General features: G+C 39.5%; 2 protein-coding genes and 1 long non-coding RNA gene across 3 annotated transcripts in view; 1 reads left to right on the forward strand and 2 right to left on the reverse strand.

The window, feature by feature from the left end:
- Nucleotides 1-17,649, reverse strand: part of ARFGEF1 (ADP ribosylation factor guanine nucleotide exchange factor 1) — an 84,169-nt gene extending 66,520 nt beyond the window's left edge. The window contains exon 1 of the mRNA XM_059469540.1: nt 17,299-17,649. Within this exon, the coding sequence (XP_059325523.1) occupies nt 17,299-17,422 (124 nt within the window). The 5' untranslated portion in view covers nt 17,423-17,649. The remainder of the gene's footprint in view (nt 1-17,298) is intronic.
- A 7,851-nt stretch (nt 17,650-25,500) lies between these two features.
- On the forward strand, nt 25,501-28,563 carry LOC132085379 (uncharacterized). The gene is made up of 3 exons (XR_009420204.1): nt 25,501-25,658; nt 25,817-25,882; nt 28,496-28,563. It is a non-coding gene; the product is annotated as an uncharacterized LOC132085379 (long non-coding RNA).
- A 7,374-nt stretch (nt 28,564-35,937) lies between these two features.
- Nucleotides 35,938-117,386, reverse strand: CPA6 (carboxypeptidase A6). Its single transcript, XM_059478102.1, has 11 exons — nt 117,159-117,386; nt 81,139-81,214; nt 68,315-68,439; nt 64,827-64,941; nt 63,785-63,886; nt 62,860-62,964; nt 49,112-49,222; nt 48,781-48,871; nt 44,097-44,299; nt 38,894-38,978; nt 35,938-37,552 (listed from the first exon to the last, which is right to left on the reverse strand). Exons 1-11 carry the CDS (start codon nt 117,263-117,265, stop codon nt 37,365-37,367), a joined length of 1,308 nt encoding a protein of 435 aa, XP_059334085.1. The 5' UTR covers nt 117,266-117,386; the 3' UTR covers nt 35,938-37,364.
- Between the last annotated feature and the right edge of the window lie 26,793 nt (nt 117,387-144,179).

Here is a 144,179-nt window from a genome sequence, read left to right on the forward strand (position 1 = left end):
TACAACTCAGAACAAAAAAAGACTATTCAGCAAGAAAAATTTACAATAATGTTCAATGTTCTGAACAGCAAAAATAAGTTACTACTTAACATCTCTTTCCTCCTGCCTGCATCATCTATCTATATTAAATCAGTACAACCGTCTTGCACACCTGCAATAGAACTGCAGATGGATTTTACTAGTTAAAATGTAACAAAGCAAAACAGATTAAGAACATAAATATTGATTTTTTAAACTTACATTTTAAAGACTTTTTAAAAAAAATCCCACAATATAAATGAGTTCCTACACCTGGTTTTACCATGTGGTGAAGGGTAGGATGGGGAAAAAACAAATGCTTTACTCAGTATTACTGCTACTGCTGGGGAAGTACAGGTTTGTAAGTTACAACCGATTGGAATAACAGAACAGAAAATGAAATTCAACATGGAAATATGAAAATGTGCATTGAGGAAGGTCATTTATTTCTTTAGTAAAGTATACGAGGGGAAAAAATTTTGCAGAGAAACACCAAAATAAGACAGATCTCCTACAAGAGTTTGACCAAAGGGCACACTACAACTGTTTAGGTCCAATTTGCTACAACTTAAAGAAAAAGCCATTTCACTAAGTGCAACAGTATACAAAAAGATTCTTACCAGTATCTCTCATAAAAATAGCACATGCTGGACTAAGAAAAGCGAGAATTGCAAGTCTTTGGAGACAAACAGACAAAACAAAACCTAAACAAACCATAAAAAGCAGCTTCTCTGCCTCAGGAATTGATTTTTCAAATTTTCTTGCAAAGAACCATAACTGATATTTAAGCAGCGCATAACAAGGTAAATGAATCTGACTACCAATGATAAATTCTGTAACACAATGATTATAATCAGCATAATTCTAGTCAGAAGTGAGACTTTATTTACATCACCTCTGTCAATGCAACCCAACATTACAAAGCACCCTGTGTGAATTCCTGCAAACACTTCTAACCCCCCTAAAGAGTTGGGAATCTACTAATTGAATTAGGTTTCAAATTTAAGGGAGAGGGCAAGGTTAAGCTGCAAAGGATGACAGAATTTAATAGTCTGAAGTAATGTATAACTCCAGCAGTCTCTATAGAATAGTTCATGCAAGATAAGGGGACTCAACCCAACGCTTGTTTACCTGAATCAACTGATGGCACACATTATTTTGTCAGCATATTCATCAAAGAGAAAACAGAGTAAAAAATCAGGACAGACAGAAATTCTCAACAGTGTATCCTGCAGAGAGACTCAGTACATCCAGTCCTCCTATCAATTTTCTCAAGCATTCATTACTTCACTTGATTGAGTATTTGCTCCAGTCAGAAGAGCTGTAGCTTGTGCTGCATGCCAGAGCAGGGCTGCAGACACTCTCTGGGCATGGTGGGTTTATGCTTCCTCCAAACCACAAGGAAACCAGTAGCTCTGTTGTTTGAAATTGTGAAGCATGTTTGCCTATTTCTTGAGAACATGAGTCATCAATAACTTGATTTGCCACAGCAGACTGATATGTTGCCCTGTGAAATTTTGAAAAGTCAAAAGCAGTTCTTTTGCAAAATTATAATAAAACTGACTACGTATGACATTTCTGGTGAAAGCTATCAGACAGGAAATGTAGTATCATGTCCTACAGAGAAAACAAACTTGTGATAATGCAGGCTTGTGACTTTTCTATATCAAGTTTGGCTTCCCCTCTTTCCATTCCTTTAACTGAACAGCTTGGTTTCCCTCACTATTAGAATCAGAAACACAAGCACATTGCTTTGCTTGGAAAAGTGTGGGTTTCTGTCAATAATAATAATAATAATAATTTTAAAAAATAAAATAAATATATGTATATGTATGTCAGAGGTGGAAACAAACTTTGCAGACAGAAGATTGCATTCCAAGAAGGGGCAGCATTTTTAATCAATTCATTTTCACGTGCCTGATAAAGCTTATCTGAAATGAAATACATCTAGAACAAAATCCCGTGATTTGTATCTCATCTGAAGGGACACAATGAGCTTCTCTCTCATTTTGAAGTTTGACCTTTAACATGAGCAAACATGAGCAGTCTAACTAAAAAAAAAAAAAAAAATCAATCAAAGATCTGATAGTGTGAAATAGTCTCACCCCTCTGCAATGTAATTGCTGGATTCTTCCACCATATCCATCCCTGTAAGAGAGAAATTTCTGCACACTCACTTGAAGTCAAGCAATGCAATAAATGGAAGGCTTAATAGAAACATGCCTCTTAAGTATCTGACTAACTCTTAAAGTGTAATTAGCATTTTAATTGTTTGCATTTACAACTGGCAAAGTATCCCAAACATTCATCAGAACCTACATTTACAAACACAAACTGCTGCATTCCAGCTAGGATTCAGTTTGCTAAATACGATGTTTCTCCCTGCATGTTTGCATGCATGCTGTCTGCCCGACCTCTAGTACATGCCAAGTTGTCACTGCAATGGGGAGCTGAGGTGCAAATGGACCAGAATGACGGCTTCAGAATTTGCCCAAGCATTATCCACAGCCAGAGAGCTGAACAATAATCATGGAATACAGGAGATCAGATACACATAAAGGCCTCTAATCTTAAGCATCTTACTCTTTAACTGTCCCCGGCTTCAAGAGGTTACGCTCTCATGACAGCATGAAAAACATTGTAACAGAAGTAGTAAAAACCACGAATTCAAGTCACAAAGTCAGTTTCTCAATTTCTCCTCAGCACAAATACCCTCATATTTTAATGACAGTATTACAGTTACACACATAAAGTGATGCAGTTACATAAACTCACAGAAACTAAAAGAAACAAAAACCATTTTCACTTATGTACTTGGGTTCTTAGTGAATCAACATTTTAAGGCCTAACCAAACCTAACTTGGAAAGAATCGAGCTACAGTATATTCTGCAACAGTCGAGCTCTCCTTGTGTTATACAAGCATTCTGTTCTTCCTGCTTCAGATGTAACACAGCTTTTTACACCTACATGCAAAGTTTAATTCTAGAATGAGTGTATCTTCAGTTTATAATGCCATTCCCAGAACATCAGTATTTTCAATCATCGTTTCATGTCACAAGTCAAGGATTTGTATGCAGTAACTCCAGTCCATTTAATTAAGAAGAAATTTTTTTCTTTGTAGCTAACCATGCATTTTCATACATAAATTTAAAAAAATAATATGGTTTTGAACTTTTGTACTACCCAGATCAAAAGCTATTTCACCATAGAGTACAGACATAGTAGAAAAATAAACTTCAAACAAGAGGAATGAAGGTACCTAATTCAGTTTGATGGACAATGAATGTTTCATGAAATACATAAGCAAATCAGTGTCCAAAGATGCAAATAAAAACAGATCAACCCTATACCAGATTTTTCAAATAAAGTTAATGAGAGCTTTTAGAACTGGGGAACAAACCCAGAAATTAAATCTAAACATATCTGACTGTATCGGACAGAAAGATACAAGAACAGCAAGTTTTTCTTAAACCCTTGATATCCAGCCTTCATTTTGCTTCCAGGAATGGCCAACAGCATATGCTCAAGTAAATGCAGATTACAAAAGCAGGGCAGGAATGCTGCAATAGTTCCCTCCTACCAGTATTTAGCCATCTGTGGCTTACGCTCTTCCTGTGCAGAGACTGTTCCTGCAGGTTTGACAACCCTTGTTAAATCGCCACTTAATCACTTTTCAAATAATTTTAACTTTTGGGAATGAATGCAATTACAAGCTGCAGGAAAGAATTTTTTTTGCTTTACTTAAATAAACTGGGTTCTTTACAAGCCCTCTGTATCTGCATTATGAGAAATTACAATGAATTACTCTCTCTTCATGTCTATGCCACTTACAATTTTACAAACTTTACAAATTTTTTTCCCTTCAGGGAACAAGAAGCACAGTCTGCTTGATCACCTCTGCAAGACATTCCACACTTTCAATCATCTTTGCTGACTTCTGCATCAAGAAGGCAGCAGAGAGCAAAACTGCACATGGAACATGTGGTATCTTTATAAAGCAGCCTAAGAGCTTCATTTTTTCTCTCTATTGTTTTCATATTTGTCTTTTTGACAAAGGAATCAATATTTTCATTGAATCAGTCACAACAATTTAATGCCATGCACCCTCTTGACAGATGTAAGTCCTATTTAGAGGCCATATTTGTACACCCACAGTTCTGACCAGTTTCCTCCTCCATACAGGTCAGTTTGCATTTAGCAGCACCCAAACAGTGCCCTTTGATCAAGGAGTGGGTCAGCACAGCACAAGCGCTGCATTTGGCAGGTTGTTTTCACTCTGTTGAGTATTTTCCTTAACTAACCTTTGTAACCTCACCACTCACCCCCAAACACCACAAACCTCTCCAGAACTGAAATACCTCTTTGGAGGGAAAACAGGCTATGTCATCCTTGAGAGCTCAGAACCTTCAGGAGCCGTGGATGAGCAAGGTGGTTGAGGCTCACTGTTAAACTGTACTACCTTACACATATCTATACACTCAGTGATTCTGAAGATCTGGGATGGCAGGTGTCCCCTCAGCAGAGTACACACTGATTCCTCCTCACCACAGCACACACATCCATTCTGTTCTCCACAAGTTTTATTCTTTGCCACAGGTCAGACTTGCCAGGCTGAAGCTCTCAAGATTTCTTCATCCTTTATATCCTTGGCACATTTTTAAAGAAAAACAAAACCAACCACTGGCTCTAGTCACATTTAGTACCTCCCATTCCTTTGTTAGCAACTAATGAAGTTTAAATCTTACATGTTCTATTACACAATCCAACAATTTCAGATTTGAGGCCCTTTAAAAACTCCTAATCCTAGCAAGTTAATAGGAGCTTTAGTTTAGACTTCAAATTGAGATTTTTTCTCCCCAAGTCATTAATTATAATTCCTGTATAGGAAACTTCCTCAGCTTCCACAAACAGCAAAAAGCTAAGTTTTCATCTTCCTCAGTACCTTTGTAATCCCCAAATAATTCTGTGATACTGTTATCGCTTACAAGCAATATGGATATGGGTGTGTTTTCCCTGCTATTAGCTCGTACTGGCTTTATCACAAAGCTTGGAGGAGCTTTTATCAATAGCTGATATGCACTAACTGTTAACAAAATACGTGACAAACAATCAGCTCTAAGATTCTGCTCCCCTTTCTGATCCCTCCATCTTGTGTTAGTCTTTCTGACATAAAAAAACCCATGGTCGTTAATACTGCTATAAAGCTGATTTTGAGACTGTGTTTGACCATACAGTAATGGGATTGCTCACAGTTACAGGTGAGCTCTTCAACTGCTACATCTTAAACCAATTCCTGGGTACTTCTCAAGAAGGACACAAGAGCTTCTCAGTACATCTTAACTCAGCGTTACCTGTAAATGCAGCTGAATTTATTTACTTACCATGACTAAGTTTTCTGTCAATTACACATTCCTACCTTCATAATTAATGCTATGGAATTAAGAACTTTCCACAAATTATCCCTTCCTGGGATTCCTTAGGCATTCCTGGCCTAAGACAGCAGCCTCATTTTAAAACCACTGATACCTTCTCAGCTGACTATTTTTAAAAACTTCTGGCATTCATATATAAGCAAGCATACATTCCTTTTTGACAGAGCTACCTATTGATGAAACTATTTCTTGAGATTTCTGTTATTTTCTACTGTGCTCTATTTGACTTTTGCTTGGTTGGTGACAAATGAAGACTGAAATAAATGTTTTATTAATGCTTTGTATTTATTCTGGCAAAGACAGGCTGCTGCAGAACAAGGCTGTCATTATGTTTCTCAGTCTTGTTTCTGGATCATTTGGCAGTATGAACAAAAGCTACATGTCCCCTCTTCACTCAGCCCACCTCTTCAGCAGACTTTGTCATGTAACATGATGCTTTGAACATTCCTTATTCTTTTCATTTTTTTCAGCAGTAAGCACACACACAAAGCAGTGATAATGCGTCCTTATTCCATACTTTTTTAGAGTATAGCCAGCTACCACAAACTGCTATCATATACAATTTTCACAGATCACCCAAGGCAATAAAAGTAATTACACCTCTGCTGTGCCCTCCATAAACACAAGTATACAACATATTAAATAGTTGTAATATACATACAGAACAGACTCATGGAATAAAAGAAATCCTGGAATAAATGATTATTCTATGCCAGTAACCTGAGCATCTTCATCTCAAAACAGGCAATTATTTTGACTGCTAGAATATTTTTAAAATAAAACCCAGATTTAAAGCTGATCAAACTATGGATAGTAACCCTTCCTACATGCTGCAAAAAGGGAAGGCTTTTTAATTATCTTCCTGACAACATGGACAATCATTTGCTGTAACATTTTCAATATGGGTAAGCTCTGTTTCTCTTCTGTGAAATGACCAGAACCATGATTTGTCAAAAACAAGATACAACCAAGTACAGTAAGGTCTTGTGTGGTGTCAAGGCTTATGAATCAAATTAAAAGATCCCTTCATAATATGGGGGAAATCTACATTTTATTTTTAACCTTGCTGTAGATATTTGAGTGCAATTATTTTTCTCTCTTTTGGAAATGTGTAGTTTAAATGGTAATTTAAAAGTTGAAGATTACTAACCTTTATTTCAGACTTTAATAGAAGGTAATTTTAAGCCCATGATACCAAGAGAAATTGCAACAAAACCCCCAAACAAACCCCCAACATATTCCCATTAAGTAGCCTGCTCACTACAATAACTTCAAAAGCAACAAAACACATGACACTGCAAGACTCTAATTCATTTCAGATACTAAAACTTTAAAAGGTCACATGTAAGTCTATACATGAATTATACTACTGGTAACCTTCTAATTAAAAGAGCACTAAACCATTTCCCTCCTACTGCAGCTCTAAATTATAAGAAAATAATTATCTTTTCCAGCTACAAGATGATGGCCAGAAGACTACAATTTAATGATTGTTTACAAAATTCACAACTCACAGTTATATTTGATAGAGGAAACAAAAAAGGATGACAATTAAGTATGGACTTAAGTTTATTTTTTTGTCTGTGGTATGCCCCCCAAAAAGGTTACAACCATATCAAGACGGTAATTTACTCCCAAACAAAAATTTGAACTTGTATTAGAAAGCTCCAACTTTAAATCAGAACTCCTGTCATGAGCTCTTTTAAACAAAGCATTCAAGGTGACCATACTGTTACTGAAGTCCTGATTTCTTCATTAAGTGCTGATATAGGAAGCAGGTCAGACAAAGATATTTAAGTAACATAAGAAATAAAAATATGAGCATTATTGAAAGCTCCAGTGTGGCTGCCTTTGGTACAATATATATACATTCATTATTAATACAATTAAATCTCAATTTTCCACGTTCTTTACATTTATTTACAATTTATTTTTCATCCAGTAATGTTTTTAGAAGTTCAGACCTCATAAATTAAGACAATTACTCATATGACAAGTATTCCTCCTTTTCTCAGATGCCCATAAGGCAGCAAGTGGAAGGCTACTTAAAAGGCCATCACTACACACTATTATTAACTCTACTCAAGTATTATTAACCCTAACTCACGTTGCCAACCACGCTACAAGAAAGTGCTTCTTTTACCACTGCTTACCAAACTGTGAAAAATTTCAGGCATTCAGTTCCATATTTACTGGATCCACTGCATCCATAGTTCTAAATACAGTATTATGGAAAAATGTACTTGCATTGACTATGCAAATTCTTTTTATTTAACAATACAGCTAAATTTACAGTTCTTTAACGACATGTCCTAAAGTGCTCCTAAAGAACAAGTGGGAAAGGCACAAGATCAGTGAAGGAGAAAGAAAAAGTAATTACTGTTAAATAAAAACTGTTACAAACTACAGCAGTCAGTCAAAGAAATTGCCACCTGCCTCAAGCTCATCGCTGAAAGGCCTAGAGAGCAATCAAGCAGACAGCAGCTCCAGCTTTCATGTGATAAGAAGATGGACAAGGGAAGAATGGTGCAAGTGCTGCCTTCCCTTTATATAAAAGGATGTTAATAATTTGAACATTTGGATTTTGTTCTCAGCAAGACTCTGGGGTGGAGGTCAAACTTAGGTGCAGAGAGGAAGAGAAAAGGAGCTAAGATACAAACCTGAGACTTCTCCAAACATCACTAACTACCACAGACTGTATATCCCACAGTGTTAGGTACCATTTTAAAGAAGCAAACTATTTCTCTTTACAGCAAAATTTCTAAGCTTTTAACATCTATTTATATGCAAAATCACAAAAAATCAGGTTTCATGTCTTAAATCACAAGTGGAGAACAGCAAAGTGTCTCATTTTGATACAGGTGAAGAAAATTTGAATCACACTTCTCAGACACTTAGTTTTTATCCAGCTTTCAAACTTTCATGCAAATACAGCTGCTCTATTCCAGCAATTTTACTTAAGGTCATAAAGCCCAGTCTCCATTTCAGAATAATGGAAACAAAGGTTAATTTATTCCTATCCACTTTCCTACACTCCACACAAGACCCCTGCCAATATTCTTGCACGCATCCCAGTCCATCAGCCAAATTAAGCAAGCCAAGTGAGGACTCTGCCTTTTCCAGCTTTCCTGAGCTGCAGAAAGAACTCTGTGACTTTCTGTTGGCTGCTGCACTCTCAGTCCAGGTCACAGTACCACCCAGATCTTTATACACACCATTAACATCTGCAAGGTCACTTCCCAGGCATGCAGCAGTGTGTCAGTTTTACACACAACAGAATCACACCTTTCCAAAAAATACCTTCACTTGGAAAGGCATTCCCCTTATTCTTACAACCTGCATTAAAATGTACAATGCTCTGTGCAAGTACATCTGCATCAATTCATAGAACAGTTTGAAAACTAAAATAGGATGGGAAGCTACAAAGAAATCATACCAGTGGCACACTTATTTTTAATTTACAGATTTGAAACTCTGAAAGTCTACCTCATACTATTCTCAACTGGACAGCTTAGACTATAGTGCAAAATGCTGTCTAACATCTTCAGCAAACCTCAACAGTTTTATCACAATTTCAAAGCCTAAAAATATCTCCTCCCTCATTTCTCTCAAACTGCAAAGCTGCACATTTCAATGTGAAGGATATTGGTCATTCAAACCGACTGCAATGCAAACTGACACCTGGGGGTAACTTCAAGTGAAATAAAAAAAAGGAGTAAATCACTCCTGGATCCAGCACTGGCTAAAATATCTTCATGTAAAATATTTACCAACCTAATTACACTTTTATTTTTAACTGAAAAGTAGGAATAACATAACAAACCCTGTTGAGATTATTAGAACAGCAAGTGCTAAAGGCAGTATGTGCAGAACTGCTGTTATTAATGGATCATTTTCTTGAAATTTATCTCCCTCCGTGTTTGAGTAGACAAAAAAAGAGAGCTTGAATAAACCCATTTATCTCAAGCGCAAGTAACTTCAATTTTGTTTAAAATATGATTTTTGTCACGTAAGAAATACATGAAATGAAAAAAAACCTGAAGAGCACTGAACAGCAGACATAAACCATTTCAACAAAAACAAATAATAAACAGCATAACATCAATAACTACACCATCTTATACCAAGTGAGTATATATGATACAGTATCAGAAACAGCGGGACAGTGGGAAAAAAAATAATCAAAGCTTCTGAAAGTCATTAAAAAAAAAATCCACAGCAATCATGCCCTAAATGTCCTATTAAAAGATACCTTTGGTTTTGGTTTTGGAAAAATGTAGCTATGCTATTAAACTGGTTATACAATTCTAAAATAAAAAGCGTGGACTTAAAAAAAACCCATCCATGTATGACAAAAGAGCTCTAAGTTGTGTAAGGTACAGAGTTAGTACAACATCCACATTCCCTATCCCAGCTTTTAAGCTGTTCTTGACCACAGCACCATAAAAGAGCTCAGCCTCCCTCAGGACTTCAAATTCTTTTAAAAGTTCATGCCTCCCAACTAAAATCTCATAATCTACTAATACACTTAAAACTTCAAATTAAAGAAAACCAGAAAACACCACCAAATCCAGAAACCCCTGAAGAAACCCAAGCAAAATCTCCAACACCTAGAAGAATACCTAAAAGCTAAGACCAAGGGTAGACTAGAAAGAAGCAACATGAAAAACAGGGTGGAGAAAAATGCCAAACCAAATAAACAACCAAAAATCACAAAATACCCCTTCACACCAAAATTCCTTAGTATTTATCAATGCAAATGAAATGTTATCAATAATTTTTCTACCAGTTTGGTAATTTCTATTTCTAGTCATTTGAAGTTAAGAACTGAAGAACATAAGAGTTACAGAAGAATAACAAGTGGTGAAAATGCCTTATAATCTACGCCCAAACTTTAAAACTGGTAATGATCTGCCTTTTCTGAAAACTATTTTTTAAATCTTTCTCAAATCCTTACTGATTGCCAATTTTGTTTTCACTGACATATGTATCAATCAGTCCAGTACTTTGCCTGGGATCAATATTAAGCCAGTACACCAGTAATTACCTAGGTCATCCTTGTAACCATGCTGGCACAGTAGCAGATGTCTTCCAGTCCTTTGGAATTTTCTGAGCATCCCAAGATTGATTAGAAATCAATAAGGGAATTGTGCCAGGTATTTCAAACTCTTGGGGCTTGACAGACCTATTTTTAGTGTCTCTCTACATTTATACTGAAAATGGAAATCATCAAATAACAAGTATCATGTACCTAATCTCTCAAAAGGGATTTTTTTTAACACTCCCCTGCATTCCATTACAGATTCTATAAATTATGAGCTGGGTGGTAGTGTTTGGTAGCTTTGGGGTTTTGTGTTTTTTTCTTCATTTTTGGTTACCATATTAAGTGCTTTTCATAGAAACACTAGCTACTATTTGCCCAATTATCCTTGTACAATATTCTCTTTCTATAAAATCCCACAGATGCATTTTAAGCTCTCTCTGGTTGTTTGGAGACCTCTTGTACGTGATTTTTCTTAAAGGTCTGTTTTGCCTAGGTATAACTTACAGTTTCTTCTACTAGGTGCTTACAGGAAAGAAGTACAGGCTAATTGGACTATGTCTGTATGCATCTGACTAGCACAGCTACTACACACTATTTCTGTCTTTTAAACACACACAGTAAAGATCTGCCTCCTTTACAGATAAAAATTATCAAACTTCTTACTCAGCTGTACTTCCATGATATCTCCTTCCTTCCTTGAAATCTGCAGAGCTGTTTCCCAAGTCCCTTCAGCCTATAAAGCTCAACTGGCAGTAGCTGTCATTCACAGACCAGAATATTTTCTCCCTGCAAATCATCAATTTACACATCATACAGGAAAGTTTTCCAACTGGATATAGAAAACCCAAAACTCTTTTCCCCTGCCTCTTCAAGTCACTGATCACTAGCTGTTGCAGAATAGAATAAGTAATGAACAAGTTTGCAGGTCTTGCTTCCCAAGCTCCTGGCAGCATTCATTTAAAGTACAAATTAATCAGCAACCTGATAAAAGTATCAACACCAATAAAACCCCCAAACTGAAAGCTGGGTGCCCCCACAAAAAGACAAGCCTTACTTTGTAAGTCCATGATTTCACCTAGGATGTTTGCTAAGAACAGGAGAGACTGACTAGAACACCAACGGTTGATGCCTCCCTCTTTATAAACACCCATAAACACCAAAATCTTTCCTGACAACTGCACAAGTTTACAGATTTAGAAAATCTTATCAAAATGTTATCTCCATACTGACTGCTTTCTGAAGGATTCTAGAAGAATTCTGCAATGTACAACTGATGTTAACAGGTTTTTTTTCATTTGTATATGAAGAAGACACATAAGAACAGACACAGTTGTCATCCTGAATGAATGACACAGTGGTTGGCTGGAAACAAGAACCAAGAGAAAAAGGAAAATATTACAGTCACAACAGTTATACACTAGAAAATAGTATAGGAAGAAAAATCAACTAGACCAAAGTCCCACAAGACAGTAAAGGTAGTTCTTATGAGAAACAGATGCATTCTGGTCACAAGGTAACAACTTCCCACTTTAAGCTTCAAAATTCTAATTAGGGCTCTAAAATATGCAGCAGAATACAGGTATTTAAAAGCTGTGTCACAAAGATATGTTGAAGTCTTTCAAGATCAAATTTTAAAAGATAGTGAAAATCAATGTTCAAAGTTTCAAAATATGAAAGGCTTTAACTGAACACATATTTCTGGATAAAGTCAAAGTTACCTAAAAGAAATACCATTTTTAGCTTCCAAGACAAAACTCAAGTATTTGAAATTCCATTAACACTTTTCTGACCTAGATAAAATCCACCATGTTTTCTAGAGAAGTGTTTTTACATATATCCTGCCAAGCACCCCTTTCTCAAAAGAGATTAAATCTCATCAGCACTGTCATTCTGCACAGCCAACATCTGATAACGTCTGAAACAACGCAATAGCTAAACACACACAACTTTCCTTAAATTAGCTCTACATAAACAGCACTTTACATATCAAATGCTGAAGGCAACCTGCAAAACAGTTTATAGGGCCAACTAATCCTTATTGTTACCAAGCCAAGTTTTAAATCTTTGCAAAAGTAGAGGAGATTGTAACCACACTGGAAGTCTGCTAGTTAAAGTCCAATCTCAGTAAAGCAAGCAAAAGGAGGGAAGGGCAGCTGCAATTTTCAGGGCTTTTGGTTTTTAAAAAAACCCACATACATCTTAGTTTTTACTAGCATGAAATTTCAATTTATCCTTCTTGCTTACAAACAAGTGTTTCAGAAGGACAGTTACAACCAGAAAAAAAAAATTTTATGGACAATAGTGACTTGTAAATTCTGAAATAAATGCCTATAGCACACGAAGACAGGCACAGAATATTGCAACACTAATCTCTTTGCATCCAGCAAAGAAAAGACTCAAAAAATTCTGACCTTCAGTTTCTACAAAAGGACAACTAGTTTTCATGAAAAAAAGAAGGCAGCCTACCAAGAACAGCACTATCCAAAATACAGACAGGAATGAATTTTTAACTGTTTATTATAGTGTAGGAAGGTATTTTCCAATGCACCCAGAGTTCCCTACACATACACAGTATCTACTAACCACACTCATTCTTATGTATCAGGATTGCTGGTATATGCAAAGGACACAAGATGAAACTGGGCAAGGTAAAAAGGGAGACAGAAAAACTTAAGTAGATGAGATGTCATTTGCAGACCTGCACAGATAAGGACAGATGAACCTTCAAACCTTCACACCTCTAGGTTATTCCGCTCCAAGCATTATCTGTTTCCAGAGAAACTGTTTATCTATAGCCCACTGCTCCATCACCCTACACACACACACAGAGGCAGCACAAACTGAACAGAGATGCCACTTTCATATTGCACGAGACCACTACATCATTCAGCAGGATCCCTGCATGACAGACTGAAATAAACAATACAAGGAGCACTAAAGAACCTTCTGGAACTAAGTTTTGGCCCTCTTCAGTTGGTAGCTCCAGAACTCCAGGCAGCATATGCATAATTTTCTTTAAAGTAATAGTAGGGATATATCTGCATCATTTTATATCACTTGTGGCTTGAAGTTTTATGGAAGAGTTGCTTGACTCCTGATCTGCAGTTGAACTAGCAGAATTTGTACCAGCAGGGCATTCTGGTGTGCCCAGCTTAGTGCTCTGAAACCACCTTTTCAGGCAGACAAATCCACGCTCCAGATTTTGACAAGAAGCACTGATAATTTTTTTTCAGTCTATGAAAAATTTTATGTTCAGATGAGGATTTTTCCCCCCAAGACCTTTCACTGTTTATGCAAACACAGTATTTTTACAGTAAGGTTTCCTAGACTGTAGCATAGCTGAAAAGCAATACACAAACAGCAGTGGAGGTAACTCAGTGGAAAAGGAGCTTCTAAATCCAATAATCCTTCTGACAGCTTGCTGGCTCATTGGCTCATGCCTTCTGCAAGTGGACAATTTCAAGGATAAACTCATTCCTTACACAGATAAGAGTTGTTGCTATGAAAGTGAACAACACAAAGCTCTAAATTAGCTCTACTTCATTAGGTGACTAAAGAAATCTTGTGTTTTCCACATAGAGAGAAAACATCTCAGAAAGGACAAAGTTAAATTAAACTCAACTGTTCTGTATAAACCCAGACATAACCTTCATCAAATACAGGATGCTACAAGTATCAGGCTTAATTTCATCTCTGTTAAAAAGGTAAAGGACATATATAATTCAGGTTGTTACTTAATTAATATTTTGTTTTCTTATCTTCAAATCACTGGAAAAATGGTCATACTAGAAGGAGCTCATCTTAACACCTGTTCAGAGGTCAAACTACCACAGTCTGGAATGTTGCAAGGTTTGTCTCCCAAAGACTCACAAATTAAAAATAGATTATGTACAATCTTAATGGAATGCAACAGATTTATAAGAAAATATATGGGGATTAAAAATTACAAAGGGAGGGCATTAAAGATTCTTAAAACACTGCTTTTTAAATTCAATCCAAAAAGCAGAGCTACTATTAGTTTGTCTGTTGTACAGGGATACTGTATTTCTGATAATTTTTTTATCAAATACTTCAATAGCAAATAATTTTATACAAATACTATAAAACAATATAAATAGTAGCTTTAGAGAATGGAATAAAAAGCCTGAATTAGTAACAACTACTAGTTAGAATATCTGACCTATTATTATTACTACCTAGGAGTAAATAAAAAGCAACATTTTACTACAGTCAGGCAGCTGGGAAAAAAAGGTCTTAATGGAGCACACAGATAACTTCAGTGACAACTAATCAAATATTCACACTGGAAAAAAAAGATGTTGATTTGGAAGATATGGAGTTACTGCCATGATTTTTAAAAGCTACTTTTTATTTAACTACCATTTTAAAAAGTCCAATAAAACCTAAAGCCTGGCTTTGCCAGACTTGGCACCAAATTAAATTCAACTCTAAATTAGAATTTTACTGATGTTTTATCATTAATGTTTCTGCTCTTCAAAATAAAGCAGTAAGAAGTCCGTACTCCTTGCTTAAGGTAGCAAAGAAGCATCCAGCTGTAGTCTCAACAGATGAAGGGCTAAAGGAACAGAGCACAACACATGCATCCTATTTCAAACACTGCTACAAAAATCATAGCTCAGCTTTAATAGCTAACTGTACTCTGGGTGAAACATGGATGATATGTACTTTTGTCCAAAAATTTTCTTATAGATAGACATGAGCACTACTCAGGACAGAGTAATCAAGAGTAACCAGACAATGGACCATGCTAAATTTACAATCACCAACTATATTTTGTTGTGCTGCAACTAAAAAATAAAAAAAAATCAATAAGCCTCTGCAGTAGTTAGAGGCTTTTCTACCAAAAAATACCATGCCTGACATTTTTCAAGCTCATGAAGCCCCTGTCTATACGTAAGGCAGTACACACAACCTTCCATTTCTTCTTTCCCGCCTTAATGATTTTTATACCCACATCACATTGTTTTCCTGTTTAAGCCCCAACCAGATCCACAGGAGAAGGATTCAGTGAAGCTGTAGGATGGAAACTGGGATGTGTGCTTGAGGGTCTCCTCCAACAAATCAATTTCCATGACACAAGAGGCAGACTGTACAGTCTAGAGGGCTTGCTTTGTAATCTGTGGAACACAATGGAGCCATGCTTGGAGGGATCTGGATGATACTTAAGATAAATCAAGCTACTGAAATAAAGTATGGCAGAAACACAAGATTAATACCAGTGTCTAATTCTACGGATGACATACAGACTGGACAGAAATTCAGTTTAACAATAAAAAACCATTTCTCTGGTTTATTTCCAACTTGAATGCACAGTCTAAAGTCAACAGAAGGGCCAAAGGGCTATCAATTTAATTTCATCTGTATAAATCATAAGATTATTGTTATCCACTCTAGTGATATATGAAAAATGTAATAAAAAACTTGTTTCCCATTGATTTTAATTAAGAAGAAATAAATAGCTGAAGTATGGTTATTTTATATATATTTCTGCCCCTCCCTTTGTCAGGATCTTTCATAGACAAAGAAATCAAGAAAAGGAAGGGGTCTTTTTATAGAAAAAAAAGTAAGCACTAACATACAAATTAATAGAATGACAAGGGAACAACTTCAAATTACTTATACTCATTTTTAAAACAAACAAGTTTCAATTTAACATTATCTCGTCAAACAAATCCATTTAATCGGACATTACTGTACAAAATCAAGATAATTATCTCCAAAACAGAAACAATTACACTACAAAGGGAGGGACATAATCCATTTAACGTATTACTTAAATGAAACAGGCTTTTCTCTAGAAGTCTGTCAGTAAGTATGTCAGTATTTTGCCACATAGGGTCAAGGCCCGCCTGTGCTCATCATGTCAGAATCGTGAAGCCCAAGTTGTCCTTTTAAGCTGCCTGTAACTGGATGCCTGCATGTGCTTTGTGCTATCCAGCCCCGGTACTTCCCTCACGCTTCCAGCCGAGGCGGCGCTGACACAGCTGCACCACAAACCCAACACCCTTCCTTCGGCCCGAAGTAAACGTTCCCACATATCGGGAATCCAACGACATGGGGGCTGGACTAGGTGATCTCCAGAGGTGCCTTCCAACCCTAACAACTCTGTGGTTCTGTTATCATCCTGGCCGCTCCAGCTCTGCCATGCATGAAGGAAGCTCTCTTCCCCATCAGCTGTCTCCACCAGGAACGACTCGCCTAAGGCTCTCCCTCACACATCTCCTGGACCATCCTCTCCCTCTGCAGCCCTCCTCCCGGCTCCGAGGAGCCACCAGCTCCAGACATGGCCCGCTGTCATTGTCTCTCGCTCTCCGCCACCCCCTCTTCCTCACCCGTCCCTCCGCCCTCACCGCTGCCTGTCACCTGCTCCCTCCCCGCCGGCCGTCTGCTTCCAGGTCAGCTCAGCTCAGCTCCGTGTCTGCCTATTCATCCTGCGAGCAGGGAGGAGGAGGAGGAGGGAAGGAGGAGGAGAACAGCCCGGCGGGCGCCGCAGCGCCCTCGCCGCTGCTGTCAGCACGGGGCCGCTCCCGGCGAGGGGCGATGCTCGCCCGCAGCCAGGGCGCCCACATCTCCGGGGGGCTGTGCTGCACGACCCGAACCTGTGCCACGGCTCAGCCCGCAACCGCACTGCCCCCGGCCCTTCCCTGCCAGGCTGCCCCTCTGCCTCGTTCCCTCAGAGACCGCACAGCCCCCCCGCAGCACAAACACACACAGGCGAAGCGCACCCCGACCTCTGGCCGCTCCTTCCCTTCCCTTCCCTGCCCGCCCGGGCTGCGCCTCACCTAGTGCCACCTCGCAGGCTTTGCGCAGCTGGGAGTGATGCGCCTTCTTCACCTCCTTGTCGGCCAGGATCTTCTCCAGGGCCCGGGTCAGAAACATGTTTTTCGTCTTCTTCCCTTCATACATGGGCGCGATCGAGCCGTGAGAGGAGGAGGAGGGTGGAGCGGGGAAGTGAGAGCGGGGCACCGGCCTTTCCCACCGGGAGCGCTGCCAGGGGCCCCGGCGGCCGCGGGGGAAGGGCTCCCTTGCAGGGCGTCCCGCCACCCGCTCGGCGGCTCCCCCGGGGGAGGCTGGGGTGGGCCCGGGCGGCGCCGACAGCCAACCCCCGCGGCTGAGGGAAGACGAAGCCTTCTCCTCCCTTCTCCTCCCGCCCCCGATGCGTGTGTGCGCGGACGGCGCCCGTCAGTCCCCGAGCCGCCCCCGGCCCGCGCCCGCCTCCATCAGCACCGGCGGCGGCGGCCGCAGCAACAACCTGCCCTCGCCATGTTGGAAGGAAGCGACGTCAGGGCCGCAGCCGGAGCGGGAGGAAGCGGCGGCCGTGTCCCGGGAGGCAGGGCGGGCGGAGGGAAGCGGGAGGGCGGGGGGCAGTCGCCTTCTGCCCGCCCCGCGGCCGCGCTACAGGTGGAGCGGAGCCGCGGGAGGCACCGAGCAGGGACGCACGGAGATGGCCGCTGCCACCTGGGAGCTGGACGAGGAGGAGGGGCAGGGCTTCCCTTCCGGGCCACCAGCGCTAGGAGGTGGAGGAGGAGACGGAGGCGGAGGAAGGCTCTCCCGGGATGCGCCACCTGCTCCTAAAGGGCGGGCTTCGCCGGGGCTGGGGCAAGGGATCTCCCTGGGAGAGGAGCTGCCCTGCTTCCACGATCGCCCTCCCTCATGAGAAACGCCCGAGGCTCCGGCTCACGGGGAGCGAGCGGAGAGCAGCCCCCGGCACCCAGGAGAAAGGACGGGAGAAGCGCACTGGGGTGTGGGAGGTGTCCGGGCTCCCCGGGGCAGTTCCTCAGTCCCTCCCCGCCTGGTCCTGTAGCACCTGCAGGTTCGCGTGGTGCCCTTCCTTTATCTCCTGCATCCTCTAACTGAAGCGCTGCCGTCCCGCGTTTCTTCCCACTGCACGTGCTCTAGGAGTATAGAGCACTGAAAAAAGTAATAAAAAGCTCAGGTCGACCGTGCCTAGCTGATAAGCGGCGAAAACATAACAGGACCACCTTTTGCACTCAGAAGTACTAGTGCACTAATATTTAAAAGTCGAATTTGGCGCTAACTGAAAGCAGGTCTGGTTTAGAAAATTTTTACCTGGTTAAAAAAATATCTTAGACATTAATCTGGAAATGAAAGAGGCGAAGTTCTAGATGTACCTTTGAAGCAGAGTGGGACAAGGCTATAGATAGCATCGGTGTGCGGAAAGGAGGGATGGTTGTGGAAACCAGGGGGCACCTCTGACCTCTGAGGACAGAGCCAGCACACCGCAAAGAAGTTATCCCCAGCAAGCCTTTTCAGTCTGTTCTCCGTTCCTGTGGTTCTTATGGATCAGTCAGGAACACAACCTTCGGAAGTTAATCCTGACACCTTCCTCAGGGAGCATTCAGCAAACCTTCCCAGTCTTTTCTTTACTCCTGTGGTCGTGCTGTATCAGGCAGGAATATGACCTTCGGAAGTTAATCCCAACTCTTTCCTCATGGAGCATTTAAGAGAGTTTGCCCAGGCTGCCATGCCGGTGCTAAGGCCTTATAAGGAATTTATTTGAGCACCTGTTTCCTTATGTACAACAGAGTCACTGTAGCTGCATTAGTAAAGGTACAGTGCTGTCAGCTCCCCAGTGCAGAGGCAGCTAATGCTGCCCAGGGTTGCTTAACCCAGTTTCCCAAATGAGAAATTATGTGTGCCAAAGTGACTTGATGCCTTTCAGGTACCTCTGTTTGACTTTTTAAGGAACACCCTGGACCAGGAATCCTGCTAAAGCTAGAGGTGAATGCAAGACTTATCTGTTTGAGCAAAACACTTGTTCTGCTGAAGTTACTGTATTTATTCCAGTGGCTTTTTCTGGTTCCTGGCTATTTTGCCACCCAACTGATAAACCATAAGAAAGTAGTAAGAGGGTGTATCTGATTTTAGCATTATGACAGCTTTATGAGAGAGTTAGCAGTCAGATCACCAAGCACATTGATTCCTGAAAAAAGACCATATTAAGATTGTGTTGATTTATTCAAAAGACCATGTCTTCAGCAGCAAAATTGCTAAGCATACTTGAATTATTTCTAGTAATTTATTTAGGGAAAACCATTTGCCTATCGACTAAATCTTTTTTTTAAAATTATATTTATGCATAGGTGCAAGTTCAAAAATGCAGATGTCAAAATTACTTTGGTCTTTCAAAGCTGCCTGCCAGTGACCACATGGCAGAAGTTAAGAAATTCCATGGAGTTCTTGCTGGTAGGTTTGCACAAATCATTTGAGTCCAGATTCCCTTAGCCAAGTCAGGGCTTACAAGTTATTTAGCAAATGGAGTTTACAATTGATTTTCACAGTCCATTTAGCAGAAATAGACTTGCAATATGAAGGAAAAGAGTATCTGCATGTAAAGAGCACTGAGCACTGCAGTTATCTGTTTTGTTCATATTAATGTCTATTTCATATTCTACACACAAGATAATTTTACATGTGAAATGTGCTTTAGCTGAGCATATAGAATTACTGCTGAAGCATCTGGAGAAAAAGACCTGTCAAAAAGAGACTCAGCTCCATGTCTTTCATTCCTGCTCTAATATGAATACTTGTTTTGGTTTGGGTGTTTTTCAATGCCGTTTGAATCTTCAAATTCTGTTCTCAGTTTCAAACAACTGCTCTTTTGACTCAATTTGTAACTTGGCACAGCTGGTAATCTACTACATTTACATTCCAGTCACAAGAAAACACTACCTAAACTCTGCCACAGTGTAGAGCCTGCTTCTGAAGTTGCACAGGGAGATCTTATTGTAAATCCCCTGTCCTGTGGGTTAACATTCAGTTTCCTTCCCAAAGATGAGTCAATAAGGATGGAAATCCTAGGGGGAATATTACATATGTAAAGGAGAATGAGAAAACTCATGAGAACGAAAAGGTGAAGATTTAGAATATTTGTCTTACATGGATCCCTAACTAGAATCATTTAAGTTGGGAAAGACCTTTAAGATCATTGAACCTAACTGTAAAGCCAGCACTGCCAAGTCCACCCCTGAACTGTCCTTAAGTGCCACGTCTACATGCCTTTTAAATGCCTTCAGGAATGGTGCCTTAACGACTTCCCTGGGAGGGCTCTTCCAAAGCTTGACAACCTTTTTGGTGAAGAAATTTCTATTACTATCCAATCTAAACCACCCTTGGTGCAACCTGGGGTCGTTTCCTCTTGTCCTATCACTTGTTACTTGGGGAAAAGGCTGACACCTACCTGGCTACAGTTTCCTTTCAGATATTTGTAGTGAGTGATAAGGGCCTTGCTGAGCCTCCTTTTCTCCAGGCTGAACAATCCCAGCTCTCAGCTGTTCCTCACAAGACCTGTGCTCCAGACCCTTCACAGGCTCTCTTGCCCTTCTCTGGACATGCTCCAGCAGGGACCCCCCGGCCTTTCTCTCTAGTGAGGGGCTCACAACTGAGCACAGGGTTCAAGGTGTGCCTCACCACTGCCAAGTACAAGGGGACAATCACTGCCTGGTCCTGTTGGCCACACTATGGCAGTGACCTTCTTGGCCACCCAGGCAGATGCTGTCTCGAGTTCAGCTGCTGTCAACCAGCTCCCCCAGGGTCCTTTTCCAGTGGGCATCTTTCTAGCCATGCTTCCCCACCCCTGTAGCACTGCATGGCATTGTTGTGGCCTAAGGGCAGGACCTGGCAATTGACCTTTTTGGCTTGTTAAACCTCATAAAGTTCACTTTGGCCCATCAATTCAGCCTGTCCAGAGCTGCAGAGCCTTCCTGCCCTGCAGGTGATCAACACTCCCACCCAGCTCAGTGTCTTCTGCAAAGTGACTGAGGGTACACTCAATCTCCATGTCCAGATTGTTGATAAAGTTATTAAACAAGACTGGGCCCACTACAGAGCCCTGAGGAGCAGATTATGCTGTAGGACAGCAGTGCCTTGCAAAGAAATCCAAAATGCTTGTTGTGTACAGATTCTAATGCCTGAATTGTTTTGGTTTCAGCATGCAGATCTTTGCTTTACTAGTAAATGTCTGACTGAAGAACTGTAATCCTCATAGTTGTGGAGATTCCTATTTCGTTGCTGAAGTCCTGAAGATATGGAAAAGGACTGTTTATTGCTTTTTCTGCTCAAACTGCTAAGCCTGCTGGCAACATGATGTATGAAATGTTATAGTTGTCCAGTCAAACCTGAGAAATGTTTTCTGTCCAACCTAAAAGAAGCATGCAGTATGTATGCCCTAAAGCACAAAACCATCACTGTTTTTGTGGAGCCTTAACATTTAAAGATAGAGCAACACAAGAGAAAAATGTGTATTTGTGAAACACTGCAAAAATTGCTATCTAGTACATTTTTATTTGCCAGTTAATTGGAATATTCTAGAAGCTATTTATATTGTTTCACATATTTAAACTGTTTTGAGTGAGCGTTAGATACTTGTTTAGTAAAAAACTGTAGAGAACTTTCCATGTGAGAGGGAACAATTGGCACCTGCTTCTGCTGGCTTTATGTACCACAATTGTATGTAGTGCTTGTTTAAAAATGCTGATAAGTAGGTCTAGAAGCCTTTGCTTAAAAGTCAGATGAGCAGTAAAAGGGAATAGTAAAAGTGCAATTTCATGCTTAGAAAAATCTAATGATTTTCAGCTGTTCTGCCTCCCAGAGGGAACTCTCAGCTCCCATCCACTTTCTTGTGTTGGTCCAGCTATGTAACTGTGCCATCAGTTATTTCACCTGTGGTTCAGCCAAAAATCAATTTTACAAGAAAGTTAGTTTTCAGTGGGATCAGTGAATTGATCAGACTTCCCTGCATGTTCAGTAAATCTTACACAAGAAAGGAAGTGGGGACGGTGGGTGATGAGGAGGACTGCTGCTTGTGGTGGCACTGTCTTCTTAAATCATCTTGATGAGCTTTGAAACAGCACAGTGATAATTAGTCTGATCACTTTGAGCTTGAATAAAACAGAACTGCTACTAGAAGATGCAATCCTTCCTGCTTCTACCTAAATGTTTCTTACTTTCTTTGTCAGTGTAAGCATTTGCATTGCTGTGTGGTGAATTATGTGCTGAATTATAGTCAGAATTTAATTAGATTGAAATTAACTTGACGAGGAATAGACTATTTTGAATCCACATATATTTCATATCCCAATTTAACAGGCAACCTCACAGATGTTTGTGTTAGCTCAGGGGCATGGATAACACAAGAACAGGAACACAAAAATAGGTAAGAAGAGGTCAGGCTTGGGGTTTTTTTGCAGGGTTTTTTTTGTTTGTTTGGGGTTTCTTTTTGTATGGTCTTTTTGTTGGTTTTTTTGGGGGTTATTTTGTTTGTGGTTTTTGCTTTTTAATTGCAACAGTATCGGTGTATGCCAGCTTAAAATATGGTTTAAACTACTACTTTTAATATAAGTTTTCTTGATTGTTTCCATAGTGCAAGAGAGCACTCACTCTGTATGTAACCCCATATATAGGATGTTACTCTCTGTGTGTAACCCCATATATAGGATAGGTAGGTCCATAGATAAGACTAGTGCATTCCTGCCACTGCAATTGAACCTTTAATTGTGGTGGCTCACTTGTCACCTTCTTTAGCTCCTCTATAGGACTTTGCATCTGTTCCCATCCTGTTTTCATGTACCAGATGCAGATAATCAGTGTGTAGTGGATCAGAGTCCAGATGGATCTGACAGATGGGAACCTGGAACAGGAGAGAAGCTGTGATTATGTTCTCAACTGCAGGGACCTTGGTGGAGAAGTGTCCAAGATTCTTACTGAATGCATAAGATTTAACAGGTCTGCTGGTGGTGCTTGATTGTGTAATACTGAGGTACAAACCAAGCATTCCTTTCAGTCCCTTTATGCACTCATAGGGCTGCCATCCTTTTAAAGTTAGGTGAAGCATAACCCGGAATGTTCAGTGTATCTGTTATGCAAAGGATCACAGTCTGTCAACCAAACTGCAAGAGGTACACTCACCATAAATGTACTTCAATGTTTTAAGAGTTTTTATGCTGTTTTGGGCTTTCTTTGCATAAATTCTGGAACTGAAGAGATCAGTTTGCTCACAGAGTGAGTATTCTAACAGGTTGCAGTATATCCACTGTTGCACTGAATGAGAAAAAAAGCAAGTATTTGTTAGCAGAGAGAATATGCACCAGTATGTGTTTTTTTCCAAATATTTGTACAAAAGCATATAACACCCTAGAGTGACCAGTAAGGAAATAAACATCCATCACTGTGAGGAGGCTCTTTCAAAGTGACAAATCCATACCTTAAAGCTAAAAAGTACAGACTCTTGCTGTATTGAAATACATTCCTGATACTACAGTTCAGTGAGGAAACATACTCCTAGCAAAACATGCCATTTGTCAGTTTGTGACATGTAGGAAAAATGTTGGAGATCAATGAAAAAAAAATCTCACCACTTGTGGTTGATGGAATAAAGTTTTGAATTGTGGCTGAAAACTGAGAAGATATCAAAGGCCCCTGGCTGTAGCTTGAATTTATGTACTGGAAGTTATACCAGTGTGTTTGATGGAATATTATTCCTTTTTCTAATTCTTTTTCTGCAGGAATACCTTTTCTTCTAGCCTACCTATAGGAGTTTTCAACCTGTTGTTCTGCATGTTGCTCCTTTTCTTCTAGCCTACCTATAGGAGTTTCAACTTGTTGTTCTGCATGTTGCTCCTGCTAACAGATGAATAGTTCAGTTCCCAGCTTCCATGGCACCTCAGCACTGTTCCCTAATACTGTGAATGAAGGAGTGTAAGTATCCATCTTACAGACAGAAGGAAATGCTTTTTTAAAAACAAAGTCATACAGGGTTTTAAAAAAGTTTCTTCAGTAGTTATTCTAACTTACGGGCCTGATTATGTTTGTACCAGCCCTAACTGGCTTGAAAAGGTGATTTTCTGGGACACTGTTTAAGAGGGTGCTTTTTGGGGAACATAGTCATGAACAGCACAGATTTACCCTGAACTATGAAGATACTATACAGTTATTGTTGTATGTGAGACTATGCAAAGGTAAATTCAAGCCAGTGTAGTGACTCCTTCATGATTGCCAATATTTCTGTCTCTAAATGGCAAGAATATAAACCTCTGGCAATTTCCTGAGAACTTTTTGCACTGCAGAAGAAGACATTTGGAGAATGTATGGAAAATCTAGCAATAAGATCCCCTGATTTATTGCTTCTCCCAGCCAACTTCAGAGGATAAAATTGCTAAGGAACTATTATTGGATTCTAAGGAGAAACTATTGAAGAGGAGGAAGCCACAACATGATTGCCCTTTTTCCCAGAGATGCTGTCACTACCATTATGGATTTCCTGGATTACTCTGTGGGTGAGCCTGGTTAATTAGTTACCACCTCAAACACCTGTAATAGGAAGAACTACTATAGTATATAGCTTGTCCCACATTCCTAATCTTCAGTGTCTGTTGAAGAATCGGGAATAATCTGACAAATGAGAAAATTGACAAATTTACTGAAAATTATAACTGTTCCACCTTTACATCCTAGCTTCAGTCTCCTGAAGGTCTTTGTGACTATTGTGACATGATCAGTGTAAAGCATGCTGAGTTTTCCTACCAATTAGTAATTAAATAGCCTAGATAGAGAGTGCATGAAGTATTAGTCTGAATCTAATTTTTGTATGCTGTATGCCTCTTTTGCCCTTGATCTGACGTGAATTTTCACTGTAGTACTTTAAAACTTGAGTGTTTTCAAAGGTTTATGCAGATGTCTTTCAATGAGCTGTTAGTAAAGAAAAGTTGGAAATGGAAGTTGAAAAGAACAGTTGAAAATGAAAATCAGCTGAGAAAAGTTGAATGGAATTCAGCTGGAGAAAAATATCCCTTAAATCTTTGGGCAGGGTAAGTCAAATGAATAACAAGGGTGGTTTCCAAGTATTTTAATATCTGTGTTGAAACACTTAGATAAAGAGGTCATAAAAGTTATGTGAATTAAGGTGCAAAACAATGAGACTGAAGCAGGAGCCACTTTTAAATGCCACGAAATGAGTTTTGAATCTGCCTGATTGTTTCCTCCAGCAGCTGCAGCGGGTCATTTCCTGTCAAAAATGCAGTAACTGATGTTTGAGCATATACTATATAAATTGTGGTCTTCATGACATGAATGAAAGATTTTTAATATGAATAGCTTGAAAGATAAAATGGAATGGAAGTTATAGGTACTTTTGCCTAAAAGAAAGATATTAAAGAAGCACTGCAGTGATTCATTCTAATATGTCAGTTAGTGAACTGTTTGCTAGGCGTGTACTCAAATATTTTTACAAGACATTTTGAAACACCTGCAGCAATTTTGATTAGACTCCCATTATGTTTCTAGCTTCAAGTCAAATGTCACAGCCGATGTGCAATCTGGATCAGGAAAAACTGAAGTGGCTGCTTCACAGTATGTACAATGGGTGGTTTTTCATGACATTGAAAGCTGCTGCTGTCTGGATTTTGATCCAGGTAGACCTGGAGTGTTAAATTTTGATATTTGAAGATTTATATTCTGTGCTGTTTCTTTGTTTTATAATTCTAGGTCTTTCCATACAGAAGTATGGACAGTGGCTATCAGAGAATTTTGTTGAGCCAGTGGTACTGTTGAAATTCAGTTTATAATTTTTGTAGCTAAGAAAGTCAAACAAACATTGTTAGGCTGGTGCAAATCTCATTTATTGTAGTTTGTGAGACATGCAGCAGATAGTTTTACAGGGCCTTTGTAATAGATCCATAACAGTACAAATCAATGCTAATGATAGTCCTTATGGTGTTTTATACATACCTGGACCAAACTTACTTCCTTGGCTAGCTTTGGGATTAGATACATTTAGCAATAAAAGCTGCTTTATTTAATAGCAGGTTATAGCATGGAGCTTGAATCGGTGTGCATGGGATGAGGGTCATGCCTTCTGAATTACTGCAGGTGTCATCCTTAAAATCCTCCCTTGACAAGCCCCTTCTATTCATTAGTTTCTCCTTCCTGAAATTTTCCTGGTTTAAACTCTTGTCAGCACATTGCTTCTCTTTTGCTCACCATTCTAGAAGAGAAATAATGTATTATGGTGCAGAAGGATGTAATAACAAGGATATTAATGTGCACAAATGGCATGAAAACATATATAAGAAGGATGCAATATGGTGCAGTTTTTCAAAATGAGGCATGCTGTCAGGGAGCTCTCTCACATTCATGAAGTCAGTCCTGGTGTGGACACTTAGAAACCAGAAGATTCAGCATGGGCACCTGGAATTTCTGGGTTTTTTGGTGCAGCAGTATGTATGGTACCTTCAAGATAGCTGCCTTAATCCTAAGGCATAATAGTTAATGGAGAAATATTTAAAGGAGGGTACACAATCATGCATTACTTTATAATAGCAAATTGAGGCATTCATGTCACATAAATGAGACCCCATCAGAATTTTCCCTGAGTTTGTGGAGGCTTAAGTTCCCGTTTTCACTTTTTACTGTGGTGCTGTATCAAAGGTAGATTAAAATGCAAATTTGCTTTAAATTCACGGTGTACTGTATAAGAATGAGGTTGTGTCCTTTGAAATAGTTGTGAGCCCTCTATGGAAGCTGACTGTGCTCTGGTTTAAAAATCCAAGAGATAACAGCAATGTTTTATAGGCAAGCTTTGCGAATTTGAGTATATTTGATAAATGTGGTCACTCTGTGAAATATAGTGTTAAACCAGTCTGGTGCATATGCAAACATAAATTTTATTGCAAAACATTAATTTTAAAAAGTCACAAGACAAAAATCTGTAGTCACTAGTTCTGTGCATAAATTCTGAGGTTGCTTTTGCTACACCTTTTACTACAAAGTATTTATTTCACACATGCAATTCTGTTTTACCATCAACCTGTGACTGCATTTTATTTTACTTGCTCAGGAAAAATATCAGAATCAGTTTTCTTTCTAATGAAGGTATCGAATTTTACAAGAAAAAGATTGGTTTTGCAGTGGGAAGCTTAAGAGGTTATAGCTTACTTTGAATATTTGTTCACTAGTCTCCATTACTAATAATTTGCATCAAACGTGGAGTTCTTATACATTCTTACAAAATTAAAATAACATTTTCACTTTAAACTCAGTATCCTTTAAATATCATAAACAAGGAAAAGAGAGAATTAGCAGAGGAGACTGACTGTTTACAGGGGCATTTACTATGGATTCAGCAGGCAGCTGACAGCCAGGCAGCTGCTGGAGCTGCTGGGGTAAAATCCACAAGGTCTTAACAACCCTGGAAATTTCTGTTTTCAGGGACAGATTTGGAACTGCCCCATGACAGAATCTGAATACTCTGCATTGCTTGATTATTCATGTACTGGTATACTACGTGTCTTTGGTATTTTCTGTATTCTGTATAGCAGTGTTTGTTTGACTTCTAAAAAGTCTGTCCAGGAAAAAAAAGAAGAAGAATTCACCAAGCAGCTAACTCATTAGATTAGTGTTAGGTGGCTAATTGTTATTTATGGAGGCTCTTACATTTTTGGCTCTCTCTCCAGCAAAATATAAAAGGAAGAAATGAAATGTGAATGTAGAGTAACAAAAATAGCAGGTGGGATTAAAAGAGACATGAGAGACAGAAAAGGAGAAACGTCCATGGTCCACAGCACCTGAAAGATGCCAGGCTTCCCTTGTGGTGGCTGAATAAATTAGGCCTGCCTGAGTTAAAGTTGTGCAACAGAAATACAGATAGACAGTTTGCTGATTATGTGGACATTATTTTTTGTTAGACAAATATTTAGAGCTAAAGTAAATAACATTTATTTTTAAGACTCATACGCTGACTCTTGCTATGCAAAAAGACTGACATCTAATGAGTAACTCAAGCAGTACTGATGGCACCAAGTCTAAGGTAGATGTGGCCTGTCATCCACTACATCCTTTATTTTTCTCTACCAACTAGAGGGAACTAAGTCAATTTAGTTTAGATAAATAGCTTTGACACAAAAGTCAGATGAGTTAAATCCCACCTTCAGAGCAGAAAGACCATGAAATTTTTTTCCCACACAGGTGAAAGTTGAGGCCTGCCACCCCAGAGAATGAATAGAGAAAAACAGAAAGTGAAAGGCAGCATTGGTAAGCTATAACTCTAACACCTCTTTGTTCTTTAGTATCCTGCATTACCCTGCCCCAGCAGAAGGTACAAGGGTGCCTGTTTTTTTTATCCAACATGTTAAGAATGGTTAGATTTATTAGGATATCTCAGAAATCTGAAGTAAAGTTTTTGGCTGTAGGATCACTGCCAGTTTTTGTCAATATGCTGAACTATACTGACTGTGCTGTTAAAGGTTTGGATCTTTTTTATGGTGGTGTATGTAATTGTCAGGGAACACCTAATGTGAAGTACAGTGCGAGTTCATGATTTAAGTGTGTGAGCCTTGATATAGTATATTCTTTTGTGTAACAAATTTGCAGAATTTAAGGATTATTTATTGATTGTTCCTTTTAAAAATAGGTATATATTAGGCAAATAGACTGACCCTGGCTGTGTTAAAATAATTTCCCTTGCTGAATGGCAAGTAAAATGATACATATCCAATAGTTTTCACATTCCTTGCAGCCTTGAATGCTTTACTCCAGTGAATCTGAGCACGAAGTGTGATTTAAATAGATACGCATTGTTGAGATTTGGGGAAGCCTAAGAAAGGCTTCCTTAGAAACATTCCTGCATAAATATCATCTCCTGGGTTGCAGTGCTGCTTTTTGCTTGGAATTTATTATGTCTTTAGTTTCATACTGTATATTGGTTGTGTTGCAATTTTATCCTATTCAGCTATGGTATCAATCTGTTCTTGAAAAGCTGTTTACTTATGAAAGTGCATTGAAATGCAGGAGAATTGAGAATAATCATTGCTGCATGGCATTATGGGTATTGAAAGAAAAGTGGAAGAAGAAATGCACTTCTACTTTGCAGTGGGATCAATATTTTGATGAATTCTATTGCAAGCAAGACTTTCCATAGAGGAAGCTAATCTTAACCCTCTTTCAGTTTCTAGTGCCTTATAGGAGCTCCATGATTCTTTTAATACTTATGCATGTTCTCTTGTGGAAATGCCCCTTGAATATAATGCAGACAACTTCTGCTACTTCTGTACGGAATCCACTGCTCTGGTGCTTCACACAGCAGCTTCCAGTCTGGCTTGGCTGTGTTAGGCTTTATCCACATGTACAGCTGAAGAGGTAAAGTGCAAACTTGCACGGAGGGGGAAACACTGGTATTGCCAAGTAAGGTAGTAAGCAATACTAGAGAGATACCTTTTGCCTCTTTCTAATATCCACAGACACCCAAAATTAGTATGTCACAAGATCGCTGAATATTAATCAACACTGTCCTCATAGGTGTACTCCAAAGGCAGGTAATTTTTTAGGTAAAAGAAGCTTCATTATGGCCCTTGACACCATCAGATGAACAAAGAAGTGATTGTCTTCATTTTAGTGTCCTCTTCTTCTGTGCTTGTTACTTTTAGAAATAATCCTGGCAGTATCTGTTTACTTTACTTATTCAGGATGAAGTTATTTTTGTCCTCCTCACGGAGTGTCATTCAATCTAAAATGATTAATCTTTTCTTGTTTGCCATATTTTTTCTAGGTTTTGTTCTTCTACCTGTTTGGTGATTGATAGCTGTTCATTCTCCCAGTGTGTCATCTGACCCAGCAGCTCTGGATTTTTCAAATATCAGCATTATTCAACATTATTTTATTTCATCTTTCCCAAGAATTGCTGCTTCAGTGATTTTATTCCTGGTTAAAAAAAATTGCTTTTTTATACTAGTTAATTTCTGTTGCTCTTAGGGCATAGTCTTGCTACTTAATTCAGACCTTTCCTCTATTCTGTGTTATAAACTTCTCTCCTTTGCCCTTATTTTTAGTCCTGATACCAAATGAAAATAGAAAACATACTCCCAATGTCCCACCTTTCCTCTGTGCATTCAGAATTAGGCCATGAAGATGATACATACTGTACTTGGTTTAGTTTTGGATAAAACTTTCCATTAATCATTTGTCTTTTGGGATTATTTTTTCCCTCATGTACATACAAACTGTTAGTTTTCAACAGAATTGAAATTGCTGAATCCAAAAGGGAATTTTAAGGAAGCACCTTTTTGTGTGACCTTCAACAGACTCCTAAATGACAGAGAGTTATTCTTGTGCATATTTAGGCTTTAGCACCGATGGGTTGTTTATGATTTTCATAAAGGCAAAAGAAAAACAAGACAGAGATCCCTTCAATTTCAGACGACCCTGTTTCTGATGGGCTGGGTGCCAGTGGATCTGCAGCCAGGCACAGCAGCAAAGGAGCCCTTCCCTGGTGCTGTGCAGAGGAGCGCGAAATGAACGGGGACCTTCCTGTCTCTGTTAAAACTCTGACACAGACTAATGTTTTTTTGAAAACTGCAGTCCTGACAGCTGTGAAAATGTGATGTTCCTACTCTCAGCTCCAGAGGAGAGTGTTGTAGAAAAGCTTCCCAACATTCATTAGCCAGTCTGCATCAAAACTGCTGTCTGAGGAATATCCTGGTCTTCAGACATGTTTGCAGCAAGGTCTCTGCTGAGGCCTCTGCTGAAGGTTGCACTTATTATCTGTGGTGTTGGGAAGTGTGCATTTGACAGGTAGTGGGCTGCATCCATTGGCTCTCTAAACAGCCTTCACATGACAGCAACTTCATATTATTTCTACCTCAGCTTCTCTCAAGAGACTTAATTTCTCAAAAAATAAACCTCATTAAAATAACTACAAAAACTTCAAAAGAAAATTTTGAATGTGTGTCAGATAAAGGGTTTTTTGGTCTCAAGTTACTATTTTAAAAATGTAATCCTGAAAATGGTTAATGTATAGAAGAATTGTTCATGGGCTGAAGCAGTTTCAAAAATCCTGGTGGCAGTTAGTATGGGCCTGTAGGCTCTCCAGTGTTCTCCTTAACACTTCCAGACTTTCCAGGCACAATCTCAGCACCCCTTTGTTCACTTTGGGCAATGGTATGGGACCTTCTTCATTACACACAAGGTAACAAAAGCTTTCTGGTTCTGGGATGCAATGTACATTTGGAGTAGGGGCATAACACCCTCTGACAGCCTCTGCCCTAATGTTCATGATAGCAAAAGCTGACCTCTGAGCTCTGTGGGGTGCAGCACACAGCGTGTGCCATGAGGGGAGCTTGTAGATGGTGTGTTTGTCAGCAGTTGAGGCAGGTAACCCACAGAGACACACTGCAGAAGTGAGAACTTCCTGTGTTGCAGCAGTGAGACAGTGTGAAATGGCTTTTAGGGAACTGGCCACATGAGCTGAACTTATGTGTGCTTCCAGCAGGCAGAGGAGAGATGCTGAACACATGCTACCTGCCATCAGCAGCCCTCTGGTTGCCAAGAATTGCAGCTATACCATTACATAAACCATCACACAGTACACACTGTGCAGCCAGACAAAGTGTTTGTGTGTGAATGGCTCTGCGTAGGTGTGTGGGGAAGTTCACACATGTTAACAGGTTCATGTTTTAAATTTAGTACCAAAAGTGAGGTGTTTTTTAGCTTGAAGTCATCACCAGCAGACAGTATTTATTTTTTTTTAATGGAGAGATAAAAATGCAGGTGCATGTAGCATGATAGAGCAAATTTGTCCTGTTAGAGAAGACTCAAGTACAGATTCTGTGCTATAAAGGCCAAAAAGCAACTCTGTTCTCCTACAACACTCTTAAGCATGTTACTATTTTAACCCTTAGAAAACTGGCTAGCTCACAATAAAATAACAATAGATCTTCCCAAACCATCTCTGTGAATGTGATAATCTAATTCAAACAACGTAAAGCAATTAGTCTGTAAAGAACTTAAAATAGACAAAGCTACTTTTTTTTTTTTTTTTTAAAGTAGCTATTTCTAGCTCATTAGGCACAGAAAAATCCTTTACACTCAGCTTTTTGACTGCACTCCATCAATTCAGCCCAATCAACAGATTTTCTCAATCTAGAAACAAAGCAAAATGAAACAAGGGAAATTAAATAGTGAGTAGATCAGTCATCTCTGCTCAGCTTTTGAGGCTGCTATAAATGTTTTTTTTCAGTTATGACATGCTAAAAACAATAAGCCACCTGAAAACTATGGCTGTGATTTTAACAGCCGCATTATTTTCAAGAAAATTGAAAATCCTGTTTTTAAAATACAACTTTATCTGACTCTTTTGTATGTATTTTCAGCCTAACTTGCTATTCTGCTCAGAATTGGGGAAAAATATTTCATTAATTGGTTAAAAAAGAGACACTCGTTGCATTATTGATCCGTCCTGGTATGCAGAGGAATAGCCTGGCACATTATAGTCAGCAAAAAAGACTAAAACACCTGCTCCCAGTCATACCACAATATTTATTTCAGAAGCCGTTAGATATTATTTTATATAAAATATATGCTCATACAGGCCTGGGGGTAGTTTAAAATATTTCATTGTTACGGCTATTCTGCCGCATGTCTTTTTCAAAAAGGCCAAGCAGTGCTAAAGTGACTGGACTTTCAGAGCAGGCAGGACTGATGAAATATATTACCCCACATTTTTATGGCAATGGATGGATTTTCCTTGTCACAGGCAGAGCATGCTTTCTGCATGGCTGCAGATAGTGGCAGATTTTTTTAATTAACATTTGAATCTATTATTTATGAGTGCATTCCCTGATGTCTGAATCTGAGGGCAAACCCTGCTGTGCTTGATGTGGTCTCACAAGAGGGCTTGAAAGTACCTCCACCTTACGAGTGGAGAGACCTGAGACTTTCTGCATGACTGACTGCTCCTGCCTGTCAGGCAAGGACAAGCATTTAGGGACTAAAGATTTCCCTGTTCTCAATGTCCTTGCCCCAAACATCATTTTCTAAGGAGAATCGTGTTAGCTCACTGCTAGTTCCCAAACTTGCAGATGTTAACAGAAGACCTTGTTGTTAAGGCAGGCCCTTTTGACACCAGGAGCAGCCTAAGGCTGAATTTCTGACAAACTGCTCAACCAGCACATCATGCTTAGGGTGACAGGCACGTTCAGCCAAGAAAAGTGAAAACCACTCTGGAGTTGTTCCACTTCCTCCAAGAAAGACCCACCAACAACATCAGTTGGTGCTGCTGACAGGGCTGGAAAATCTATCGATGCAGTCACTCAGAAGGCAGCTCTTTTTTATCCTGAATAATTATGAGAGTCAGGCATACGTTAAGCACATGGCAAATAATCTACATTTTCTTTGGACAGAAGACTTTTAAATTTCCAACAAATTTACAAATTATTTTGTGTTGTGAGCATTTAAAAAGTGTTTTCAGGTAGCATACCTAATGCCACAGTGTTTGTTTTTAAAAAGTCATTCTGTAATTTTTTAAAATTTCTGTTCTCATTGTTTTCTACAGCAGAGCAATAGTTGTATCTCTGTGCATCTGAGATATTCTGGTGTTTTACCATCACTGAAGAACTGCTTGAAGATGGTAATATGTGGCTTTTAGGCACAGAATTCAAAAACACTAATGCACGTGTGACACTGAATGTGACTTATACAAAACAGTGAGCTATGGAAATGATGCAGTAGTTTTGCACAACCAAAGGAAAGGTCAAAGTGCTTACAAAACAAATACTTATTACCCTACCCATGCTACCAAGTATCTTATTCTTTAATTGCCATTAAAATGACTGTAAATATAAAAAGTGAAGGGATTGTTTAACAGAAATAAACTGGAGCAGTTGAACATTAACTTATTTTTCATAGGAAATACAAAACTTTCTTCCCAACCTTAAGAATTAGACACAGTCTCGTCCACCAATGGATTTTTTTTGCAGTCCTTGAGTAGGCAGCTCAATCTGCAGAATGCTGTTTCCTATAAACAAGCAGACTGGCTCTGCATATAAATGCATGTTGACATTCAAGGTCATTTGGACTCTTCCATTCAGATTTCAGAAAAGGTATTGCAATTCTCAGAAAGGAATTGCAGTTTTCCAGGCTTTATATGTTACAAGTGACTGAATACACTGACCTTTCTCAAGCAACTTCTGGAAAATACACAAGGAGCTTCATCCCTCAGCAGTGGTCTTTATTCAAGGTTTGCAACAAAGCTCAATACTTTTTTTATCTCTAAAGGCATTTTTTAAAATCAATTTATGAATGATGATTTAATGTAATAAATAATTTGTGATACTTGTTTTTGGGGAAGGTGACTGAAGAGGCATGGACCTGCTGGGTTACTAAAACAGTGTTTTGCTGTTCATGTACTTTTTATTATAACTATGATCAGAAAATAAATTCACTTTTCTTAAAACCAGCTTTCAATTCTGTTGTCCTGTAGTCAATAAAAATTGCTGAAAAGTACAAAGGGAAGAGAACCAAGCAATTATAGAGATAAAGAAGAGCTGTTCTTGACAGGTAACATTATAAGTCACAAAAGCTATATGATTTCCTATCCAAATAGCTGGTTGCCATTAGTCTTTTCCTTAGGGTAAAGTACTCCATTTAGAATCACTCTTTTGATGAAAAATTATCTTACAAAAATTTAATTCAGGAAACAGAGTTTGTTCTTTCCTAGTGACTGTCTTTCCACTGGCTTTAATGACCCTGAAATTAAAGGGCTCAGAGACTGTTTACACTTGTATTCAGCTCTGGGGCATTAAATTACCCGGCACAGGTCTTAGCTCAGAGTTCTCAGTTGCATGTCATAGATAGTATTCAAGCAGAGTCCATCCATATACTAGTGTGTAGCTTTATTCATAGAAAGAGTTTGATATCAAGTACTTGTAAATGTCCAAGCGTCTTAGATAAATCTAAGAATACTTACAGCTATTCCTGTCCAAGAAGATCAACTAGGTCTAAAATGTTAGGTTTTTTTGGTACCTAAAGGATATTTGTTTGTTTCCCTTCCTTGTTTCAAGAGTTCAATTGCTTTTCATTGCCAGTGCAGTTGTAATGGTATGAAGACAAAGCTGAAATATTTCACATGTTGAACTATTGGACTGTGAGCAGGAATCAAACCATCACATAAGAATCTGGCTGCTTCTGGTCCAGGCTCATAGTGTAGCAATTCAGAGGTAAACCTGCCTCATGCTAACTAGACATCCCTCATTCATTCTCTTCTTCAGTCTGTTACATCTTTGTAGTAAGTTCAATCTTGTCACCTAAATTCAGGACGACACATAAAGATTGGTGCTAATCATTTATACTGCTGTCAAGGCCATTGGTCAGGAATGTGTGCATAGCAAAAGACAGTTATTGCTGTGTTCAAAATATTTAATGGTTATGGACATAAGCAATTGGAAATTACTATTTTGAGGGCTTCTGTCCCCAAGACATTTAATAAACCAGAATAGAAACTTACGTTACTCAAACAAGACTGAATTAAACAAATGTGAACAAACCTTCAGAAAATTGTGGAAAATAAACACATTTATTAATAAAATGTTACACAAACAGAATGCAATTCTGTCATCTTTGTTCACTGATTGCCTTTTGCAGTCCTGAAAACAATGATCTGTTTAATTAAATACAGTACTTCTAAGATTTATAAAGATTGCCCATTTGCTAAGTTCAAGTGCTTATTTAGAGAGAACTCAGGGTTTTTTTTAATTCCCCGTCCTTAGCATCAGGAATGTTTTACAGACAGGTAAATTGCTACATCCTTGAACTAAAGTTTTAACACTTAAGTAAAATATGAAGATTACTTCAAAAGTCTTCAACCATTTTATTAACAAATACGTTTTCGTTAATATGTAGTGGCATAAGATTAAATTCAAAAATCATTAAGTAAAATATATGCTTCTGCAGATATAATAAGATAAAAAAATTGTATTACTAAAAATCCCTCAAAATGTTATCTTCTCTGTACTTTCATTATTCTTTCAACATGGTGCTTATTCACTTTATTTCAGCTGTAAGGCTTCTACCTTCACCTCTGTGTCACTTAAGAATCCATTAAAAATTTATTAATTCCTTTAAAACATGCAAAACAATACAGCTTCCAGGAAGAAGAGCCACATAGCCAAAGAGCCACAGAACTCACTGCAAGAATATTGATAAATAAAACATCAGTTAATTACAGTTTAAGGCTAAATCCTTGGCTGGTGGAAATGGGCAGTCACTATCTACAGCAGAGCCCAGATGCACTAGTCAACTGCCAGCTTCAAGTTCCAAGTCATGGCAAGTTGCTTTGTCTCTCCATAAAGCAGAACATTGTCTAGCTCAATAGTATTTCATTATAATTCTTACACATCACTAGGAAAGTTACATTTTCAGTGACAGTATGTTGATTTTGAGTCCACACCAATTGTATACAATCTACTTTGAAAGTAGATTTCTCTGAACAGTTAAAAGAAGCCTTGGTTCAAATTATTGTATAATATGAATTCAGAAAACCACAAAAGTGCATATATGTATGTATGTATGTATACACGCAGAAGGAAGCCACACTGCCACTTGCAGTGCAGCCAGCTACCACTATAAGGCATTTACTGCTGTAGATACAGGCCTGTGCTGGGTCACACGGTATATTTACATGAATGTAAACTTTGTCCCTTGGTTCGAGAGACCCCCTGAGAGATCTTCATATTAGGGGAAGGCATAAGGCCTGGAACTGCCTGGCAGTGGCACTTTATTTTAGAACTGGCCTCACTGAAATTGCAGAATAAAGGTTTTATTGCAAAAATATTCTGCACCAAACTAGTAACTAAGTTAGTATATCAGCTTTATGGACTTTAGAAGAGCAGATATTTAATGATTTTTTTTTTCCACTTTCCTCTAACTTAATTTGGCAGAAACAATATCACATTTCCCATTGGCTTCTGGAATTCTGAAGCGGCCAAACTTAGAATGGCAACTGAACACACTGAAAGGCATCAGCCCTAGGAGTAAAATGTTTCCTTCCAGCTCCTAGAAATCCATCTCAATGACATTTCTTCAGCAAGTGAAGAGTTATATTTTTAACTGCAAGCATGGTCTCTGTGCAGGTTGGTTTGATCAGCATTTCAGGAAGCAAAAATCCGAAATGGCCAGTGTCACGCAGCTCGAATGCAAATGCATACGGGATGCCATTTTTGTAAGCCCAGTCCATAGAGCTGCCAGAACTCACATCTGAAAGAGGAAATTCAGAGAAAGCATTAAAAATGTTAAATGCAGGTCATGCTGAAATCACCAGAGGGTTCTTGTGGCATTTTGTCTCTGAGACTCAGTGAGTATTCTTGCAACTCCAGCTGTTGCTTGCCCTGATTGTGAACACCCTTCAGAGAATAGCATGAACACTCAGCACCTGGTGAAATGTGCTCAGCACATTATGGATTAGTCCCTTCATTTTAATAGGAAAAAATTATTATAACTTTTTTTTTTTTGCTTGACACAAAACTATAAAGTTTTGTGTCAAGCAAAACTTTAATAAAAGTGAATATCTAGAGTAAAGCCTCAAACTGTTCCTGTCTCTATCTGAACACAGTCTGATGCTTGCTTTCCACAAAGATCTCCCAGCTGGACTGGAGAGTTCTGCTGCTCCTAGCTTTAAATTGCATTTTTTAGGCAATTCATTTGCAGTGAGAAGGAGGAAAGTTGGTGATCTGCCATCTTCTCTTTAAAATGTTTTTAAAATTATTTTCATTTGTCTTACTTTCTCACCATTTCCCCACAGCATGAGAGCACTTGTATAGGTGATGTCTAATATTAAAAAACCTTCCTGAGGAAGCGTGCTGCTTATGTTTTTGTTGTCTCCATATGTTGATTATCCAAGACACACTTTTTAATACAGATAAATCTCTCATGTGCTGTAATCTGTGCAATTCTGGCATCAATTCCCACAGCTTTTCCTTTGACACAATGACTGACTGCAGTGTAATGAGCACAAGATGATGACTATGCTGTGAGATGGAAGCCCATGATAAGTGGAACTGTAGCTGAAACACAGCAATGGCAGAGGAGATGCAGGAGGTTACTTGTGAAAAGTCTTTAGCTTTTCACTTTTCTCAATGTCTGTTATCGTTAGCCACAGCATTGAGACCTCAAGTTTTCAATAAAGAAAAAAAAGTGTCTTGTTAAAACCTGTTGAACTTTTTGTTTTACCTCTGTACAGAGAGCTTGACTGACATATGCTGTTACAACTTAGTTGTGCATTTGCAGTATCTGATAAAGATATGGTTTTGAAGACCTTAGTTTTTCTTTTTTAAAAAACCCACAGTTTTATATGATATGAATATATTATTTGCTGGCTTTTGACTCTCAAGTGCATTTTAATGTTTTATTGCATCAGTTGAGTTAATCTTACTGCAATCAACTGACTGAATCAGTTGCAAAACTTTCTTCTGCCTTCCTCACAACCCAAAACTGGAACAAAGTTCACTTTAAATAGTGTTTGCATTCTTTGCTATATTAAGGGTTTTCTCCTTCCTGCTGTAGGAAGGTCAAAGTCACAAACCTGCAGAGGGAACTTACACAAAGTGCTGGATGCAGGGCCATATCTGTATCTTACACCATAGGCTGACTGGAGAGCATTAACAGCATTATAGGCTGCTGATTCCTGGGGAGAAGAAAAAAAATCAAATACATAAATTAGATTTTAAATTAAATACTGTATTGTGATTGGAACCTGAGTCAATGGATCACTGCCCTCTAGCACGATGCTGTGTTCCACAAGTCTGTGGTAGCTAAGTTAAAATGACTGTAAAGGACAAATACATTATTTATTTTTAATGACAGCAATTCCCTGAAAAACTTATTTTTGTATTATATAAAAGAGCTCACTGCACCATGAATGATCAGACGTTAAGTGTTTGTAATTATGGGTATATATGTCAATTTAGCAACACAACAAATTTAGATGACATGTAAGACCATGAGATGAAGTAATCTCTTTTTTTCTGCCATTTAAAAGCCATGCATGCATTTAGTGAAGATGCATTTCCCAGTTCACTAAACCTTGTCTCTGCTGGGCTTGTGAAGGAGAAATGATGTCTTGTTGACACTCACAGTGGTTCGGTGAGCAGAGTGGGAACAAGGAAGGAGACAAGTTCCACTCCTGAATGAATCTCTGATCAGCAGGTAAATGTTCACTGCTGGTCTAACTTTCTCTGGGGCCTGACAATGTAGTCTTGGAGAGCTTTTTGCACTATTTCAGAAATGTGATTTCAGTCCTGTAGAGGTAAAATCAGTGCCTACATTGCAGCAGCTTGCAGCTGAAAGGCTGTTTAGGAGGTTCATGGTTTGTCCTGTGAAACTGTGTGCAAAAGGCCTGGCCCATGGAAAATTCTGAGTCACATATGGATAGTGCATCGAAACACACAAAAAGGAAAAGAAATATTACCCCAAAGAAAAGGATATTGGCAAATATACAGTGAAGGCTGGGAAAACACAGTCATCTCTCTGTAGAGAACAGGAAATTATTATCTTTGGAGCTAGAAGCTCTGGACTTTGAACCACTGCATGAAGCTGCAATAGTTGTTTTAGTTTTATTTCCTTGAACAGGTTTGATTGGTTTATGTGACTTTTCATGAACTCAGTCCTTACCTTGTTATTCACCAGGCACTAATTGAATACACTGGAGAAGGATTACCCTCTAATTGCCTTCCATTGATTATGTTTCTCCTAACCTTCCACTAGTTTGCCCTTGTCAGGAGTTGGGATTCTAATTTAATCCTTGGTCTGACCCATGCAGGCTTTGTCTGTCCAAGTAGAGAAGCCAGAGTAAACTGCTTTAAATGTCATTCCAGAAATAAAAATAAGTTCATTTTCACTTCCTGATGTGCAGGTAGGGCTTTGACGAGTTTATTTTACACAGTAACTCCTCTTAGCAAATGAAAGAGAACATTTTTACTCCACTACAAACATTTGTTAGGCACAACCAGAATTTTTGGTTTTTTTATCAGAAGGCCAATAGTGCTGGAGATTCTGCCCTTTTCAGCTTGACCTCTTGCCACCTCCACTAGTGAGTGTGTGGAGGCAAGCACTGCTTAACTCAGTGTTGCTGAAACTTCTGCAGGGCTGGGATGTGGTTGCCAGCCAGCGTAGGGGGCAACCTCTGACTCACCCCAACAGCAATGATGAGAAGGACCTGTCCTGTGGGAGAGGATGGAAGTGCTGTCACTTGGCACTCTTCCTCCAGATGCCTTGACTTCTGAGCTGTGACACACAAGACCCATGATGGGGTTGGAGTTGCTGGACCCTGTGAGGGTGGTGGGGTGGCAGTGTGAGGTCACCATGGTGGCTGTGGCTGCACAGAGCCTGGGAAGGGGAAGTCCAGCTGTGGCCAGGAGCTGTTGTCTGGTGCCTGCACTGTCCCAAGTACGAGACTCTGCTGCTCAACCAAAATCTGCAAGCAGCTGTGCTTACCATCCCAGGGTCTTGCTGAGGAACTGGGATGGCCTGACAAGAGGCCTGATGCCAAGGGAGCAGGAGACAGGGCTCAGCTGGGAGAGCTGAGAAAGCTGGAGATCAAAGTCCTGATAAATGCACCATGGCAAGTAGAACATAGCCACAAATGAGAAGACTCCCTGTGCATGAGTAATGCACTGTACAACAATGAGACAATGTACAACAATCCTGTTGAAATCTTTCAAAGAAATAGTTTGGCAGTGCCCATTTAAAATCAGCACAACAGTAATGGGTTCTGTGCAGAGGCAGAAGCTATCTGGAGGTCAGACCAGGAGCACCCCAAGTCCAAGCTCACCCTGGGCATCCCTGGGCACTGTGAACTTTAAGCTCTTAGCCTTGAGGAATGCAGCTAGCTTCCACTGTTAGACCCATGTGCCCCAACAAGGGACATTTCTCAACTGCATCATACTGTGCAGGTTGGATCCTGAATAAATCCAGGTCTTTGAACACCCTCAAGGAGAAAATGCCACATAAAATTACCAGATTTTTGCAGAGATGTACACAAACTCAGTCATGCCATACAAGTTCACTGCAAACACTAAGGCAAATGACAGTACAGAAAGAAAAAGGATGAAAATCAGGTGAAATTTAAAACTCTTGAGATGTGTGTTTCTGCTGGTGTTTTTTTCAATCTAAGAGAGTACTTTCATTTTAAGCATCTTAAAAGAGCAGATTTCAGGAGAGTGCTAATAAGAGAGTTGAGCCTAAATTAGAACAGAATATGCATGTTGTGATCAGTACACAGCTCTCCAGTTTCAAAGCAGCTCTGAATAATTGAACACTTTAATTGAAATGGTAACTGACAGCTCACTAAAATGATCTGACCCAGACAGAAGCAGCCTTTCTTCTGCTCAAAATTAATCATAGCCCACTGTTAGCACCAAAAGCTATTTATCTGCTATGCATGTGGGGTCTTACTGTTTTCCACTGCACACCGCCCACATAGACCAGCAATGCTTGTTCCATCAGTGGCAGGAAACAGAGATCTATCACTTTCCAGCTCATTGCAATTTCCAAGAGAACTGGAGAATCCAAAAGCTCAGCCTAAGTCATCACTTTTGGGACTTAAAAACCATATATTTGTGAGCCACCAGGTGATGGAGCCTTTGGCTGTAGGCAAATATTAAAACACACAAATAAATAAGCAACAAGTATTCCTTAATTTTCACTATGATCCCTATAATGAACTTTATAAATAACAGGAAATTACTTCTGTTTCCAATTTCAGCCTCTCTCTTGTTTTTGACCGACCACAATGAAAAGAGGTATGAAGTTCAAATACTGACAAGATATTTAGAATTGGTATTTGGTTTTCATTTGTCCATGGGAATTGTTTAAAATAGTGGGTTTTTTTGTTCCTTTAGGTCTATGCTCCAATCCCTCTGATGAGAAGCCTGATCTAAGGTCTTGTAAACCTCAGGAGCGCCTTCTAAACATCAAAAATTGGGATCATTTGGTCTTAAAGCAGTGGGTGGAAAGGCAGAATGTGTATGAGCTGAGGGGCAGTTATGTCCCATCTCAGAACAGAATTATCCCTTAAGCAACAAGAACAACAAAATATACTGGTGTGCATGAAAACTCTCAGATAAATCTTCCTTCTCATTACAATTAATTTCCCATCTATAGCATCTGCTATTGCCTTATATTACTCTGGACATTTTAGTCAGACACCCAATAATCATATACTTGCAGAGAAGCTGCTGATTCTTCTTAACACTACATCTTCACCTTCTTCTCTGTTGTTTGTTCCTAAAAAAAAAAAATACTTGCACCTGCTTAGCTTCAAAGGAATGAGAACCTCTGATTTTAAATTCCCAGTCTGTTTTTTTGCTAACTAAATAGTCATCAATTCACTTGGGAAATTCCTTTCTCCTTGTCATTACCCAAAAGAATGTGAAGGTAGAATTGAAAAAAAAAAATCATAAATTTACCCACTGTTATTACAGGGTTTGGTGATCAGTCCCCACAAGTCTCATATTTTTAGCTCCTCTGGCTGCTTAGTTAACTTCTAATTTGCTCTGTTTCACAGGAACGGCATCAGACAGAAGAATGTTTAATAGCTACTGAAATTCAGTGTCTCAACAGAAATAAATCTACAAAGAGAGTTTAGTTTGTGGAGTCCTGGCTGCTCAGCCTCCTGAGGGAACAGCTGAGTGAAACTTCAGCGAAGCCCCAGGGACTGACATCACTCATTCTGCACAGGATAAATCTAAGGTGCAGTTAAGCTCCTTTGGAGAAAACTAGCTTAAACCAGCAAGTTAAAAGTCATTGCAACTTTCAAGGTCAAAATGGGAGATAAATGGAATATGTAATTTTACTCAGGACTGAGGGTGAAAGAAAGAGGATTGGAACTGGTGGGTGCAATGTGGGTCTGTGAGCAGGAGCAAACAGAGAGCAAAGTTTAGCCATGTGTCCCTCAGAGAATAAGGCAGAAGGGGGGTTTGATGAACAGGAGGTTGGCTAATACAGACCTCAGACTGCAAGCAGAGGGAATAGCTCTGCATTTGGATGAGCATGGAATACATGAAATGTACTCATCTGTGAATCAAGAGGCTTACATCAAAAAGTCTACTATTTTAAATTTATTTTTCTAATATAGAGATATGATATATTATATTATATTATATTATATTATATTATATTATATTATATTATATTATATTATATTATATTATATTATATTATATTATGATATAATATATTTCTAATATATTTTTCTAATATGTTTTAATTACCTGCTTGTCTGAAAGAGTTAAAAACACTATGTCTGACCTGAATGATACATAGTGCAATTGAAGCTCTAATTTTGGTGAAATCTAAGAGATTCCTCCTTGAACTGATAAATATAAAGAGTTTCAATTTTATTTTGTTCATCACATTGAAGATGATCTTCTTTGTGCTCCTAGTGTTTAAGTTCTGAGCATGAAGAGACAGAATTTCAGCTAGATGCCCAAGGACCTAACTACGTAATTCCCATTACAGTTAATTAAATAAAATTATAATAACTATAATTAAAATTAGGGATTTATCCTAGAAAGTAATTTAAAGGGGCTGATGGATGAAAGGCATGATACCATTTTAATCAAACCACCATTGATTCATGGTGAGTGAAGGTTATATAACCAGAAATGTGATTGCAAGTGGATCCAGAATAAATACTGCTCAATATTATATATGTGCAAAGTACTGAAGAATCGAGTCTCTTTTCAAGACAAAATGTGGCAAAAATATACAGAGGAGCCCATTCTCCAAGCTTTAATGTACTTACTACGCAGTTGAAGTTTGGAATGGTTGCATATTTGTAGGAGTAAGGGTACAGCAGCATCTGTGCATAGGCATGGAAGGACAAATAGGCTTTTATTTGTTTCCGGTGTTTGCGGAGAAAGTGAGCAACAGCCTTGACTTCAGGCTCAGACTCGGGGAAAGGACCACAGTAAGTGTCATCACACGGGTGCAGCGAAGCTCCTTCATCTAGAGGTTGAAAGAGAAAGTTGGTGGTGAGCAATCACAGAGAAATTCCAAGGGTCAGCTTCTGGCTGCTCAGCCTCTTTTGGCCCATGTGCAAAAGCGTGAAAAGCAATAAACAAATTAAATTGCTTTCTTGTGCCTGATGAGCCTGGGGGACCTCAGTGCAGCAATCTGCTTGTTCATCTCATAGGCACACCAAGCTCCCAATGAGCCAGCTACAGGTGATTCTCCCCAGAGGATACATTCTTTCCAAATGAAAAGGAGAACCTGACTTCATTGCATTTTTTTCCTGGCTTTTTGCATCAGCATTGCAGTATTAAAACTATTGATGGGTCTCAGTTGGTCTATTTGAAATCAGAGAGCTATACCTCTTTCATTAGCCACTCCCAGGACAGCTTTTAATGTATTACCCATGACAGTGGTGGTTACAATGATAGGTAGACAACCTCAACAGGGATTATCTTAAAAACGTGGTAATAGCTCCTGACTACTGCATATTTTCACCCGTGCAAACCTAAAAAAAAAAAAGAGAAACCACATGGGATGACTGCTCAGTCAGCTAAAATAGAAATCACCTCAGTTTAATCACCTCAGTTTGCACAGGCCTAACTTTACTTCAAGTTTGGGGCAAGGGTTCAGTTTTCAGTTTTGAGGATACCTTTGTGTCAACCTGCTCAGGTGGCAGCACACTGCACAAGAGTAGCCTGCATATAATATGCCATGAGGTACTGAAAGATGAAACTTAGGAAAGGAGATGTGGTGGTGGCTCCTTTATAATTTAGCAATTCTGGATCTAAGCCATTGTCTCATTTACAGCTTAGGGCCTGGGCCTAAAAGAACAACATTTATGCAAATCTGCTCTGCTCTTTTATCTGCTGCAATTTCAAAATACCACATGTTTTACATTGACCTGCAGAATAATAATAGTTTGCTTGCAAACTTCCCTGGAGCCATCAGTGACTTACAACAATAGTGTTTTATTAGCTTTCCTTTGTATAGTAAGTACTGCCACCTCCAATTAACATGAAAAGAGCTGTGTGTGAGAAGGCATAATGCTATCAACTAAAACAGGGTTATGCAATCAACCTAATGCCAAAAAAAGAAGAAAGAAATGGAAGAATTTCATGCTGCAGTTTAATTTGTAAGATGAAAATTGAGGCTTCCATTCAATGGCCACAGGTTGGGATTTCAAAGGTATTAGTGCTTGGATTGCAGTGGATATGGAAGGGTTATAGAGAGGGCAGATGGTCTTCTCCATGCAGAGCAGATGGCCACCAAGTCATCCAAATCCCAAGAGCACTCTGCCTCGATTTCTTTTCAGGTAATATAGCTGCAGGAGAGCTACTGAACAGTCTCCAGAGCCTTTGCCTTTTCTTTTTTTTTTTTTTAATGGACACTTCATCTCCTGTTTCAGTGTTGTATAGTAAATCATGGCAATGGATAACACTGTTAATAAACAGTGGATCCCTACAAGCTAATGATAAAATGACCAATGGTAAAATATGGCTCAGTTTAGAGACTTCCAGGGAAGGAAAAAACCACTCTAAACTATTCAGCCTACTATGGTGTGCCATGTATCATCCCAAAGGTAGTTAATGCTTTACCTTAGGTGAAGCTGGCTGGTGATAAAAAGAGGAGGTTTCCATGGTGGCCTTGGATAATGTAAGGGTATGCTCAATTTTCATACTGGAAGTTCTTTAAGTAACTCAAGAATGAAAACTGAGTTGGACATTTCTAAGTTACAGTCATGAGATGCAAATGAAGATGTGTAAAATGTTACCATGCTGCCTTGTTTTTGTACCTGATAGCATACCAGGGGAGGACAAAGATCCTCTAATGTCCATCATGAGAGCCAATGAAGAGAGGAAATGTGTGCCAAGACTGATAAAACCAGTGCTCTGGTATAGAAGAAAGACTGAGAGGATGAATGAGCTGGATCATGGTTTTCAAACTTCCTTGCACCCACTTCTGCCAATATGGAATATTGTCCTCAGTGAGTAGTGGGGTGCACTGGAAATTGGGATGTACTGGAAATTTTAACTCCTACTATTGCTCTCTTGGGGATTTGGATGCAACCACTTTAACTAGATTTGCTCTATGACTTAAATGAATTTTAAGTACCTGATTATTTCCTTTAAAGTTGCTATTATTTCGTTATCATTAAACCATTGTACTAGTTATTGCACATATATGTGCACTGCAAGGAGCACTTCTACCCAGAGTTCATGCTGCCAGTATTCATGTGGGTCTGTGTGCAATTTGTGTGCACTCTTTGAGCACAGGTTGGTGCAACATGAAATCTAGCAGTGGTATGGCCTTTGGCTTGGTCCCTAGAGAGTCATAAAGCTTACATCAAAGTCCTACGCTAGAAAGGAAGAGGAAAGCAGAGGGGATGCTGTGTTATCAGCACTGACTAGCTCACTGCTGATAGCACTTGGTGGCTTTGCTGAGGCCAGAGTCTGCCACTGCACACCTGCCTGGAAGCCCCACCGGGAAGTTCAAGCCCGTCTGAAAGTGCAACTGAACTGAATGGAAAGGTGTTTACAAGCATGTGCAGTTTTAAATGTTGAACTCTCCATGATTACACAAGCCTCAAAGTGTGATATGATGCAGATTCTTCTCTGACTCATCTAATATCAGGTATTAATGAGAATGCCAGGTGACTGGTTAGGGTCATCTGAGTACCAGTCAGCTCATGAAAGACCTTTTTATTCTCCATTAAAATAGACAATTAGACAGACTTTGGGGTCCAAAGCAGGAAGCTGAGCATGTGCTTTTTGGGATGAGAAGCAGACTTGAAAGAACTTTTATTTTTTAAACTTGAGGTGGGGACCAGTCTTTCATGTCAGTGCAGGGGAGAAATGCAACAAGTAGGGGATTACAGCACACAACACATTTTTGAGTATTTTGAGTATTGTTACAGTTTCCCTAAGCCTAGAAAAAATACTTTTTTGTATGAAAACTAAGCAAATATTTTTAGGACTGAATAAAAAATGTGTTTTTATACAGTGACTAGGGAGCAGGAAGAGGGAGGAGGAACCAAAGAAAAGTTAATTAAATTAGAAAGAAAATACACTCTGTATTAATTTTGCACTGATAGGTACCTAACATCTCTCAACACATTATAAGAGAACTGATCATTCCAGTTATACCAGTACTGTTTTCTGGGTGTCCCCAAAAAATACCTGCAGTTGTGGCTTTTGCACTTCAGTAAACAATGGTACCAGTGATGCAGGACTCGTTCATTTTTATGTTATTTTTGCAGCATAAAATTGCCTTAAACATTGTGATAGCAGCCCTGGGCCTGTCTTCTGTAAAGAGGGTTTCTCAACTAACACAGGCTTTCTGTAAATGCTTCTATCTTAGTCCTCTCCTTAGAGTAGGTAGAGTTGAAAACAATTTGAAGAAAATTTCACAGGTCCATACTGAATTGGATGTATGTATCTGTCCACACTCACTTTTATCTTTACAATTTTCAAAGCCCTACTTCAAGAACCCAGCTGTTTCAAGCCAGAGTGTACAGTGCTCACCTCTACTGCAAGAGTATTGTGGAAACATCTAGAGGAAGAGGGATGGGCTGAAGGCAGGGCCCTTGCACTACACAAAGAAGTTTCTTGTCTTTACAAGCTTGTAATATAAATAAGGAGGGTGGCCTAATGCTGGCTGAGGCAACAGCTGCACAGAGAGCTAAAGGAAGTGCCTTAAGATGGGACAGCAGGTCAGCAGGTTTATATTGCTGTACTTAAGTGCTCTTACTTCCTTACAGTAGAACCTTAAGGGGCTGCTTACCCTGTGTGACTTGCACAATCTTTAGGTAAGATTATTTAAGAAAACACCTTTTTTTTTTGGTGTATCCATTCCAAATCTTCATTATCGCTGCATTCTCTATGCAAAATTCAGACCAATTTTTATGAAGTACTTACAGAACTGCTGGGAGTTTAAAATTGCATCTCCATGCATTTAGAAGCACCTTCTTTCTTTATTAACTCACTGATAATAATGGCCTTAAGGACACTGAGGCCAGCAAAGTCAGTCTGACATTTCCAAAGTTAAATAATTTCAGAGAAATGGCAAATTGAATAAAATGAAGGTGAAATGTTTCCTGAAGCTACAGTTAAAAATTAAGATTTACAGGTAAATCTTGAAAAGTCATGGTTCATTCTCAATGTTATGCTTCAAATTATTTATATGATTGCCAAAATACAGAATAGCTGTATGTGTGATTAAAAAAAAAATTGCCACATTCTCCATGGAAAGTTTTTACTGATTATAAGGTCTGTTTTTCCAAGTTTGAGAACTTTTATTTTTTTAGAAGTTAGTAGGAAGATCTGAGCCTTGGTTTATGGCTTTATGGGAAAAAATCAACTATGGAAAAGAGAACACTTCACAGCAGATGTGATCTAACCTACTTGGATAATTACCTCTGCTGAATTAGTAAATACAGGGTAATCTGAACTGGGGGACCAAAGCATCTCCATACTTACCACACCATTTCACTTTCCAGTTGCGATTAGCATCAACACCATGGCAGTGAAACCTCATGTTCTTTGATCTTGTTTTTCTCCAAAATCGATCCTAGCATGTTACAAAATATTTAAATAGTAATATTACTCTATTTTGGCAAAAATCTATTTGTACACATAACAAATCAACCCTGGTAAACATATTTAGTATTCTGTTTTAAATGGAATAATTTATTTCCAAGGCACAAAGTGATGGACCAGATTTATGCAGAGTCACCTTTGAATAATGTAATAAGTATTTGATCTTTCTTGTCTGAATAATTTTTCGAATAATACTACTGCCATTACTTACAGTTGTCCAGCTGAAATGATATCCATCCACATTAAATACAGGCATGATATAGAAATACAGCTGAGTTAGCATCTTTCTCATGTCAGGATCAGTCTGGTATGTCTGAAGAGCCTAAAGCAGAAAAGCCAAAGAAAATAATTTCCATAATACAAATAATTTCCCAATTAAGTATTGTGATGGACTATGACAGTCGCGAGGCATTTGGCAGTACAGAGGTCTGCTTTCATGGCAGCACAGACATCCTTCCAGCTGTGCCCAAAAGGCTGACATCTTCCTGTAAATGTGATTCAGACAGTGTGTGAACATGTGAAAAAGGTGTTCTAAAGACTCTATTCTCTCTGTTTCTCAGTTGCTTTCAATACTCAAGAAAATACAACTCATATTACAGAGAAGAAAATGCATGTAAAGTTTTTCTTGAAGTAAGAGCTGAAAGTCAGTGGAATAGATTCCTATTTGAAGAAATTAGTTTAGCACCTGTAAGACAGTGCAGCCCTGTTGTTTCCACTAGGTGATTTGATAAGGTCTTGAAGCATTTAAGGCTCAGATTAACAACACAGCTTTTGTTTGTATTCAAAGTCACTTACTACACGCACAATTATCAATACAGGCAGTTTATTCCCTTACAATTTAGACACCTCTCTACTTTTGGAGAACCTTTAGAAGTCTAGGAAGGGAAAATCTTTTGGTTTTTTATCCATTCTGCATCTTAGAAAAATGTAGCAAAACCAGAGGCTCCTCAGCAGTTCTATTTGCTAGGGCCAGTGATACTCCTTTACCAGTTCCAGGAAGCTTATACTCCACATTCTCTTGCAAATACTGTCCCTTGACATAGCTGGGCATCAAATCTGCATCCTTCAAAGTTTAATTCTTGATTTTATAAGGAATCCAGTGCTTCATGTGGCAGGTGGAAAGCATATCACACTGATGCTGGGTTCAGAGGGATGCCAGAGCCTGGCTCCTCTCCTCCTGCTACTGTGATTACAGCCTTCTGCTCTGCAGTATTTCTGGCCCTTCAGATCTGAAGAGTAGCATGTGTTTGGGGAGCAAAGGGAAACATTTGCTCTGAAATAAACTAAGCTAAATGCTTTTCAATTGACAAATGCTTGGGAGCAGTGTGAAGTACAGGAATTCAATACTTCTGGGCTCCTGGCGATGCAGCTGTTTGAATTACTGAAGCTGCCATGGGAGCTGATGGATGCTTTATGTGGAATATCTGTAAGAAATAACCATATATTTGGACAAGTCTGGGGCTGAAATTTACTCATGGAGGAGTATGGCATTTTTTTTCTTTACTGAGGGGATTAGTGGGACTTGTAAATGCTTCTTCTCTGCGGTTCATTAACCGTCCCTCTGTCGTGCAGCGCTTTCTCCTTGCCCAGCTTCATCTCACCCTCCCAAAGTGCTCTGCAGGTGCAAGTCCTTCAGCCCCTGTCAGATCCAAAGCAGCACATGATCCTTGTGAAAAGCCAAGTCACTCAGTGCTACTCCACACCCAGCTCCTCTGCTCCAGCCAGGCAAGAGGAGGGGACAGTGAGAAACACAAGGCAAGGCAAAGCACAGAATGAAATGGGACAGGGTGGTGTGGAGCATTGCACCTTAGTGTGAGATCCTGAAAGAGATCTTGTTTGGAGGGGAGAAGAGAATGACAGTGTGCTTTTGTAGGGGGATCTTGATGGGCTGCCCAGGAGAAAGCCACAGCCAATGAGGAGGTCATGGTCCCTGGTCCATTTGCCCGAAATTCCCAAAAAATTCATAGCTGGTCTTGCATTTAAATTTGATTTACTTGTATTAAAAAGCCATATCAAGTACTCAGATAGGTTTGGATAAAAAAATTTGTGTTAAGGGAACTGCAAAAAAATTAGTTTTGTCAAAACACTGATTTCTCAAATCAATGGTTACTCAAAAACAATGACCATGAAAATAAGGACGGTATGTTACTGCTATTTCACATGCAGGTGACATGTATCGAAGTAAACGGGGCTACTGTCTGCATTAGACTGGCCCTGCACTTAAATCTGGGCAGGATTAAGAGCCTGTGTGGTGAGTATGGATGTTAAACTGGTAAAATTGTTCTTACAGCTGGAAACAGAACCAATCCATGCTCCAAAATGTGGGTTAAAGAAAATGAACATTATTATCTTGGTTATTTCAGAAGTAGTAATAGGGAGAAGTAGTTTAGCTGAGGAGGAAATAAAGCACCACACACCACTTCCTTGATTTTCATTGCTTTTCTATTTTTAGACAGCATTGGCAAATTAAGCTCAGGTTGTGTACCCATGGTTGGTATTTACATACCAGTGATTTACATACCAGTGATGATGGTATATGTGTTTGTATCTGTATTTTGTGTGCTGTCAGTTACATTGGTAATTATGCATTTTGTTACACTGGGCTATATGCTATGTTTTAAACTGCAGTGCTGTAAGACTAAACTCTTTAAAACACTTTTAAAATCATCTCCTTAAAATAACTACAGATAATTAATTAATGTAAGGTAATACACTGCTTAAAATTGCATAAATTAGTTTTGCATATTTTTCAGAAGCTTTCCAAATTTGCAAAAAGTGGCATAATGAAAATATTTGAATTAAGACTTTTTAATATACAATATGTTTTAAATCCCGTGAAGAACATATTTTCCTTGCTAGGTGAAAGCACCGCTATTTAGAAACCTAAACAAAATATAGGCAGCAAAATGTCAAGTTTTACAGTGACTTTATGTTATTTTAATGCCTGTTGTCATTGACAAAATACTAGAAGAGACTTTGGAAAGCATTATAGTCCCCAGTAATAATCCTCAAAATTGAAAGTATTAGCGTTGGTTTAGAGCCAAATATGTCATTCAATTCAGTTCTTTAAAGAATATATGGGGTTTAAAAACAACTTTGTTACCCTTTTAGAGTAGTATTTCATTAAAAATATAGTGGATCTAGAGTGGCTTTCTTTGAAAGCAAGCAGATAGTGTGAGATCATATTCACTCTTTCTGCTGAAAAGACTTCATCTTTCATAGTGCTTTTATCTGGTATTTTTATTTGATGTATGTAATCAGGCAGCAGAGACAGTGTAATCTTTGGCAATGAGCCCTACAGTTCCCAAGGTGTGCCCTTGCTGGAGCAAAGCCCACATCTTGCTTTTTGTGACGTGACCCTCGAGTCCTCCCAACTGGGGTCATGGGAACCACCTCCCCACCCTCCCCAGCCGTGCTGAAAGGATTTCTCTCCGCTGTGACACCAGCAAGGTGAATAGGAACCATTAGTGAATTAACTGCATTGTGGTTGGCAGAGAGCTCTCAGAATATGGGTTGGTTCTGCTTCCCCATCGTGCAATCAATAGCAGCTTTGCTGCTGCATGTGCAGGGAGCCAGAGCAGCCCAATAAACGCTGAATCGTGTTATTAGTGAGCAAACAGGCGATAGAGGGATGCTGCCAACGCCGTGCAAGCAAGCTGCCTGGGGGTGGGGAGAGCACCAGGGATTAACAGGATGGGGCTCCATCATCTGGATCAGCTGGGTGATGGTTGCTGATGGAGCTACAGCAGCTTAGGCTGGCGGAGGATATGGTCCAGAGGAAATTTAATTTAGGGGATGAGATAAACAAAAGAGCTATATTGTAAACTGCCAAGGCAATAAAGGCAAGAGTGCAAAATGGATTTAGGATGCAGTTAGGCTTTTTATAAAATGAGGGGATTGAGTGAGAAGGACAAAGCAAGGAGACAGGGTTGGGAGAAACTCTGAAATCCCAATTGAGCTAAATAAGGATTTGCTATCCCACAATTAATTATTATTAAATTTAAGGTAACAATCAGCTTTAGCTCTTTCTGATTTTGAATTAAACAATCATACTGAATTAAACAATTACTATTTTAGCCCAAAGAACTGACTCCATTTACTGCTCTGCCAGAAATTGCACAAAACCGCTTCTTGCAAAACAGGATTAACTCTTCCGTGCCATTATTAAGATATCAGTCAAAACACGTTTTCTGACAATATTTTACTTTTATCTGGACATGTTACACTTTAGCAGGCTGACACTATGATCTGCCATTCTGGCCTTCATCGCCACTTTATCAGTTTGGCAAGTTAGTAATTAGCTCTGTCTCGGCTCTTGGAAGCAGTGCAGCTTTTTATCTCTGTTTTCCCTTTTACTGCTAGTGTCCTGCTTTGGCATTCAGATCACAAGCAGAGTGGTAAGCCCATTATTAATGCTAAGATACAGCTGAGTATTTAAAAACAAATGGCTTAAAACAAAGGGTCAAATTTTCAAGGCTGAAACTTGAACTGTGTCTGATTTATCCTTTTTGTTCAATACAATGCAAAACCTTCCTTCCTCTTTGAAGGCATTTATCACAGGAGAAACCCAGAAACAACTGAGAAAGAGGAATGTGTTGCAACTACTCCTCAACACCCATAAAAAGAGTCTGACAAGGAGGATCTGCAGAATCCCAAAGACTTGACTGTGTAGCTCCTTAAGGATGCAAATGGAAAAGACACTGAAGCAGAGAAGAGGCAGAGGGATGATGGTGGGATGGACATGTTAGAGAAGCAAAGAGCCACTCCAGCAATCTTGTGCAAGGCTGGGACCACTCAAGCAAGGGCAGGATCTTGTGGGAAAGAATGACAAAGATCTTAGTAGAAACTGGAGAGACAACTTCTTCCACTCAGAGAGGTGGTAAAAGAGGAAAAAAGAAAAACCTCTTAGATACCAAACAAGCCAAGGGCTGCCTATCTGGGAAATAAAGGCCTGAGTTGTTCTGAAGCACTGTGAATGCTTTGAAAGGAGCAACACAGATTTCTTTACTAGTAATTGTATGAAATTAGTGCCCACTAAGATATAGGCCTCTGAAAAATGTAATTATTGAATTTTGCATCCTAATTGTTTTGCTCCATGGTAGTACATATTGTTGAGGGAAACATACTCAATTGAGTTCAAGAGAACTCACTTGAATACACGCTTTAATTAAATTTTTGAGACACAATTAAATACTTAAGATACAAACAATTGCTTGTAGTTCCATTTCTGGAACAAATGAATTGTCCAACATATGGAATTTTCTTTCACAGTCCTTTTTCATGCTCAGTAGTGTCTCTGCATAGCTGCAGTTTTACTCAGTACCATCATACAGGAGTAGACTGCTAAAATACAGAGCAGAATTTCTTCCTCAGGGCAACTAATGTGTTGGAACAACAATGTGAATTCTTTTCATGTCTTGAAGAAGAACATACCCAACAGCCTAAAAGCCTTCAGGGGGTAAAATCTGAATGTCCTAGTGATGAATACTTAAATAAGAATTTACAGGAGCAAGTGTCATTGAGGAATTCCTATTACAGGCACAACACAGCTGCGGTGTTACTTTTCTTTTATAAAGATCTACTTACACTGTGAAAAATTAATAGTTGCAAGCAAAATTAAAGCACTTTTTACCTTCTTAAGGTCATGGGTAGGCAGAAAGATGCAGCTGAGTAGCTGAAAGTGCACACAAAAATAATGCAGTACATCCTTTTGGAAAATTGAAAACAAATTTTGGCTGGTTTTTTTATTTGTTATCATCAAGGTGTGACAGCAAAGGAAAGATCCTTCCCTAAACGGTCTTATTGTTGAATAAAACCTGGGCAATTCCACCACGGATCAAAAGAGACAGAGATACTTCACAGCATAAAAATGGTTTGCCACAGTTGCCTTTAAAACAATGCATCACATGCCTCGTTGTGGTGATACCATGGTACTGCACTCCATCTTTTTGGCATTGGCTTAGATTTTATCCGTTAAAAAAAAAGTTATCACAACCGAGGCCCCAGATCAGGAAACTCTTGTTGATAGTGTTCCCTGCTACTTTAGTTTCCTTACCCTCAGAACTGGTGCAGACTTTCAGTAGCAAGCATGTGCTAGAGAGATGCAGATACTCAGAGAGAAGCGGTGTATAGGATGGCTGCCAAAAAATGAGAGCACATTCAGAACTGAAACAGCTGTGGAATGGCAGGGAGACATTAAGTAGAAGCAGAAACTACTACACGTAGGTGTGAACACTGCACATGAACTTCAAAAGGCAGGAACAGCATTTGCAGGATGGAAAAAAAATCATGAGGATGAAACAAATTCTGCATTGGTACCAGTGCCTCTTGCTGCTGAAAGGCTGATGAATGAAGTGCTGAGTGAAGAGGCTGGAAGAGGTGATCTCTCTGATGGAGAAAAAACAAACAGTGTTTCAGGCAGAAGCTCCTGACAGGGAAGGATGAATTGGGTAAAGACAAGTAAGGCTGAGTGTTTCAAATATAGATATTGCAGGATGAAACAGATGCATTTTTTCCTCCAGGTAATGAATATACAGGGAACACTCAGGGAAGTCCAATTTTTTTTTTCTGAAATTAGGCAGCTAAAAAGACAGCTGGGGAGACTAGAATCTGGTAAACAATAAAGATTAGGCTCCAATGATTGTATTGTGTTTACTGAAAGAACTGCAGACATTTGTGGAGATATTGTCACCAGATGACTGGTCCTGCAATGTGAAAAAAGCCCAGTTTTTGTGGTGCCATCACCACTGGCACCTGTGAAGAAGGCTGCAGGGGGGTAAAACAGCCCTGGGAAGCTTCTGCCTCTCCTAAACCAAGGGTAAACTAAAAATCGATCAACTGGAGGAAAACCCAGACAGGAAAATTTCACAGATTAAGAAGATGCAATTATTCAAAGAGCAACAAATATTTCACATCAAGACAACAGCAGCTAAAGAGTTTTAGCTGAAGGGAACAGATTTTGGAAAGAAAGAACATCCAGCTAAAGGGTGAGAGGAAAAAGCCACAGGTATAATGTTTGTTTTGGCCTTGCATGCCTCTCATTCACTTTGGAATATTTCAACTTTTTTCAAAAGCTCTTCAGATTTTTGAGGACCATCAGTCAAAGATACTTTAGGAACAGTAGCATTCCTGTACCCTGGAAAGGACTGGCACAAATGTCTGATTTATATGGAGAGGCAGTAAGGTCCTTGCTTTCTTTCCTCTATGGTTCAAAATTTCCACTTGGAGAACTCCAAAAAATGGAGATGGAAAGCCTATCACAGTGGGTGGAAAATATTGTCTCAAAGAATAACTAAATTTAGGTGTAATGAGCATCATTTGAATTAATCTCAGTCTGAACCCCTGGGATGTGGGAACACAGCATTTCAGTTGTACCTGTTCAAAAGACTTTAGTTGGTTGACAAGTGATAGATCAAGTGTATAATCTTTAGGAAACATTATTGTGTTGCTTCACATAACTATCTTGCACACCCCCAAGATCAGACTATTTCTGAAGTGGGTGAAAAAACTGATATCTGAATTTGATAATTAGGCAGTTATTTCAAGGCTCTGGTAGTTACAGATAACACAGGGAAATAAATTTTCTAAGTCCTAGAGGACTGCTGGTTTTGATGGATCTCTGCAAGACCCAGCAATGATCCAGAATGTGAAGCTGTTTTCCTGACAGTGTGGGCTTCATCACTGGAATGAATGACTGAGTGCTGCTCTGACTGCCGATGCAGGATACTGCAGATGTTTTGTCCATCAGGACATGGACTGTGGAATTTTGTAGAATGAGTAAAAGTGCTACAGTGGCTTTCAGCAGATCTTAAAGTAAGAATACTTACAGCTTTACTGCCTTCTGAGCACATGGCCTGAGCAGTGCAGAAGCAGAGCCAACCCTTTTTAGCACTGTCTGTGTCTCCTGCTTGGCCCTGCATCTGAGTGCCCTGCTGTCCTGACTGAGCTCTGGCTCTGTGCTGCTCCTCTAGCTGGCTGCACTCAAACACTTCATAAACATTCTTGGGGAAGAATCTGAGGTCTTGAACGCTGCAAAATTCCTGGTAAAGACTGCTCTCTGGGGCCTGGTCCACAAGCCTAATGGCTGGCTAATTGGCAGTATGCATCCCATATGCATCCCACGAGGTGACTCATAAATCAGTCTCAGGCTGGGAATAGTGGGGGCAGATGTTGCCACTTTGCTTCTTGCACAGTCTGTGTGTCTCTCTTGGCTCATTATTATGGACTGAAAAGATGAGTTTCTAGCCTGGTTTTGGAATAAATCAATACTAATGTCAGCATAAAAAAAACCACCAACAAACAACAAAATACCTCTGAGAACTGCTCTCAAACCTTTAATTTCTTTTTCTGGGGCTGCATGTTTGCTCCCTGGGAGCATGATGAAGTCCAAATGCATTATCTTGAATAATTTGGGAACTCAAATAATTGTGACCATTGTTGAGGATGGAGAAGAACGTGGTGAAGGTCACTGCATTTCCAAAGTGTGAGACTATTTTCACCTTCATTTGAGGCCCTGATGAGGTCACTTCTTTAGGGAGATGCATTTGATCTTAACAGACATTACAGGTGACACTGGATTCTTAAAGCATTTTGTCAAGAAGAACGATCAGTGCATGCTTCTTGAAGATTTTTAATTACATTTCTTGAATTTTTCTAATCTTGAAATACAAATTCCTGCATCAGAAATAAAGAATAACACAACTCAAAGTCACATCTCAGCTATGCTGTGTTCTGAAAATATTGTATGAAAGACATCTCAAGGTTATACATCATTGAAATGGATCAAATGGCAGCATTTATTAGAGGGAAGAAAGTCAAACCAGATGTAATGGGAATCCTCATCTGCTTTCACTAAAACTGTAACAGAATCTAGTTTTGATGTTAATTTGAATAGCAGCCTGCGAACCATATTTCAGATTTTTAAAGAAATGGTAAAATCCTAAATTTGAGGTCAGGATGATTTGATAGATGAATTCTACTTCTCCGCTCACAATGAATAGGAGTTAAATGTTCTTACCTAACATATGTACATATATAATTGTATTTTTTCAAAATGGCTATAGCTATTATGTCTTTGTTTCTGTGAGGGCTATTTAATTTTGGATGAATACATTATATATCTGAATTTTGCTTCTAAAGTCTACTGCTTTCTACAAAGTAGTTACACATATTAGAATATCTTTCAGTTCATAATATTTACTAACATATATTAATGTATTAGATCCCATGTACTCTTTTAAAAATTCTAGGCTAATGAACCTTTCTTTTTTTTTTTTTTTTTTCCTTCTGAATCTCTTGCTGTGGACACAAGATCTGGATTCATTTATCTTTGCAGGTTGCCTTCAAAGTAGCCCACATGTAATCAGTTCTGTTTCCTTTTACAGTTTGTCTTGCTTCCCTACTCCGCCACAGGTCTTGTCATGTTTCCAATTTCAGAGCCCCTTTTCCATCACCTTCCAGCTGAGTAAGGCTTGAACTGGGTGGGATTCCACTGTAACCTCACTGCTATTTCTCTACAGTACAGGTGCAGACCCTTCTCTGTGGCTCATTAGCAGGTACCTAAAACTCTGGTCCTGTGTGTGCAGGGTGTCCTCTTTCTTGACTTGAAATTCAATGAAAATGAGGTGGAGTTTGCCAGAGGCCAGCAGTACAGCTAATCCTGACAGAACATCTGATTATCTTTAGCTGAGAGACTACAGACTTTTAGGGGCGCCTTCCACAGAAACAAACAGTGATGTTCTTATTAACATCAGGCCTATGGAACACAGAGCCAAGCCTAGAGCTCATTCTGGAGTAGATTACAGGGGAAAAAAACCAAAACAACGCACGGAAAACTAAACAAAACCCACAACTCCCCAAACCATTGTCTTTGCTATCCTTTTGTTTGTCTCAAAATGTGAGTAGGCTGCTTTCGTACTTTGAAATATATTATCACATAATATCCTGTGCATTCTTTTTCTCTTTTAAATAGGTAACTTCTCTATAAATTTTTCTCTAGTTATTATTTTCTTTTTGTCTAATTATTGTAATTGCCCAAATGTAGAACAAGCCTGCACAGCAGGCAGCCTCTTGCCGTCCCATGCTCCAGCCTTACCTCCTCACTTCCCAAGTCTGATCTGCTTTAGTCTGTTTTGCATTTATAAGTAGGTGGGAGCCAGGTCCAGTTTAGCTGAACAATTCCAGATTCTCTGTAGACAGCAGGGAGCTGCTGCCATGCCCAGGAAAAACACATGATCAGCTGCTCAGTGGTACCTCCACCCTTTGGAGGTGCTCTCCTGTTGCTTGCAGCAAATCCACTGTCACCCAGAAACTGCCACTCCTAGAGGTGCAGACCAGATACTGAGAATTCCCAAATTGAATTGGAGTATTTGGTTAAATTTGAGGCACCCAGTCTGAGGCCTGAATGTTAAGTGACATTCATGCATAGAGGGTTTTCTTCCTAAGCTAAATTGCCTGAAAAGCCTTCTTGTACACAGGAACATGGATATACTTCAATAAAAATAAGTGCCAGAGATCACAGGGTGAAGCGAAAGCTTGCTAAGGCATTTCAGGCTGCCTGCATAGTAAAGGAATGCATGTATGCTGTTCCTGTTAGAAAAGAAGCCAACAGCATGTAAATCCAGCACTACTTCTTGCTTGCCTTAAATCAATGGACTTCTGGTGCTTTTCCTTAGAATGGAAAAACATGCCTGGAAAAATCTGTTTCCAAGCTGAGAGCCCTTTCTCAGAACTGCCCGTAAGTACCAGGCAGGATGGAAAACTGGGCTGCCAGGCTGCAGAGGTGCTCAAGGGAGGAGTTTGCCAGGAAAGAGAATTGCAGAGTTTGAAGCACAGAAAGACCTTCAGTTTTCCCAGAGTTCTTACTAAAATTTTCTAATTCATACAATGAGAACAGTAATACCCTAAACCAAGCAATCTAATCATCTCCTCTCTCCTCCTTAGCCAGTTGTTTTTAATATGATGATGGACATCATGAACATAATGTATTCTCTTCCTGATGCTTTTTGCTCTAATGCTGGATTGAAATACTGCTCTGAGAAGGGATGGGCAGACAAAGGTGGTACATTCTTGTAGTCTGAAGGAGTTCTGTGGAGACTACTTTTAATCCAGGAAAATGTTTTTACATAATTAGAGAAGCGGCCTTACAAGTACTCCGAAGATCTTAAATAACCACAGAAGGTTTTTATATACACAACCATAGCCTACATTGAGCTATAAGGTCTGCAGAGAAGTCTTGTGACTTTTTACCCTACTGCCACATTTTGCTGCTTTATGGGGAAGCTTTGGTAAGAAAGAGGAATTTAAACAATAGGCTTCCCACCAGTGCCTTTCTGCCCCAGCTTTCCTCCTTACAGCATGTTCTCCTGGCTAGAAAAGCTGCTCAGAAATCGCAAGTTAGTTCATCTTCACATTAACAGAAGTCTTAACAAGATGACACACAATTGCTGCACACCAAAATTTAGAGAACAGCTCCTGCATCTCATTTAGCCTATTTTTGGTGACAGGCTCTTCCAAACTGTAGTGGCCTCATTATTTCTGTACCTTTCCCATGCACTGTTGGGATTCCCAAGGGAAGGCCACACATGCTTGTATGACCATCTCAGCATTAGGGTGTTGATGATACAGAAGTGTACTCTTACAAAATCAGAGGAGTATTAATACATTGTAGAATTACACTGAGATAGGTGGGAATAAAAATGAGAAAACTATGTGCTTATAGGAAGAAGCTTGTAAAAGTGTACTGCAACCCTAATTTTGTGCAAAAACATGGCATGCAAAGTAATCAAAGCACACCTGTGGGGGTATTTTAAGACACTTTTGACTTCTGCCAATTATATTGCAAGGTAGTCTCCATTGTGCAGCTAATGTCTCATCTTGAACAAAAGTTTGTTGGCTAGGGGAAATAGCAAAATCCTGTAAACATATAATGTATCTGTAATGAATCCCAAATTAGAAGAGTTTACGTGCTGATATAAAAAAAAATAACAAAAGGAAACAAATGAAAAACAAAACAAAACAAACCCCAGAAAACCAACAAACCAGAACCAAAACAGAACCAGACAATTTGGAAGCAAAATTCCAATTCCATTTGATTTCACCTCTCATTTGGAAACTGCAAATGGATAAGTATAGAGACTAAACTCTAGACATCAAAAATAAAGGGAGAATGAACCCAATAAGATAGAATCAAAAAAACTTTGGAATCACTTGCTTTTCACCCATCTATGAAGAAGAAAAGCCAGTAGATCAATCTCTGGTCTGCGACTGGCGTCACTGGCAGAATTTTGGGGGTTTTGACCATGCTTTGATTTACACAACAGCAGGCTTCCCAGTGAGATAGGGTGTACCTGTCTCAAAGTGGAATAACAATCTTTGATCTTTAATTAAGAGGTCTCATTGAAAGAACTTTAAACTGGATTTGAAGGTGGAAGAGGATAAAACCAGGCTTGATAAATTTGGGGCTACCACACAGATGTTTGAGGGGTGTTGCTCTAGGTCCTTCAGTCTGCCATCAGGTGTAGGCTGGGGATGGAGATTCAGATGGCAGCAAATACGGAAGGGTATTGATGTATTAGAAACCACAGAAGTGCCTAAAACTGGTTGTGTAGGAATTAGGTCTTCTTCCCTGCAGAGGGCATTTGGATCAGCAGCCCAACTGGAGCACATCTACACCAATACACACAGGATGGGCAACAAACAGGAGCTGGAAGCCATTGCACAGCAGAAAAAACAATGATAGTTGCCATCATGGAAGCATGGTAGATGAATTCTTGACAGATTGAGACCAACTGTTCAGAAAGGCCAAGTGCCAGATCCTGCACTTGAGTCACAGAGACCCCAGCTGGGGGAAGAGTGGTTGGAAAGATGCCAATTGGGAAAAGAGCTGGGGGTGCTGTTTGACAGCAGCTGAACATGAGCCAGTGTGTGCCCAGGTGGCAAGAAGGCCAATGACACCTGGCCTTTGTCACCAATAGTGTGACCAGCAGGACCAGGGCAGTGATTGTGCCCCTGTACTCAGTGGTGAAGCCATACCTTGAATCCTGTGTTCAGTTTGGGCCCCTCACTACAAAAAAGGCTTTGAGGTTCTGGAGTGAGTCCAGAGAAGGGAACTGAAGCTGGTGAAGGTCTGGAGAACAAATGTGATCAGGAGCAGCTGAGGGATCTAAGGGTCTTTAGAGAAAAAGAGGCTCAGGAGGGTCCTTATTGCTTTCTACAACTGCCTGAGAGGAGGCTGTAGCCAGGTGGGAGCCAGCCTCTCATCTCAAGTATCAAGTGATAGGACAAGAGAAAATGGCCTTAAGTTGAGCCAGGGGAGGCTTGGATACTGGGAAAAATTTCTTCACTAGCAGCATTGTCAAATACTGGAACAGGCTGTCCAGTGAAATGCTTGTCACCATCCCTGGAGGTATTTAAAAGAGGTGTAGATGTGGCACTTGGGGTGACAGCTCAGAGGAGGACTTGGCAGTGTTAGGTTAGCAATTGGACTTGATGATCTTTAAGGTCTTTTCAAACCTAAACAATTCTGTGACTCTAATTTGTGATTCTGTGACTTTAGCCTTCTATTCCTATGGAACTACACAAAAGAGAAATATCTCTTTTAAACTAAGTCCTTAAAACAAAGATACTGCTGAACTGGTCTGAAGCAGTACACACTGGCACTGATTTACCTGGGCAATTACCAAAATTACTGAAAACTTTCACACTTTTAGGTCTTGGAATAAAATCCTACTTCACATCTCTGCCAGTATGTGTCTGGCATATTTTTGTCCTGTGCATAGCTGTGTCTGGCTGTCACTAACAGCTTTGTTTATTAGGCACTTAAGTATTCCACAAATAATTTTTAAAAAGAGAGGTATAATAGCTAATTATTTTCCATATTATTGTGTTAGATCTGCTACAGCAAAATGCAAAGTTTACTTAACAGAAAGAACTGTATGACTGTAAATTTTAAACACTTACTTCCTTCACAAACCACTGGCAAAAGGCTGGGCCAATCCACTCTCTTGCATGAATCCCACAGTCTATCCAGACAGCTTTCTTGTAGGGCCGTGATCTTTTACCTAACTTGAAGTGTGAATATTCACAAAACACCAAGAGTGAAACACTTGAGTGAAAACACAACAATGAGAAAATAATAGAATATGAGAGAGGCTAAACCATTTTGAATTTCCTCATATAAGGGAACACAAATTTACTGTTTTAAAAGGTATGGCCAAGATAATGTAAGGCAAGTATGACATGATAATGAGGCTGACTTATGGAAAAAAACTGTAGCAGAAGTGAGATCTGTATGTTCCTCTTTATGAGGAATGATTATCACATGGAGTATGATGAGGAACAATGACCCTACATGAATTGCATGATAGTGAATCAAATTTTCAGAACTCTTCAACAGGAGACGAAAAGAAAATACATTGAGAGTAAGATTTTTTGCATCTTGCTGACGCACTCTAATTTTTGGTCCCCATAATGTGAGTTGAGAGCACACAGCTCTGAAATTTTGTCAGTAGGTAAAGAAGCAGCATTTGTGGCTGAGAAGGGCTCCACAGTCCTCTGGGATCCCTCCCCAGCATAACTGCTCTCCTAGCTGTCCATAAACAAAAAGCTTTCCAATCCCCTTAAATCCAAATCCTGGTAATTGAATTTGTTCTGTTATCTTTCTCCATGCATATCCAATCCAGGTAAATAGGATTTGGCTATTAATTTTCCAGGTTTTTTCCCATTTTTTATTAAAGATGACATTCAGAGAGATACTTAGATTTCAGCAACTCATCCTTAGGAAACACTGTTAAGCTGTGTCTCTGGTGTATATGTTGTAACAAAAATAAAAGTGTCTGTCCCTGATTCCAGATTTTAGTCTCATTAATGACTGTTTAATCTTTACCTTGAGTACATACAGTGGTCTCCCTTCATAGGATTTTCCAACAGAGAACATGTGAACAAGATCTGAATAAGTCCTATTCAGATAAAGCATCCAGTCCTCGATCTGCAAACAGAAAAATAAAATCATTGCTTCAATCTTTGCATTTCATGGGAAGAAACTGCAATACATTTATTTGGGTCAGCTTTCTGTCCTCTCTCTATTTTTTTATTTTCCTGTAGATTTTATTTTTGTCTTGTTTGTTTTTGTTTTAACACTTTAACCAAACTTTTATTTGGCACTCATAGGTCTGTAGCCAGAGGCTGGATGCAGCCTTCACATAGGATTTTTTTTCCATTTCATTGTTGGGTATTACTGGAATACATAAACTCTCCATTGAAAATATGGGGATGTGGCTAATCCACCATTGCCACTAAATATTAATGGCATGAAAAAGGAAGATCCATGTTTCTTCCTGCCAAAACACAAAGGCAAACAGATTTCCATGCAGAACTCAGTGCTACCTGCAGTATTTGTTTAGTGGGTACCAGATCTTGTCATGCAGTGCTCTCCATGGTCAGCCTAGTGACTTTGTTTAGGTGCAGACTGAAACTGTGTGGGTGAGCACACTAAAATCAACAGAAATTATTTACCCAGCCATCATCCAGGATAGTATTCCTCAGAAATGAGTTTGTATCTGAGTGTTTTTACATACTTGTCACTCCTGTGCAAATACTTAAGCATTTACTTGTATTGCTTAATTAAGTGACTTAGTGTGATCAATAACTCATTGAAATCTCTTATTCAATCAGAGTAAAAGACCTACTTTTAAAGCAAAACTCAGATACTCTGAAAGACAGTTACATGTAAAGATAAGCCTTGAATACAAAAATACAAATATTAAATAGATTTTTTTTTCCAAGGAAGTGCCTATTTTTGAAGAAGAAACACATGGAACACTCCTGAAGATGGACAGGTAACCAGAACTTGTAGAGAGAATGAAACCTCAGCCTTACTAAACACAACATTGTAGTAGGTAAGAGGCACAATATGAATTGTAATTCACCTCTTCCAGGGAGTGGTACACTTCATAGTTATACCCAGGGAGGGACCTTCGACTCCTACGGGACCTCCCAGCAGTTTGGTTTTCTATTGCTTGCTGTAGGTCTGATATGAGAATCCTAAAAAAAGATAGTAGTATTATTGAAAAACTAGAAGAACACACAAGCTAAATCAGAACAACAATCACGTTTAGAAGAAATACAGCAGAAGTTAAACCATCCTGACTTTACTTCATCTGTTACATTTTGACAATAGAGTGCTTCAGGCTCACTTGAATAAAAGCTGCCAAATAAATACTCCAGCTGCTTTGAAATGTAACAGTGCCTTCAAAAACACAATAAGCTTGTTAAATGACTGAACCTGAATGATATAAATAATGTAGCCAATGTGAAGAAGCACCCACTTTCATTTGTTTATGGGGCAACATTTACTGTCTTCTTTTATAATCCAATTATACGATGTGATCATGGATCTTCAAAAACTGATTTCAAACCATTTCAAAAATCTTTGTAAGCTTAGGAAAACATGGACACACTTTCTCTTGGGAGTGTCATGGAACATTACATATATCTACAAATTGTAGAGGCAAAAAAAAATTACAAACTTGGTACCGTTATCGTTCTGTCTGAAACAAGAAAAAACAGCAAGCAAAAAATCTGAAGTGGGCTTTGTTGTTTACATTATTTACTCTGCTGTAGTTGTTTGCCAGTTTTGTTAAAATAACGCAGGAAAAATATGAAAAATGCTAAGTGAAATTTAACATAAAAAGTGAGAGTTTCTTCACATTAGGACTAAAATGCAGGAAGAGTTGTGTAAGCTGAAACTTTTCTGTTTTATGGCAAAAATAAAAAAACACAAATACAAAATTATAATATAGAAAACATCTAAAAATAATTATAATGAAGCAGCTGAAGCATGCATCCATCCCACCAGAGAGTAGCAGAAGCTGGGAATACTGTCACAGATATCTGTAACAACATTACTGTAAAACTGAGTTATCCTTGTATGGCCTCTTCTCCTAAAGCATGGCAATGTGTAATCACCATGCCACTAATTCACCATTCCCATAAAAAGACAGCCACATTCAACCTTTTACATTTTTATAGGCATTAGCTTCTGTGATTGGAAAAAGATGGAAAGAAATGGCATTTACTCTGCTCCTAACTCAGCTGTGCAGCAGATGCCTCAAAGGTAATAGGTCTATCTGCATAGAGAATCAAAGTAAAGGTTATTCCCATCTTCCAATGTATGAGTGAAGTAGTTGTATAATTAGGAATTTGATTGTTCTACATCAACAATATTCATTAAGCAAACTAAAGGATTATAGTCTTGACTAGCAAGGTGCTGTGTATGCTATAAGACCAGTACTGTAAAGTTGATTAAAGGAGTGATTTTATTCAAGCCATTAGGGCATCTAATAGTTAAAAAAAATGCTGGACTGCCTCTCAGAATTCTGATTAGTGTAAGCACCTACCAGAGTCAAGCTCATTCTGTTAACTTATGCATCTGTACTCTAAATGAGGTTTAATAATTTTTCTTTACTTTTAAATGACTGTGTACTGTGTGTGCTTATAACACAAAGGCTTTTAAGTCCCTCAGGTCTGAGTGCAATGTAAGGGGCTTCTTTACCAAAACAACTAACAACTGAGGCAACTTGGTGCAGAGAGTTTATCTGATGCCTGGCTTGTTTTCATGGCCATCTTGTCAGGAAGCCAAACCCTAAGAGAGATAAGCCTGTTTTACAGGCAAGGCCTGGTCATTATTAGGGATGTTGAAATGCTTCCTGATTTTGTAAATGTGTCATAATTCAGGTAAGCATCACTGCATCAAGCTGAAATTTTACCTGGAGTTTGGCTCAGACTTTTCCAGTTCCAAAAGGGATGTAGAAATTTGACTCCATTGTGTGTGTGTGGAGAAAAAATAATTTTTAGAAAAACTGAAAATCAGCTATGTGAAAAGGAGCTGTACAAAATCTTGGCTGTGGAGCTGCACTTCAGCTCAGGGCTGTGGTCCCCACCCAAGCTGTGCTGTGGGCATGGCTGGGCTTGGGCAGCCTGCTCCTGCTGCTCCCTGACCGTGGCTGTTATTGCTCTCGTGGTGAATCCTCCTGGCTTTTGTGGAGTTACAGATCTCAGGAGGCTTGTCAGGACAAGCACATGCTTTGCAGGGTTTTGTTCCTAATGGCTGGGACCATCCAAAACAGGCAGCGAGGAGAATAAGAGGGAGAGCAAAGGACAAGTCTGGACCGGGTAAAATGCGGCTCAGCTTCCTTCCAAGTGCACGTAACTTGTGCGCCAAAAGTCAGAGAGATTTTCTCTGTGGAAGATTAATCCAGTGTTTGCAGCATGTTTTTTGAGGTAAACTGCAGAGACCTTTTGCTCTGGCAGATCTTGTGCTTGCACATTGCTTTGCAACCCAAGCATAGGTCTTCAAGTACAGAGAGTGTTTATAACACATATAAAATGTCCTTCTGTCATTTCATTGAAGGTGATTACTGTGAGCAGGAACAGCAGCAGACATGAATACAACTGCTGGGTCACAGTAATTAGGGAACATTTTTTTATAAGCACAGGAGAACAATTAGAAAAAGCCCCATCTCAGTTTTAAACATAAACAAAACCAAAGCAGTGCTGAACCCACATGAAAGTCACTCTGAACTGCAGCTATGGAGCTTGTGTACTTAATTTCCTTATGTTTGTTTCTGTATTTTTAGAACAACTAGTTAAGAAGAGAGCATTGTTATAATAAAAATGGGATTGTGATGAGTACTATACATACGTATACATAAATACATCTACATTATGATTTACACCATCCTTTTATCACTGAGAAAGAAGTATAAATAACCTAATGTAGGTGTTAATTCTCAAATGTTTGACAACTCATGAGCTTATTATTCAGATGCTTAGGCATGCCATTGAGAAGGCTTTAAAACAAGATCATTACTCTTGTCCAGTACATCATATGGATAAATATGAAAGGATAAATATACTCCAAAATTACCTTGAATTGTTTTAAGGAGCATTATAAATAATATGTGAAACTAAATGTACTGCATTTGTTCTGTATGACTTGCATTGGTCACTAGGAATGGAGAATAATAAAAGTAGTTCTTGTATAATTGATGCAGAAGTTTCGCCTCTGCATTTGCAGCTCACTTGTAAATAAACCTTGCTTGTGCTAAATAAAGAAAGAGGCAGAGCAGGCTGCAGAATTAGTAATTACCAACCCTCTCTTAACAGATGTGATTTCACATATATTGGAAACACTTCAGCTTGACTCCAGAGGAGGACATTTAATTAAAGCTGCTGCCTGTGGGAGATTTGCTGCTCTGCCATTAAAGCGGTTGTTTTCTGGGCAATGCCGTGCCGTCTGCCAGCCTAATGGCTGTGATGTGGAAGGTATTTTTGAGCACTCTTGGCTGTGGTAGGTGCAGACCTGCCCCAAGGCCAGCTCTCAGGAGTGAGGCAGGGAAGCGGAGCATGGGCTTACGTGTATGGGATGTTTGCCTGCTGGAGGAAGGGCAGCAGGCTCCGCGTGGCGTTCTGCGGGACTCGCACGTCAGCGACGGCGCCTTCGACGATGTGGAAGGGGCTGCTGGGCTGCCACAAGTCCACCTGTAGTGCAGGAACCAACCTGTAATTCACATGCATTCAGTGTAGGTGGGGAAGCCCAGGAGAGGCCGTGCTTGAAGGTAGGGCCAACCCTCTAGGCATGGTAGAGACAGCAGAGCTGCATCGGCTGGTCCAGACCGACACCTGTGCTAACGGAGCAGATTTTGAGGGTGATTGTGTCCAGCTTACCACAACTCTCCTGGGAGATTTGCCAGTGGGAACAGAAAACAGTCTTCAGAATATGCCTCCTCAAACAGATCAAAATTAAGGCTACTTCCACCTTCATGCACCTCCTCAGACTACTATACATTCCCAACTCCTGTGCAGTCCATGAGTCTTTTATTTTGCAAGGCATTTTCTGTGTTCACTAAAGCAACAAAAGATGCTAAAGAGATATAAAAAGCATAGCACATACCAGTGTTGTTTGCAAAATATACTCCAGCTTTATTCTTGATAATAAGCTGATCAGAGGTCAACAGCAGGCCATCAAGACAATGAATACACAATAATTTAATACTAAATGTCAAAATAACAAGACTAAGATAATCAGATTATTACAATCTTGTAAAAAATTATAGCTACTGAACCACTATTGTTATTGCACTGTCTGTATCTGCACATATGTAAGGGATTTTTCTTGTCCATTTTACTTCCTTTTGTTGCCAAATCTGAAATACACTTGAAAATTTTAGGGCATGAATTTTCAAGAAAGCAAGAAAATTTGCAAATCCCTTTTTCAAAGGGATTTGAAACCCAGTGTTCTGCACCCTGTAATAAGATGCTGTACTAGCACATACTCCTTAACAGAGGTGAGCACAGTTCCTCCTCAGCCAGGGTGAGGACAGTGGGAAGAACACAAGTCAACAAAACTCTTTCCAGAGCTTCTGGATATTCATAGAAGATTAAAAATGTGAGTTTCAGCAACATTCTCTGTATCAACATGACAGAGAGGCATGCCAAGATCCACAGGCCTCAAAAATACATTTGTGAGCTGAATACAAGGAAGGAAACTGATACTGACTCCATGTCCACACATTTCTTAAAGAGAATCTAAAAAGGATTAATACTTGATAAATATATTTTGGTCTTTTGTCTTGTCTTTTCTGTTTTGTTGCAATCAGCTGTGCCAGGCTGCACTAATGAACCTGTTGATACAACTCATGAGTGTCCACTGATTTCCAGGTATCTCAAAAGATTTTTATAGTTTATACTTTAAAATCTTCTCACTTTTTTTATGCCATAGAAGATATTTGAAAATATCAAATGTATTTACCTGGTCTTGCTATGGACCTCATTTGCAAGAGGAGTACAGTCTTGCAACAGGGAGATTTCAGGGGGACAGGTTCAGTTCTCACCATGGCCCTGAGTAAGAGTATCCTAGGAGGGCATCTGATGCTGAATCTGGTGCTACCTCCTCAAGCAATGGTGACCTCAGCTCAGTCAATCCAATTAAATGCCTGCTTCTTTCGAAGGAGCTGATCTGAAACACAGGGCCAGCCTTTTCTTGTTCTTGCCAAAACCACTCTTTGTTTCATGCTCCCACAATATGGTCTCTGGATCCAAGTCACACTGGTGGCTGGGTGCAGCATCTTTTGAAGTCTAACACAGGACTGGCAAAGTTCACGAGGCTTGTGAAGCTGACAGCAGCTATGACAGATGGTCAGTAGAAGCCAAAGTCATGAGTTAAATGGTGCTAAATGCTGCTTACAAATAAAGATCATCTCACTGCACTAACATCCTATGTTTGTTAGTTTATCTGGCTTTCATATTTTGATAAATTATAGGCACCCAGTGAAATTCCCCCCTATTTCAACATGGGTAATTTCACTCATGGTTAATATGTGTGTTTGACTTTTACAAAGAGCATGCCATATGTGTATTTGACTTTTAAGATTTATTCCTAAAAAATATACATCAGAAAGGGTAATTTTGTTGCTCCTAGAGTAACAGTCTATCAATCAGCTCAGCTTGAGCCATCTTCATAAAAATGAAAACAAATTGTTACATACAAGCTAAGAACAACTGAAGTGTCTCCTGGCCAACTGCAATTTCTAAGCACATGAAACTGAAATAGAAAAAAAACCCCAACAAATCACAACTGATATACACCTGAAATATGTCTTTGTTCTTGACAGTTACTCAGGATTTATTATGGTGAAACTCTCCATCATCACGGAGGTGATAAACCAACCAATATTGACACTGATAGTTATAACATCACCAGACTTTTTAAGATCTGAGGTATTCTAATGGTCCCTCACATTACTGCCTGTAAGTGAATATCAAAAGCAGAAGCGATCTTCTTTTAACTAATGAAATCTGTGGCATATTGCCACTATCCTCCTTCGGTGAAAATGCAATATTTCACTCCTGGCATTGTCCTGGAAGTGAGACAAAAAAAATCCCATATTTAGAGTGCAAGTCATTCTGCTTCAACTCAGTTCCCTGTTTGGGTAATTTGGCTCCTTTGACTCCCACTTCTCATCCTTTCCAATGTAAACAAAGCAGCCAGTGATTCTCTGGGAGATGTTACCTGTGCTGTCCAGAATACCACTCCAGTCACTGGCTGGATTTTGCCTTACAAAGCATTTAACAAGGAACATGTCTCTCCAGCAGACATTTTATATATATTGCAGCTGTCAGCTTGTCCTTGGTGTGACAAGCACATAAAAACTGACAAACAGAAGATGGATTTCAGAGCAGGCATATTTGGACTGAGCAAGTGCAACTATCTTCTACTCACTGTGATCTTCAGGGTACTTCATCATTGCATCTCCCATGGATACTGAGGGTCTTATTGAAGTCATCACTCTTATTTCAACATCATTTCTCTCACAAATATGCCTTGGATTTCCATGCTGGGCTCTGCTGGTTAGTGAGTGGCAGTGAAATAAATTGCTGTCCCATCCTCTGCCCTCTTTGTGATGGGGTATTGTCACCCCCACACACTACACATGAGCCTTTATACAGTATCATAGAGTACCAGTCAGTGCCAAAAGATTTCTATTTGCTGTATGGCTGGTAGGATTTGCTAGGTGGAATGAAGATTCTCCAGCTGCACAAAAAACTGATGCAGAAATCCTACAAAACTCCCTGAGTGTACAGCCAAATACCGGACCCTCAAAATTCACCTGGTATCTTGAGGCTAGAGGAAAAGCAATATGCTTTAGAGCATGTCTGCAAACCTAAATATTCTCATTTCCTTTACAGAACACTCTTATTTGCACATCTTTTCTTGTCTTTCAAGCAGCAGGTTGCCTTTAAAAGGTGTTGGGATGTTTAAAGCCTCTGGATAATATGCAGAGCCCAGGCAAAATTTTTCAGCAAGTTCAGAGTTGGGACCAGGAGACCAATTACTCAGCACCTGCCACTCAAGTGTAACCAGGAGTACACATGAGTGTTCTCAGGGACAGTGGTGGCTCCCCAGATGCACAGGGAATGCTCTTTCCCAGAATCTCACCGGAAGCATAGGCATCCTGTTGCTTTCTATGAGGAAAAAAATTTTATGCAAGAGCACACAGGCAGGTCTCTTTTTCCAAAGCATTTAAACACATTATTGCTTTATTTAACAAAGACTGTGTTAGAGATTATTAATTTTAACTACATAAAAAGTAGTTGTCTGTTCTTTTTTCAACCTCACTTGTCCCATTAAAGTCCCTGTGGTTCAATATTTTCTTAAGAAAGCCAGGTTTCTTTGTAGGCAGTTTCTCTTTAAACTGAGGTGTTAAAGACAGCTCAAATAAATCTATCAGCTCTTACCTGGACACCCTCCAAGGTATAGCAACCCTGAACTCATTACTCATGTCTCTAGGTTTTGGTCAGTACAGTGAGGAAAAGTCAGCACAAAGCAAAAAAGGACAAATATTTTAAATAGATTTGGGTGCTTAACTAATAGGATTCAGAATTTCTTCCAAAGTTAAAATTATGCAAATAATTTTCCAAGAATACAAACACTTTCACAAATGGTGTACTGAAAACTCTTTTGCTCTGCCAAGACAGAAAGCAGAACAGGAAGATTTTTATTCACTAGTTCAGTTTTCCTCCAGCTCATTCCATGCCCATGGAAAGGAAGCCTGGGAAGAAAAGAGTCTCACTGTTCTTCCCCACAAACACTCTCATGGCTGCATAAATCCTACAGTCTTTTTTTTTTTTTTTTAATACAAGTCACTGAAATAAATCCCCAGCTTTTTTAACCCATGGGGTTTAGGCTGGTCTTTGAAATTAAAGCCATTTTCTTGGGCAGTAGCCTCCAGTTGTCACTCACTACCTTTTCATAAGCAGATGTTTAATTTCTTCTTCCATTTAGCCTGAAAGGAAGATGCTTAGTGCTCTCATCAGGTCTGCAATTATGTATCAATCAAACAGATGATTGATGTTTGTCATGAAAATAACTACAATAACTTTGCCATAACTTACATTTAGTATCTGGAGAAAATAGTTTCTGATTTATCTGTGCTATTCCCCATGAGACAGTAATTTTGTTATATGTTTTATTACCTAGCAATTCCAGTTTTTATTCCTACTGAGTTGTGTCCAGCAATACATCTGCTAAAGATGGCCTTGTCCTTGACATCACCATGAATGGATTTCTTTCAGAAATGCTGTCAACTGTAAAGTTCAGAGTATAATTATTATTATGGTGCTGTCAGTTGAAATGGCTTGGCATTTCTGAGTCTCTTGCAAAAAGGAACATGCAGTCAATAATGAAAACAGGGGTGCTGTTTGCTCATGGGCTCTTTCAGGAAATGTGGGTTTCCCATTTATATCCATGTACTCATGTATAGGTGCATAAATACCCTAAGCAGTCATGAAAGCCATTAGATATGTTTTCAATTATAAATCCTATTGTAGAAGGCAGAGAGTAGAAGTAGAAACTGCTTTAGTCTTACTGGTATCATCAGAGGTCTGACCACCTGAGTTTTTATCCCATAATACATGGGAAACACAGCCACTTACATGTATGCACACAAACACCCCTCACACACACATGTACAGTGTGCAACAGAATTTTAGACTTCTGTTGGTACATCTGAAAAGAAAGAAGCATGCAGGAATGACTCCTGTTCACTCTGACACTGCTGCATAATTCCAGCAGTGCTGTGGTTCACCTGGGAAGTGCAGAGCTGCTCCTCTCAAATGTCTTCACCCTTGCAAATGTTTTCAGGACCAGGACTGATTTCATTCTCACTTTCTCCTGCCAATTAAGGAACTTAATTGACAGTTCTGATTGCCAATCAGCTTCAGCTGTCCTTTATGTGCTGCAAAATGGTCCAGTGGCAATCCAGTGTGGAATTCCCTGGGCTTTCTAAAAGGAGTTACAAGGCAGTCCCAGTGCACAGTAATTTAGGTTTCTGATTGAGTGCACTAGACATTTTACTGGCTCTAACTTTTCAGTATTTATTTGCTTTTCAGTGAGGCTGGTAAGAGTAATTGTGCCAATAAATCGGGAATGATTCATGGGATTGCAGCAACCATAACAGTGGCAGGAGCAGAACAAGAACAATGCACAGATTGAAGTTTAGAGTTTTGCAAATCTTTGTGGAACTATAATGAAGTAATGGTCTTCCCACTCTATTTACACTGGTATAATTTTACACAGGGCTATACATTGAAAAGAACCTGTAGGCTATTCCTCAAGAGAGTCACTGAGATAAAACTCATACCCAATTATATAGTAACTGAGTATCTGTTCTTACAAGTACAGATGCCACAGGGCTAAGTATATTTGAAAGATGTGAAAAAGTCTTTAACAGACTCATTAAAAAAATGACCAAACCCTTCTTTTGTTTATTGTTAAGCTATTTATAGCTTAGTTCACATTGCAGTTATTGCTGCACTGCCTGGGAAATGGAACAGTAAGCCCTGGATTTGATTCTGCTTCCACTGGGAGTGTGCTGATGCCTTTGTTGAGCTCAGGCTCAGGCTTCCCCAGAGGAAGCAGATTCCTTCCATCTCAGAAAGCCCATGCTTTCTGTGTCTTGTGAGAACAAGGCTTTCACTACCTGGGCTATTCTTCTCTATCTTGTATTTTCACACTAAATTTTTTCTGCAATGACATTTTCCTTCTGAGCCTGGCAAGTGGTTTCCAAACATGTATTTTGATATATCAATGAACACCTTCTGTTGTCAGCTGATGTTCCTTGTGTATGTGAAATATTCTAATATCTGACTGGAACACTAACCATGAGCTAGGGTAAAATCTAGACTGAAAACTAAAGTACCTAAAGCATCATTTGCTGTAGGTGCAAAGTAAAATGCAGGCAGCCCTGGCTGCTGAGCTAGTTCTTTCCTTTTGCAAACTGGGCTTTCCACTTGGGCTGACTGGTTTTCTTACTGCATTTTCAAACAGGCTTTTGTCCTCTGAAGCCTTTTAAAGCATTTTCCTATGGAGGTGTAAACTATCAGATTTATAGCCAAGTGATCCTTTTCCTCTATGAGACATTTTTTCTGATTCCCTGAACTGCAATGACAGGATCAATTCAGGGATTACAATGGATAAGCAGCTGCTGTACGGGCTAGAAAACAAACAAAAGGGAATGGAGTTCTGGCTTCAAGGCCTGCTAGGCTGGCTCCTCCCAAAGTTGAAGAAGTGCCTGGCTGTGCCCAGGAATTTCTTTTATAAAAACCACTGAAGAATGAGTGGTCTAACTCTATTATGCCAGGAATGTTCACAGAGCAGTTGCTTCTTAGCTACCTATACAAACAGTCCCGATCCCAGTCAGGCGTTATGTGATAAAAAGTGCTTGTAGACCACTGATGGAGTAGAAGTTATCACTCAAGGCTCAAATGAAGTGCTACTTCAAAAATAATGCTTACAAAGGAAAATTCCAGAGCAGATAAACAGAATCTGCTGCATCTGAGGACCCAAGAAAATCCCCATTTCTTTGCAAAGCACTTGGGAATGTGACATTTGTTTCTGTCATTCAGGTTCAACAGAATTAAAACCATGAAATGGCTCATAAATCAGCAACAGGCTCCTCAAATTGTCTTCTGAACAAGAAAGAGCAGGAAAAAATAGGCAGTCATTGGAGAGGTGTACAAAGCAGAGGGACAGCACATGGACAAGAGGAGTCCTGGGGAACAGAGAATGGGCAGTAATATTCATGTTACTGTGGTGCTATCATCCTACCTGTTTCTCTTTCATTTTTTGATTACTGTAATAATTTGGAAATTATTAGAGTGGAACAGTGAACCTGTAAAAATATATTTCTGGCATTAAATACTAAGAATTAAAGATTTGTACCATATATATAAAAAAAGAAATTATTTGTAACAGTGAAGATCCCAACAGAATATGTTAAATTCAAGACTGGTACCTGTGATGGCATTACAGCAGCAGCCAATCTAAAAGCTGGACAGTGATGTACAGTTAGGAAAATAAGTAATTCCCTGAGTTTGCACTTGAATTGTCAAAGTATTTGCTGCATTTTAGTCCATCACAGCCCTATGAAAATGTTCCTCAGCACTGCTATGCCACATACTTGTCATACATGTATAGGATACTTGCATACTATACATCTTGCATGAAAGCCAAGGCAGGAGCTCCAGCAACATTTACCCCTGTCATACTCACATCTACCCCAGTGGGCTTTGGGATGAGGTCTGTGCCAAATGTGTCTAAGGATGTGGGTGCTGCTGCTGGTAGGAAGCCCAATTACCAGAGTCTTATTTTTCTTCCCCACAGAGACTGAAAGAAATGATGTAGGAACATGCTGGGGACCAGAGATCCTGCTGTACACATACCGATGGCATGTGCCAGCTGCTACTACCTCTGTCACTCAGTGAAAACCAGAAACTGCCATCTCCTGCCTCAAAAAAGGCCATGGCTCTTGTTCCCCACCTGCTCATTTCTTCTGACCTCAGACACATATTGCCCTAAGAAATAATTGCATACCCAGCACGATGCACAAGAGTTTCTGAAAACTTGTTCTGGAGAGATGTAGTCCTACAGTGAGGGGCTGGTGGGGAGGCACAGGGAACCCTACTCAGCCTGGCTGAGACAAGAGTGGTCTGGCCCAGAGCCCCCTCCTTCTGCTTTGAGCTGATCTGACTCATTATATTTAGGCTTCTATATTTATTCTTTACTGTAGCTAAGTTTATTGGTTGAATACATGCACATTCAGGCAATTTTACAGAACTTACAGCAGAAAAATTTTTATCCCTACAGCTGGCTATTTTTACTGGCAGTGCAGATATACACGCTATGTTCACCCCACCAGGGAAAAAAAAAAGCAATATTCTGTCACCTCAACGTTAACAGAACCAGCCTATGAAGGAATCCATTTATAATAATGATTAATAACAAAGTACTGTGGGCAATGGAGTTACAGACCAAAACTAATTTGTGGAAATTACTCAGCAAGTGATTATGACTAATGTGATTTGCCACTGGGCAATTCATGAACAAAAGTAAAATGTGTGGAATGAAACTTTCATTATCCATTATTCACTCACTATAGGCAATGGCATTCATACAGTAGCAGAGCCTGGACAATTTGGGTAGAATTCAGGGATTTGTTACACCAAGCATTATATGGACTATTTTATTTTTCCCCTTAAAAAGGGGGGGCAAAAATACCTCCTGAGGAATACCTCCTGAGGAGCTCCAGATGCTAGGTTTCAGATGTTCTTAGGGACTACAACTTCTGTAAAAATGTGTGAATTAACCTTATAGCTCAGGTACTGGTAGAAGAGCAGTCCTTGCTCTTGTCATCAAGAGGTTTCCATGTGCACGGAAAACCTTCAGTAGTCCTTGAAATTCTTGTATGAATTTTGGGGGTTATGTTTTAGCTCAACTGTCACTGTCCAAGTAAATCACTGGGGACACATTCTAAGATACTTCAAATACATAGAGACATATAGCCAGTTCCTGGATGATCCTTCAAAATGTCTCAGTGTAGGTTTCTATAAATGCACATTTAGGAAAGTATCCTTTGGTCTCTGGTGCTTTTCTGAAAAGGGATGGACCTTGCTGACCTCTATGGCTTCAGCATGGCAAAAGGCAGAGCTCTCACCACTTCCTTCCCTACTGCTCTGGTGTTAGAGCAGACTGTAAATGACAAAATCCACTCAGGAAAAATCAGTGGTAAGGACAGTAATTAAGAAGCTGGCAGATAAAATCAGTGAAATTTTATTTATGACTCACTGCTGTTCTTTCACTGCTGGTTTATTTTCTTCTTGGTTCTTTTCCCTTTGTCCAAATCAGTAGGCAATAAGGAGGGGTATCTTTGCATTTGCTTTATTCTTTCCCTGACACCAAAATACATTGCCCTTGCAATAGGATCATCAGGATCATTTTTTCAAGCTTCTTTGTGGTAATGCCCTTCAGAAGGATAGGGTCATTTGAACTGAACAAAGAGGAGTTTTTCTTATAATTCTTTGGGTTATGAGATGTATGCTGGAAGAAAAGGCTAAATCACTCTGCCATACAAGTGTAAATTTATAGGATGGCTGAAATGAGCACAGAACACCACAAGTCTGTGGAAAACCTCCCTCCACCAGACACAGCGAGGAGGAAGCCTGGGACTGGAGGGATTATGTTCCCCTTGCCTTATTACCACACATGGTCTGTTCTGTGCAAGGAAATCCTGCAACAGGCATACAATCCATTTGTGCAGAACCTATTCTGTGCTTGCACTCTCCTGGGAATTTATTCCAAATATTTATGTCGTGCATGGATCACACCAGGGGTAAATTGGGCTCCCCAAATGACTTTTGCACTGCAATTCCTGTTTTACTAATTGGGACTAATCCTGACATGCCAAGAGAATGTAACTTTTGGCCCTCTGAAATATACCTCATCTCTAATAGACCAACTTTCCAGGGTAGAGAAAGATGTCTGAAATCCAAGTACATGTATTCTTCTCAATTCAACAGCAAAAATTATATGAGTTTTATTTTTATGGACTTTTCTTATTCTTATAATAATGACAATGGTAGAGAATACTATCAGGCCACATCATAACTCAGGTTGAAAACTGAATTTTGCACAACACTGAGTAACATAACAAAACTGTAATATCTTGAAAAGATCCTGGTTCCATCTTTATTTCCCCCTTGAGGAACAGAATGCGTGAGTAATGTAGCAGGTTGGTATTAATTTACTGCTCAAACCAAAACAGATTCAAAGGAGATGTGTCTTTAAACTAGTTCTGGTTTTCTGACTCAAAAATGAAGAAATCCAAAGTGCAGTCTTTGTAATTATAGCAATTCATACATCTCTGTTGACACTCCTGCTTGTATTTCTGTTGTTTGTCAGGCATATTGTGGTAAGATGGCAACAGGACTATATCTGGGGTTCGTTTGCAGCTTATTTTGCCCTACTGAGGGTTTTGGGGGTTTTTTTTGGTTTTTTTTTTTGTGCACTGTCTTCCATTTTCTCCAGAGCATATAATCAACATTGTGCTTAAAGGCTCATATTTAAGAAACAGAACATAAATCCCCTGTACATTGAATTTCAACCTGGAAGGCTGGGGGTGAGAGAAGGATGGGGAGAATTGACATGGAGACTTAAAAATTGCACAACTTCAAATACATGGTTCTCTTCAGGCAGTGGGGCTGCCTGACAGCTTGCAGCCACAACTGACTTGTGCTGCTATTGTAGGGACTGGGCATTTCTGAGGAGTGTCATTATTGATCCACTTCTTCATGAGGGAATAACTTGAGGGTTTTTTGCAGGGTGGAAATATGATAAATTAATGTTAAACATATCTATTACTTGTTATCCACTCGGGTGTCTCTTCCACCCCATGCAGATGGGCAGTGAAGCAGCTGCCGATGGAAGAGCCCTAAGACCTGACAGGCAGCCAAACCCAGCCTGTGCTCATGAAACTGGGTGTCACTACACTCTCTCTTTTTTGAGTCATCCTTTCAACCCCCTCAGCTTAGTTTCTCATCAGAATCAATCATTTTCTAATTAACTAGTCAGATTCTGCTGAAGTTTGCCAAAATTTTATTATCCTGCTCTCAGAGTTACAGTATGCAATTATTTATTCAAGTTTCTACTGCTCCCACTTTGATTTGAAGGAATCTCTTTCTGGGAGCCTAAGGGAGCTCTGTAATGAGAAACAGTTACAGGAAGGTGAGCAACCCCTTTGCTTCTCAGGCTTTACAATATGAGGAGAAAGGAAAAAAACACATATGCTCCCTCTTTATGTTCCAACTTCCAGGGGGGAGAAATTAATGCAAAAACCAGCTTCCACATCTATTGCTCAGGTTTATGGTGGGTTTTTTTCCTAACTGAGAGTAAAACAAGTATCCTTTTTGGGGTGTTACAGCAACTTTCACAGGAGAAGGTCAGGTCCTTAATAAGCAATGCAGAACAAATATGAGATTATATTCTTTAGGAGAGTTGGGCATTACAGTGCAAAGTGTCTAATCCATGGCATCATGACACTGCCTCTTTTGAACATTGAAATTTTTCATTCAACATGTGCACAGGCTGGATGTCTTGAGAATGGGGGTTGAAAGTACAGCATCTTGAAAGGTGAACTAACCAAACACAGTGTTAAGAAATGCAGATGTGATGAAGACAGTCTCAGCTTTCCTACTTAAAGCTAGTAAGGTGTCAGTGTCTTGAGTACTGGGGTATTCACAGCAGTAAGCCTTCTCCTGGGCTAAGGTACCTAAGGTAGCTCAGTCCTCTTTCTTTAAAGCACACTAGCAAGATAGCTTCATCATAACTGAAAGATGGGAAGGCTGTAAGAGCTCTTCTAACACCTTAGTTTTGTTTTATTTGGCATGCAGACAGAGACTGGATTTACTTGTCTCCCAGATGTTAACCATTGGACTAGAAAATTATATGCACCTTCATTTGTTCCTCACTGAGAGCACAATCATTTATGTACGGTTTCAACAACAGAGGCAGAATTACATCACAGACTGCCTCATAGCTTGCTGGAGTTGAAGGCAGTGAGCAGCCCAAAGCTTTTGCACATGCTGCAAATGCTGTGGCACTCAACATATTGATCCAATTGTTACTTCCCTGATTCTGCTCGGGTTAGGCTGTTTTGGTGACTACTAATGAAGCTTATCCCTGTCCCACAGTACCTGGGGGCAGTGCATGTGCATGGTACAGTCCTTTTTTCAGGACTATAGACCTGACTTACAGGTAGTCCCCATGCTCTGGCACAGTGGGCCAGGCTGCTGTGGAAAAGCTGCCTCTGCCTTTGTAAGCTGTGCCAGCAGAGCAGCATGCTGCAGAGTGCTCCTGTGCTGCACTGCTGCAGTGGCACTGCTGCTTTTCATTTACCTCTGCAAGGAAAGGCCAGGGAAGAAAGATTTTGGCTCCCTGTCCTAGACACTCTGTTATCTGCCTCTAAAAAATTATTCTGCCAGCGAGATTCTTAAACTGAGGCCTTATTTATATTACTCTGTGTGTTCACAATATGAACTAACTCAGTGTTTCAAATAACAATTGAGCAGATAGTGAAACAACTATGTATGCTAGCAAGAAGTGGAAGAGCAAAGAAAGCAAATTTACAAGTATGGCACCTGTATCACTTTAAGGAAGTGTTGTTAATTTTGTCAGGCGTGATGAATCTAATACTTATGCTATTTTATTGGTAAATTAGTAATTTAATGGGCAAATACTTTTTTCCAGATAATAAAATAATTTGAAGTGCCAAATGAAAGGCAAGAAAGTGAATCCACTACAGTCTTCAAAAAAGATCATAAAAACAAGATGAAAATAATCAAACTCACCTTAAGCCTGTTGAATGCAGCCCTCAGGATCTGTGTTTCCCTCTCGCTCTCAGGAACAACTCGTATGACTTTATCACTGCCAATAATAGAAAATTGAATTGGCACTTTAGGACTCCTTGCAGCAGTACAATGGGACAGTAATTAGGTTCAAATAGCTACTGTAATTGTGCTCTTTTTCAGCACCTGGACAATGTTGGGTCAGCTGGAGCTCTGCTTCTAAATTTGCTTCTGGATTATGCACTTCCATAGAAATGATTTGCTCTTTACAGGTCAGCGTCAGCTTGACCTTCCCTTTACATCCAAATGTTTTGTTCATTCCTTCTAAGTTAAACCATTCAGTCTGACATCTTCCATACTGAACATATGCCTCAGATTAAAAAAAAAAATCATCTTTTTCCAAAATGATTGATCTGTTTCCGAGGATGAGATTAAGTAAAATACATTGTTTTTTCATGTTTAAACCTTTAATGGACCTTGAAAAGTTCATTGTTTCATGCATTCAAGAGGGGAGTTGACTTGAGAAAGGTGATCTTCATATTGAGGCATGCCTTTTGCTTTATCAATTAAAACTTGAACAAATTTTGTGAAGTAAGTAGCTGCTCATACACGCTCAGAAGGTTCTAGAAAATAGTAGCTGACTTTATTCACTTTCTTTAACAGGGGCTGAAATAGAGTAAATTTAAGTAAGATACAAGCAAGAAATTCTTTGCTGTGAGGAGCACAAGAACTGATTGCCCAGAGAAGCTTTGGATGCCTCATCCTTGGAAGTGTCCAAAGCCCCGTTGGATGAGGCTCTGAACAACCTGTTCAGGTGAAAGGTGCCCCTGCCCATGGCAGGGGGGGGCTGGAACTAGATAATCTTTAAGATCCCTTCCAACTGAAGCCATTCTATGATTTATGATCTCAATGGACATAATTTTGCAAACAGGAAACAAGAAACTGAATGACCCTTCAATGACCACCACCTGTCATGACCTATGGGATGCTGGAGACCACAGAAAACAGAGGGAACGATCATGTAACTAAAATATCAGCCATACACAAGAAGGATGAAATAACTTTAAGTGGCCAGTGTGAATTCTGGCATTTTCCTACATTTTGAGTTTTTAATTTGTACTGTTGATAATCAGTACTTCCAAGAGACCTTGGCAGTCATGCATATATTTATTTCTACAGTTCCACCCAGTAGCCACAGTACCTTTCAAACAATTTCTTTATCTACAGTTTCTATATTATCTGGGAATTTTAAACAGTAGAATTTCCCTTGACATTGAGAGTTTTGACCCTCAAGTATCCTGTGAGCTCTCCTCCTTTGCGGAAGGTTCTGAGTCTGGTGAGAAGACATTTGGCCAACTAGAAACAGCACTGCTGAGTGCGCCCCTCCTGGCTCACTGTTCCAGGAACGCTCCCAAGCTGCTGGTGCTCACAGGCACCAGGTCTTGCCTTTGATGAACTGCGGCTACAGCCCTGGTAGGACTCACCTTTGCTGCAAGAATCCTTAATGCATACATAGGTAAGCAATAAATACTGCCAGATCAGAAGAAAGCACTACTAATAAATTCTGAATGGTCAAGTGGCTTACATGTTTCTGGAAATAATTTTACCTTACCCCCTATTCTTTTTTAGTCTTTTCTCTACAGTCAACATTTGCTCTCCCTTTTCTGTCTCAGCTCTCCAGTTTTGGTTCTCACCCCTGCTGACAGGTCCCAAACCTTGCAACTCCCAAATGGCATTAAAAAGTTTTTGGTCCAGTTAGACTCCAGGTACTGCTGCAGTAACACTGATGTACCCACAGGTGTGGACCTCAGTCCATTTGCCTTGCCTGCTGTTGACCTTACTGGGCAAATGGTTTATGCCTAAGGGAAAAAGATTTCTGAGAGCTCTCTTATTATAATTTGGCAGCCCAAAAACTTAGGAGAAATTACTATGCTTCCAAGCCAAATTTAACCTCCTGTTTTGGAGCTTGCACAGAGAGGAATGAATCTCTTAGAGTGCTACAACTGCTGCATCTTCTAAAGGAAAATAGATGCTTTGAATTTATCATACATACAAGAGTAATATTCTTTTCCATTACTCACTTCTTTCTAAGTACTAAATTGCTTTTAAGAAGAAAATAATGAAAAAGGAATAAAGCAGTAATGATTGCCCGCGAAGTTGATGTAGCTAATAAAGATCCATCAGACATTTCTGGAAGGATTGGTACAACCCACATATAAAAAACAGATTTCAATGAAATAAGTAGCTAAGCATGTGTTACACAGCTGTAATGGAATTTTGAAGGAGTGGATATCACTGAGGTATGGTCTTGAATTCATGCTGTAAACTGCCTTTGATTAGCTCAGCAACTCTGTCCTTTCCAGTGTAATGAAAAACCTGCCCTGGAGAGGAAAGTGTTGGTGCTGTGACAGATTGATCGCTTGACACAATGTTGGGAAATGCTTCAAGCTGTGGCTGAGTCTGCTGCTAGAGAGCTCATAGCAAGCAGTTTAGCAGTTTAGCATGGTAATTTCAGTATTTATTAAAGTATTTATTAAAAGATGGTTAAGCCATTATGGCAAAGCCCATTCAATTTTTGTGCATGCAAGCTGTGGGAATACACTGGATTCCTGAGAACTATCTGCTAACACCCACTTCAGTAGGCTGGCTAGTCAGTGCATAATTATTATGCATTCTTCAACAAAGCACTATAGGAAATCTAGCTTGACCTCAGACATCTACATTAGCTTTATAGCTTTTCTGGTTACATTTCACATTAAAGAAATCCAATTATTACCTTAAATGCTATGTAATACACACTGAACTTAGGGTAGAAATTCAATAACACACCCACTATTTAAAAGCCAACAAAATCTATCAAATCATGTACTAATATGGTTGATAAATGGTAGATGCACCCCAAACACTCAGGACCATCCCTGTATCCAACTAGGGAAAGTTTTACTGCCTGCAGACATGTCAGCAGTCTGCTGATTTATGCAGGTAAGGTTAATTTTCTAACCATGATGCCTCTAAATCTTTTTTTTTTAAACCCTATTTAAAAAAATTTCTAAACAAACAGCAAGATGAGATGTATTTTGTATAAATTAGTGCAGAAATTTATATCCAGCATGACAAACTTTCAAATTACCCTAGCAATTAGGCTAATGGAATTTAAAGCTAGGACTTAGTTAGATCTTTTGAATTTTGTGTAAACATTAAACTGTGTTGAAAGCCTTTGCCAAGAGCAGCGCACAAGCTTTGGTAAATGAACTGACTGAAAGAGTGTGGTGAGCAGAGTAGAAGCCAGGCTGATGTCCCCAGGCACAGCCCTGTGTCGGAACAAAATGGGTGACCAGCTCTTGGCCAGCACTGACATGCAATGACTCCTTTTTTTCCCTTCATCACCCCCTGACATTTTTCAGGAACAGCAAGAGGAATGACACAGCTGCTTTGGAAACACAGAATATGCTACGTGGCCCTGGGAAGGGCAATACTTCCTGATGCCAATGGGGACTTAAATTCTTGGTTTATTTCTTTGGCTTTTTCATTCACTATTTCTCCCATTTAATTCATAGTTTTACTTATCTATGAACAGACCAGATGGATCTAAAGAAACTATTTTGCAGCACATCTACGACTTCTTTACTGATGGAATTAGCAGTTCTCTCTCATGAAACTTTCCTGATGAAGTCACATGGCATGAACTGCATTTATGTAAATTCCTCATTTCCTTCAGGAAAATCCTTTTTATTGTTTTATTCTCCTGACTAATGTGAACCTTAATCACATCTGTGCTCTCCCACGGAATTTAATAAAAGCATGTTTGCAAAGGATTTACAAGTATTTTAAACACAGTTTAAGGAGTGATATGCTATAAATCAAATACCTATGGAAAAAATAGGAAAGAAAATACATCCCCACTTACAGGCATCCATTCCTAATAACAGAGGAGGGATTACAGTTCTGGAGAACAAGCTACCATCGTTGCTGCACTTGGAGGTTCATTAAGGCTGAATGACACGTCTGAAAAGATCTACAGTATGAAAGCCTCTTGTCAACTCCCAATATGCCATCAGTTATCATTTGTGATGAAAGATCAATTGCTTCATTCCCTTTTCTCCACTAAATTCTGATAGTCAAGAGGTTAAGAAATAATAAAACATTAATGTTTTTCTCTTTCTCTGTTACAGGGATGAAGAGTTTTAACTGTGATTCAACAGTGCTACAAAATCAAGACAGACAAATAAGGCTGGGCTTCTTCCTGAGACTGGTGGGTACATCTGGAAAGGGAACTTTACAAAACTTCCTGAGCCCTTCATTATGGTTTTCTGTATTACAGCAGATGCTGATCCAAACAGAAGAGAACACCATTTGCATTGTCTAGACAGCAATGTATATATATTTTCTGCCTTTTAGCTACTAAGGCAGGAAAACTGAGACCATTCCTAGTATGAGAAAGAGCTAGCTAATTTATATTTCTGCCAAAAAATAGGTGTTTGGGTAATGTAGGCAGAAATGCTGAGGAGGCAAAGTATGTTATTGCCTCACATTTATCAGCATAGCACAGATGACTTCTTGGGAAGCTGAACTTACATGCTACTTCCCAAGCATGAAATATCTGAGTTTCATAGATGTTTTTCAGGTGTAAAAAGGGTTTCTTTACCCAGCAGGAAACTTTACAGACTAAAGCAATGCTATATTACTAGCAGTCTTCCTCTGCACAGCTTCATTTCAGAGACATATGGAATGTTACTATCTGCAAAAATTTCAAAGTTTTCATTCCAACTAAGGAACAAAGCTGGCCTCCCATGTCTCATAAACACTGGCTATAGGGCCACCTAGCTTAAACACATGAAGTGGGAAGCAATTGCTTCAGTGCATGTCTCTGTCTCAAAACAGAAAAATGAACTGTGTATGGTAATGAATGCTGTCTTGCTTTCATCAAGTGTCATCCAGTCATGTGCAAAAGAAGAGAGAAAGAGGGCAGTGATTCAGGGCAGAAAATAAAGTAAGAAGTAACAAGACCAATAAACACTTAAACAAACAGACTAAATTAAGCAACCAGCTGACAAGGAAATATTGTGCTAACTGTGCAGGATTAAGATCCACAGGGGAGGCTGCAATAATCTGCTTAAATGAAACAGCATGTATACTCATTCATATTAATTTCCTGAGAAACATACTGTAATAACATATTTGCATGAAACAGCTGATGATTGTTTAACTTGGATACAATCCTTCCAATGACATATTATTTGAACTACTGTTACTTTTAAGGAAAGAATCATCATCATTCTGGTAACATATTATTGAAAGGAACTTCTGCTATAACCCCATCTACTTCTTTATTGCCATGGCTTATGGCAATAGAGTGAGTTGCTCTGTGCTTTGTAAGGAAGCCAGGAGTAGATGGTGATGCTGTCAGGCCTGGCATAGACCTGACAGGACCAGAAAGTTTATCTGTACATCTGGGTGCTCCTTCCTCGGCCCAAAGAGGAAAGCTTCCCCGTTCCATCCTGCAGAGGCATGTTGAACTCGTGTGGTGGGGCCAGTCCTGATTAGACTGTAGCAAACAATTACTCCCCAGCCAGTGTCCTGAACAGATCTGATCACATCAGCTGCATACATTTTTTCCTGTTCTTCATCCTCCCTTTCACCACACTTCTACCTTGCTCACGCTACCTCCTCTCAAATAAACAACCCATCCCTAATTACTTTTCCCCAACTGGTCCCAGCTTTGCTATATGGGTACCCAAATCTGGCATTTCTAGGTAATCTCAGCTTCATGTGGTATCACTGATAGGGTTACCCAAGTACTGTTGCCCAAAAAACATCCCCAGTACTCCCTCTCAATCACCTGTGGAATTCAACCTTTTCTCAAATACCTCCTCCTTTACCTTTTGCAAGATCCAGCTGTACTTGACAGTGCTCTCTGAATTTTTGTCAGCTTCTCAGATTGTCATATTCAACAATTTCTCATGTCATGTCCCATCATTTATCCATGTCTTGATCACTCAGAGCCTGCACATTCCTGCAGCTGCCATCATTCTGAAGTCCACACAGAAGCTCATTGGCCTTTCTGAGCTTCAGAGTTGCTTCAGTTCACGCTAAGCCCCATTTATATTTTGAGACAAGTGCTCAAGATACTATTTCCAAATTAAGCATCTCAGGACTCTGTGCAGCAGATTTTCTCTTGGCCTTAGTGAAAGGAAGAACACCAAATCCATCACAAAATTGTTATAGAATTTAGATATTAGAATTAGAATTTAGAATTATAGATACCAAGAGCAGAAAGGTGAAGGGGGAAAGGTTCAATGGTAGGGGACTGCATGAAACTTGCTTCCCAGACTTCCTTTAAGACCTTGAACAAACAACCACAGGTCATTTCCAGTGAGGTTCAGGGCCAGCCTGGCAGAAGGCTCCTCATACTGAGCTCCACATGCTTTGTATCCATTCATGAGTAAAAACCACAGACTCTGTATTTGGTTAGAGGCCTTTGATGGTGGCTTGGTTTGTCTGCAGCAAGACCCTGGGCTCTGTCGTGGTGGGTGTGCTTGAAGCACAGATATATGCCAAAGCCTGGCACTCAGCCTGAGACCAGGCACACGCCTGCCTGCAAAGCCTGATGGACAGGCTGGGCTGCACAGCCATGCTCAGCTGGCAGTGTAGGCACGGTTCAGCTCCCCACCCCTATAACAGGGATGATCTCATCCTTTAAACTTGTGAGAGTATGGAGACCCTTTAAACTTGTGAGAGTATGGAGACACAAATAAACCCATGGCTTTTAAACTTCCTGTTGGCCATGGTAAGGGGAGCAAGGCAGGGACCATAGGTGGAAAGCACTATATACAGCTTTCAGAGAACAAAATTCTACAACTCTTCCTAAATATTGAAACATTCTGCATTTACTCCATAGCCTTCAATGATGTTGAAAAAAAACCCTTTTCTGTTTCAAATAATATAATATTTTCTGTAGGGGGATACAGTATGGGTAAATGAAGGTGGTATCAAATGTAATCTTACCCCCTAAAGAGTTGCAGCTGAGCCAATTACTAAAGAGCAGGAGCAGGCCTGATGTTAACAGATCACACCTGTAGCCAATCAGAAAAGTGTTATAAAAGAGTGGATTGGTTGGCTAAGGGGGGGAATGGGAATCTGTTGGCTGCTGTGAAGAGTCAGTGCCTAGAGGAGCTGCCTATGAGAAACATCAAGGAGGTATGAAACTCTAGCAATATGGAACCTTTGCAAGGTAATGACAATAGAACTCTTGTAATATAATTACAACGTTTTCTACATCTCCTTTTTTTTGGTGTATTGATATTTGTAGAATAACAGCAAGGAATTTAAACAAGAGGTGACCATGCTCTTTTGCTTTGGAGACCACTGTGGAATTCTGAAATATGCTCAAAGGTTGGAAATAACCCCCACTTTTGGTTGTTCAGGCAAGCTACTAACCTGGAAAATATGAAGTATATCTTTGAAAGTATATAAATGAAAGCAATCTTCTACAGTCTTAAATGAAAATTTTAAACTGGTGGTATTCTGATAAAGTTGCCTAAATTCAGTATGCGCTACCATGAATAAAATACATTAAGATGGCTATTTTAAAAAGTGTGCTTATATTAAAAATTCCATATACCCAGAAGTAAGTAAATAGCTTTTTTTCTGATACTAATAAATAGCTTCCTTCATACCTGTGTAAGCTTTAAACCCTTCCATCTGAGTGTGTGAGGTTCATAGAAAATCCTTAATTTATAGAACATAAACTATCTGGACTCCACTTTTTATAAGTTATGGTTTTACTTGACCTTTACTTGCCACTGCAGTCAAATACTTGCTCATTTCCATCTGTGTAAAAGCCACTGAATGGGCACACGTAATTTATTGGCTTTGATAACTTTTTTTCAAGGATCAGATAATATTTCTATCTTTGAAAAGCAGAGAAGAAGAAATCTTATTCTTATTTTCATAAGTCACGTTCTTCACTTAAATTTGTGTTTATTTCAAATTTTTTCTCTCGTCTAATCTAGAGAGAATATTTATTATAAGTGGCCCAGAAAGAAAACAGCTTGTCAAATTTATTACATAATTTCCTTTAACAGCAAAGAGGAAGACCTTATGACCAGTAGGTCTTTCCTAATTGTACTCTGTTCCTCTTATTATAATACATATAATGCTTTTAATATATTAAATCCAAAATTATTTCAATCTTTGGAGAAATAATTTAATAGAGTAAGAGAAGAATTTTGGTTGATGAGATATCTGGAGATCATTTCATCAGATGTCTCTGTAGCTCTTCTCTGCACCTGTTCCTGTTTTCTGCTTCTCAACATGGACCAAAAGCACTGTGTAAGTACTGTTACTCCTCTGAAAATTCTCATACAAACTCAATTTTATGGTCCTAACACACTGAAAATCACAGTCATCCTGTGGCTGTATACTACATTGCTGGTTTTTCTCCTTGATCCAACCAAAGGATTTGCAGTAATAAGGAGAAATTCCTATATATATGATCTTAAACTTGAACTATTGCATTTCACCCTAGTTCTTTTAATTCAGCCATTAAGTCCATCAAGTTCTCCTAACTTGAATGTCTTGAGTCTTTATTGAATAAATAGCTTCAGAAAATAACTGAAAATAAAAAGAAAAACTGTATTTTTTGTGGGTAATGATCATTCAAAGCATAGAGAATGAGGATAAAGACCATGTAGCAATTCCTGCTGCTGAATGGTGCCAAGTTTGGAAGGATTTGGTTATTCCTGATAGGCAATCTCTTGAGTTCAATTTAAAGCCTTGATCCTCAAGCCCTCACAAAGCCTTTCAGCAATAGGAGGAGGAAGCCTTTACTCATTACTGTACTTGGCCCTGAAACACAAATAACTTGTAAGCATGTGCTTGTAAGTGTATAAAAAAAAGATCAGAGGAATTGCCTCATACATATTTTAAAAAGTAAATGTCAAGATGGTGAGCTTAGATTTAATTTAGGGTTTATCATTAGTGTTTCCTATGCATTTATTCATTTATGCAAGTTACAGCAAGAAAGATGAAAATATTTATGGAGTAAAAAATGTTATGGTGTGAAATAGTGCTGCATGAGATGTCTGTAGCATGCTAAGTTTCCCCAAACTATTTTATCATCACTTCTTGCCTAGTCTGCTTCCACATAATGATTATATATTTTAATTCATGGAAAGTACACTTTTAGTGTCACTATTCAAATAAAGGACAATGCCTCTCCACAATTTTGCAGAAGGACAGGATCTGTTTCAAAGGTTTCAAAGCTGGGGAATACAGCAAATTTACTGAAAAAAGTGAGGAAAATTGTAAGGAAATTCTCTTTTTGCTGGTGTTACTGCAATAGGCTGGCATTATTCCATTGATTTCCATGGAGTCTTGCTACGTTAAGAAAGAGAAAAGGCAGGCTTTTTTTGGTTTTCTTTTTTTCATTACATGACAATTAATTATTCCTATGTCTCAGATAAGCATAAAAGAGATCTGGGTGCTGAACTGTTCAGCACCCTATCAGAATGATAGTGAATTTATCACAGGGTGAAAAGGAGATTTTTGGGGTTTTTAGAATGGGGGTTCAGGGGGCAAAGTGGAGCAATCTGCATGAGTCCAGCCTCTCTCCTTCTTCTTCTTGGCCTCCATCTTCTGCTGTGATGTTGGCACTTCTAGATTGGTTTGAAGGAGAAGCTCACTGTCTAACATAGAGGATAGGTATTGGAAATTAAAAATATTGTACACATAGTTTTTAGTATAAAAAGATAACACCACCCTGGAGGTGGGCAAGAGTGCCTCAGGCTGTCCTGCTGAGCTGACCTCAGCAGGTCAGGAGAAAGAATTTTATAGATAAGATACAATAAACAACCTTGAGACTGAGAAATGAGGAGTTCTGACTCCCTCTTTGAGTGCTGGGCTGGGAAAAGAGACTTTCTAATGTATCTTGGGGTCACTCTGACCAGCTAGAGACCCTGAGAAACACAGGGAGATCTCTTATTTTCCCCCCAGGGACATGAGCAAGGTGACAGTGCTGACTTGAGATGCAATACTTTGTGTCCTGGTAGAGTGTCTCTGAGCACAGCAATGAGAAGAGTCCCTCAGCAAAGGGGCACTTTGCACACCCAGACTGAGGTCAAATGGCATTTGCAAATTTCCCTTCAAACAGGAGATCTTCCCAGGAGAAATGATACTGCAGGAAAGGAACAGATTAAATATATATAAAGCAGAGATGTATGGTAAATTCTTTGAATTAAAAATGCTGGATGGTTGGTCTCCATGACCCCTGGCACATTGTGTCATTTTTGCCTTCTTCCATTTGCCTTGAATAGGGAGAGCAGCGAGACAAACCTAGCAGTGAGTCTGCCGAGGCACAGCTGCACCTGGGGGTGTTTCCCAGTTTAATGCACAGCCTGGGTGTGTCTTGGCTTCCAGCTGAACCCTGGGTGACTCCACTGCCCTGTGTTCAACCACCTTTGCCTGAGAAAGGATGCAAGGTGCACACTGCTGAGCACCTCCGGGTATGCCCTGGAAGCAACCCACACTGTTGGGTAGCAAATGTTAACAAATGTTCTTTGCTTTTGGCACTGTCAGGTGTTGTACAGTAACTTGCTTTTAAAAATTGGAGGTGTTTTTGGATGCTTAGTTATGCAATGGGTTTTCTTTAAATCAACTTTCAAAAAATCTTTTGGAATAAACCTGAAAATAAAACTGTTTAATTACATTTTCAGTGAACATGGGAACCAAATGTGTGAAGCAGAAGGAGAGAAAAGTAATTTCCATGAATTTTTTTGTTTCACTCTAAAGAATTATGCACTGAAAAGTGCAGCTACAATTCTACACCACATATAACATATACTTCAAATTGCAGTATATTTCCTGACTCATCTTTCCTTACAGATATCAATCCAATTTCCTGTTGGGTATAAACAAATTAAGTGTGCATGTGCCTGCAATAAGGAGTTTTATTTTACTAAGTATAACAGATTTCTAATGTTCATATTTTTATATTTTTCAGATAAAGGCCAGTTGGTTTTTGGTGGTGTTTTGTGAGGTGTTTGTTTGTTTTTTAATATGAGAGTTAAAAACAACCCTTTGGAACTAGATGTAGTACTACAACAAGAAAGCTTATGATGACTCACAGACTGTTCTCTCCGAAGGACCGCTTTTCCATGGTGATGAATTTATAGAAAAGGTTTAGAAACCTTCTGTGGTGGGACAATTTTAGCACACAAAAAGGAAAACACTTAACCAGCTGCTCCAAGCAGCTTTATGGATGCTATTTATAATCTTTTTGCTTATAGATACATTTAAGCTGTTTTCAGGCTCTGTAAGTAATTTTTTTGAGCTTTTTGTTTGGAAAAACAGAGGTTATATCCATTTGTTTCTCACACCATATGAGCTCCTTGATAATCTGCCCAAAGGGAGCAACCAGCCCCTCTGGAGAGCCCATGCTGCCAGTTTGGGTGTGAGCTCCCAGCCCTCCCTGGCACACTCTCTGCTCACAGACCAGCAGCTCCTCAGATGATTGCTTGCAGCACTTCTATCAACATTTTGTCAAAAGCATAGAAAAGATATATTTTCTGTCTTTATTCTTATCTATGTGGAACCACATCTAGGATCTGCATATGAATATACAAGTCACCTTACACGTCAGTAAAACTAACAGTACACTAATTGCCTGCAGGAACATGGGGAGGCATTTGTATAGATCAAGAAACTGGAAAAAAAAAACCCAAAGATTTTTTTGTGATCACCACAATGACCTTCTTCATTACTGATTTTAAAGGCTGGAGACAGAAGCACAGTGGGTATGTAGAAGTGCCTTTGCTTTGATAATCTCCATCTTGAGGACATTGAATTTTGTTCAGTTATTTTTCAGGGAAGTGACAAAGTGGAGGGTTTGTTGTTGGGTTTTTTTCCCCCATTATTTTAAAAGTCAAGTGGGTTTATATATTATCAGGGGCCTCTCAGATACACCCATGGTCAGCTGTATTTAGGAGCTGGGGTGTAAAAGCCAAGTAAATTCAGTCTGCTGGACATGGGGCTGTCTTTATAAAGGCTGTGGAAGACTCCCAATGCCTTTGCATTGTCTGGCCCATCAGGATAATACATTTCATTCTTCTGCATTTTCATAGCCATAAATTTAGGTTCCAACCTGGCACAAGGCTTCTCGGGGGCAGATTAAGGACAGCCTCAATCCCCAGTGATGGTGTAATACATACATCACAGTTCTTGCACTCACTCAGCTACACATCTTGATAAAAAAATGGCAGGATACTACATTTAAACATGTTTATGCTCGATGGCAAGTTTGCAGTCTCACTTAACAGCAAGGCACGGATGGGAAGGAAGAGTTTAACACATCACACGTACAAACAAGATAGCTGTGCATAATCTGATGGATCTGAATCTTTGAACTTAGTTGTGACGTACATATATGCAACCTGAAAAAAATCCAGGTTGGATTTTTAAAAACAAAGTCTTTACCTCTTGTTCTTCAAACCAGTCCTGAGTATCTTACACAAAATTGACCTGCTATCCTATCATTGAAAAATGATACCTATAGCGCTGAAGAAAACAAAAGCGTACCAAATGTAGAATACTATTTGAAAAACAAAACCAAACTGAAGGCTTGGAGAGGGATATAAATATTTTAGTGGCAATGAAATTATTTATTCTCTGAAGACAGCTCCCATAATGCAGCTGCACCAGCCATTAAGGCAATTATATTTTCCCATTTTTATAAGCTGCTTGAGAAATAATTTTTTTCCACTAGATTAAAGCTGTGTCAGTTCTCCACAAAATCACTTCTGACTTCAGGGATGCTGGAGTTACATGTTGAGTAAATCTGGGAATGCAAGCTTGTCATTTACTTCTTTATTGTGGTAATAGTTATTTTTGTGGGACAACTTGGAATTCTACAAACTTCTGTGCCTATTGGTTTGCTAATACCCTGACCTCACAGCATGCCACAGTAAAAATTCCCTAAGCAAAAAAGTGGAAATTCTGCTTTTGGTTAAGAGAATAATGTTTAGTTTAACTGCAGCTATTATGCTTGTCACAATTTCTAACCAATTCAAAAGGAGGCAAATTCCACAGGTCTTCCTGAGCAGTGCTGCAACCCTCCCACACCTTCTACCAGGGTGCTGAATAGACAGAAAGGTTTTATTGTATTATGGCAGTCTGAAGACACATGAAAGATGTTTGTGGGCACACAAGTAAACATTGCCCTTTCTACCCGCATGAATTCATTAACAGACCAGGCACAAAGCTAAATTCTGAATGGCTGAGAGAGAGCTCTTTGTGAAAATGATGAGCACAAGTGTCTTGGCAAAGCACATCTGTGTCCTAGCAGGTGCTTGCATCACCTGTGGTACCGGCACAGCTCTGCTCCACATTGTGCCAGGCGCCCTGACCTGACACAGCCCACAGTGAGAGATGGGCAGCTCAAGACTCTTCAGACTGATAAAGACACAAATCACCTCCTAGAAAACCTCTCTTCATCATCTATACAGTGAAATATTTCTGTAAGGACCAATGCAGCTTAGAGCACAATGCAGTTAAGCTGTTTTACGTTCTCTCTCTCTATAGTAGATATTCTATTTGATATTCTATTCCACTTTATATTCTATTATTTATATTTTATATTAATACCTTACATATATTAAGGCTCTCTGTTTTCTTGCCTTTTTCCTCCCAAACTTGCTGTTCTCCAATTCCAGGGCTATGACTGCTTTGAGCACTTTAATTTGGGCTTTGCACACTAACTAAAGCACTCTGCACATTCTGATCCTTCCTTGAACCAACTGAGAATGACTTTTATTCCTGTTTCTCATTAGCAGAAGATAAATGTATATTTTTAAAATAAGGGTGACAAATAAGGATTAACAGGCAATGAATAAATTAACAAGTCTTGGAGAGGTTATTTATGTAACCAAAGAGAGGTAAAATACTTCACCAAGGAATAAATGCTGTCCATAAATTATGGCTGTGTTGAGAGGCTGATATTTAACTTCAAGGCAATCTGTGTTTATGACTGGAAGGAGAAAGATTTATATTAAATATTTAAATAATAAACTATTCTTTAGAATATCTTTCAAAGGAATTTGGCTTTTTTTTTTTGTTGTTGGTGTTAATACACTTTGTTTTATTCAAGTCAACAGAGTTGCACCTGCTTGCATAAACTGATCATGAATTTTCTTATCTGCTGACATTTGTGTGCTCTGTTGGGGCAAATGTTCATTGCAGGATGTTTATCACCCAAAAATCCAAAGATCATTATTGGTATCTGTTTAAAATATATCTACCTTGCATGGGGACATGGACAAATGAATCTTTCTGCAGTACGGTCCTCACAGCAACATTTTCAATTCTGATGGCTTATATTTTTGTCCTACTTTAAAATATCCTAATTGTAGGGTGAGGTGGTGTAATACCCAACAAAGCTGTCAATATCAAAGTTCTCCCCATTGTACCAGAAGGCTGGCTGAGATGGAGCACTTTGCAATAAAAGTCTACACCTGAAACACAGGTAACAATGACAACAATGTGGACAAGTGAAAAATTATGTGGCATTCTGAAAACTTTCCCATTCTGCATGGAGAGAGAAGTAAAACATTTCTGGTCAGAACTAGATGATCCTTAAGGTCCCTTCCAATGCAAACCACCCAATGGTAAATTCAACCAATAGCCCAAATCAGCATGGAGATAACTCAGGCAGCATGTGAAATCTCCTGTCTGGGCTTAATGGCAGTGTGAAGGGAGTTTACTGCATCACCTAAACATCCTTAATACAGTGTATTTTAAGGATTCTTTGTTCTTTTCTGTTCTATTTTGAAACTTCTCTTCCTCTGTGGCAGAAAGGGGCTCTAGAATTGGAATCATCCACACTAATGTGGTCTGCATGAAATGAGTTATGGTATTCTGACTTCTCATAGAAGAGGCTGTAGCAAGATCAGTGATGGTTAGCAATTATTAGGTTACACTCTGGATGTTGGAATAATCCAAATTTGTAGTCCATTCCTAGCAGATTCATTTTGCTGTGCTTAACATGGTAATTACATATTTCGTGTAGTCTGTTAATACAGGCATAAACTGCTTGTAGTGAGCACTACAATTAAAGCTGCTCAGGTCTGCCTGTTTTCCGGAGAAAAAGCAAGGTCACTTTCAGATCTCATCATTCATATTTAGCTCATCTATCGTATTTTGATTTTGGAAAAATTGTGGAAGTTAAGCTAGTCTTGTCTAAATCTTTGCCAGCTGTACAGAAAAATAAATTACATAGGTATGCTAGATAATTTGCTTTTAATATTTTACAGAAGCAGCAAAGATTGTGTTAATAAATCTTACTAATATTATAATTAGAGACAATGTAAATAAAAATACAGAATAATAAAATATTTCTTTAGTAGTAGATTTCCAAACTTTTTTTCCAAACTACCACTCGACTGAGAAACAGCACAGTAAATGCATCCAAGCAGCAGATTAAAATATTCACACCAAAATGATGTCAAGCAGAAGCTTCGGTAAGGCAGTTCCAGCACAACAAGGAACCACTGAACAATGTTAAAGGAAAAGGAGAAAAATCAGAGAATTTTTGGTTGTTTTTGTAAACAGAAAACTCTGAGTTTAGCTCAAGGAGTACAGCCTTGAACAATAAGAAACACATAGTACAAATGAGTATTAAATGAACAACTGCATTACAGAGTTAGCAAAGTGTTCGGTGGTGCTGTATGAAGGGCTGTACTGCCGGAGCCTCAGATAACTGCAGTAATCCCACTTGCTCTGACCAGAGAGAGTTTCCTGCCTCCAGCAACTGTTTTTGTCATGCCTAGAGCAAGACAATTCCCTTTGCCTTCACTTCATGCCTCAAGCGCTTTAAATTCCTTAAATACCTCTTGATGTGCTTCCAGAAAGCATATGCAATATAAAATTGCTTTGAGATTCTCTGAATGCTAGTATGTGTCAAAAGGTGGTTATCTTAATCATAGCATCTTTATCAGAGCATTTCCATTTTGGAACAGTCTTCTCACCCAGAGTTAGCTGGTCACACCTGTGCCAGGTGACAGCCAGCTGAATACTTGACTGGACAGTGTCACTGCACAAGGAACAGCAGTGTGCTGCTGAAACATTTTAAATTGTCCTCACTGATTCTGTTCACCTTTTTTCAGTAAACCAGAAATCCAAGGGGGTGTGGAGATTAGCACAGTGTGGTGTGGAAGGGGATGTTTTCCCCTCTGCCCCTGAGCAAGGAGCTGTGACAGCTGTGCTCAGTTTACTACAAGGGAAGCTGCCACGGGCAAACAAGCAGGTGCCTCCTCTTAAATCTTCAGCTCAGTCTCAGAAACCTCTCCAGGGCTGCTGGGACTTGCCCTGCATTTCTTAAACCCACTCATGGTAATATGACTCCATTTATAGTAATTTCATAAGTGAAAGCCTGGTATTAACCACTCTTGTTATTGGAGAATTTCTATTTCTTGTTATTGACGTCTTGGTTTCCATAAAGGAGGGGTTCAAAAGACACCTTTGCAAACGAATTAAAGGAAGAAATTGATACTGAGAGCTCCTGCTTTTCTATTTTTGTGTTGGGTGTGGTGTAATTACTTCATTTTTAGGCAATACAAATCTGATTACAATGTGAAAGCATTCATCTGAAAAAGGAGCCAATGGCTGAGTAAAACTTTTAAAAATGTGCAAAGAAAGGAATCATGGATAGATGGAACTACTCCCTGTTATACCCACAAATTACAAAAACAAGACATCACAAACACAGCAGTTCCATATTCTCTTCCAGGAGAATCTCAGTATCTTTATCAATGATAAGTGATGGAGAGTAGGAAGAAACCTTTGCTGCAGACATGCTGTTTAACAGCTGCACCATTCCAGACACCTTATTCTTTAGGTACTAGTGTTGGGAGAGCGATAGAAGCCACATAAACCTTTTAATTCAGATCAGAAGTGCACTTCTAAAGTGAACCTGAGAGTCCCTTCCCACACACGTGGTTCTCACTGAGACACAGCCTCTGGGCTTGTGACACACATTGGACCAGTGTGAAGGTGCACGAACTTGACTGAACACAAACTCTGGGATGCTCTTGAGGTACACAAAATGCACCCCAAACACAAATCAGCTTTTAGTCTGTGGATGAGATCAGCCAGACCAAAGCAAAACCCAACCAGATCCATGCAATGTAGAGAATGTCTGGTCCTCAGCACCAGATGGTCCAGTCTGATCAGAATGTTTGCACAGCACTACCTGCTCACACAGAACCTGGAAGGGTGGTTATTTTATTTTGACTCAAAATGCCAAGACTTATAAGTAGGCCTGTGCTTAGATTTAAATTTAACCAAAAGTACTTTAAATTTACCAAAGATAAATTCCTGGAGCACCATTTTTCCTACAGAAGACCGTGAGTTTGAGAGGGTGGGTGTAGATCCTCCACCACTGCTTGTGGAAAACATTTTTTCCCCACTCAAATCCATGTCATTAACACATGAGCTACAAATCATTCTGTCTTCTGGAGAGAGAAATTTCACCCTCAAACGTTTGTCATTATTGACAGAAATTCTAATTTGTCAATAACTACTCATGAAATTTATTTATTCCCAGAGAAGCAGTAAGAAAAAAGTTAATCTATTTAGCTTCCAGAAAAAAAATTAAAATATATTTTAAAATTATTAAAATATATTTTAGTTAATATATTTAACTACATCGACGGACTTTTTTTTTTTGCATTAGCACAAGCATGAAAAAAGCCTTACAGAAATTTCTACTCTGTCAAAGGCCAAAATCAAAAAACATGCAGAGTAACTTTTGTTTTTACCAGCTCTACTTGACACATGTTTTCTGCCTACAAGGGCACTATGTTACACAAGCATTGATATCTGAATGCTATCAAAGTCAGTACACACTTAAATGTGTAAAATAATCTTTCTCAGCTCCACATTAGGCTCCTATGTGAAATATTTCAGTTTTAAGCAAGTGCCAATGATACCAAAGCACTCTTCTTCAAAATCTCTCCATAAAATATTTTAATGACTCATTTATACATGTACATATCTTTCTAAATGTCTTTTGCAAACCCATAAATCCCCTGTTCTTACAGATTTTAGAACTTCATGCCATTAACCTAACTTTTAAAATTAAGTGATGTAAAAGTTTAACTACTATTTCTGATGTTTCTAGCTTCTTTTGTCTCTTCAGTATTCATGTTTAGCTCTTTTAGAGTAACATATAAATATCAGCCTTAAATTAGGAAGCATTCTGTCTGAGCCAATAGTGATGCATTTTACTAAGTGATTTGATAGATTTTAGGGGCTCATTTTCCTGCTCTGAAGTTTGCATTTCACATTTATTTTGAAGGTCAATTGCCAAGAGAATGAACTGTTTAACAAAGAAACTATCAGATAAAGTTAACAGATGCTTAATTCCCTGGGTAGATGAGTATTTTGGGTGCTATTTGCCTTCAGGAAGCCTGTTAATCTGCTGGAGTTTGATACTACACCACAGCAGTAAGTGGCATCCTGGTGCACTGGTGTCATTGTTGTCACTGTTGTAAATGACCATGTTCTCACACATGACCAGATAAATACAGTATAATACAGAAATACACCAGAGCCATGGCTGCCTTAGGGAGCAGGGCCGGGTGGCTGCTAGCTTGACATTTGCTTTTACTTTGGATGTGGAAGTGAAGAGATTCCTGATTCTATAATTCTCCTTCAGGCTTAATGAGTAAAGCCTAAAACTTGCCTTTGGGAATCCTCTGAAGAGCAAAGTAGCTGCTGAATTCCCTTGTCACGTTACTGTTCACAGTGGAAAATAGGGAAGAAGCAGAACTCTTTTATTTATGCTCTCTGATACTAATTTTATAAGTGAAAATATTTTATTAAACTTCAAATTAGTTCAACAGCATATTTAGTAATTCCACACTACAATGACTTTTTATATTGGATTGATAATCCATTCTGTGCCCACTGCAGGTCTGAGGTTTGATGGCAGTAACAATTTCTAAATAAGCACTAAATTGGAAGAGAAATGGGAACACCATTTCTCATCACAGGAACAGAGAGTGCAATGAAGAAGATGAAGGCAGTGAGGGGAAAGGCTGCTTAGAAGGCACTTGTATGAAAACACTTGACTGTCACTCAGCATAACACACTGGTGCAGTCAGTGGCACCTGGGACAATTAGCACATGGAGTCAGTGAGGGTGACATCTGCAATCCTCTGTTTTCCCAGTCACTGCTGACTTTGAGCGTTCAGTTTGTGCAGACTCCAAGAGAAGTTTAAGAAATTATGGATACTGAAAAACAAAAGCATTAGTCTATTCACCTGCTGGCTTTGAGTATATAGATTCACAGTGGAAACTTATTTTCCATAATATTTCTGATATTTTTGATTACATGGTCTGAGCAGAAAATAAAAGGTAATTCTTAAGATTAGCATGTATATAACTGGCTCCATAACTTCAGAAGTATTTTATACACAGACTGAAGAATCAGATGTAGGGGCAAGTGTACCAGGATGCTGTAACCAGTCCAGAAATGGAACAGCCTAAGAGCAAACTATTTAAATTCCTCTATTTCCTATATCACCTAATTTGGAAGCTACAGGTACTCCTTTCAAGCAATTTTATGTCTTATTAGGACTCAAGATCCAGGAGATAATCAAGGCTCTTTTTTTCCCTAAAAGCAGATCCCATCTAGTTTTAAAAGCAGTAAGGTGCTTCTCTGTAGAACACATTAAATCAAGATATACACAAATGGGCCCATTTGCAATCTGTGATGACATACCAATTGATTCTAGATTCATTTCCATAACTGACAAATACAGTTTACAGCTGACTTCCTCTAGTACTGGGTTTTTGATAACAGAGCCTTAGTTTAGTAAAGAAAGCAATTGAGAAGTTTCTGACCATTCAATGGATGCATCAATAGTTTTGTACAGGTGGGCATCTTTTAATTGCTGCTTTTGAATGTCTTTGAGTGTAGAACTGTTGGTGACGCAGGATCACAACTCTTGTAGTACTGCATATTTGTCCCAGTCCTGATCAGAAATGCAGAATATTTAGAGGCTCAGAAGAGCAAGGCCATAAGCCCTAAGCACAAGGACTGAGTGTGAAGCTTTCCTGCACAGAGATCATCTGAAGAGAGAGAAGGGAGGGGAATAAACCTAAATATTAAATGATAAAGCTCCTGCAACCAGGAACACATGGCAGTGCAGACATCCCATCATCAGATAAAGTATGTGGCAAACTCAAAGGCCCAATTTAAAGCTGGCAATATAAAGTCTGTTTAGGCTGCCAAAGAACCAGATGTGTCACGCCTGGAAGACTCTCTTTCCTTCACTGACTCTTTGCTTATGGGTCCTGTGATTGATATCCCAAAAGTACACCATAAAACATTTACAATTTAATGGGAGGTATTCTGATCACCAACATACCTATTTTTTTTTTTTAAACAAGAGGTTGAAGTTACTCCTTGCCAATTTAAAACACACAAAAAGTGACCCTTAAATAGTTTATCTTACTATTTCTAGTGCTTTGGACTTAGCTGGGCTCAAAATCTGCTACCAATATGACTTAACTTATGGAGAAATGTTTGTAAAATGGAGTACAGAGTGTCTTTTTTTCCTTATTTCATTTAATGAACTCAGTTTATAGCTAAATAATACAAATATTGGTGTAGAAATGTGGAGTGAGGTTACGAAATTCTCATCACAACATGAATTAAGATGAATTAACATGCATTATGGTTTCATTCACTTTGGAGAATTAAGTAACATCTGGAGAAAACATTTTGTTTACTATCATCTGTTCAACACATGATTTTTCTTAGCCAATACTGCCCAGAATTATGCAGGTTCCTGAATTAATGTCTGTGTTTTTCCCCAAAAATTCAGTAGGTAAATAAAATATCAGAAAATCAGATGGCAGTGTTATTTATTTTATCTAAAGGGACAACAAAGCTATAAGCTTGAAGGAAAAGTATGACTTGAAAAATATTCTTTAAGCAGAGAAATAAGGCAGTAGGGTTTGGGAATCCTTTATGCTATCAAGAAAAGAAACATAATTGACTTTTGGGGAGCTCTGCTAAACAGAAAAGCCAGAGCTGTTATTAGATGGTAAAGTTTTTACCTCCACAGAGATAAAAAAAGGTTTAATGCTCTGAACTGAAACTTGTGAAAATTTCACCTGTTTTCCCAGTAATCACCTTTTCCTCAAATTAAGGAGCGTTCATGTTTGGCTGGATTCTGATTTTGTTGTTGCAATTCCATCAAACCACCCTGCAGTGCCTCGGCTGCTCTCCCAAATCTCTTGCCTGGCACAGCAGGGACTCTGCGTTCTCAAAGGTCAAGGTGTGGCCACAACTGAGTCAGGGCTCAGAACGTCACTGAACAGCCACTGAACGTGGCAGGATGAGTTTGGCTCTTATGCTGGAGGAAGGCAGGGTGGTGAAGGGCTGCTAGGACAGACTCAGGGCCCTGACAACACACAGCAAGTTCCATCAGTGCCCCTCTCCATGCTGGAGATCTGCGGTAATAAGTAGATGTTTTATGCACTGTTAAAGCAACTTACAGTTGGTTTCTTGAGACATGCTCTTACATTTGTTCATTACTTGATTGTTAAAAAGCATCACCACACTGATTATTTGTTTCACTGATTATTTGTTTAACATCAGTCTGGAACCTAATTTGCTAAACTACAACAAACCCCAAATGCAGAGATCTCCTTTAAATATTGTGTCTTTGTCACTGAGATACTAAACTTGTCCTGTGAGGTTTACATCATTCATTTTGTTTAGAGAATTCACTGCTGTGCTCTCAGAATAAACCAACCCATGCTGCAGCAGTTGGATCTATGAAACATGGTGTAAACATGTTCTGCCTAAGAGCAGGCAGACAGCAAATGCCTAGGGCATTCTGTAATTGTCCTGGGAACGCAGTTTCTAAATCATGTCAGATTTATTACTGTAATTTTCATCACATACCTGATACAGGAAATGTTTCTTAAGGTTTTATAGTTTTTATCTGAAAAAGACAGATTGTTTAGTCTACCTGACTGCATGACATCATGCTGTTCATACCTTCTGTATGAAAGACAGTTACCTTTGTGTGTGCTGCTTTCACTTACCAGGTTTGAGGTATCATAGATAATGATGCACATATTTGTGTGAAGGTATAAAAATATACTTGTAACTTTTAGTGAAAAGGGAGTTTGCTATAAACTTCATCCAGGATGTGTTACACTGGACTGAAATGACCAGGGTAGATTATGTCTCTCAGAGCTATTGCTTATGACCTCTTTCTTCCTCCTCTTTTTTGATCCCTACTTCCAACTCCTACGCAGAGAAAACTACTAAACCCAAGGAAAGACACCAATAAAATCCAGGGGGATCCAACAGAACAGAATACCAAGTTCAGAGGGTGTCAGTGGAGTCTGGTGCTCAGGTATCAGTTATTTCTCAGCACTGCTCCCATCTACTCAACATTTTACAAAACAGAGCTTGATGAAAACTTCCTAAGTATGATTTAAGATCTCTCTTGATAAAATAACACAAAAATTAATGAAATGCTGGAAAGAGCTGCTAGCTCCTTAAACAAATCATCCCATCAGCATTTCTTCCCTTCTGTCCAGCTGAAACCAAATCCCTAAATTGGAAACATTCATAACAGCAAAGAATTGTTGAGCTTATTTTCACCTGATGAGATTGCTATTTATCATACTGTCTGGGGCCACTGTCCAAAAGACCTGTTTAGAGCTGAAACTGCTATTGCCTAATTACACTGCAGCCACAGAACAGCAAATATCAGGAATTATGTGCTGAGCCAGCAGGAAAATGCCTCAATCCCTTCCCAGGACAGTCCAGCAGGATGTTTATGAGGAAAGATGAGGACAGTGAAGTACAAGAGAAGTGAGAACTGAGAGCAGGTATGAGGAAAAGGGGCAGTTTTTTATACAGCAAGCTGTAATCTCAGCTCAGCACCTGCACAGCCAGCAAAAGGAAAGGTTCTTTGAAAAAAGACAGCTGAGAAACTAAGTACACAGGGCTTCTGTGAGAGAACTTTTTGATGCCAAATGCTATTTCCATCAGGGAGCTGCTGCTTGCCAAGATATGTCCCCCAAGCAGCATTTTCACTAAAAAAATCTCCTGCTGCTGCTGTAGCACCCAGTGTTTTTATAAGACAGAGCTTCTGTGCTTACTCCCATCTAAAGGTGAAATGCTGAGCTAGGGAAGGTTGGTTGGTCTATTTGATTTTGCTGAGTTTTTGGCAGGTAAATAGGATTTGTCTCAATTTTACTGAAATGGTCTCAAAGAGTGAGATGAAATCTCAGATGAAAAAATATATAACATTTGTATTGTTTTATGGTATCTTGAATGCATGAATTATGAAACCTGTGATCAGTATTGAACTTCTGCTTTGCTCTACATTTTCTCCTAGAAAAGGACAGCTGCTTTGATGGGATTTATCAAACATGCAAACAAAAGGAGTTTTTTTTTAAATTAGCAACAACTGTACATGTCCATGAAACACTAAATACAGAATCCAGATGGAGAGTTGCATTTATTTTTGATTTCATTTTTTAAATCCAGCTAATACCACATTCTCTGCTTTTATATGCTTTCAATTTAAATTGTATCTTTTACACTGTATGCTGGAATAAATTCATAGCATGAATTCATTTCCATTTGCAATTACTGCAGTCTATAAAGCTGCAATGGGCAAAATATTTGCATTTTGAGATACACTTGATACACTATGTCAATTAATACCACACAAATGTAGAGCTTTTAAAAACCCCTTAAATTGTTGGCTCCATATTTCTGCAGCTTCTTTTTTATTATACTTTTTTTGTGACCATCTATCATTACATTAAGTTTCATGGAAACTGGACTTGGCATGCTCCATGGCTAAGAACAAGCTGCCAAACACTTTTATTATGGAAGAAGCAGCACAATATATGAGGTGATACTTTGTGTTTATGGTGGAATTTTGGTTTTTTTCTGTCTCAAATGAAAAACATATCTCTTTGTTGTGCTTCCATTTTTGCTTTTGTGAAACAGAGAGGAGTGACCTTAGCCATACATCAGGATAATGTGTGGCCAAAACAGCAGAGGCCTCTTTGGCTGCCAAGCTCAACCAAGAGGCAACATTTCCTTCAGTTAATCCTTAACATAACATAAGACAACTCTTACTTCTCTCTTCATAAACTGTAATTTAAAACTCCCCCTTCCCAGTTTCACATGAGTAATGATTAATCTTAAAACAACAGAATCCCACACGCAATGGGGACACAAGTTTTGGATGCAGTGAAGAGTGTGTGGTGTTCCTGTTTTATGAGCAAGACGTCACTGCTAAAGGCAAGCATCTGTGTGCTCCTCACAGACAGCAGATCCCAGTCTTGCTCTGAGATTACTTCATTGTATGGCATCTGGTGTTTTACAGCCATGCAGTTTAGAAATACACTCTCTGCAATTTTATAACTTTAGAAATATTACCTTAAGTTCACCCATTTATTTAGTCTTGTAAGAAGCAAAGTTCTTTATACAACAACTAATTTAAAAATTACTCCTTTGTTTGCTTGAAATTTGTGCTATTTTTTTTTTCTCCTTAAGAAAGTCATATTTTCCAGTGAGCCAGAGGGACTTTTGTGGCTACATCCACCCTAATAGTTAATTTTTCCATTGGGTGCTGTAAAACTGGTCCTCCTAGTAAGATCCCTGCATTTCCCTTCTGCCTAGTCTTTTTGTTTGTTTGTTCAAATTATTTTCTATTTCAGCAGAATTGTTATTTTGCATTTTTATTGGCCAACTATTAGCTATTCCATTAAGACTGTATTTCATTAGCTCTAACAAGATAACTTGAATCTGGCAGATCCATTACTTGTGGCATAAACATTTAAAATGTACGTCTCTTCCCTCAGCTAATGGCACTTCACAGCAAATACACCTGAATATTAGGAAGCTCTTTCCTCAGTTTTGACAGATCTGTCCCCTTTAACCATCCAGGAGAAGGCTTTTCCTCTCCTTCATGCTTCTTTTTTCCTGATATAACTGTGCAGGCTGCAGTGGCAGTGGCTTGCTGCAGGCTCTGTGACCAAACGCCTTCTAATTCAAAGACCACCCTGAGTGCAGTTGTCACACATAAAAGCTCACATGTATTTTTTCAGTAGAGATAATGGTCACTGGATTAAGCGCAAACAATGCAGAAAGATCAGATTTCACAGAGCAAAGTGTTCATCTGTCATTCTCTGCTGTTCCGTACCTTAAACTGGTTCATGGCACTGTCTCACTGTTTGCAAATTGTTAGGACTGATCTCATGTGACAAGGTGAATTCTCTGGGCTTTGCCCTCACTCTTACAGTTTCATTCAGCAGAAGCAAAAAAATCAGCTTTTCCTGGTCCATGGAGCCCTTCACTTACCATTCCTCTGTGGACCTTTCATAGGATTTGGAGAGGTTGCCCCTCATAAAAGAGAGACATAAGGGCTTAACTTATCCTGAGCACTACTCTGTACTGACTCCTTAATATGTATGACAATGACTTTACTCCACTTTTCCAGAATCCCACAGAGGCTTAAGATAACCATTTTTTTTAATGGTTCTATACTGTTTTCTCATGTTTATGGATGATACATGCTAATCATTACAAACTGTCCTGCACCTTGGTCAGGCAGGGGCTGCCTGTGCTGACTACCAGACTTTTGAGGTGCATTTTTGTCCATCATTCATCATACAGTAAGAAAACCACCAGTTATCTTATGAAAAAGGGGTGATAGGTCCAATGAAAAGTGATGAACATAGGAAAAATAGCACACTGGTGGGTGGCATGTCCTCTAAGAACTATGAATAGAGGGAGTGGATGCTAGCAGGGGCACTGATGGTCTTGTAGTCTCCAGGTCTGTGACACCTCTTAAACTGCTTCTGAACTGCAAAAGCACCTGAACCCACTGGACACCTACTTTCTAATTTGATGGAGATTTTTTGGCAGGTAAGCCTAGATGGAAGGCCTTAAGAAATATAACTACTTCATGTGGCAACAACATGTGCTGGAGACAGGAGGAAAGGCTGAAGACCCCAAGTACTCCTTCACCCAGTTTGAGCCTGAAATACCCACATTTCTATCTCTGTGTTGACCCAGAATCACCAGGCAAGAGTAGATCAGCACCTTTGTCATGTCTGTCTGACAGAGATTGATAAAAACTTCACTGAGTGAGTTGTCAAGCATTGGAACAGGCTGTCCACAGACATGGTTGAATCACCAGTCTCAGCCATACTTGGGGGTCTTTAAGACATATGGATGTGGTGCTTAGGAGCACGGTTTAGTAGTGGACTCTGCTGTTAGGACTCAGTGATCTTCAAAGTCTTTTATAAACAAAACAATTCTATGGTTCTATGATTCTCTGACCAGATGATGTCCCTTTGCCTGGGGCCTCTGAGAGATATGATACACAAAATGTGCTCAGACACTGCACAGCCCATGGCAAGCAGACAGGGCTCCTCCCAAGACCTGGTCTGGACACAGGAACCCTCTGTTCCTGTGTTTCCCGCTCCCCACAGCTGCTTCAGATGGAGAATCACCACCCTCTCCAGGACAACTTAGTGTTGAAGAGAAAAAAACCCTTCCAGTAGTGATCAAAACCTGCATAATTAAATATTTCACTTTATATTCTATGCTAGGCCTCGGAAAATACATCAGGAATTATTTTTATGTGGCTGGATAGTGAATACAAAAGATTTTATCCTTTTACATTTATTTATCTTTTACAAAAGATTCTTTGATTTCCTCTGAAGGTTTTTTTTGGCCATGTCAAAACATGACTATATGTTTGACTATTTCAAAACTAAGAGAGCTGCTTCTGGTAAAAGCAAAATAAAGGAACCTGAGCTGAACAAACGGAAGGTGAAACTGTTTGATTTTTCACATGGAAAAGCAAATTAAATAGATTTTATGTTCTCCATTTACATCTTTTACCATTGTTGCTAGCACAGGCAGATGGATCAGGGATCCAGCCTGTTGATAAGGGAGCAGGATAAGGACATGCTGTGCTGTCTTTGTGCCGCTGGGTATGTTTACACTGTGTGTTACTGGCAAGGACACAGGCTCATTCTGCAGGGACATCTGAGTTACCAGCCCAGACTTGGCATTGTGCTTGCACAGTGACTCTGTTATTTGGTGTAAATTTTGGGCAGAGTGTGTTTCTGGCTGCCTGGGCTATACAGTTCAAGTATTATTTCCCTGAAAGGTGAAAAAGGTTTGTTTCCCAAGGTTTCTTTCCCTTAAAATATGGAACTGTGCTGTGACAAGAAAGACAGAACTAATAATAAAATGTACTTAATTGTCTTCTCTTTCTTGCGATGTAATAGCTATTGTTTGCCTAACACCAACCTATTTAATGAATATAGAGGCTATTTTTTTCTGTAGGCCTTATCAAGCCAGTCTTGTTCATTCAGGTAAAGAGCGACTTAGAGCTTCTTCAGACATTAAGCATAATGAAAGCCCTTTGCTTAAAAGCCCCACAGGATGATGGTTAGTACCAAGGTTAAATTTTTCTTTGGTTTTGCAATTTCAGGAAAGCACTTATTTGAAAATAAGCATCATACTATTCTCTCTTGGAGTCTGAAATACTCATTTGAGTTTATTGACATAGGTCTGGAGAGGAATGTGGCAGTCGGGACTGATCAACACACCAAATTCTGCTGAGGAAAACCCACAGTGTGCTCCTTGGAATACACACCTGGAATAAACTGGTTTCAGACAAATTCTCCCAGTGCACAGGGAGACAACAGACTTGAGGTACCAGGCAGGTACCAAAACCCAGCCATTCCTTCCCCTTCCCTGTGCTGCAGAGGCTCTGCAGCAGCCAAATCACAACCTGATAAGTTGTCAATTAGTCCTGGGGCCGTGGGGGAAGTGAAGAAGTGTTTTTTTCCCCCCCCTCTGTGCTCCTGGAATTGTCTTGCTGTGGCAGAGACGTGCCAGTCCCTGAGCAGAGGCTGCACATCTGGATGAGCAGAAGCACAGCTGACTGCTGTGGCAGCGGGAGGCCACTAGTGTGGCCACAGCAGGGTTTGGCTCTATGACTGCATTGCAGCCCCAGAGTAGCATCTGGTGATAATCTTGGTAGGAGTACAGTGGAATAAGTCAAAGAGTTTTTCATTAGGCCTGCTAAAGTAATTTAGAATAGTTTGGGTTGGAAGGAAACTTTAAAAGCCATCTATGGCTTTTCAATGTCCCTGGAGGGACATCTTTCACTAGTTCAGGTTGCCCAGAGAGGTGGTAGATGATCCACCCCTGGAATCCTTCAAGGTCAGGTTAGATGGAGTTCTGGGCAACCAGAGCTGTTCCAGTACATTATTCCAATGTTTCAGTGCTCTCATTGGAGAAGATTTCTTTCATCTATCTCATCTAAATCAACCCTCTTTTAGTTAAAACCAATTCCCATTGTCCTATTGCTACAGGCCCAGCTAAATGTTAGTCCCCATCTTTCTTATAACTCCCTCTAAGTACTGAGGGGTGGCAACGGAGTCTCCTTGGAGTCTTCTCTTCTCCAGGCTGAACAGCCCCAGCTCTCACAGCCTTTCCTCACAGGAGAGGTGCTCCAATCCTCTGACCATTCTTGAGACCCTCCTCTGGACTTGTCCCAACAGGTCCATGTCCTCCTTATGCTGAGGTCCCCAGAGCTGGATGCACTGGAGCACTCCAGGTGGGGTCTCCTGAGTCTGGAGTAGAGGGGCAGAATCACCTCCCTCGACCTGCTGGTCATACTTCTGTTGGTGCAGCCCAGGATATGACTGGCTTTCTGGGCTATGAATGCCCAGAGATTATTTTTAATCTCAACTTTAAAAAGCTTCTTTTTTTATCTTTGGGTTAAGCATGAGGTGCTGCTAACTTTATCATTACTATTCTGAAGATATTTGAAATACAGTATAAGAAACAGTAATTTTTTCTTACAATAATTTTACTAAAATAAACCTCCTACAAACTCATTTTCAAGGTCCTGCTGATGTAGTATCACAGCCTTACCTGAGGTGCAGAACTTAAAGAAAATAAAAACTGTTTTGATTTGGTAGGATACATCTGTTCTTTCTACAGCTCTATTTAAGCAACATAGAACATCTCTTTGGAAAATGCTGTTCTGCGTATATTGTTTTGTGTGGTAACTCTATGGTGTGGATTCTCTTTAAATAAATGCACTTTAAGTCCCATTGTTCCCCAGAGGAAGAGGAGGCTTAGCAGAGCATTGTTCTCCAGAACATTCAGCCTGCACAGGCAGACACAGAAGCAAAGAGTTCACACTCCCTGTCCATTGCTGGATTCCAGCTCCCATCCCATCCTCCTAATTTGGCAAGTTCAAGGTACAAAATAATTTTAAAAAATTGAATTTATTGTCCCCATCCATTTGTTGGTCTGAGTATATTTCACAGTACTTTGGCTTACCTACTCTCAGGTGCCTTCCACAAAATGTAGTTTTGGAGTTTTCTTTGCAGATATTTTCCTGAAAATCATTGTCTGTTTAAGGTCTGATTCTGATCTGATATACTGAGGTGCACATTAGTAGCACCCTTGAAATTCATGCACATTTTGCTGTAATACCAACATCAAATCAGAACCATAACTTTGTATCCATAGGTACAGTCATGTGAACAAAGCCTTTAAATCAGAACCATAATTAACTGAAAAAAACCAGAATTAGGCATAATTGTCTCCAGAATTTTGCTGACTGTGGATTTGTTCTTGCAAATATGAAACCAGCAAAAAATGTGGGTATTTACCCACAGCAGAGTTTTCAGAGAGGGGTCTAATGTATAACCATAATTATTGGTTCTCATTTTCCAGCTAAACCTGCTTATGGTAAATAGGATGGAGAGCATGGATTTCACTTGTTTTGTGCATGAAAAATGATACTGACAACATAAATATGTAAGTTACGTGGACGGGGGCAGTAAAAATGCTGTTTCTTTTAAATTATTTACTATTTTTATTTTGTATTGTGAAAAATTCTAATAATCTCCTACCTGAGAGCAAAACAAATCATATTGTCTGAGCAGTAAAAAAACTAACTGGTAACCTACACTGCTGTTCTCAGTTTTTAGTGCTATATGCATGCCCAAAAAGATGCCCAATATATGATCAATATAACTGCTTATTTCTTGACTTTTCCATGAACATTATGCATACTGTACCCTCTTAAATATTATGTTCTACTACAGAAAAGTGAGTTTCTGTTATGTATTCAGAAGTAAAATTAAGGAGGAAACATAAGTGAAGAGCAGATGACAGAGTTTACCTCCAGGAGATAGAGAGGGATGATTGATGGTGTCCATTCACCTTCAGCTGGATACAACAACAAATGTTTCCTGCAGCATTTTGACCACGTAAGGCCATTTCAGACGTGAGGATGACATTTTTACAGATACTAGAATTTCAGGAGATGAGACATTGGGATCCTGTTTATTGTGCAATGTGGGGTACAGTCCTATGCAGTACTAAGGGTTCCCTATAAAATACCAGCATTATATTCAAGAAAAGCAGATTTTTAATCTCCCTCTTTCAAATTCACTCCTTTCAGAACTCTGAGTCTCCTTCTGGACTAAAAGTAGGTTCCACTGTCTTTAATGTGGACTGCTCACATATTTTAGATTCCTTTTATCTTTAATTTAAAAAATCAATATATATGTAATTTATATAGTGTCTGTCCCCTGTTAAATGCTTGCTAAGTCCTGTACAAAACGTTCAGATTTGAGAACTTCATTTTAAGGAGCCTATGAGTGTGAACTCACAGGAGCAGCATCTGCAAGTGAGTATAGTGTAGAAGTGGGAGCTTTGGAGTTCACTGCAACTACTTCCAGAAGCTCTGGGAATAGCTGTTATTTCTTCTCCTGCTTAGTTTCATGAGACACTGAAGCGGGTGTATCCAAGGGGGATGTTTCAGACTGAGGGTCTAGGCAGATTTTATACGTGAATTCCTTATTTTTAAAAGTATATTTTTCTAAGTACCTCTTAGATGTATTCTGGTTGTTTTTTTGGTTTTTTTTTTTTTTCAGAACATAATTGTTAACTGCACCCTGAACATAATTTTCTTTAATAATAGACTACATTCACATTTGTAGCATACACACTTCTAAAAATGAGGAAAGTTAAGTGTTTACTGGAATTTCTTTTACACTTCCAAAAAATCTTTCTTACTGAAAGGCCATAGGTTGCACATAAGTTAGGAAACTAGGACAGATTCAAAGCTCCTAAATATGGATGCAAGCTTTGCCCATGTCTTGCTATTTTATATCCTGCCTTACTTTCCATGATTTTTTCCCCATCTTCTCCAGCTGCAGATGTCAAAAGCCAGAGCACCAGGCAATGGTGTCCCAGTTTGGATAAGCATGGGAACCAGGCTCACATGGTGACATGAACCTGTGTTTCACTTCAGACACAGCCATAATAAATTGGGAGCCTCCTTTCTGGCATGCACTTCACCGAGGTAGTGAGGATGTGTGTACTGTTCCAATTATTTTGAGAAAGAAATTAAAAGAGGGAAAGAAAGACCAACTGAAACACTTCATATTTTTCACTTATAATGAGGAGAGCAGAAAAAATTTAAAAGGTAAATTTATCATGCTTGGTCATAAAGGAGAAAAATAATGAAAAATTGATTTTTCCTATAGGACAACATAAATATTGTGCAGGGGGAATATCAGGTAATGAGAAAGTACATAATTAGAGCTGAGGTGTTGGGACAAGAATAGGTAAGTGGTCCCAAAGCTGTTGTGGATTTCACTGATCCGTGCTGGTTTTAGGAATCAGCCATGCTTGTCTACAGAATTATTGGTTATTTTAAATAAAGGATACTTGACTTATTTTTGCTAGAGAGCTCACAGCTTTTCACCTCTTAGAAGCTCCCTGACACCATCTAGAGAAGCACTAAGTTTGGTTTTCATCTGAACGAATATAATTACCTTCCCTCTCATGCTGTTGGTGTGCTTTCCAAATGCTTTTTTTGCCAGTTGTGTTCATGACATTTTAATTCTACATAGGGCTGGGGAGGGAGAGCTGAGCAGCAGGGAGAAAGAACTTTTTTAAAATAGCAGAGCTTTTAGTCCCTGATTAAAACATTTGGAAAAAATCTGCAGAGGGAATAGCACAGGAGGAGTTCCTTTCCACTTCTCAATTCCCTCAGCAACTCGTTTTCGTCACACTCCCATGTGTTTTTTCCATGAGACAGAACAATTGCCAGCCATTGTGTGTAAGGTACTCTGTGGGATCAGAGGTACTTAGTTATGGTATGCAGGGGTATTAATGGGCATTAAAATACCTGAAATTTGCTGAATGGTCTCAGATTTGATATCTGTCCTTGTCTATGTGAACAGTTGGTTTATGCAATTTTCTGGATGTCATGTCCCAGTAGCTACAGCACATTATATCTTGAATTACAGAACATTCTTTACTGTTCTCTCTTTCCTTGCTCTTTCCATGACACCCAGGTTATTTTATGTGGTTGTTACACAGTAAGCATGGACCATAGCCTACATCTGATCTAGAGAAATTATAATTATCTGCAGTAGTGCAACCCCCTGAAGAATAACATTTTGGAAAAGTTATAATCTTGATCCAATATTTTAAAAGACCCAAATCTTGCAACAAAAACCTCAGAGAAAAACTGTACAAGTTATTTCAGCCTTTGCCTGCACTTGGTCATTTGCAAGTGAGAGAAGAGGTGAGATGAGGAACACTTCTGAAAAGGCTTTGGAAGAACAAAAATGGAGGAGAAATTGGAAGCAACATGCTGAGCCACCATGTACAGGTGAATGCAGATGAACTGAAGTAAAATATCATAGTAGTGATTTTTAAAGAACAAATGAGAGAGATAGTTTCTATTCCAAGAAATCTTGACCTGCTAATGGGAAGCTATCTCCTTCTTCATACGATTCCTAAGAGTAGGAAGATTGGTGCATTTGGTAAAAACCCTCACAAACCTCCCTCTGTTCCAGCACCCTATTCTGTAAACTACAAAAAGGTTCCTACTAGATTCATTTTATGTCTCCTACTTCCTGTAACTGGATGAAACAGTAAATAACTGATCTGTGTCTACTAGGTCCATGTGACTCAAAGTTTATAGACATCTCTTAGAGCCTAAATTGCTTCTACAGGAGACCAAAGAGTTCTGGTTTACTTGGTTATTTCAGGAACTTAAACCATTCCCATGTATTTGGTTATCCTTGTTGCTCCTGTGTGAACTTCTGGTAATTGGCTCCAGAAAAACCCCCTTGAATATTCCACATCTACTCTGTCCAAACCCTGATATGTGTGTTTCTCTCCCACTTATCCACTTCCCCTGGAACCTTTGGACAGAATATACAAATGCAGGAAGGAAAAAGTTTCTGTGAGTACAGTTTTGAATTTGCTGTTGTGTGGCTTGTCTTCTAGAGAGCTCCTCTTGAGTTCCTTCAGGTTGCACTCCCGCTTATTGTGTGAGGCAGAAGGCAAATACAACTGTCCCTCACACTTTCCAAGAGCTTTGAGTGCTTCTTCCTCTTTGCTGAGACTCCCCAGATATTTGCTGGCTTCCCAAATGTATCTAGAACACATTTACTTAAGGATGTGCCCATATGGCATACCTGGCTTGCTTGACATAGTTACATAGTTTGGAGAAACGTGCACTTCCACTTAGTTCATTGTCTTGGGTCTGAGTCCTCAACTAAAGATCACAATCATATGTGCCTACAAGTGCTGACCTAAGTTTATTATTTCTCTAAGTTTATGAGAAATGTTTCCATTGCTTTTTTTTTTTCTCTCTCATTCTTTTGCCCTAATTATACTAACGCATTTTCCCTTTATGGTACAGCTTCTGACACAATAGAAATTACTAGGATTCACAGATGTTTCTTGGCACAAAAAGAAGTCAGTTTGTTGGGACACCCCTTTTCATGGTGAACATTAGCAAAATCCTAATAGGCTTTCCCAAAAAATCCTACCAAAATTTTTTCCCCTGGAGTGGCAGTCAGGTTCAGTAGTAATGGCAATACTTGCTCAACTGATTCCAGTCAATGGCGCACAGAGAAGAACTTAAATTATCCTGCCCAGGACACTGTGATGATGACAGATGGACAAGATATATTTGTAATTCTGTAGAAACCTCCATGCCATTTCAAATTAACTTTCCATCATCTTTTATTGACACAAATAATGCCAGGATAGTAGAAATGGAAAATATTAGTAGAGGGGGGAGAATATTAGTAGAGTAGGAAAAATATTAGCTTGTTTTTCCAGTTTGTGTTACACATGTGGTACACATTCTGGTTTCTGTTTCAAATATTGACCACATTTTCAGCAAGGCTTGTAAATGTATCTTGGCCCCCTACTACAATTGCCTATTGACTAAGAGCTCTTATAATTAACTCTAGCTTTTTTTTTTTTCCTTTTTTTTTTTGGTTTTTTTTTGGGCAGTGATTTTCTTGTTCAACTTTTGGAATCTGATGTGAAGTCTCATTTTTTTGGACTAGAGTCTATGCAAAAGCTTCTAAACCAGAGATCAACAAAGGAGAATTTGGACTGGTCTTTCACATGTCACCTTGCAAATATTCTGGAACAAAATTATTTTTAAAACTTTGAACAAAATTGTTGAGTTACAATAATGAGCAGAGGTACAATATTTGAATTTTTATGCATGTTATACTATTTGAACCAACTTGATTATAGCTGATGATGTCACTTAAACCTAGACAATAGTAAAATGAGTATTTTGGCATTTAGTCAAAAGTAGTAGAAAACTTATGTGATTAATATTCAGAAAAAATTAAGTACCAGCCCTGACAATGTGTTATTCATCTCTATGTCATCTGGAAAGAAATTGAATGCTATCCTGAATTTAAATTCAAGACCATGGAGACCATGCCTGCGCTATAGGCTCCAGACAGACAGAACAGAGCTGTTGCACAAAACTTACAGCGGGACCCTGGCTTTAAAGAACAGTTCAGTTTTCTGTCCTGCTGCTTTCTGGCACTGTCAGGAGCATTCCTGACTGTGGTGGCCTGTTTGATTTCGCAGTGCAGACAGATACTGGAACGTGAGGAACTGAGCAGAGATGGCAAAACAGCTGTCAAGTGCTTAACTATTTTCTATCACTAATAGCAACTCAGGGGTCAATGGCTTCATATCACATTACCAAATCCTTGAAGCTTAGGGAATGTTTTTTTAAACTTCATTTTAGAAGGGGAATTCCTATGCTTGGCTTGGCTATGCCAATAAAATAAAAAGGATAATACAGCTCTTACTTCCACAGAGAGGTGCGCTTTTCCTGATGAATTTGCTGGTCATTTTGAAAGAATTTTATATTGTACATTGACACATGCCACTGGCTTGTGTCAATATACAATATAAAATGTTTCTAATGCTCCTATATTTGAGTGCTTTTTCATTTGCATCATAAGCTTACTATGTTAAATATTTACTAAAAACAGTCTTTAAGCTGGGCAAAGAACATTTACTTTGGAGGCAAGTTCACTTTTTACAACTACTTAGTTCAATCTTTCCCTTTCTAACACAAATTTGAACTGCCGTTGGAAGAAAAAGGCAAAGTCTAGTTTGAAATGCATGTGAAAGTTTTAGTCTCCACTTGCTTACAGTAAAGCTGACTCCCCTTATTGCTTGAGCTTCTTATGCATTCTCATATGAGCGCACACTGCTCAACTTTTTAGAAACAATTTTAGGTTCCCATGTAATTCCACCCTAAAGGAAATACAGATCTTCATTCATTTCAGAGCACGGTGAAACCTCAAAACCCTGTATTTCCCTCCTGTATAATCGCAATTCCCTTTCCCACACGGACACAAACTTTTTTTCTTTTCCCCCAGCGCAGCATCCTTCGGCTAGCAGAGACTCGCAGCACCTTTATCAAGAACTACACGCTACACCCGCCAGCAAACGAGCCCACCACCGGGTCGGCGGCGGGAGGGATGCCCGGACCCGCAGACACCGTGCGGCTCTGGCCAGCGGAGCGCAGGGACCGCGGCCGCGGAGCTGTGCCCGGGCACCGGGGCGGACTTACCCGGCGTAGCGGCCGCGGTGGCCGCGGAGCGGTAGCGCAGCCTGGAGGCAGAGCAGACAAAGGGGCAGGAGCCCGCGGAGCGGCATCGTGCGGGGCCGCGCCGTCATCGCCGGCCCCGCCGGCACAGCCACCCCCGGCACCGGCACCTCCGAGACCTGCACCGGCGCCGCGCCCGCCCCAGGTGGCGGCTGGTGCCGCTCACACAAAGCCGCGGCCGGAGCCGGGAGGAGCGGGGCGCTCGGAGGTGTCGCTGGCCGCCAGCGGCGAGGGCAGAGAGCCGGGGGAGGACGCCCGTCGGCCGCGCCCGGGCACGGGGATGGGGATGGGGACGGGACTGGAAGGGGAGGCGCCCGCCCGCCCGCCGGGGAGGGCCGGGGGTGCGGGGGGTGCGGGGGGTGCGGGGGGTGCGCGGCCCCGCCCGGGGGAGCCCGAGGGGAGCCCGGGGCCGGCAAGGGCCGGGCGGTGCCGAGCAGCCCCTGAGGGCACGGCAAGGGCCCGGAGGTGGCCAGCAGCCCCTGAGGGCACGGTGGGGCCGGGCGGTGCCGAGCAGCCCCCGAGGGCACGGCAGGGGCCGGGAGGTGGGAGCAGCCCCCGAGGGCACGGCAGGGGCCGGGCGGTGCCGAGCAGCCCCCAAGGGCACGGCAGGGGCCGGGAGGTGGGAGCAGCCCCCGAGGGTACCGCAAGGGCCGGGAGGTGGGAGCAGCCCCCGAGGGTACCGCAAGGGCCGGGAGGTGGGAGCAGCCCCCGAGGGCACAGCAGGGGCCGGGAGGTGGGAGCAGCCCCCGAGGGTACCGCAAGGGCCGGGCGGTGCCGAGCAGCCCCCAAGGGCACGGCAGGGGCCGGGAGGTGGGAGCAGCCCCCGAGGGCACAGCAGGGGCCGGGAGGTGGCCAGCAGCCCCTGAGGGCTCGGCGGCTCCGTCGGGGCCGGCGGGACGAGGATGATGCGGGGCGGGTTCGGCTGCAGGTGCGGCGGGGCGGCCGGGCAAGGGCCGCTCAGTGCCCGGGGATTTATCGATGAGGTCTCCCCGGCTGGGCAAGAGCTGCGGCTGAAGAGAGGGCAGGGACACATTTGCATGAAACAAAGAGTGGTAGAGAGACCATTAGGGGCCATAAAGGCAGGAGAAGGTGGGATTTCAGTTTACTGCTGTGGTGAAACTCTTCTGTCTAAGTAGTGAGAACGGAAGAGACACTGATACAATAGAATGAATTAAAAGCCCAGCATGTTTTTAAAACTGGACTTTTGCTGTCTGTTCCACACTGGTGATGATGAAAGATCCATGTAAAGATAAGCCATTGGAGCACTGAGAATAACAAGGAATATGGGGAGAATTTTGCTGCAAAGTATTGTAGTTTATAGAAGACACATGGAGTACCTATTAAAGAAAATATGAATAAAAATATAATGCCAATTTGGAATAAATGGATGGTCCCTTTGATACTTTTATGCTGAATTTACTAAAAAGGAGCAAAAAGTGTTTCACACCCAACTGATTCTCAGCCTCTGAGAGCAAAATGAACATGTGGGCTGTAGACAAATAAAACCAGCTGACATTTGAACGTGTGAGAACTACTCTAAATCCCTGTTAATGTTTCAGAAACACAGGGAGCCTTTTGAAAAAGGACTGTATTAAACCACACACACTTTGTATTCTCTGGCTGAAAGGCAAACAAGCATTTTCCTTTGTCTCTTTTTCATACTGGCAGCAAATCTGACAGTAGTTGTGTGATAGAGTCTGGAGGTGGAAAAGACTTTGTCCAAGACAGGATTATTCTCTTCAGTCTGGTTATTGGTGTTCTCTCTCTTGAGCTTCCCATCCCCCCATAACATGCCCTGCTTAAAATCTCAAATTTATTTCTGGTGAGAATATGCAGAGGTGAATGTGTGTGTGTGCTTACATGCTGTACATCTCTTGTTGAAAGCACTTTCCATTAACTATAGGCAAGCCCCCAAATCTGCTCTGTGAATCTTCAGTCTTATAATAAATGCAATTTCAACTTTGCAAGCATCTATTTAATAAAAGCTCTGATCTCTGTTCAGAAGTGACTTCAAAGGTAGAGTTGAGCGACTGACTTTTGGAGGGTACGAGTATGATATTAAAGCAAAACCCACTGTTTTATTACGCATTTACTTTTCTTACTGTGTATCCTTGCTACACCTGAAATGCACGCTGATTTAAATGTTTAAAACATTAAAAGTTTTAAATGTTTAAAAAATGTAGTTTGGCTAATATTCTAAAGTATTTGCTTTCCAGATGAAAACCTGACTCTGTTTGAGTTAGTAAAAATTTTATTTTTGGCATCTGATTGTAGAATACTTTGGCTATTATTCTAAAAACTTTGCTTCCAAGAGGAAAACTTGGCTCCATTTTTATTGGGGAGAATGTAATTATGGGCTTCTGTGCCTCTAGGTTTCAGTCTTTAATCCTGCCTTTCTGCAACATTCCCTGAAAGTAAAATGCAAGCAGGTATGAGATGGAAAGGGAATTCAAGCACCAAAACCAAACAGTGAAGGAAAGTAACACAATGGGAAAGAAAGACTCAGAAAAAAAATTTAGCTACCTTTGTTAATATGTACTAATTCTGGCAGTTTAAAACACATTTAAAATATAATTTTAAAGGACACTTGTAGAGCTATGGAGAAGCTAGAGATAGAAATAGCTCAAAAATACTGAAAAGGGCTTTAAGGGAGGTAGGGATAGTGAGGTGGATACAGGTGCATTGGTGTCTCTTTGATCCATCAGTTTAAATTGTACTATGTCACAGGGCATACTGGTGGGAGGGCTGGAATTCTGTCATGCTGGCACCTACAAAAGGATTAAAACACTCCAGTCAAGCCTGGAAGTTACACATGTGGTAAGTCTGCTTTCCTGACAAAATGGGGCTATCAAACTTGCACCCAGCTAAGCAAAGGATTTGAGACAAAGAGAATCAGAGTTTCTTTTCCTTCTCTTGGAACAGAAAAGAGAAATTGCCAACACCAAGGGCGGCTTGGTAGTGATAACAGCTTTGGATGGAACAGAGGGGAGCAAACTGAGATATGGTTTCCCTCTTAATGAATCAAGTTGTGGGATTCATCACAGCATCCTACACTTTTCAAGGAACACAGGCTGCTGAAAGAGAGGCAATTCTACAGTGTGGAAACAAGAAAGGATTCATTTAAAGTGAGTGGGCAGGCAGCCTACATTTGGTACCTAGACTTTAGAACATGCCACTTATTGGGACGAACAGAAAAAGGGCCTTAGCTTCTTATAAGCATATTTTATACCTTTGAGTTGTCCCAGCTCTCACCTTCATGAGAAGGTTGCATTGGCTCGAATAAACAAACATTGCTGCACATTTGTTAGAGATATAACAGTTCAGAAACAGGAGTTTAAAAGAGGCTTACATTTTCTAGTGTAAATCACACTCCTTAATGATAAACTAGACTAAGCACATTCATGCTGGCATTTTCTCTGTTACAACTCATTAAAAGTATTGAAGTTGATGGAGTGCAATGTCCTTTTCAAGATGTGGTCTCCATTTCTTTTTACTCCCACAGAGAACTTGTCAGATGAAGGACAGTGCAAGTGGCCCTGCTGATTATGTTCTAGATTAGGTTTGTGGTCTAAAATAATGAATGTGATATAATCCATGCATGAGTGCCATGGCTGGTTAGCCTTAACTAACCACTCTGTGTAGTCAGGAGTGTTACAGCAGCAGCAGAGAGCTGATAACTTGAAAATTTCCCACTCCTAGGAGTTGGTTATTCAGGTTGTGCTGGGCTTTGCACTATGAGCGACAGGCTGCTGTTGGTAACTGAGACAGTTTTGTTACAATGAACTGGTGCTTGACATTACCTTGGTGGGTATTACTAAAATGAAGTACAAATATCTTTAGAAGGGATGGACTTGCAATTAAGAATCTTGACGTTCTGTCTTCAACTTACTTGGGGATGCTGCATTACCATAACTGAAAAATTTTATGTGAATTTGTGTCAATGGCACTAAACTTTTTAAAAGTGGTTAAATTATGTGAAAGAATGAAACAATTGCACTTAGAGAATTTCTGTCTTCTGCTATTATTCTGTTATTCTGCAGGAGGACAGGAACACAAGTTAAATATTCCTTTTTTGTTTTGTAGAACTGAGGGAAATTTAAATATGGGTTTGCTTTAGAAGCAGCTAAAGGAAAATAGGTGTATAATAGACAATTCATCAGCAGATCAACCCTCCATAGAAGCCTTTAGGAACCATCCTGATAAATAACATCAGAGCACAGTATTACAAACCTGGTAAGTCCGTTCATTGGTATAGTTTTTGTCTTGGAAAGACTGCCATACTTTTTTTCATAGGTTTCTTTATATGTATGGAATTCTTAGAGCTAACCGCAGGAGAAGAAAATTTTTAAAGGATTTGCAGGAGGCACCCTTGTGAGGAAAAGCTTGTTCTGTCTTGAGATTCTGCCTTAAGACACATGTGGCAACATGGCTTCAAACTTTTTGGCCAAGCATTCTGAAAAAAAAGCATTGCTCATGACAAATAACAAGTGTGCATAACTGGATAAAAAATTCAAGTGTCTAGACTTTATCTCAGATGTCTGTGTCCCTGCTAAAACACATAAAGAAGCAATATAAAAATGCTCCCTATATTGAACTTACAGGATTTTTATTTGAGTGAAAATACAGCCTTTTTATTAGGCAAGAGACTCCTCTATCTTTTCTGTTCTGCTGAAAATTTCATGCTGGGGAAATATGAGAATGGCAATTTAAAAATTTCTTGTGCCTCCTACACAAATCATGTATATTTACTTTCTGTACAAATGATTTGTGCATAGTAACACATTGCACATTTCTCCATCCTTCTCTGAACTTCTGTACTTTAGAGTAGTTGAAGACCTCAGCCTTCCTCTAACTTCACGTAACCAGTATTTTGGAGTGGTTTTGCAGGTGGGCATGCTAAGATATAGGGAGGCTGAATAATTTGTCCCAAGAGTAAGGGCAAGTCTTTAGCAAGTATAAGTCTACCATATGGATTTCATGACTATAACCACTCAAACATATGGAATTTGTATTTGATTGTGCTTCTAATTTAAAAGACAAACATTTTAGTTCCCAGAGTCTCAAACTCGTCTTAGTGTACTTGGGCGTAAATACAATCTCACTTCTTTTGCTCCAAGGATAGGTGACATATTCCCAGTGAAAGATTTTATGTCAGAAAATAATTGAATCACAGAATCATTGAGGTTGGAAAAGACCATTGAGGTTGGAAAAGACCAATGGAAAAGACCATTGAGGTTGGAAAAGATCAACAAGTCCAACTAGTAACTGAGCACTTCCAACTCCATTGTAGGTTCAACATTTAGTTTTAAAATACACATTATTTGCAATAATTGGAGACCCAGTAGTTAGTTTTTACAATGCTGAGAAGAAAGAAAAATGATAACGTTGTTTATTTTGAAACACTGCTAGAAATCCTCCAAATCAACACTGCTCTATAGCAGCTACTGCCCACGAAAGATGGCAGGTGCCAAATATTTATTTCTAACAATTGGCATTTGCCATATATACATGTGTGAAAATACTGAGAAGGAAAGGGTACTTCTGAAAGAGTACATTCAGTACAATGGTGTTTTGTGTGGCTCCCCAGGCAAGTCCTGGCTGAGACATTCTGCAGTGAACTATTATTATATCTTCTGTGAGGAAAGGGAACGTTACGTAGAGTATCGTTCTGGAGGTAGGTGAAGCAGAAACTACGGAGTTGTTAATTTATCTGTCAGCTGCACTGGCATGAAAAGTGTCTTTCCTCCTCCTCTCTTTCTCACCCTTAACATTGCCTCATAATTATCAGGTCATTTTACCATCTGTGCCTGGAATGATGTTTTGATTGTCCTACTTCAAATTTGGATGCCTCAATAGCTTGAAATGATATAATTAGGTAGCATGTACTTCAGAGCTTTATGCAACTCGAATGCTGAAAAATGCTGAAAAGACTGGAAAATATGAATGGTGAAAAATACTGGCATTACAGAATTCTGTCAGTCCTGAAACATTAAAAAGCCAAGGAATAAAATCTAGGTCTGGTGAAATATGCCAGAAGAGGAAAACAAGGGGAACCCCAAAAGCATATTTAATGAAAATTGTGATTGACATCTCACTTGAGTTTTACAGCCCCTGAGGTGTTTTGACCAATACTATACCAACTTAACACGAGTTGACTTTACAAAATTTTGACTCAGGAAAGAATTTCATAATGAGAATTTCATAATTTTGTTATTTCATCATTTGATGGAAGTTGTGGGATCCATATATTTTCACTGAAAGGTCATCTCTTGTAATGTTCTGTTGGGGGGGGGTCCTTCCTTTAAATGTGATCCTTTAAACATACTCATTTAACTTTAACCTTTTAAAGAACAACCTGTAAAACTCTTTATGAGGAGAAAGTATGGAAAATTGGTTAAAGAAAGAAAAAATTGCTGAAGATGGCCATTAATGTTTTCATCCAGGGCACACCAAGCATTGTTTTCACATGATATCCATGTTGGTATTGCCATTTCACAGAGCATGACAGTGCAGGAAGGACACATGATACAGTTGAAGAACATTTTAGATTACAGTTTAGCTTGTTCTCTGTTATCGGTAGGCAGAGTTATCTGAATGCGATGTCCAAGCTAGTCCTTAAAGAACATGATCTGAATGCAGTATCTCTTTTTCCTTTTAGAACAAGTACCCAGTGTTTTATAACTCAGGTAGCACATAGTCTTCACTCATTGCTCTCTTAAATATGGTGATTTCAGGCATGACAGCAGTGGCTGAGACAAATACGTGCCATTTTATTTTGCTTTATTTTTCCTTTGATTAGAATTCCCTTCATAAGCTAATGGCACGCCCCACTCACCCCCTGCCAGTGTAAAAATGTCCTTTCCTCTTGATAGGCTGTTCCTCTCTTGGAGAAACAAAAAAAAAAAACCCAACCTGGAAGCAATATATTAGGAAGGAAAAAAGGGATTTCAGCTGCTGTGCTACTGTCCAAAGAGGTTAGCACACGAAAACAGAGCAGGAGCAGACAAGCAGAAAATACCTTTACCCCTTAGGAGCCTGTTAAACTGTATTTCTTCCCTGAGTAGTCAGTCAGCAGACCTCAACTTAACCAAGTGATGACTTTCTCTGTTGTTTCTTAATACTATTAAAAGTGTTTCACACATCATCCTCCAATCTCTGTGTGACTGTAGAAGGGGGATAATTCTTTGTGGTAACATTGAGCTCAGGTATATGTGCAGCTAAGTATAGTAGGTAAATTGTCCAGGTAAAAAAAACCTCAATTCAGGTTCATTATCATCTCAATTATTCTATTATCAATTATTAATTATCTTGCTAAATTCTAAATGTTTGTGTATTTGTTTGTTTTTCCAGTCCAGAGAGTGTCCTGCTTTCCTGCCCACAACTTGTGCCTGACATACCAGACAAGAAATTAACATTTTTGAATCTGGGCTCCATAGAGCGAAAACTTTCTTTATTCTAAGACACCAAAAAAGGGCTTTGGGGCCTTTTCCCTGAAAATTAATTACAATTTTCTGCCCTCTATTAATGCAAAACTTAGTAGTGAAGATCCATATGAAGTGCCAAGTATACTTTTTCAAAGTAACATCTTCATTAGCATGGAAGTATTTTGGTGTAATACCTTTGTGCATTCTGTCATGCAGCTATCACTGGATATAAACAAGTGACTGCACCTGAGAGTATTGTTGTTTTGAAGAAAATATAAAAATAATCTGCATATACTTTGGTCAAATTTTGTCAAATTGGTTGATATATCTGATAGAATTAGACTCCCCATGCACCATGGAAACTGTTTCCATAGCAAAAAATCTCTTAGCTCAGAGACTCTTCTCCTGGATTAAATCCAGGGATTTAAACTGATAATCTAGAGCTTTCTCTAGCAGCCAGAAAGGTCAATACTTATGAGGAAATTGCCACCCAGCTCTCTGAAGGTTGCACCATCCCACCGCTGGAATATATCCTTTCCCTCAAGAGCAAGAGAAGTGCCACGCTGTTTCCCTTCATTTCACACATCCTTGAGTCCCAAATGCCAACAGGTGTTTTAAGGCAGTGGCATATTCTGCCAGCATCTTCAGCAACTTGCCAGAAATGCAGACAATTGATGTCATAGTAGAGTCTTCCTCTGTAATGCCTCAAAAACCCTGTTACTCTTCTGTAGAAAAACTAGTTTTGACTCATCTAGTGAGGGTAGTGAGAGTAAAAAGCATAAATCAACAAGGTTTTTTACAATAGACACACCATTATCTGTTTGAAAGCTGATTAAATGAGAATCACAGAGTGTTGAATATTTGTGGATCAGTATATTAATAAAGCACAGGAAGAACACTGATTAGGATTTGTTAAGGGTCAAATGAAAAATAAATGTTATTTCCTAAATACCTCTCTAATAAAAGAAAATAAAAACTGTATTGAATTGAATAGCCTTTGAGAATAATTTATTTTATGGCCTGAAGACATCATTCAATGATTTCTATTTCCCAGGAAATCGGACAGTACTGCCTAGAACTTCATCCTGGTTCAGTAGTGAAACAGTGCAATAATTAAAAAGGAAAAAGCAATATGTAACAAGAGAAAAAGACAAATAAACACCAGTGGATACATATATTATATATTTCATAAATTCTGAGTTGCAAGAGGATTTAAAACCATCAGGAAGAAGTTAATGACTGGCAAGCCTAAGAACAAAAGGATTTAAAACCATTGAGTACAGTGTAAATCCTAGCTGTGGCAAAGCGGCGCTACTTGATCGTTAAATTATTAATAATAATGCAGAATTAGCAGAAGTGTTCAATAGCAAAATCTGTTCTGTATTTGTAAGAAGCAACATTATAACCTAATACCTCAAGAGAACTGGGAATCATTTGAGCAGTAATCAAGGACGACCATATCTACTAAGGGATAAAGAAAATATGAATCATCATTGCCAGAGAAGATGTACCCTGAACTTTCATGATTTTAGGTAAATAACAGGTTTCTGCAAAGTTTATGGAAAAGCCAAATACTGTTCCATATTATGTATTACAAAGGCAGAGTAGCTGATCCAGGTAAGGTTGTTGGTCTGACAAGGGAAGACAGAGGAGTAGTTTACGCAGTGTGCAATTAGAAAAAAATCTGAGGATTGGAGTGGAAGTAAACAGAATGGATGTCGGTACATCAAAAGATTTAAATCAAGTATATTTGACACTTGTTCACAAGCATAAGCTACCCTTCTGGGAGCTGGGTTTGCTGTGTAGGTGCAATAAATTCCAGCTTTTTAGAAGTACAATCCACAATTTCATATTGCTCAATGTTCTGAATAGCGCAAATCAAGAATAGTTGTATCAAATATCACTAAAGTGCAAACTCACAGGTTAAGAGACTACTTAACAGGTGAGCAAAGGAAATTTGGGTTATTGGAAAATGGAAATTAATGGGAACCATCTAAGCAAGGCTGCAGAGATACATGTAATAAGTCTGATCTACTAAACTGAACCACTGCAAAATGCGTGGGAACAATGAATTAAAGAGAATCATTTGGGTGGATAAAGTTCAATAGGATACCTGTAAATGGATAAATTATAACATCTAGGACAAATGTCCTCTATTTGCTGGAATCCATAATGAATGTGAAAGGAACCATCAGCTGAAGTGGTTTAGTAGGAGATTGGGTTTAGTCCTGTTCCCTTTACCAGAGGCTGCTTGAGCTCCCAATCACTGAATCAGGAGCTGAAGTGGATCTTAGAGATCACCTAGTCCCAACCGCTCTGGCCACAAGCAGGGACACCTCCCACTAGACCAAGTTGCTCAAGGCCTTATCCAACCTGACTTTGAAGATGACCAGGGTTTGGTTATCCAACACCTTCCTGGGCAATCTGTTCCAGTGTAACCACCCTCACAGTGAAAAATTTCTTCCTAATGTATAACCTAAATTTCTTGTCTTTCATTTTGCACTCATAGCTCCTTGTCCTATCACTACAATGCCTGATGAAGAGTCCCTCTCTGGCTTCCCTGCAGGCTCCCTTCAGGTACTGGAAGCTTCTGATGTAAAATATAAAAAATTTCATATAAAATATCAATATATAAAATATATAAAATGTCAATATGAAAGAAAAATTGCTAGATGCCGAAAGATGCCAGAATATTTTTCCAACCATGCTGTTGGAAGGCAGTGGCTAGAACCTGAGGCCAAGAATCTGAGGATTTTGACTGGACCTCACAGCTAGCCCAATGATGATCCTGCACAATTTACATCATCTTCCTCAGCCTAAGTTTCTCTGTCTAGAAGAGAGGTATAATCATACTCACCATTTTCTAAGGGCACTAAATGAATAGTGAAACGTGCCAGCTCATCTTACTAGCTCTGTATTATCCTAACTACATCCCTGTGTGATGGATGCATCTTGGAACTGCTCTGAAATATAATTCTGATAAAGCAACAGACCAACAGAACACTTGATAAATGTAAAAGTGAGACTCAAATAGCTTCTATGCACACCTGGAAGAAATTCACCGGGGTTAGAAATTTGTAGTATCAGTTCCACCATTTTTTTAGTCCTTTGTGAACTCCATTTAATTCCTGAGTTTACACATGTGTTTAAACAGTCATTCTCTGAGAAATATTTTATCTTTAAAAACTTAAAAATCTGTTCTGCTCTATTTCCGAATCCTCTCTATATCTTTCAATTTGATTTGATCACCTGATAAACGAAATATCAGGCATTTGTTTTCTAAACTGATTAATTAAGAAGGCTGTTCTTGACCCACAGAAACGATTTACTTCAATCGCCTGCCATCTAGTGTCAGAAATAAGCATTTGCACTTCCAACAGCTTTAAATTGTATATTGCAAAATCTATATTATAAAAATACGTGTATGTTTTTATATATATATATATATTTGCATATATTAAAAATATATTTTCTCTGTTTATGGATTCCAAAGCATGCACTAAAGCCATGCTTCAGTCTTTGGGATCTGTTTGGCATTGAAACTAGGTGCAGGTTTGTGTCTGAGCAAAGCATAGTTTAAGAAAACCTCTATGGTCAATAAAGAAAGCATGCATATTTTTGGGTATATTTTGGGGGTTAATCTGAACTATATTAACCAGTGCTCAGTAAAATTTATTTTGCTAGCTTCTTCACTGTCTTGGTGGTGTCCTGAGACATTCTGTCATTGCAGCAGCCTGGGTGAAGGTTTTGGAAGGCTTCTACATCAGCTCCTAGCAGACTGGCTTCTTCAGTGAAGGACTGGCATTCCAGAAGGAGAGTGAGGCAGGAAACTGCTGAGGCACTTCAGTGTGGCCAGTGCTTCCTTTAGTGCCAAGTGCATCCTGTTAGAATTTCCCACCCCTCAGTGTATTCCTTTACTCTAATTGTCCATTAGTTCTCAGGACCTCTAGTTATCTGTGGCTACATCTCTTTTTCCTCACTCTTTGCAGGGAGCGAATCCTTTGCAGATTCCTTTCAAGTTCCTCTCTCTTTTATCCTAGCTGGCTTTTCCAATTGCCTCCTGAACTCTCAGCCTCAGCTGATTACATTCCATTCAACATAGCAATTTCCAATGTCTCAGTGATAAATGGCAATTCAGCTGGCTTACTCCTTTTCTTGGAGAGGAGGGGTTTGTTGTTCAGTTTAAGCCTTCATCCAAACCCATTAATGTCTGTGCAAGGAATTTATTAACTGGGAGTGTGTGGGGGAGTGTTCAACATAAGACTGCAATGGCAAACCATGTGGAGATAATAATATAGGAATGATAATGTTTTCCACTCTTTTCCTTCCCTAGCCTTCCTTACTTTAACATTTGTTGACACAGTTGCTAGTGTAATGGGTATTCCTCATGTCTGGGACCATTTGTGCAAGTAATTTATTAAGTACAGTAAAGTGAGTAAGATGGAACACAGATGAATTGTATAAGGATTTATAATTTTAATTGTATAAAAATGTACAGATTATATTAAGAAAGTTGTTGGAGCTGTCTGAATTATCTCCACTATATTTGTATGTAAAGTTACTGTCTTGCTATTATCTTTTTTTCAAACCTAGTGTTTTCCAAACTCCTTATTCCCACTGCCAGCCCTGGCAGGTACAGGTTTGAGCCAGAGTGTGGCTATTACCTGAAAATATATGTGATTTGATTTAAATTACTGGTAGTATGTCTATGCAGCACTAAAACTCTATTGCATGACCATTGCAGTTGCACCTCTGATAACATGTCCATGTCCCTCAGTAAGGAAACTAATTAATGACATGAAGTTTAGCAGCAAAAAATTGATATCCTGATAAGAGCACACAGAGAATATTCAACTAGATAATCTCCCTTCTCTTAAGAGTGTTGTATTTCAGGATATTCCTAATCTAATCTGCTCAAAAGAGGCATATATATGAGGTGAGACCAGGGTTTTATCCAGTCACATCTTGAAAATCTTTGAGAACAGATACTGTGCTTCCTCTCTGGGCAGCCTATTTCACTGTCACTCTCCTGATAAAGATTTAATTTGTATGTTTGAACTTCACTTGTGTCCATCTGTCTGTTGTTTCCTGTGTTCCCACCATGCACTTCTGTATTAATTTGTCTCTGTCTTTCAGTAATCTCTTCATAGTTACTGGCAGGGGATTATTACATCTCCTCCAAATCTATCCTTCTCAAGGCTGAAGGTCCAGATTTCTCAGTCTCCTCTCATAGGAATGTTCCAGCCCTTCAGCATTGCATTTTCTGTATCAGGGCCCTAAAACCTGGACACAGTATTCAAGATAGCAAGTGCCAAGGGGAATTATGACTGCCCTCAATCTACTACTGCGTGCCTGTTAACATAGTTCAGGATGCTCCTTCCTTGTGTACTGACTAAACTTTGGATTGACAGTCCTTTCAAGTTTGTTGCCACTGTTTCACTCTTATTTCAGGTCAGAGAGCCTGAGGTCAAAACATGAGATAATACTGAAGAATATATTTTAATTCTGGGACAAAGCGATCTGGCATCGGGGTGAGACAAACTCCTATAAAGTTTTGACAGACTCACCTTGACACTCACATTGGAGAGCTCCTCTAACCCTAGATATTTGGAAAATAACATATAGTTTACTTCCCTTAAAAATTTATCTCCCTTTGAACTTTGCAGGTTTATATGCACAAAGAGATAGATATCTATATAAAGACTAGGTTGTAACACTTATGCCAGTCAGAAAGACTCCTGTGATGAGTAAGCACATGTCAATGTGCTTTTGTGTCAAGGAGGCTTTGTGGGAAGGAAATTAAAGAATTAATAGAGTCACGAATCTTCCCCACACTTGTGATGGAAGGAACATATTACAGGCAAAGATCACCCACAAATTATTCCTTCCCCTTGTGCAAGAGGAAATTGGAAGAAGTTTGTGTCTAGACTGAGCCACAGAGTCTTTTCCAGATTGGAGTTGGACAATGTATTTCACGTTCATCTCATTTCTCAAGCCTGTCTAAAGAGTGACTGAAGAAAAAACCAAGATCACTGCTGGGTGATATTTCTAGCCTGTGGCTTTTTAAACTGCTCTTTGTTTTCCACTTGTTACACGGATTTTCTTTGAACTGAGATGCAAAATGGATAACTGTGTGTGTTAAAACTAAACTTCAAAATCACAAAGTCCATTGAAAATGGAGGTGGGATGAGCTCTCCATTAGTGCATCCCTTCAGTCTAGCAGCAGGCAGACTGATACCTTTTGCATGTTCTGCCCAACTTGTGCACTTGAAATGAAACTCAGAATGCCCTATTAGTTATGTAAATAATGTTTGGCATTCAGAAACAGGATATGCCTCTTGGATTCTGTGAAAAAGACATAGTGAGCTTCTGACAAGGCACCATGGAATCTTTGGTTAATTTCCAAGAACATACAGATAAATATTTCCCTTAAATTAAAATGATGGCAAATGAGAGTACTTAGCACCTCATTTAGCCTGGGTATAAACAAGTCCCTAGTTAATTTTAAGAAGATTGGTTTCAGTTCTATATATGTATACATGAATTTATTTGTGAAATTCACACTTTAGCATGAGAGAAATAAGTTGGTAAAAAGTTTTTCTGGAACTGCAGTAATTGTCATTGGCAACCATTTTTTATTCAAGAGTATTTAGAAGTCCCGTGGCACTTGAAGGAAAATCCTCAAAACCAAAAAAACCCAAAATATCAAAATTGCTTTGGAGACCACATTGTCAACTGCTTTAGGAACCTGAGATAATGTGCTGTGGAGGGAGCAACATAATGCTGCTTTTATACCTCACTGATACCTGTGAAATTAATTTTTTATCTTCTTTAAAAGCTTTGCCAAAGAATGGTTGCATTAATCCCAAATCTTTGGCTTATATTTTTATGGGAAATATCATTTATTATAACTAAACAGGCTATTTGAATTACTCGAGGAAGACTTCTACAGGAATTGTGGACCTTGAAATTCTAACTTAAGAAATATCAGTGATATTTGAACAGGACCTACCAGATGCTTTTGAAATGGCATAATGTTTCTCAGAATCACTTTAGTCTTTATAATTGGTTGCTTTTTCCCAGAAGAACTGGCACTAGCACTGAAGTTAAGGGGTTTGTAGAGAAATGTAATAGCAGAGAAATTAGAAATGATAGGGATTTTTCAGGGGTCACCAATGTGTTGACTCCTTTGTAATCTTGTCTTCTTTGATGGAAAGTGATGGAGCAGGTTTCAGCTTTGAACATGATGAAGAGTCAGTTTGCTAAGCTGTTTAATCATTTTGAGGAATCTTAAAAAGAGAACAAGGTAACAAACAGGCAGATGTTATCAAATGCTGAAAGCTTGTCAGAAAGAAAAAAATTGGCAATCAATGTATTAAGAGGTCTTAGGAATCCACTTATTGCCTGAGTAGTAGAAATAGGAACCCAAATGAGAAAAATTTGTCAAAGGCATGCCATTTGCTTTGCATTCTGATGTGGCTGTGGAGAACACTGCAATGGTATCAGAGATTCTAAGCATCATGGAAATATTTTAAGGCAGTCCCATGAATGTAGATATTCTTGCAAGTACCTCTGCTATTATCATAAAATCACTCAGATCACTCAGAATTTAAAAATTCTTACATTTCAAAGAAAACTAATACATGAGGTATACAAATTTACATTTCTTACTTTGCAATAAGGGCTATTTTGATTCTTTATCACATTAAATTCCTTTATGGGAAGTGTTTAAGGTACCTTAGGACATGAGTGCATGGTTTGGAGCATAAGGATTTGCTAGCATGCCATTTAGGCTTGCATGGGTCAGCTCCTGTGGATGATATATGTGGGATCAGGAACTGGTCTGCTATATTTAATCCAATTATTAACCAGATTAATGTAAATGTTTCCATTCAGTTTTTTCACTTATCCATCAGGAGTGCCTGTGTTTCAAAATCAGTATATTTGTTTTGTGTTCTTTAAGTTGCTTAATTTCTTTACCTATAGGCACTTGCAGTAGAAAAATACAGTTTCATAATATTAAAAAAATACTGTAAGGTTTGGGGAATGTATCTTGGGTATTGACCATAATGAAAACATTATGAATAATATATGCACCCAATCATGAAATGGCCACTGAGAGGTTTAATGAGCACATTTCACTTTAGCAGGGTAAAGCATTTTATTAAAAGGTTTTTACAGACCATACAGCTTCTTTACCACCTTGATATCAAACTGATAACTTCTAAATTATTTTCCTCCTCAAAACATATGGGAATTTCCATGCTGTGACCATGAATAAGTCCAAGAATATTAATTTTACTGGTAGTATTTTGTTATACTACTTGAGTCAGAATATAGTAATGACTAAGCTATTGCAGTTTACTAGGAGGTTCATTGTGGCTGTGGCAGAGTGGAACAGTGTAAACCAGTAAGTAAACCAGTAGTAAGCTGCTACAAAGCAAAGGTAGCTGGGAATGAGTTCTGCAACAGGGGATCCCAGCACTGTCCGCAGTGCAACTGTGGGATTAGTGGATGCTGATAGGAGGTGCTTTTCCTTCTTCCTTTCATTTGTTCCCCACACTAGACTTAAATTTATCTAGTCATATAACTCATATGCCCAGAAGCAGACATCTGACCTTTTATTTTTTTTTAATATGTTAGTCACGTCAAAAAAGGTGTTACCTGTTTCTCCAGGTCTTGTTGTTGTATTTCTCTGCAGGTGTGTTGAGCTATCAGGCTGAAAAGGCAGCTGCTGTCAGGTAGGCCTGGGAAACTAACAAAATCACAGAGGAATTCACAGAGACATCATACCCTGAGGTACATCCAATAAAAAATAACAACTTTCCTTATAAGTCTCTGCTATAGGCAATTTGACACTATTTTTCATTGAGAATTAAATGCATAGGTAAGGAACATTTTTAATTTGTCAAAAATAAAGTAAAAAACAAACAAAAATATCCCACAAGTTCCTGTTATTCTTCTTACTGTACATAGTGCTACATAAAGAGTCTTTTACATCCTGTTAACTTCAGCCTCACAAAACATATAACCCTGGGCTTCCTGTGGGACTTTTCTAGAGGAGGATGTAGGGTGACTCAAGTTGGCTTAAGTTTCTGTGCCCCAGAAAACTTTCTTTCACTGCTGAGAAGTGAGGGAGCTTGGAAAGCATAGTCCTCACAGGAAAATTTTAGGTTTTAGGCAATCCCTTTGGATTTCTGACTGCAGTTTGCAAAGCTTTGATTAAATTTGAATTTACCTACAGATCATCTTGCTAGCAATAGGCTCCCAAGCTGTCTTTAAAAAGATGCTAATACATATGCAAATGATCATCATTATGAACATAAAAATCAGTTAACAACACATTCCAGGTTGGATAGATAGTGACCAACAATTGCCATCTATGTGTTCTTTGGATAACTATGTGAAATGTGATGGTGATCTTGGCTCAGTCGGCCTGAACCAAGGTCTGAAGAGAGCTGCCAGCGCTGTGAACCTTTTCCACCAGGGAAACTTCTGTCCAAACTGGGTTTGAATGAAGCTCACAGCTGGAAGAGGTCACTGGAGGCCAGGGCTGATGGATCTTGATAAGATATTGCTGGGAGGCTGTGTCAGTTCTGCTCAGGCTGAACACTTTTGTGACTTTACAAAAGAATACAGTCACACCAGGGCTGTCATTCACACACTTTTGTGTAGCTCTAACTTGACTAGAGATGAAGAGAGAGGAAAAAAATTCCAACAGATCTCTGACAGAGTGTCAATGCTCTTGTTTCATAACCATATGGCAACAAGGTGACTTGTCACAAGGGAGGCTTCTGGCAATGTAGCTGAATCATTGACCTTGTAGACCTGAGTGCCTGGAGTTGTACAGTAAAAGGTGGGGTATGTATTGACGCACAGAGATCTTTGTAACAAATATTTATTTGTTTTGGGTAAAGCCCTATTTTTAATTCACACTGTGTGCTCAGTTCACTGGTATCTCTGGGTTGTGTAGGATCTAAATCCCCACAGAATATGTGCAAAATGTACATCATGCTGTTTTTTAATTTGAATTTCCTTATCTCACTAGGTTTTACTTGCACACCCTGCTCAAAATGTTAAAAGAATATAAATATTTGTAATCACAATTTTTTCTTTTCTCAACTGAAGCTGAACTACAAAGCTAAATTTTTACATAGGTTTTTTGCTCATTCTCTCCCCCTAATTTTGCCAAGGTTTATAAATGAATTACCAACTCTAGAAAGAAACTTAAAGTACTAGCTGTCTTACACTCAGCTACCTCAACCATTCTGTGATTTTGTGATGCACATCTGTGGCAGCTGTCTTTTTCAGCAGCCCTTGTAGGGTGCAGATCAGCATGGCTGAATTGGGTTTGGATGAATAACATGCAGCATGGCTGGGCAAATGTGGGGATGAAGGCTGCTTCACAGCTAAGCTGTAGCAGCAGGCAGGGAGACATGGGGCTCTCTTGGCCAAGAGACAATGGAGGTGTTGGCCTGGGACTGGGCAGCCCTGGTTCCAGTTCTGGGCTCCAAAGAAATAGAGAGAGACATGGATGTACTGGAGAGAGTACAGTGAAAGGCTACAAAGAGGGTGAAGGGACTGCAGCACCTCTCCTGAGAGGACAGGCCAGGAGAGCAGGGACTCTTCAGCTTGGAGAAGAGAAAGCTCAGGGGAAAACTGTTCAAATATTAAAATACCTGAAGGGAAGGTGCAATGAAGGCAGAACCCAGAAGCCAGCGGTGCCCAGTGCCACAGCCAAAAGCAATGGGCACAAACAGAAACACAAGGAACACTTTCTGAACACCAGGAAACAATTTTTCACTGGGATGGGGACCAAGGGCTGGCAAGGCTGCCCAGGGAGGTTGTGGGTCTCCATCCTTGGACATGTTCAAATCTTCCTGGACATGGTCCTGGGCATCATGTGATGCTGCCTGAGCAGGGAGGTTGGACATGACGCCCTCCAGGAGTCCTTCCAAACTCAACCATCCTGTGATTCTGTGAACCTGTCAGCAGAAGACTCAGATGGTTTACCTGGCTTTCAAAAGCCATCAGAATGACATAATAATTTAACAATGCTTCCAAATTACCTTCCAGTTAACACTGCAGAGCAAACAACTGCCTATTACACGAAACAGGATCAGCAATGCAGAGAGCCTCAGTGAATCTGTTAATCTCATTTTTCTTTTACATTTCTTTTTCTTTTCACATTAAATAACTCAGTGACTGTTTTCCATATTTTGGTTGTCACTTTGCAAATTGCTTGGAGCTCTCATCTGTACAAAGCACTCAAGATTTTTGTCACAGCCTGCTTTTCCCAAAACTCCTGGGAACACCACATGTTATTCTGATTAGTGTTTCAGCACTTTTGTGAAATATCCCCTTTGAATACCTTTCACTTCCCAGATTATCTTTTATAGGTACTGATTTACTGGCACTCATGAAGTTATTTTTGCCCTGCTATATTTTCACCTCGGTGGGACTTAGAGTTTCAAAAGGAGGAAAAAGCCATGTTCTTGATACAGTGCTTGGTTGGCACTCCCCCTTCTCATCCTTGGCTACCTGAAATTCAAGTCCCTACTTCAAAAACCAAACTGCTAGAATTTCAGCAAAGTAAGATAACGTTTTTTAATGTAGGCAAACAAAATTCAACCAATTCTGACTACACAGCTGAAGTATTTTTTGAAAATACGTTCCCCTCTTTCTCTCGTCTCTTGTTGCCAGATCACAAGCTGACATGATACTTAGCCTGGAAACAAAATCTAGGGGCAAACTACTGGTACTTGGCAGAGATATAAATAATAAAACTCAACATTTTAGGTGAAAAGCGGTAAACTTGATAATAAGTACTGTTAGTGCCATCTACCACAGGGATAAAGCAATACACCACTAAAGAAAATAGAATGAGGCCAATCTTGTTTTCTGCTACTGCCATGGAAATCACTGGAATCCACAAGTCTCTAAGGCTCTTTATGGATCCTTTCTTCTCCTGAATTCTGCTTTTGCTCTGATTTTACTACTGCAAGAGAGATCAAACAAAACCACCAGTATTCTTGAGCCTGGGTCCTCTTGTATTAATAGAATAGTAGAGAACAGGCACAAACCAGAATATCACATCAATGCACGAATAAGAGTCTCAAAGGGAAAGAGAAGAACACTTCCCTTTCTAAAGCTGACCTACTCAATTTGATTGGATGACTAGAGAAGGAAAACTTTCCTGTGCTCATTCAGTAGCATTCCCAGTTGGCTCTAAAAGGTGCCCAGATAAAAGAACTGAGCACTCAAATAGACTTCTATTGAATTTAAAATTCCCTGAAGTGCATTCCTCTTCTATCCATTCTAAAATCTATAGCTATTTACTTCTAGCTGCTTCAGAAAGTGAGCTGCAGTGTCTGATGCTGATAAAAGATATAAAAAAGTTCTTGTAAATTAGAAATACTAAAATCTAGCAGCTTGTTCCATAAGGAATTGCATTGCATGGACATGCAAAATTTGTCATCCTATCCATCTGTTTCCCGACATGTATTTAAAAATGAATGATATCACAAAAGCTAAATCCTGAATGAAGCAAGGGAAAAGGAGAAGGCAGAAGTGTTTAATGCCTATTTTGCCTCAGTTTTTAATGGGAAGATGACTTGCCCTCAAGACACCTGCCCGTCTGGGCTGGTTGATGGTGTCAGGGAGCAGAATGGTCCCCACATTATCCAAGAGGAGGCTGTCATAGAACTACTGAAATGCTTGGATACTCATAAATCTATGGGACCAGACGGGATCCACCCCAGGGCAATGAGAGAGCTGGCAAATGAGTTTGCAAAGCCACTCTCTATCATTTACCAACAGTCATGGCTCACTGGTGAGGTTCCGGATGACTGGAAGCTGGCCAATGTGATACCCATTCACAAAAAAGGTGCAAAGGAAGATCCTGGCAATTATAGACCAGTCAGCCTGACCTCTATACCTGGCAAAATAACGGAACAGTTTATATTATGCGCCATCATGCAAAATTTGCAGGATGGCCAGGGTATCAGACCCAGCCAGCATGGATTTAGGAGGGGTAGATCATGTCTGACTAACCTGGTCACCTTTTATGACCAGGTAACCTGGCTAGTGGATGCAGGGAAGGCTGTAGATGTTGTTTACTTGGATTTCAGCAAGGCCTTTGACACTGTCTCCCATAGCATACTCCTAGACAAACTCGCAGGCCGTGGTCTGGACAGGAATACCCTTTGCTGGGTTCAGAACTGGCTGCATGGCCGGGCCCAGAGAGTGGTGGTGAATGGTGTTGCATCCAGCTGGCGACCAGTCACCAGTGGTGTCCTTCAGGGGTCTGTGTTGGGGCCAGTTCTGTTCAATATTTTTATTGACGACGTGAATGAGGGCTTAGAGTCTTTTATTAGTAAATTTGCTGATGACACTAAATTGGGAACGTGTGTAGATCTGCTAGAGGGACATAGGGCTCTGCAGAGAGATTTGGAATGGTTGGATGCATGGGCAGAATCAAACGGGATGAACTTCAATAAGTCCAAGTGCCGAGTCCTGCACTTTGGCCACAATAACCCCCTGCACCGATATAAGCTGGGGACGGTGTGGCTGGACAGTGCTCAGGTGGAAAGGGACCTGGGGGTGCTGGTTGACAGTCGATTGAACATGAGCCAGCAGCGTGCCCAGGTGGCCAAGAGGGCCAATGGCATCCTGGCCTGTATCAGGAACGGTGTGGCCAGCAGGAGCAGGGAGGTCATTCTTCCCCTGTACTCGGCACTGGTGAGGCCTCACTTGGAGTACTGTATCCAGTTCTGGGCCCCTCACTTTAGGAGGGACGTTGAGTTGCTTGAGCATGTCCAGAGGAGAGCAACGAGGCTGGTGAGGGGCTTGGAGCACAAGCCATATGAAGAATGACTGAGGGAGCTGGGGTTGTTTAACCTGGAGAAAAGGAGACTCAGGGGTGACCTTATCACTCTCTTCAACTTCCTCAAGGGTGGCTGTGGGGAGCTGGGGGTCGGTCTCTTTCTCCGGGCGACAACAGACAGAACAAGAGGACACAGTCTCAAGCTGCATCAAGGGAGATGCAAGTTAGAATTAAGAAGGAAGTATTTTACAGAAAGAGTGGTCAGATACTGGAATCATCTACCCAGTGAGGTGGTGGAGTCATCATCCCTCGAAGAGTTCAAAAAAAGACTGGATGTGGCACTTGCTGCCATGATCTAGTTGAATTGTTAGAACATGGGTTGGACTTGATGATCTTATAGGTCTCTTCCAGCCTTGAATTTCTGTGATTCTGTGATTCTGTGATTCTGTGAAAAGCACTGCATATTCTGGTTCCTGGGAGTCAGAAGAAATGAGCACAGGCTCAGCTGGGTAGCAGAAGGGCTGTAGTGGAGAATTTTCCATGCTGTTGGCATGGAGAAATCTCTATCCTTGATCTGCCCCTACATGCCAGCAATGAATTCAGATTGTGAACTCAATCTTCAGTTTCACTACAGGATTGAATTCAGAACTGTGCTTTCCTCATTATGTCTGGAGGTGGTCATGCATTGTAACAGTTCATCTCCAATACCTTTATTTCCTGTCAAAGTTATGGTACAAGATGCCTTGCTTTAAGTAATAACAGAGTTGACAGCACGGATTAAAATCTGAGATTATCAGGATTTGATTTTCCTGTCAAATGTCCATCTGCTTTTTGTGAAAGCATTCTGAAATGCACATGTTTTTGGATACAGAGGAAATAAAGTATAATTTACCCTGTTCTGAAGTCTTAATTTAAAATAGGATGGAAACAACAGATATATTATGTTCCTTGATCAGTAGCAGAGCTTGTTTCATCATGCTGTAGTAAACCATGCTAATTGAAGGCTTCTGATCTTTTTCCTCTCAAAATTAGTTGAAATAAATTAATTGGGGAAGGAGGTGGAAGGGAATGTGGGTTTTTGGACTGAGTTGAATGAGGTTATTGACACAGACTTTTAGCTATACACTGTAGAGACCAAAGCACCCTTCCTGTGGCTTGCCTTTGAATCAATCCAGTTTTGCCATTAAAAAAATGCAGCAGACTATCCCACATTCAGAGATAAATTATATACTCAGCTTTGAAGACTAAAAAAAAAAAAAAAAAATCCAGGAATTTGTGAATTTTGGGAGCAGACTGAATTGCAGAGAAACTCATATTTTCACACAGAACAGACAACAGTGTTGATGCTCAAAGGATTTTTTTGAGAATACTTTGCAGATCTCTCTTGCTCAATGTGCCAGCTGTATTGAAGTGTCTCTCTTTTCTGCAGCTTGCACAAAATGTTCCTTCTGGTAGTCAAAATCTGGGTGTTTTACCAGTCTTGACCTGAAAATATGTGTATCATAAATTTACATGAGTTCTAAACTATTTACATTACTTGTAAATGCCTATTAAAAGTGCTGTAGACTTTGGCTTCATTTTAAAACACTTGGCTTGATTCTAAAGCAGCTTAAGACTTTCATTAATTAAAGTGTTTTTCAATTATATTTTATATAAAAAGAAAATTTTGTAGCTAAAGCGATCAAATTCCAATCTATAAGTTATTTTCATATGAAAACCATAAATAGGTTTTTTGAATACATGAAGAGCTGTAATTTGAAGGCAAAGTGTTGTTAATATTATTTGTTGTTGTTAATTTATTCCCTGATTAGACATCAGTTCTGTAAATGCTTATGCATATTTCTGGGTGTGAATTCCTGTGGACTCACTTCTGTGACCAAAGTCAAGCATGTGCAGAGGCTTTTCAGGGCTTGGGAAAGCAATCCCCTGGGTGTCTGTACATTTTTAGTCTGATTCCCTTTTCTGGGTTTCTTCGCTGATGAATCCACGAGAGGGCAGTACACAGCAAGAGTAATGCAGGTTCATTTCTACTGCAGCTTTGTAAAAAACAGCACCCAAATTTCCAGATTAACGAGGATGGTCTCCAGCATCATTCACTTTTGGTATTTAAAAATAGAATTTGTAGTTATTTCAGAAAAAAAATTATTGTATTTATTGTAATTTTAGGTGAACTTTGTGTTCTGATGTTGAAATTTTTTTTATATTTGTTTCCTATTTTCACATCTACAAGTTGTCTATAATTATTGAAAATTGAGGCAAACTGGATTTAGAAAGTAATCATGATACTAAAGGTCCTGTGGCCATAATAACATAAACTGTAAATAAAACAATGAATTAAAACCTGTGAAAATTAGTGAAAATAAATTATCAAAACAAACCCAACAGCTGCTTCAAGACTTAAGATAGAATCAGGAAACTACTGGTAAGTGCCTACAATACAAGCAGTTTTGTACTTGGGTAACAGCATTTTTGACATGGATTGTCTCATACTATTAAAAAAAACATGAATACAAAGATCACTGCAGTAACTGGAACAACTGAACTGTTTAAATCTGATGACAATTTCTCATCTAGACCCAAAGGCTTGCTGTGCTATATTTCTGATTGCAGCATTTCATTAATTAGTGATTAAATCACCTGTGCTTGTGGCAATAGTACACTGGCTGTGCAATGAGGTGGTGATGAAAAGGATGCACCTGACGTAGGATAAAAACTCAGCATATCTTTCTGATTGAATTATTTTAATTCTGTGTATTAATTGAAATTTTTCTCTCCTAATAAAAGTTGATGTTCTGAATATTACTTAGCTAGTGAACTAATGAAACTAAGGATTTAAGCCAAAGTGGCAAGTGGTCTTTTAAGCATTTCACAGACATAGTAGGTATTTTTGTGTGATCCTGTCACTTTTCTTTCCCGTGGTAGAAGATGTCACACCTCATTTGTCACACGTTAGGCTTGAAGTCTACCTTCAGTTAGAACAAGCATGGAAACATCTCTATAGATGCCTGCCAGAGGTTCCCAACCTTACCTTAGCCTTTGCAACAGCATCAGTGTGTGCCCTGAGCATGAGCTGCCCTGCGCAGTGGCCAGTTTAACCTGTGTGCTGGGCTCCTGCCTGTGAGTGCCACCCAGGCAGGACACCTGCATGGCCTGACCCATGCAGAGCAGGCTGCAATGTGGCCCCATTGTTTACATGTGCTCTGCACAGAGGTGAGCAGTGTTTATTTTCTATGTCTACTTCTGGTCCACCACAATTTGAACATTCGCGCAGAAAGCAGTGACTTGTGGAGGCAGAATATCAAATTCACTGTCTCCAGGAATCAGGTGCAGGGAGTTCTGAGTGCAGGGCTTTAGCCTTATTTTCAGAGTTTGATTATGCTGTTTGAAGGTATAATTGATCCTCCTTGAATTTGAGCTCTGCTCAGTTCTGAGAGCAGCAGTAATTAAGATTCCACATGTCACTGCTTGCAGACAAATAACTCTGTTTCTTTCACTTCCTGCAGGGATGTGGGTTTGCGTCCCATTGAGCTTGCTTGCATCCTCTTCTATTCACAGTGCAACACTCTTCCACTCTAGAAATCAGCCAAGTGCGTGTAAATAACCACCGAATAAATAAAGAAATAAACACCAAAGCACACAGACAGGTATAGATACACCTACTCACACTCATATTCCCTTGCTCTGCTTTGTCTTGCACATAGAAGGGAAGAAGGATGGGTGTTCAGACAGGGGGATGTGAGCATGTGAAGTGTGCTGCATGCAAGGCTTTGCTTCTTCATGGCTGGGATGAACAGAGGTCAATGCAAGTAGAACTGGGTGGTAGAAATAAGGAGCATGTTCTCCTTGAGAAAGGAGCCAATGAAAAGATTAAAAATCAGCAAAACATCACAGGAACTGTAAGCATTTAGTGCAACTGAACAAGTATGTTGGGGGGAAATTGGTTATGTGCTGAATTAGATTAACTTAATGCTAATTTCTGCATGAGGTATTTAATGGCACACAGTTATGGGAAAGAAGAAGGGATGGTGGCAGTAGAATTTTTGGTAATTGTATGTGAGCGTCATAAGGACACCTGTGCTCCCTCTGCAATAAGACAGCAGTTGTGAGAGGGGGAGATTTCAGGATGGGTATGTAAATCTTCTGGGGAGAAATGTAAACACCTTTGAGTGTCCCTCTGTGAAAAATACAGCATTAGCTCTAGGGGAAACAGGCTGAAGGATGTGTGGTAGTGATCCTGACCAGAAGACCATATTATATCATTATATATCATTCCAATGATATATTGTTTAACTCATTATATCACAGAGGCCAGCCTGAGCCGGGCTGCACATGCAGCTTTGCCCTCAGGCTGGGGCTGTGCTGCCTTTGTCCCTTGGCTTCAGGACAGAGTCAGCCCATTCCCTGTGAAAACAGAGCCTGCAGGCAACTCCCACCACGTACCAGAGATTACACCACCTGTGTGGCCTTGCCTTTATCTAAAGGCACAGTGAGAAGTTCTCATGTGAACATCCTTTCTGTTGGAAATGATGAATGGAGTTGTTTTCTTGCAATAAAATCCTATAATAGCCCAAATTACCAAAATTCTGTGGATGTTGTCTTCAGGATGCATTACATGTGTATCAGGGAATAATTCAGTGCTGAACATTCAGAATTGCCAGCAGCAAACAGGACATAAAAGTGCTTTTATTTTTCTTTCATTATAGTGTTATGTCTAATAAGTAGAATTTTAAATGATACTTTACAGAGTCCAAGTGCTTTCTTACTGGGATCATAACAGACCAGCAACTCTTTGCTCAAAACAAGGTGTGAGACTGATGGTACATTACCTGGGTTTTCTGAATTATATCCTTGACCTTCCCAAAATGAGTGCCAGAATGTATTGAGAAAGACATGATTGGACTCTGACAACTCTTCGGAACTCTTATTACAGAATGATATTGCTTCACAATGCTAGATTCATTTTTTCCTTTTTTTTTTCCCCAAATAGGTGATAAATCTGAAAGCATTAATGTTCCAGCTTGTAGACATCCTGAGCAGGGAAGGAAGCGTTCAGCTCCAGCTTGCCCTTTTAGTCGTGAGAGGACTGCATAGGGCTTGAGGTCACCATAAAACCATCTAAATTCTGTGAACTACTCCTGTAATTTATCATTTGAAATGGTCTCCTTTAGGAAGAACAAAAGTCTCTGAATTCTTTGACACAATTAATTGAAACTGTGAAAAAATAAATGACCATATTAAAAAAAAAAAATAGAAGTTTTCCTTTGATTTTTGGACCAAAAAGATAACAGCAGTTTGTAGCTGAGAATTTGACTTCTATAACTTCTTTGAAGGTTTCTATACTAGTAATTCTTGGTAATTTAATATTTTCCTGATGTTCCAAGACTACACTTTTAATTCATTTTAATCTGTGTATGAATTATTGAGCAGTAGCTTTTATATAGTGTTAGTCCAGTAGAACTACTGAATGTTTCCAAGCCATTTACATGAAAGATGAACAGTTCTGCCAACAGAAGATGATTAATCAAAAGAAACTGTAAATTATGTATGACATACTTCTTTTACTTTTTCCTCAATAACTGTTCAAGTGATATTAAGTAAGTGGCATTAAATAAGGAGAAATAAGTTAATATAAGTAGTCCTAATGAAAATCAGATAAAAATAGAAGCGATAGGGTATTGTATTGTTTGAGACATGTATTTTAATCTGCAGACTGTTGATAGAAATCGTTCTCCTAAT

This window comes from Ammospiza nelsoni, chromosome 1 (assembly GCF_027579445.1).
Source record: "Ammospiza nelsoni isolate bAmmNel1 chromosome 1, bAmmNel1.pri, whole genome shotgun sequence".
In the NCBI taxonomy this organism is placed as follows: Eukaryota; Metazoa; Chordata; class Aves; order Passeriformes; family Passerellidae; genus Ammospiza; species Ammospiza nelsoni.

Coding starts and splice junctions, on each gene's coding strand:
- CPA6 (XM_059478102.1), bottom strand. CDS start 117,265: ATGACGGCGCGGCCCCGCACGATGCCGCTCCGCGGGCTCCTGCCCCTT. Junction 63,887..64,826: donor TGTACCACTCCCTGGAAGAG/GTGAATTACAAT, acceptor TTCTGTTTGCAG/ATCGAGGACTGGATGCTTTA. Junction 49,223..62,859: donor GCCAGTGGTTTGTGAAGGAA/GTAAGTGTTTAA, acceptor TTTCTGCTTTAG/GCTCTTCAGACATACCAGAC.